General features: G+C 43.6%; 4 protein-coding genes and 1 long non-coding RNA gene across 23 annotated transcripts; 2 read left to right on the top strand and 3 right to left on the bottom strand.

Annotated features, from left to right (window-relative positions):
* Nucleotides 1–4633: 4633 nt before the first annotated feature.
* On the bottom strand, nt 4634–82678 carry NUP93 (nucleoporin 93). Of its 17 annotated transcripts, none has more exons than XM_086847582.1 (24): nt 82583–82644; nt 76913–77126; nt 76241–76358; nt 44050–44208; nt 35245–35307; nt 33461–33589; nt 26941–27015; nt 24747–24836; nt 23265–23404; nt 21067–21199; nt 19943–20100; nt 18272–18437; nt 17339–17432; nt 16087–16278; nt 15733–15859; nt 15548–15620; nt 15177–15221; nt 13594–13710; nt 12844–12962; nt 10819–10936; nt 10361–10444; nt 9523–9651; nt 8965–9000; nt 4634–4870 (listed from the first exon to the last, which is right to left on the bottom strand). In XM_086847582.1, exons 4-24 carry the CDS (start codon nt 44071–44073, stop codon nt 4760–4762), a joined length of 2223 nt encoding a protein of 740 aa, XP_086703708.1. In that variant the 5' UTR covers nt 44074–44208; nt 76241–76358; nt 76913–77126; nt 82583–82644; the 3' UTR covers nt 4634–4759. The 17 variants fall into 17 exon arrangements, 14 of the variants coding, with proteins under 14 accessions (XP_086703708.1, XP_086703709.1, XP_086703703.1 ...); XM_086847583.1 differs by having other exon boundaries at nt 82282–82586; XM_086847577.1 differs by lacking the exon at nt 44050–44208 and having other exon boundaries at nt 82583–82646.
* On the top strand, nt 29694–37497 carry LOC111934544 (uncharacterized). Of its 2 annotated transcripts, XR_015275378.1 has the most exons (4): nt 29694–29827; nt 30471–30547; nt 32521–32575; nt 37371–37497. It is a non-coding gene; the product is annotated as an uncharacterized LOC111934544 (long non-coding RNA). The 2 variants fall into 2 exon arrangements; XR_002867249.2 differs by lacking the exon at nt 37371–37497 and having other exon boundaries at nt 32521–32652.
* A 4150-nt stretch (nt 82679–86828) lies between the features above and the next one.
* On the bottom strand, nt 86829–88059 carry LOC147650861 (metallothionein-2). The gene is made up of 3 exons (XM_086847575.1): nt 87771–88059; nt 87614–87679; nt 86829–87070 (listed from the first exon to the last, which is right to left on the bottom strand). The coding sequence occupies exons 1-3, from the start codon at nt 87799–87801 to the stop codon at nt 86976–86978; spliced, it is 192 nt and encodes a 63-aa protein (XP_086703701.1). The 5' UTR covers nt 87802–88059; the 3' UTR covers nt 86829–86975.
* Nucleotides 88060–92101: 4042 nt separating this feature from the next.
* On the bottom strand, nt 92102–93562 carry LOC147650860 (metallothionein-1). Its single transcript, XM_086847576.1, has 3 exons — nt 93306–93562; nt 92911–92976; nt 92102–92355 (listed from the first exon to the last, which is right to left on the bottom strand). The coding sequence occupies exons 1-3, from the start codon at nt 93334–93336 to the stop codon at nt 92261–92263; spliced, it is 192 nt and encodes a 63-aa protein (XP_086703702.1). The 5' UTR covers nt 93337–93562; the 3' UTR covers nt 92102–92260.
* BBS2 (Bardet-Biedl syndrome 2) lies at nt 92972–120003 on the top strand. Of its 2 annotated transcripts, none has more exons than XM_086847570.1 (17): nt 92972–93203; nt 103286–103513; nt 103894–104019; nt 104298–104360; nt 106837–106914; nt 109007–109111; nt 109982–110068; nt 111362–111497; nt 113367–113506; nt 114267–114411; nt 114982–115153; nt 116215–116344; nt 116944–117075; nt 117494–117631; nt 118070–118182; nt 118759–118907; nt 119579–120003. In XM_086847570.1, exons 2-17 carry the CDS (start codon nt 103337–103339, stop codon nt 119683–119685), a joined length of 1998 nt encoding a protein of 665 aa, XP_086703696.1. In that variant the 5' UTR covers nt 92972–93203; nt 103286–103336; the 3' UTR covers nt 119686–120003. The 2 variants fall into 2 exon arrangements, with proteins under 2 accessions (XP_086703696.1, XP_086703695.1); XM_086847569.1 differs by lacking the exon at nt 92972–93203 and adding an exon at nt 101685–101943.
* Nucleotides 120004–121198: the final 1195 nt, after the last annotated feature.

The following is a 121198-nucleotide window of genomic DNA, read 5'->3' as shown; positions in this document are numbered from 1 at the left end:
AGGACTTGCTCCAGCCCCCTTGTTTGTGTGGGCAGGCGGCCGTGGTCACCCAGCCCTGCGTGGCCGCTTACCCGGGAAGCTGAGGGCAGGCAGCCTGGTCTGCACCCGTGCAGCCCCCGCAGCACTGCAGAGCAGCTCGGAGCCTGCAGAGCGGGGACAAGGGCCAGGGGGCAGGAGGAAAGAGCCTCGCCCCAGCACCTCAACATCCTCCACAAAGCCGACACCAGCTTCCTCTCACAACAGATGCACCAGCAGACTCACACCCAGCAGAAATGGCTTTATTGTAGAACCTCATTGTTTCATCAAAACCGCTGATTTGCCCAAAAGAGCACAAATCAGTCTCTTGAGTGGGGGGGTCTGTTAAACACAGCACGGTCAGAGATGCTCCGGAAGAGACAGGAGGGCTCCAGAGGCAGGCGAAGAGCGAAGCGAGTGGTATGATGCAACCCTGGTGTAGTGAAATAGCCGGATTGTAGGAAGCGCTTGTCGTCGGCCTGATTCACAACACCAGCTGCAGCAACAATACCGGGGCCGAGCGGCGCTGGGAGCTGCGGGCAGGGAGGGGAGCTCTGCAGCACCTCCCTCCAGCCCCTCCACTCACAGGGAAGAGGTGCCAAGTTGTTTCTGCAGGGCTTTCCCTCACTTCCAGCCGATCCCCCAGTTTGTTCTGGATATTAAATGCATCAAATGAACCCAAAATCGAGTTAAGCAGAGCATGATGCAGTGCATTACACAGCTTCTTTTAAAGACTGCCAAAGTGTTATATTCCAACAGGCTTTAATGAGGCTTTGATTGACCTGTTTCCATCCCTGTGGAAGAGGGAACCTACCGCCCTGAGTGACACCGGACACACAAACGATGCAGGGGCTCAGCGCTGCAAACCCACCATGCAGAGCAGACTCAATTTCTCAGCATCATGGCAAAGGAAACCTGGAAAGAGAAAAGAGGTGGTTATTCAGCCAGCTGCCAGTAGCTTTTCCCAGTGGGAACACAGATGCCATCTCCCATCTCTTCCAGACAGCATTTCTATCCTTCCAACTTTCAACCCAGAAAGAGGGCAAAAATGCTGATATAGGGACATGAACAGAGGCAGTATTTGAGTGCTGTCCCACCCCAGGGACACGGAACTGGAATTAACAATATCCCCTTACTTCTTCCAGGCTGGAAGGAAAACATTTTGCTTCTTTGAGAGGCTGGGGTGACAAGGGTTGGGAGAGTAACAAAACCAGAAGTTCATTGAATTCACTTTTTCTGGACACAATTCTTTCAGCTCCTGTGAGGAACAAGGTCCAAAAAGTGTCTTAGACAAACACAGTAGTAGGAGGAAAATAACAAAAAATCAGACTGATATGCAGAATCTGCATTCAGCAGGGAAATCCAAGAAAAGTCAGAGGAGTAGGAATGTAACCCATAGGCACAACCCTGACTACAAACAGTACACTCAGGGGTAATGGTGAATATATTTAAAAGGATTAATTTTGTTGTCTGGACTAGAAAAACCTCAGAGACAGCTGAGAAGACAAGACCCACTGACACCAGCTTTCTGACTGTTTAGGAGGCCCTTGAAGCACATTTCAGCAGTGCCAGTTCCCACAGGAGCTGTCTTCCCTTAGCTCAGTGTAGTTTTTACCAGGTTAACCCTGGGTAGAACTTTGAATTAATTTTTCCCTACTGGACAGGTAACACAGAGCAGAAGTTTACAGGAAGTATTTCTAGTTTTTCCTCTAATCTCCTGCAGCAACACAAGCTTCAGCTGTATTTGACTCAAACCAATGAGTCACCCTTCAGATGCATCTCATCTACCTGAAGGATCTTTAATGCCAGGGATTAGTCTCACAGTAGGAAAAAACAGATGGAATTATCCTAAACTTAATTTGTGCTTGCCCTGTGTATAAAGAGCAGAGCTCCAGTGACTTAGAGAAGATTTGTCAGTTTTTACTCAGAATGAATTAAACTCTGATGAACATCCCAGCTCTGCTGCACACTGTGCACCACTCCCTGTTGTAAAGGGAGTGCATGGTGACACCACCTTTGAGCAGGCTATACCAAACACAAGGCAAGAGTTTAGTGACACCCCAAAAAAACCTTCCAGCACATCAGCTATTTAGAAAAGGCTAAGCTTGTAAATGAGCAAAGTCAGTGATGGTGCAAAACCTGAGGGAGCAGAATTATTCTGGTTATTCTCTCCAGCAGAATAAGTGTGAGGTGGAGGGAAAACAGGGACATCTGGAAAACCATGGGGGTGCCTTATTCAGCAAAGCATGATGAAAGCAGTATGTGCATCAGCATCTACCTCAAAGCAGCAAAGCCCCTGAAGTCATGCAGAGGAGTCAGGTTTGTCAGAGCCAGGCTCAGGCACTGAACTGGAACCTGCCACTCTGGGGAACGTGTGAAGATGGATGGGATGTAACATTCACCACCTGCACACATCTAAGAAGAAATCACAGGGCAATCAACAGGTAATAAATTAACTCCAAATATTTGTGGCACTTTCTGTTATAACCACAATCTCATATCTTGACTGAAATTGGGCTGGTCTTACCTTTTCAAGGCTAGTCTCAGGACTTGGACTCCCTGGGGTTTATTTCCCATCTGTCCATCACAGAAGGATCATCTTGGATTTTGAAAGCATGAAATAATTCAGTTTCTGATTAGCTTAAAAAGGGACCAAAGGCTGGAGTCACAACTGCTGGGCACAATGGGAGCAAACTATATGCAGGCATCAACCTTCCCATTTACCAACACCCAAGAAGGCTGAGGAGCACCAGAAAGCACCTGCTATGGCCTCCTCTAAGTGCAGATGGAGAAAGGGTAATGTACTGCTTAGAAAAGGTCCCCAGGTTCAACACTGGACATCAGACCATGCCAGTGAGGCAGCACGATAGCTCTTCTGAGCAGGGGATGGGCAAGAGACAGGAGAACAAGGTCCTGAAATGGCAGCAGTAAGAGCTGAGCCCTAAAAGACTTCAGTCCCTGCATGAATGGCAGATCAGGGAGAAGGAATTACAGCGGGAAGGTGGCCCTCACCCTTCCCAGACTCCAGCAAACATTGTCCCTCGCTCAGGTCAGTGGTTGCCTGAGGACAGGTGCAGACTCACCAGACTCTGTATGGGAGGTGTTTGACGCTGGGAGTAACTCAGGGACAGGGCTGAGCACCAGCCAGGAAAACACAGGAGCAGGGTCATCCTGCAGGACTGCATGTGGGACAGCCCTGGCCCCACCATGACTGTCCACAACAGGGAAGGGGCCTGCTCTCTAGGGAATGGAATCAATTCTTACCTGAGATATGCTAAGAAGTATTTCCACACAAATAGGCCAGAGCTTTCCACACTCACCTGTTGACAAGTTTTTTAAGCAATTCTACCCCACTCCCACCCCCAAAAAACTCCTTGGTAACTCACCAACTCCCCTTTACTTACAGGGTGTTGTCCAGGTCTCTCTCAGCCTTCAGTTGGGACAATCCTGGCCGTGCTACAGGAGCACTCGATGCCGTACACAATCCCTAGCTCTATCCTCTGAGAACCCAGCAGCTGGTTTGCTAATGCTGAGAGACATGGTTTGGGGTGGCTGGCAAGCCCCTTGCTTCCTGTCCAAAAGGTGGACAAAACTTAGCAACAACATTGCTGGTGAAAAAATTAATTAGGAAAATTGTCATCACATCAGTCAGATATTCCTCCATCCCAGTACACTAAGACATTGCAAAATGGGGATAAATTCTCTCCCATGATAGCTATTAACATACAATGGCTGAAATCAGCCCCTACCATTTTGCTGCCTGGTCTGCATTCCAAACTCCACATTCTCACATCCCAGTAACACTAGAGGATGAGACAGCAGCAGGGGAGCAACAAGAGTAATCACCAATATTCCTCCCATTTTTTTTCAAAGATAGAGGCAGTTATATTAAAAATAAAAACTTCTACTGTAACATGCTTCTTGGGCTTTCACTCTTCTTTAACTGCAGCTTAAAACAAAGGTAATAGTTTTTAAAGCCCCTTGTAGGGCTCAAGTTTCCTGCTAAACCAACAGTAATATCCACCCACACCCAACACACCCATACATGGGGCCTCTCTGGTTCAGCTTCCTCACTTCTGGTGAACTCAACAGGGGCCCACTTGGAATGCAACTGACAAAAACTCCTGTGCTGCTCACAAAAAAACCTCTCCTACCAAAATATACCTGTTTCCAATCCAGCTGCTCCTGCAGAAGCTTCAGCAGCGCTCCAGGGCTGTGAGCACCTGGCTCAGCATGGAGGGGTCTGTGCAGCACACAGAGCTCAGTGGCACCGCAGCAGCACATGCGCCACACGAGACAACAGGATGGACTGATGGCAGTGTGTCACAGGGGTGGGTGGGGCATCAGACACATTTTCAACACTTAACATGCATTCAAAACCCCCTAAAGTTTCTCAGCTTTAAGTTCATTAATCAATAAATCAAGGTTTTCTTCTCCATTTCCTCTTCTGCCATAAAATTCCATACTCGTGTCCCTACTGCAGAGCTATGACCTCTTTTTCTGCATAGCCTATTAACTAATTAAGAATAAATTTCTAAATGTAAACCAATTGAAAATAAAATTAATAAAAACATAAAAACACAAGAATCAGTGAAAATGAAAATGTCAAAAACAAATATCAAAACCAAAGAAATTTATTTCTGTCAACAAAAATACAGAATACAAAATGACACTGGTCCCATGGGCCCTCTGAACGTACTAAAGACAGGCACAGGCTGCTGCAACCCCAGCCCAAGCTGCTCTGCTAATTCATAAGGATCTCCATTTGCACCAGTCTTGCGTTTGTGTCTCCCGATGTTCTGTATGGGATCATCCCAGCAAACATTATCAGTGCACGAGCTTGAGACTGAAGTTGCTAAAATAGAGAAAAACAAAGCACAGTTACTTTAGTATCAAAAAAACCACAGTGATACAATACTCTTCAAAGGAGCACATGTAATCTTTATTTCTCAGAGCTGCTCTCTGGAAAAGGAGTCTCTGCATTTTGAAGAAAATCCAATTACTCCCTTTTCCAACCATTATAAAAGCATGTCAGGTTACCCTTTTGCTTAAAAAATAATCCCATTTATTTGAAAATACCCAAGAAAAAAACCTTTTCAGCCCTATGGGGCATTGCTGTACTGCAGCAATCTTGTAATTTCTGCTTGAAGTGGGCTTTCCCAGGGAAAAAGGATTCCTTCCCACCTTGAAAAACATAAAGCTGATCCTGTTGAAATGCAGCATTAATGTTCTCAAAGCAGAAGCACTAGAAACGAATCAGAGATGCCACACACATTTGGAGCTCTCCAGTATAACCTGCAACATACCAATCTCCTCAAAGGCTCTTCCTGCCAATAACACAATGAAAGCAGAGGCATCAAGCCCACTCAGACCTTCGCTCAAAGCAACCAAACCCCTTCCCTGCATACCAGAAGACTACAGAACAGCTGAAGGAATTCAGGAATAATTTGTCTCATTTGTTGAAACTGTTATTAAAGGAAAAGGAAAGTCTTTACAGTAACTGGTAGGAGTCAAGAGAATGCAGAAAACCCAGATCTTCGTAGAAAACTGCTCAGACTACTTTGATTGCTAACAGGTATTTCCTCTTAAATATTAAGCATCTCAAAATTACTGTACTAGAAGACCCCACTGTTCAAATCCTGCTTTCACCTACTGATTGCAGGGAAACCCAAAGGTTTTTAGGTTACTGTTGGCACATGGACGGTAAATCTGATAGCAGGAACTTACAAACTGAGAAGTGACCAAAGCCCATTCCATGGTTGGGAACTATTATGAACACCATCCCTGATGCCTCTTTGGCCAATTCCGTCCCCTTTTCAGGATGATGTTAAACCAGCCTGTTATTCAACAGCCACAGAGAATCTTTGGTGGCTGATAATGGAAAAGCTGGGAGAGTTTTCCCTAGACTGACCTAATTGCTAACATCTTCCGGGACAGTTTCCCTCCCAAGCTCTCAGTTACCACCAGTGGTCTGGCAGCTTGACAAAGTGGCCTGGAAACCCCTCATTCTGTTCCAGTCACAGTCTCCCAGCCTTCTCCCAAATGTATGACACAGTAATGTCTGAGCTGCTGCTTTTCAGTGGAGGTCAAAACAGGTGGTAGATGAAAAAAAAAAAAGCATGTCAAGGTGTCTGACTTTGGAGTTTAAGTATTAAGAGGCAAAAGCTCCCACCATGACTAAGAAGGGCTGAGGAGCGATGTGAGTTACTGTTCTCTTTACCTTTACAGTAGCAATGACACCAGAACTGGCCTATTTTTAAAAATCAGAACAATACTTTGGGAAGAACAAACTGAGGTTTGCAGAGGTTAAGAGCGGCCTGGAGGTCTAGATGTTCTATTGCTGTAATTACTTAATGAACATTAGAGTTACTTGCAATTTTAAATAAGACCATAGATAATAAAAAAAAATAATTCCATTGCAATAATGACCTAATTTTGCCAAGATAATGCCCTTGGTCTGCTCCAGAGAGTTCACCACCCCTGACTGGGGCGAGGAGCCTATGACATTGCTGTCATGCACTCACAGCATCTGGGCCAGGGTCACTCCAGCCATGGTTTCCAGCACTGCAGGCTGGGCTCCTTGTAATCTCTGCCTGAAATCTGACAAAATGGATCAGGCCAAGTGGGACAGGACTTTGTTCCCTCATTCCCAAAACTAATTATATACATAAAAGAAAAAAATACTCAAAACACAGCTTGAGTGATTTCATCCTGAAATAAATACAATGCAGAACTGCCAGCTCCTGACCCCAAACCTGTTCTTTTCTAAGTAAAGTCCAGTCACCTCTGAAGTGGGACAGATGTTTAGCAGAGGGTTATTGGGTTCAGGGGAGGCTCCAGCAGTACTCCTCTCCATCCTGCCCTGCTGCCATGTACATGCTGTTCCTGCTGAAGTCCCACCCATGGCAGCAGGATCCTGCTCAGGGTGGTTGGCAGGGCAGTGCTTGGCACCAGAGGGCAAATTCAAGGGCTCTGATTTCCTCTCTGGGGGACGCTGCTCCCTGCTATGTAGAATAAACCTCAGGGTTACAAACAGCAATTATCTTTTCTTCTGATGAACAGAGAGATCTGAATCTGCCTGTTCTGATGGATCTAAAGAAAAGCCAGGGATTTCAAAGACCTATTCAAGGAAAGGTAATTTTTCACTTGCATTCTCTACTGGGCAATGTGCCAAGGCTGTTAAAGCTTCTGAAAGGGCTTGATTTCCTCATAAATTTACTTCCCCAGAGAGTATGGAAAAGCTGCCCTTCTCCCAAGGGAATTCAGGAGACAAATTCTTGTCATGCACAGCCTGCTGAAGCTCACGTCTGCCATCTCTGTCCAGGCGAATGAGATTTCGTTGAAGAAACACCTCTCTCCTCACATCTGTAATGCTCTTCTTTCTTCACCCCATTAAAATTGCCTGAGTTGTCTCCCAACCAAAACAATCTAAATTTCCTGCTCCTGCAGTCTTGGAAGAAATTCTTCACGGTAAGAAAAAAGGGCAACACGTGGTAAAGCCATTCTTACCCTGCCTTCCATGTGTCCATGCCTGGTATTTTTTTTGCACATACAAATCTTTAGGCAGACAGGAGCTACAGGGCGGTGGGTGTTTTTTGCTTGTTAATCCTACTTTAGCAGATTTATGCTCCCTTGTGACAATCCAGTCACATAGCTGTTCTCTTGTCCCCTCCCTGGCAGCAGAGGCAGTGGACACTTGTCCCCTCTGATGGCAAGGAACAGCTTCTACTGAACACAGCAGCCAGAGATCTGTGACTCAGAAAGCCCATGCTCCCAGCATCACTGACACCCTGCTGCCATGAGATCCCATCACAAGGCCTGGAGCTTGATTAACAAAACCCAAAGCCTGAAATAAAGAAAACTTTCAAGGGTTTTTAGCAAGGTACATCATCAGTTCATCTCTACAACTGTGATAGCATGAGAATGCAGAGTATGTTTATGAAGTGGTGTTCACACTGAGCACATTGTGGATATGATAAAATATCATGGTGGCCTCCTTCCACACAAAGCTGCTAATCCCATTCCAATCCCAGCCCATGGTATTCATCCTTGGCTGACACCTGACAGCACTCCACCCCTATGGAGATGGTGAATCCTTCTACATTAGGCACAAGACTGAAATCACAATATCAAAACAAACAGCTCACTTGGAAAGCAAGGAGAGATAAGGCACTCTTTGCTCAGTGCCAACCTTGTGAAGACACACAGCAGGTAACAGCTTGTGTTAGCCCAGGACTTCACATGGGCAGAGTTTAAGGTAGGAGAAGCCCAAGCAGTGTGTACCCTTCTCCAGTGCTGCTGATCCAGAGTACAAGCACCACTGTGAGGCAGGATCCCATAGCTCTCACAGGCTGTGTCTCAAAGACAAAAGCTGTACCATTACCTGAGCCTTTTATTTTTCTATGTAATTTAAAAATGCTACTAAGACTTCTACCAATATTACAGTTTACAGATCAAAGCTACTTCTGCAGCTAACTACAGCCTGGAATAAAGCTGGCTAGGGCCCAAGCTGGTTTTTCACTCTCAAAAGGAGCTGATATTTATTTTATAATCTGTTAAGGCAGGATGAACGGTTTGGCCTTGGTTTCAAGTGCCTGCAGCAGCTTTAACTTGATAGGTACAAGGCCAAACCTGGCTGGAATTAAGCTGTGAAACCTTCTGCTCAACCCCAGACATTGGCAGGTGAGTGCTCACAGACCTGGCTGTGCCATTTAAATGCCGCCTATTCTGTAGCTTGCTGAAGGTGGAGGGTCCCATCAGTGGCTTGGGGAAATGCCTCTGCACCAGCTTGAGCAGTGAAGTCAAACCCACCATTGTCATGCATTTCAACAGCAGCCAGGCCAAGCACTGCTGCAAGCTGCTCACTCCCTGCAGGGGCAGCAGAACGATGCTGCCATTCACCAAGGGGATGTGCTCAAGCATCTTGGCAGTTCACCCAGGTCCACCCACCTGGAAAATGTTGGCCTGCATCACTACAGAAGCAAGCTGAGGGGAGAGAGAGTCAAGGAAGGTCTTTCCACCAGAAATGGGCACTTACTCAAATGAAAGGAGTGGCAAGGAGGTGCTTAAAAACCAACAGCTCAGTTGTCAAGGCAGCAACATCAACCATCTTAGAGACATTGCACTGTTCCCATTTGCTTTACTATCAGAGATTCTACTAAGAAGCAAACTGAACACTCGCTTTCTCTTGCTAGGAGGTGAATATAGATGTAATATCTGCATTAGCTCAATGTCATTTAAAGCAATATCACAGACTAAGAATGTCTTAGGCTGAAAGGGACCTTAAAGATCATCCAGTTCCAACCTTTCTTTACACAAAGCTGAAGGCATCAGAGACCAGCCTTGAGACTAAGTAACTGGACAAGCTCAGTAGACCAAGACTCTAAGTAACTGAGCAAGCCACAACCAAAAGCATTAGAGATTCACAGTTACTTGAAGCCCAATCTCTTGAAACCAGCAGAATAGGATATAGGAAAACTTGTCAGACAGTGAGGATTATGTTCTTACCGAATCTTTGTCTTCCATTACCCGCTGGGGTCTGGCAGGAGTGGTTGGGCTTGTGCCTTTCATCCTCTTATATTTGGTGAATAAAATATTCATGGTTGCAAGCAGGACCTCAGATAAATTGTGTTTGATCTGTACAAAGGGGGGAGGGGGGAAAGACACATTGCAGCAAAAGCAGGTTGACAGAACCATGAGCCTTACCATACAGATTCCTCTAACAGTCACAGGTGTAATGGTTACCCCTGCTATGACTGCACCACCCAGCAGAAACACTGCCCAGAGCTTTGAGACAGACATGCCCAGTGGCTGCACCTTCAGGTTTGATAGCAGTATGTCAGATAAAACCCAAAGCACCCAAATACACACAACAACTACCTAAAAAAGAAGTGTCACCCTCCAGTTAAAACAGCTCAAGAGCAGTAACAGCTTTCCACTATGCTTCATTTGCTAATACACAAATCCATTAATTCCTGTAAGTTAGAGGGAAGGAAATGCCCTACAAATGCTTAGTGACCATTAAGAGCACAGAAGAACTAAGTCACCAGCAAGTTAAAAGTTTTCAATATTCTGAATTCTTGAATCAAAGTCAGTAAATCAGGGAGGCTCAAATCTGCAGATACCTTCTTCAAAATGGAGACAGGATTTCTGGGTAGGGAATTCTAGTGCTCAAAAGAGCAGCATTAAGAAGAAAAAGTTGCAAGCAAAGAGTCTACCTGTATGAAATTAAAATAATCTCATCCTTTTTCTCCGCTAAAGAATGAGAATGATTAGATGACAACGTTTTAAGATCCTTTTAACAAACCAAAAGGCTTTAGGAGGCTAAACCCAAGACATTACTTACTTCATCACTGAAATTCCGGAAGGCAGAGACTCTCTCCTTGACGCAATCTTGGCTAAGAGGTACAAGCTTCAGGCGTTCAATAATCTTCAAAAAGAATAGCAGGAATCAGGACAGACAATCAGCATTCTATGTACCATATACTAATAAAGGGTATTTTGAAATGTTAATGAAATGCTTTTGTTTCCATTTGAGAGAAATGATTTAATTCTCATTTATTGGTTTGTCTCCTCACTTTGTTGAGCAACAGGAATATTTTGCTTAATGTCTCCAAAATAGCTCCAGGAAGATCATATCCTGTTTATCAAGCAACAGGGAAGAAACACCTTTTAAAATTACTATAACATTGCAGTCCCTTCTAACTCATTAAATGCAATTTTTAAAGTGATGTTATTTGAGACATTCTGGGCTTTCAAGGGCATTAGGAAGGCTACACTTCAAACAGAACTCTTGAAACTTACATCAAAGGCCCTGTCAACGTGACCAGCGTGATATTCATCAAAAAATGTGATTAAGTCTAGCAGAAGGTAGAACGTGGAATCAATGGATTTCTTTGCACTTATCCCCTGTGCTTTGTACCTGAAAGAAATGGTGTTACAATTTTATTGTGCAAAATGGCAACCGTTTATAACTGTGCCCTTGCAATTCTTGGAAGTGGAGACATCAAACTCAAGGACAGAGGGCATTTAACAAAGGACAGCTTTCATTTTCTTTAACCGGGAGGCAGAATTTTCACAGGTTGTGGCTTTATAAAAACACTGTTAATCACTTCTAGTTTTGCATCAAATCCAGCATTAGTTTCCTTTAAAATGTTTACATTTCCCACATTCATGGGCAAACAGTGCCAGGCAGCAGAGACCTGCAAGGCAAGCTCTGTACCAGCATGTTTAACACGCTGTTTTACAGCAGACAATCCTCCAGCACAACTGCCTGCTTCAGGCAAGAAGTTAAGACTTAAAAGATGGATTAAGAGCTCCTGCAAGCTCTCAGGAGCTACACTGGCTATGGGATGAACTGTAGGGCTGCCTGCTCTCGTTCCCAACTGCATAAGGGCACAAAGAAATTGTTTTCCCAAGAGCAGTGCTGCAGATAAGGAAACCATGTAGCCTCTTGGTCTTTCTGTTGGGTGTCTCCCCTGCTTCAAAAGCATCACAAGAACACAGAGGAGGAATGCTGCATCCCTACAGCACTGTCATCAGGACAGTACAGAAGGAAAAGCCCTGTCTTACATTTAACTGGCAAGAAGATGTGCTAGTCAGAACTGCTCTGGCTTTGCAATCACCCAGGTTTCCAGCTGTGAAGAGGCATTATTGCACAGTAGTATTTAGTGCTTTCAGACACATCAAAGCATGTGGCAAACCAAGAAAGCCCATTACAGCCTTTGCTGAAGCTTTAACTCAAGCCATAGATTTAATTCTCTTTAATGTCTGCCACCAAATCAGTCTCTCGCTAAGTCAATACGGCACCAATTTCCACTTGATCCCAGCCTGCCTAAATGAAGGAAAGGCTGACTAGAAGGAGCAACTGGCAAATGCCACTTGTCAAAAGAAGAAAGGCAAAGGCCTCTGATGGAAATCAATACATTTCTGTATTTGTCTTCCCAATTTCAAAGTGCCAGCAAGTGGGCTTGGTTTTTTTATTCTCTCTGCAGCTTAATGGTTGATAAAAACCAGTAAGGCATTTCTCATAGGAATCCACATTTTACTCTAGTAAAATACAGGAACTGTCCCGGGCAGTCACCGTGACAAGATGCACCAAAAAGTGACAATTTTAAAAAATCATGAACATATTTTGCAAATGCAGCTTTTCAGAATAGGTTATTCCTGACTTCTAGCTGCTAATGAATCTTGAGCACTGATGCCTCTCATCATGATACCCTAATTAGTATACAGACATGGCAGGAGACACTCCTTTCAGTTGCATCCCTTCTTTTCTGGACACCACACAGTACTTGGTGTGGAAATGAGGTCCACTGCTTGCATTAGCCATACACAGTTCATCTTAAATACTCCATTTTTGGCTTTCATTAAAGCCACAGTTTTCAGACAGCTACTGAACTATTGTTACAACTCAGAATTACTGGGTTTGTAGCTCTCTTTAATACTACTTCAAACAAGTGAATTGCATGCAACAACTCAGCAACTGTTACAATATTTTGCTTAAAAAATAATATAAAACATACAATTCATGATATTTATTGCTTCTTATCAGACTTTCTCTTTAGCTGGCAATCCTGATTCACCTACAGATAAAACTTCTTGCCAAATTTACCTGACCTGCCCCTGAAGATTTCTGATTTCAGTTCTGCAAGCCATCACAAGCAGGACAGGGTAAATTCTGACCTCTTCTTTGTCTTTCTAAATATACTGCTGTGGATGCCACAGTCCAACCTGCAGAAACAATGTCAGGAACTAACACCCACAGCACTGACACTCCCAGGTCATGTCGAGGTGAACCTCCCAGTCCTGCCCTTACCTGAGTCTTACCTCTCAGCAATGGAATGGGCCATGTTCTTCAACCGCTCCTTGTTTGACTGGGGAGTGCTGATCTGGGGAACAACTGGACTAAGGAGCTTGTTCATCAGTTCTAAAACTTTATCAGGGTTCTGTTGGCAATAAAGTTACACAAATAAAAGGAGCATGATGGAATGTGGTGTCTTAATGTCAGTGAAAAAGCAGAGAAGTCTCATGCAGTGGTGCCTTCTGCAAGCCCAGAGCCACTTCCCTCCCATTAAGAGTCAAGATCATATTAGCTACAAGCAACACAATGCTGCTGAGTCACAAGACAAAGCATTTCCCCCTAGTTTCTTCCTCTAAAACAGTGGTTATGGTTGCATCCACTTCTATTTCAAAAGGAAACAAGAGTACTCAGTATAAAGACCAACTATTTTAGATCTCAGTTCAATGTCTATGAAATTGGAAGAGTACACTTCAGGCAAATAACTGCACTAGACAGAATTAAATTATGTGTGGGGCACTCTCTTCAAAAGAGCACATTGATCAGGAGCCACAATGTCCTAAATCAGAATCCCTGGAGTGCAATCCATCTGGATTTGCTAACTGAAACATCTCTTCATGCAACCTATGGCTCTGCTCTTCCAGCAGCAGAAATAAGCTGCTTGAATAAGGGCAATTCAATCTCCGAGATGAAATTTAACCTCCTAGTCACAGGTAGAATGTTTGGAAGGGAAAAAGGTGAACCAAGTAAATTCTTAAGGCAGCACACAAAACACATACCTTTGCAAGGTCATAGAGTTTTGCAGCTTCTTCAAACAACCCTTTATTTTCTGCTGCAGAAGCCACTTTGTTAATAACGGATTTTGTGTCACTTGTAAACTTGTCTATCACTCCAGGCTAAAGGGGTGAGACAAAAATGAAAAAAGAGGAATCAGAAGGCTCAAATGCTTCAAAATATTCTGTCAAAGCAACAAATATTCTACATGTTGGCTTATGATTGGAATGGCCTGTACATTTCCATGGGAATGTGCAGAAGTGAGACATTAAAAATAGAATGAGCTCCTGCAAGAGGGACTCCCTCTTAAATGGAGTCAGCCCTGAGACATCCTTGGTTTCTAATTCATTCAAAATGACCCAGATAAAATAACTCAGAGTTTGAGCTGTTAATTGCTGATGACACAGAGAAAAAAACACAAAAGACTTCAGCATATAGCATTCCAGGGGCTGCAGGGAGATGCAGTTTGATTATACTGGCATGAAAGGTTGTGAGTGAAATCTCACAGAGATAAATGAAAGGGCAACAAGAATTTTAAAACAAATAATAAACGTGTAGAATAAAAGAGATGAAGGAATCAAGAATATCTGGAAATTACTGTAGTTGAGGATGAAAAAATAAGACTACATAATCTAAAAAGAATTTATTTTGAACTTAAAATTGTTGGTTTCACACCAAAAAAAGTGCAAAACAACAAAATATTTTTAAAGATAATTAAGTTATTTTGCTCTCTTGTATGCAATCTCACTGCTTTTGACATGACAAAATAAAGACATCTAAAAGAAATTCCTGCCAGAAATAACTTCCCCCCTCCTATTTTTGACAGCAGTGTGAGCCCTAATCTAAAAATTAAGACGCAAATGATTCTGCAGTCTGCTTTACACAGAAATCTTCCAGATTTGTCACAGCAAACAGAAAAACTTCATTGATGATTAAAATTTTCATCATTTGCATGCACTCTCCTGTTTCCAGGTAAAACTTTAAGGCTTCCTCTAGTTTCTGACTGTGTAATTTTACATTTTACTATTAGCAAACTGCTTTTACACACTGGAAGTAAGATCTGTCATGTCTAAAAATGGCTGAACTTTGATCCAATACTCTCACCTATATGAAGGTCAGATCAGCTGTGGCTGTGCTTCTGGTCTGTTAGCCCTTGCTGCTTTAATCACAAGGATTTTTCAAAGACTGCAATACATTTCTTCTGTGAGGTGAATGAGGATATCATAAATCATTTTCACATGTTCACCTCGGTTAACAGAACACTCTCACAACACCCACTTAAACTAAACTCCGCTTCCTGCTGGGAAGATGAAATTCTGAGCTCACTAAAGTTACCTGGTGCCATTTGCTCCTTCAGTTACACCAGCTGTCTAGAGGAACATAGTCTGTCCTGCTGTTCCTGACCTGCCTTTGGTTAGGGCAGGTCACAGACTATTCTGTAAAATGATCTTGTAGTGGAAGAACTTGAATGTATTCAAACACAGTAACAATTTAGCTAGTGAAAAACAGAAGCAAAATAACCTCATGACTACTTTGGAAATCATACATAGGTTGTACTTTTAATGTAAAATACAAATGGTGAACTCACCTTCCTACTACCATCTTTTTCCAGCTTTCCAAGAATCATATCAAACTACATCCACATAGATGTAAAGTAGGAAAAAAGAAAACAAAAATAAAGAGATGAATTGCACATATTTCATAACATATTTATTAAGTACAAAGACAAAATCATGGAATGAAAAACAGTGACTAGTGTCAAAAGTATTTTTAACTAAATAACAGGCAAAAAGACATGATTAAATGTCTTAAACATATGGCCATTGCAAGACCTTTTGTCATCTGGGTCTGCATCAGGCAGAAAGAGTAAGCAACTCTACAACCATCCTGCTAATAAAGGTTTTAATGAAGAAATGAATTTCAGTTTAACTGAGGAAGGCAAAACATGGCCAAACGCACCTCTCTGCTTTCAATCACTATTTCACTAACGCAACGCAAGAACATATTCTCTCCTTGGCTGTCCTTCTCGTTCCTATAAAAGAAAGAGAGGGAGGAAGGTACTCCTGTTTCTGACAGCTTTGCAGGTAAGAATAATGAAGCAGTAATAACTAGGAGAACATCTAAAGACATATATTAGCTCCTACCTGAGAAAGTAAAAGTACTGCAGAGCTTCCCTTGGATCTGTTGATTCAAACTTACGCGTGTAAAGCATCAAAAGCCGCACAAAATTTAAACGTCTGATACCAGGAGGGTCACCAGCTTCATGGCTCACTGCAATGTCAGAAACAGCACTGTCAGAGAGTCTAATGCCAGGAAAACGCTGATCTTCGTCTCAAATTAGTCAGAACCATGATCCAGAGCTCTAATGCAACTTAAACAATTAACTTTTAAAAGATTGTTCTGATAAATCTTGGATCAATCACATAGACCTACAGTTTCTAGAGGGTACTCTGAAGGGTAAGGAAATATTCCTTTTCTGTAAAATAAATGGGACTTACATAGCTGTGCACTCTGCCCAGATGCTTTCAGGAGCAATTTTAACTCAAACAGGACCAAAGCAACATGAACAGCGTGACAGCGCAAGCGCTCTGTCCGGAAAAGAAAAGCAATTGCAGCTTCAAACTGTGCTGTCAAGAACAAGACTTGGAAGTAGAGGAAAGGTGGCTGGTTCACCGCAAAATGTGATTCACCTGAAAGAAACCACAACACATGTAGCATTTTTCACATCATTTTCATGATTTTGCAATCAGAGATGATTGACAATGGATGCTTCCTGTCACAATGCATCACTACTGTTTATTAGGTGCCAGCCAAAATAAATACAGCACACAAAACTGAATTCCTAACCACACATCAGTGGCTCACCTACAACTGTGCCATTGCAGATTTATAATGAAGGACTACAGCATGAAGTCATATTCAAAAAGTGAAACAGAATAAACAGTTACTCAGAAAAGTTCCTTTTTCTTTTCATACAAACAAACCATCAACTCTGATCAACTCTGATAGATTCTCTAAAGACCACAAACTTTTTGTCTCTATCTATACTTATGCCAAATGGTACAAATAATGTTAAAAACCTCGATTTTCCTACTCAGTGACACCAACAGTAGCTCATTATATTTATTTTCCATACATTTTTATCTGAGTGTGAGTGATACTACAAACTAGAAGGCTGTGGAGAATCAAATTTGGTATGTTTTGGACATTTCCAAGTGACTTAATTTTGACTGGCTGGAAGATGATTATAGGAAAATGTATTCTGTGGATGTGTTTAAAACCTTCTGAAGTGGAAGGAACTGTGACTTGGGTCCCCAGAAATTTGCTTGACATAATAATGTAAGGGAAAAGATGAACACCAGATGCACACAGAGGAAAAGCTTGGAAATACATGCCCACTTTAGGTAGTGACTGCTTTTCTGTTCTGTATTCCCAAAGCCAGAAGTTCTGCTAAAGGACTTTTGCATATTTATGGTGAGAGAAAGCAACCAGTGAGAAACAGCAGGAGTGTTCACAATGAGTAGTCACTCTCTGGATTGCTGGGAAAACATGGGACTCATTCATCATGTCTTACTGAAGTTTGCCATGACTCCTGGGAAGCAGGCTGCCCGTGGACACCCTGAAGATGCCTGTCACTAGTGGAGAGCTGCAGGGTTTTTGTGCAGTCTGGGGTTTGTGTAATAACAACTGGAAAGTGTCCTCAGCAGAAAAGCAGAGCCCCAAGTAAGACAACACTCCCTGGTTTCTCACCATAATCTTCCAGCAGCTGCTTCTGGAACTGTGATAACGTTAGCCGGTCCTGTGGGGAGCTCGTGCCACCATCATCAAAACACACTTGGTTCAGCTAAAAAACACATCCAAAAAAGAGAAGCACAGGTATTTCCCCTTGCACAAGCAATGCACTTAGAAGATAATTCGTTCTATCACAGCCTCTCCTAGGCTGACTAGAAACTGCATCTAGTCACAACATCAGCTCCATCCACTGCTGGGAAGCAAAGATCCCTAATGCAGCAACAACTGAAATCCATGCAGATATAACCCTGGGTTCTGTCTCCATCCATGCCAGCAAACTCTGATGCTGAGACTCTGAACGTTTTCAAGCAGCATTTTTTGCCACAAATACAATATTAACGGATACATCATTCTACCACCCTTTTTCTGATAAAGGGGAGAAACAGATTGTCCTGGGGTGCCTTTATGACACTTGGTTTTCTCCCAGATTTGCCCTAAACCAGGACACAGGTACCAGCCAGTATCTATCATGCCCTCACCAAAACTGCAAGGACTTCAGAGACATTGATAACATTGTCTTTGGTCAATTCACACTGACATTTCAGACATTCATCCAGGAAGGAGAATTCAAAGAATCCTCACTGTAGCAAGTTAATACTACTTGTAAAAACAGCTGACAAAGATCAGTGTCAAATGAAGAACATGACACTTCCGAAGACGACTGTACCCAAACTGACACCTGATAGTACAGAGGGTAAGAGAACAGCTCTGGGATTCCAGTTCCCAGCCCTGCATTATCTTCAAGGTCAGGTCACAATGTGCACTACATCGATGTGAAACACCAGATCTAGAAGTAGGAAGGGTAGCATAACAGTGGAGAAATGTGGTACCCCTTAGACCTGTTCTTGCATAAAGAAAAACCAAAAACCACAACCCCAACACCAGACTTACTTTTAGCCAAAGATAATCTTCTGTTTTATCAGCAACTTCACTCTGGTTGTCTGTAATGTCACAACGACCAATAATACAATAAACAGCCCTTTTGTAGGGGTCAGTGTTATTTCTCAGAGCTCGTCTGTAATGAAGACGCAGTTTATTTTCTGTGGCAGGAGACAGTCTAAGGAAAAGATTGAAGGAAAAGACATGAAACCCATTTTCCCTGTATGAGGAAACCTGGACAAAAATCAATGTAAATAGGTGCATATCCACAGCAAAGGCATAATGACAGTAAGCACTGGCCAATGTTTCTTGCACTTCCTGTTCATATCTGTAGGTAAAAATTTTGCACACGTGAATTTAAACACGTAATTGAAGTTATGGAGGATCATCTTCAAATGTTCACTGCAGGGAAAGAAACCACATATGACAGTCTCTTTAGGGGTACATTAATCCTGTGGCAGATGGACTATTTTTGTCTGATTCTGCTACTGCATCATTTCAGAAAAAGAGAGCTCACATCATCTTTGGAAGTCTTTGTGTTAGTAACTAACAAGTGAGCAGATCATTGTGCCATGAGGTCTTTTAGGATTGACAACTTCATCATTATTAAACACTGTCATAATGTTCTTTGTCATTCTTCTTTCTTGCAACCTCTTGTTGAGAATTTTACAGAATTTAATCAATATGGTGCTCTCCTAAGGCATTGTTCGTCAAATCCATAGGCAGAGCACTTTTCCATAGCTGTAATAAAAACAAAATAAATCTATTATGGTGTATTTCATTGAAGTGTTTGTAATGAAAACAGTGACAGTACCTTCAACAAGGTTTCTGCAACAACTAATGAGCTCTCCTAGATACTCTCTACAAAGCTGGTTGATTTATAGAAGAATACCATGGCATACCATACTTGGTAAATGGCACTTGGATTTTTGTCCTTTCAGTTTATTTTGTTAGCTTGGTTAGTTATTTTTTATTGGTTTGTTTGTTGGTTTTTTTGGTGTTGTTTTTTTTTTAAATTCACTGCAAGTGGAAAGATGGAAAAAGCAAACTACTGTGGAGTTCAGAGCACACCTTAGAGTGCACTAAGTCCCCTACTTTTCAACTACATCAGCAGCAGTTTGGCCAACAGCCCCTGTTCAGTGCTGGACAGCAAAAACTGGAAGAGGAGAATAAACACAAGAAAGATGTGAGAGTGATGCCTCTAAAGGCCTCTAACAAACACTGCTTGCTTTTCCTGTGTAGCATTCCTATGAAAACAGGTGTAGTCAAAAGTGTTCCCCAAAGGAAATTCAGCTAAAATAAACATCAGGGAAATAGAAAGATACAGAACTGATGACAGCAGATTAAATCTATTGATTTAATAGATCTAGCAGATCTATTGTATGCTGTAACTCACTGTTACACTGGGCTTATCCTTCTGTAAAAAAGCTACACTACCCTGTATTATTTTTGAAATGTAAATTTTTGAATGCTTTCAAACAATTCTTTCTCTGTTGAAACTTCTCAACTTCAAAGCCACAAATTAAAATATGCAAACTTCTACGTGTAATTTAGGTAGGTAATATAAACACCAGGCAGCCAGAAGAGACCTGAGTTTTTTGTACTTCTAGCAAGTCATTGATAATTTCACTACTCCACAGCAATTCCCACCCCTCACAAAGATCCTTCCTAGTTCCCAATTACCTTCTGTCTTTACTGTGCATGTACTCCTGGAACCAGGTTTTGAACTCTCCCAGCTGGTGCTGTGCCCGTTTCACCACGTGCATGGCTGCAGTCAGATCTCCGCAGCGCATGCAGTAGTAAATCAGTGCCCACACGGGATGGCCCTCCACCTCACCATCCTGAAAAGAAGGACATACTTAATTTTTTTCTTAAAAGCAACATATTTGAGTGATTTTTCTTTATTCTTTGCCTCATTCATTATTTCTGCCCTTATACCCACACTCATATTGGTAAAAAATTCTGTTTGTTACAGAAGCAAGAGGTCCTGAAGGTTAAGTTCTGGCAAAGCTCTGCATATCTCAGCAGTGAAAGGTGTGATTCTCTTCTGCTTGCCCAGATTTCAATTCTGAGGGAGGTTTTGAGAATCCCAGAATTAGCTTATGATATCCTCCCTACACAGGAGATTGATCTGGATTAGGCCACCAAGGTATTAAAAACATTTTCACTGAAACTGAAAGATATCAAACTAATCAGCAATCTCAGCAGGTAAGAAGGGACAGCTAGACTTAGCTCCCGTGTTACAACTTATTATTTCTTCATTTAACTTTTATATTTAATTTTTCAAACTGCTTGTCTGATAATTTTGTAGATGCTCAGCTATGCACTTTTTTACTACATGCAGGTAAGAAGGGTTTTATTCAGATTCCTAAATAAAAGGCCCAGGCTACAATTCAGATGAATTCATTACATATTTGGTGATGGTTTCACAGTTTGACAATAAATGTAAAAAAAGAGAAAAAGCAGAACAGGGAGATTAGGTTACTGCTTTTTTGAACCATCATTATGCATTTTAATTCTTGCTTGTTGATTTCTAAGATGACAACCAGAAGACACCATAATTTCTAGAATTAGAATTCAAACTACTGAGCACCCACCATGCTTTGGGATTAGGTCTGAACTCAAGAGTGATTTTGTCTGTCATCTCCCATTTTCCTAGTGACAAATTCTAGAGGAGGAGTTAGGAGCCTGCTGCCCTAAAAGCAGCTTTCAATAGAAAAGCCACTGGAGGCTGCACTGGTTCCCACTCTGTAGTGGGTGAACAGATTTGTATTGTTTAGCGTGGTGGCTGACAGTGCTGGCCATACCTGCAGGCCAGGGACAGATGCCGGGAGTTTGATGTTCAAGAAGCTGCGGACCAGTTGGTAGGTGCCTGGGACTCCACCTAGCTGAGCCTGGTGCAAGTTTCCAAAGACTGTCACAAAAGTGTAATTTTTGTAACTGAAAACAATACAAGCAAAACAAACATGAACAGACTGAGAGACACCTGCCAAAAAACATCCACTGCCTTTCCGATCTGAGAGAATTAACAATTTAAAGCAAATTAACGCGATGTTCAAACATTACCATTACAACAAAATGAAGCACAAATTTTGGTCAGTTTAGGAAGATCCTTGTATCTAGCAGTCTCAGAGAACACCATGTTTGAAGTCTGTGGTGGACTGCTCCAGGTTCAACTCTCAATTATGAAGTTCCTCTTATTTGATTCTTGTTGTACAAAGTTAAGCTCAAATATATAGCTGGAAAAAGCCTTCCCACTCTAACACTTTAACTCTTAATCCTATAATGAAGCAACAGTAAAATACCACAGATGTGTTTGTCTCTCTTCCCTGTCCTATGGAAAAATATCCACCTTAGGCCTATGGACTTAGCATAGGAAATGGAAGGAAATCCCAGAAAAAAAGGGAATTTAGAGAAATATAACTGGCACAGGCAACCTTAAGAAAACATTTTAAAATAACCCATCAAAACATTTAATCAAGGCAGATCAATTTAACAAATACTCATATTTAGAAGCAGGAGCATCATGAATTTGAGACTGAAGGAAAACCTAAGTAAGCAGCATCAATAAATGACACAAAGTTCTTTTTCTTTCTCTTCAGCACCTTGGACTTGCGCACCATCAGAAATCTGAAAGATTATATAAGCAGGTATCAGAGTATCTTGATAACTAGAATTATGGCTGAGGCAAGGGCACACATCTCTGGGCTTAAGATCACAGTTGCTCCAAAGGAACTAATGTATGAACAGCTGTGAGTGGCATTACATCCCTTCCATATGAGTGAGGGGCTGGTGATCCATGGAAACACTCGTATTAGCCAATTCCCACCAGGGAAGAAAAGCTACAAAGCAAGGCACAGGGTTTGGGCAAGGTTTTAATTTTAAAAAACCCACAAAAACCAAGCCTGAGAGGCCTAATCTCCACAGCTGGGAGCACTGGGGAAGTACTACATATAATAACTTCTAGCTTCAGTTAGCAGTTAATGGCACTGTGAAAATTTAGCACATTGGATAGGTGGCAAATCAGGTTAAGAGTCACTGGCTCATCGCACTCTGCTGAGACTGAGGAACTGGGAACAGAAGATCCTTCCGATGTGTCAGCTCCTCTGTGCACAGGCAGCAGCTGCCACCACCCCCCCGGTGACACTGAGTGCTGATGGGGTGTGACAACCAACTGTCAGGGCCAAGAAGAGGCTGTGCCAGGAGGTGAAAGCATCTCTTCCCACAGTGCTGTGTCAGAGTGCAGTGCTTTCTGTGCTCCAATGCAATCTGTGTCCCTACAAATGCCCACATAGTACCCTGCAGTTATTGCTAGCATGGGCTGGCATCACATTGCAGCTACTAGAAAAGAGACACTGCAATATCCACATATGCAGTGAATGGGCATTTGGCTTTGGGCAGCTTCACGGCTTGCAGTTCTTTGAGAACTCCACTGGTCAAGGAGCTTAGGCCCCCATGGTACTTGCTAATACACACAGCAAACCACCTTCTACAGTCTGGAAATCACTGCTACATGTCTCAACTTCAGCTTCTTCACATTTTACAAAAACTTCTCACTGTAGAAATGGCATGATCAGAACTTGACTCACTGCACCAGGTTTGTCCCCATGCTGTCCTCACAGGCTGCTGACAGCAGCCAGCAATCAAAAAGGGAGCATACAGAAAAGAGGATATTCTTTTGCAGATGAGTAGATCACTTTCCTCAAGTGAAAAACCTTCACATATATACATATATAGAATATTTATAAGCAACTCAGAAGAAAGAATAAAAGTCTTTGCATTTTCTAAACAACCTCCCCAAGGATTCAAGGCCTTTCAAACTAGAACACTGTTAAACTAGAACAGTTTTTTATTTAAGTGGCTGCTCTAAGCCCTGCACAATAAAGAAGACAGGCAAGAGACATATCTGTGAGCAGCATGAGGTAGCTGACTCTAAGTGCAATACAAGGTCATTCTAGCTTATTATTAGGGAACTCTATCAGTCTTAGCAGAGCACCCATCTTACCTTTCCTCCAGGTAGTGCAGAGCGTGCCTCACAAACTCCATGCGCACCTCCATGTTGGTCCGGACCTTCAGAGCATCGCTGGCAGGAACCAGGGTGACGTCGGTCATTTGTTTCACCATGGCCCACATCTCGGAGATGTTCTATGAAAAAGTCATCCCATGCTTCAGTACAGAGATAACAAGCAACATTGTTTTCAGCTATGTGTTGTTTTGATGCTTAAGAAAAGCGTAAGCATACAAGAGTAATTCACGTCAGTTTAGCTTTGTAATGGAGATACTGGACAGTCATGAAGGTAAGCTGCCTCTGTCCCATGGAATTCAAATTTCAGAGTCTTTTTTGCATAATTCTTGTGCAAGAAGATGGCTATAAATGTTGTACCTGCAATTGTTCCCAAAAATTGACAACTATTTCCAAAATTAGGCTGGATACTTGGTACTCAGTCTCTTGCTCATTTCTAGTTCACACTTCCCACTCAATATATACCACAGCATCATCAGCTTTCCATGTAATGGAAATGGCTCTGGCTGCTGTTGGAAAGCTGTGTGATCAGCTGTGATAAGAAGCATCAAAAGGACACTGATCACTTGGACAAAGGCTCAGTTATAAATAAAGGTTGAAAACCATCTAGACTTATTTATTCACAAGGACAAGACTGTATCAGTATTTACAGGACTAAGGTGTCCCTGCTGAAATGGCAAAATACTGAGAACTAACAGCACTGTTCACTTGGGCAAGGGCAGCTCTTTGATCTCGGTGCTTCAAAGCAGCAAGAGCACTGAAACTCCTCATGCTGTCCCTTGCAAAACAAAAAGAGCTGCTCAGAGTGAAGATGCACATCTGTAATTCAGATCCAAGTGAAGGGCTTGCCCCTCAGCTTCTGAGCAGCTTTTTGCTCTCCCCATTTGCACAGTGTTTTCATAGCTTGACCCTACTGCAGTATTCTCCTCCAGGCATTTCTCCAAGGTTTGTGCAAGTGTTTTCTTTTTTGGGGTGGATCAAAGCAACACAATTAAAGGAAGAGAAATAAAGGAAAGGAGGCAGATCATTGATTTAAAGTCAATCCTAGGGGTTTTGTGCTTTCCTATGAGAGCCTATTTCAGCTCTAGCAGAGTCTGATTGAAGACCCTTTACCCCCAACTAAATATCTTCAAAGGACTTTAAGAGACCACATTCTGTAAACCAAACACAACAGAATCTTTTTAAAATTAAAAGTAATTTTTCCCCTCAACAGCATATCACTTATGATGGGACACCAGGTTCATTTCTTCCTTGCTGTGTTAAGAAATTTTCACCATGACCAACTTCATTGCAGGTGGGCCCTGCTGCACTGGAGAAAATTCCGGTATTGCCTCTGTGTTTTCTGTGGAGCCATGCAATTTTTTTTGGCAATATCAGTATTTTTCCCCCCAGTGTCAGCAGGCTGTTAATCACAGCCTGAAAACAGCTTGAATACATTTCCTTATGTTAACTTACTGGCAGTACCTTATCATCCAGGCCTGCAGTAGCAGCACAAAGGTCCACCAGGTTAGGCTGCAGATGTCCATTCACTATCTTCTCATTATAAATATAAATCTAAAACAAAATTAAAGTAAGCATGTTTAACAATACATGTTATGCTCCGTTCCATCCCCAGCCACAGCAGCAAAATATAAGTCAAGCTTCAAAAATAGTGTTTTCCAGCAAGTCCCTCTGCTTCTCTCCCACATCAGCCACTTCCAACCCAACGACAGAGGAATGGGCATCAGCATCACCCAAGCTTGCACACCATTTCAAAGACCCAGGCCTGCCCTAGCCGGCAGCAGCCCAGCTGTTCTGAGGTTCTGCATGGCAGAGCACTGGGCTGAATGCCCCATTAGACTAATTGCAGCTAATTGTTGGAGGATAAAGAATCAGAAGTGACCTGACAAGTGGATGGCTTCGATGTTCCCCTGCATGGCAGCCTCCTACCTGCTGATGTGAAAGAAACAGGATTTTGCTGGTTTGTGCCAGTATTCAGGGAAATCTGAGACAGGGAAATGAACAGAAATCTGACCCTTCAGAGCCTGCCTTTAAAGGTATACACATACCTCCTCGTTTTAACTCTTGATCTTAACTGAGCTTCATCTTCTATTGTTTATTCTATTCTCAGCCCAAAGACTGTGTCCAGAAATAGCAATTTTCAATACCAGAAAGGCAATACCATTGTACTTTAATTCCATTTAGCATGCAGCACTATAACAACATGCCCAGGGTACAGACAAGATGTAGAGCTCAGAACTGCAAACAGAATGCAGCATCAGTGAAACTGTGTCCATGGATGTCACCATGTTCCTGTGAGGCAGTCTCAACTACCCACGAAGAACAATTAATCACTTCAGTGTAATTAAAACACATTTCACGACTGCTGATAAATGGATCTCCAGCTCTCCTGCTTGACCTCCAGGTCTCCCAACTCCCCTCTGAAGCCACAGGAGCCCCACACAGACTGCTGACACTGGGTTATTCCTGAACTGCGGCAGGCTGACACAAGCACAGCTCAGCCACGCCAGCTTGGGAGCACGCAGTGACTGCACCAAGTGTTTTGGTAGCAGAAGCCTGGCCACAAACACCACATTTCCAGGGCACACTGCAGCAGGTCTGTGCACAGCCCATGACCCTGACAAGGGCCCACCAGCCATGCTGACTCCACAGCTACCCCAGAGCCAGGATTGCTAGAGAGACTGGGCTTCCCATACACAAAACCCAGCATGTAATAACACCGATGGCTTCAAAGCACAGACAATTATGCTTTAAAGAAGACCTTTGGTGTGGGTATATTAGAGTAGATATGAACTAAATTAACAAACTATTAACAGCCACGAAGTCAAATGTACACTTCAACAGCGCAACCATGAACCTTTTGCTATTAGTTTCTTCCCAGTTACCATAACTGAATGCAGATGTAGGAAAACAGATGCACAAGCTGCTCTGCCTCAGCACAGACTGAGCCAAAGCACACAATAACAGTAATTGTGTGCAAATTAGGCAACACTTCGTCTATGTCGTTCCACATATTCCATTTTGAAAAATCAAGTCCTTTTCTTTCATTTTGTTCTCAACACTGCTGGTAAACAGATAATCTCAAATAACAACAGTGACAAATTGGTTATGTAAAGGTTTATCAGTTTTCCCAGAAAATTTTCAGAGGGAGTCTAATGCTACCAGGCATATTAATTCACAGCGGATGCACTAAAGCTTCTCAAAAGCAATGTCATTAAAATAGGATACAATTCAACAAACATCAGGATTAACACTTCAGTGTATTTTTTCCTACACACATACACGAGAAAAATGATCTTCCATATATGAAAAAAAAGGGAATATAAAGCTTTCATTTGCAAACAATTATGCATTGACACAAATCCTAAAAAAACTGCTTTTGAAAACTTAAAAAGAATTTCAGTTTACTTTACAAGCATAAATGCTTTCTCTACAGTCATATATGGTGCTCAGGTTCTCTTTTTGACAAAAAATATCCTATAGCTAACAGGTTCTAAAAACACCAAGATTCACGTGTTTGTCAATAGTGTTTCATCTCCAGGCAGACATTTTCATGTTTTACTTACCATATCTTTTATACTAATCTCCAATCTTTATTTTCCCCATCTCTCTCCATGGAGAACACAGTGTTCAATGAAGTTTTTTCACCTCCACTCACCTGACGAGCATATGCCATCTCCACACTGTCCAAAGAGCTGCGACCTGGAGGACCCATCTCACCAACATAGCTGGGCTGTGGAAGGAGAAGCATATAGGAAGGTATGAAAGTACAGAATTACCACAGCACATTTTACCACTACATCTGCTCCTAAAGAGCAACAGCAAAACACTGTTCTTGACAGAACTAAGAACAGGGTTTTGAACCATTTACAGAGAAAAATGCAGTCTCACTGCAATATCCCATTATCTTCCCAATATAGCTTAAACATTCTAAAGTGACAGAAATCCTCCTTATTCAGTGCACAAACCAACCATTAACTCTCTAGAATTAGGACATCAGTGTCTCTTGGTAGCACCTTATAATTTTAATTCTTTGCTTTTCTTGTCAGTGTCTTGCTGTGAGGCATCTACTCTGAACCTCCATCACAGCAAGGATAGAGAATTCAATGGACGAGCTCAAACAAATCCAGTCTGGCAGATCTGATACTCCAGTTTTGTCCCAGTCCCATGATATAGACATAAAATAGGACTGCAGCATTCAATTGTGTGCTGCAAAGTGCCCCACTGCTGGTCTGCTGCAAGAGGAAGTATGCTGGCAATATCCTGACCTGAAAAAAATAGTCTTTTTACCCACAGAGACTATGCCAAGATTGAGATATTTTGGGTATAGAGCAGGGAGAGACAGCCAATGGAATCATGGCATACAAAATTCATACTCTTATAAAACTTGTAATACAACATGCCAAAATAGTATAATACTGCATAAAGCGATTTTAGGTATTCACTACAAGGCACAGGTATGTTCTCAGTACAGCCACCACTGAACATAGATGTTCAATACTCTGGAGGAAAGAATACTCCCAACAATACTCTCTGCTATTTCCTGTTTTCTCAAAGAATGTAATTCTTCATTTCAGCGTCCACATTGCAAGTCTTGAGTTTGAAAAATAAAGTACAATCATTTTAAAGACAGATCCCTTTGAGGTAAACAGTCCTTTAATATCAGCTGCTTCAGAAGCCATGCTGGTCTGAAGATCAAAGCCAAGACAACCTCACTACAGAAGCATAATATTTATTATGAAGACAACTGACATAGCTGGGGCAAGCAAAAAGGAACAGACACATTTTCAACAAAGCAAGATTTTCAGGCTTGTTACCATATAACTCAAGGCCATGGATAATCATCTAAACTGGAATCAGTAATTTTTTCCGAGAAAGGGCAGGTACATCTGCACAGTTTAAAAATTAAGCTTTTTACCATCAAAGTCAGTTACAACTGGCTGCACATCCTCATTAGCTGTTACAGTGCACCTAAGCAATACTGTCAAACAGCTTTACTGCTCCTTACACTTGTTACCCAGAATGCCAGTACTTTACAGTGCAGACAGGATCACCTCCAAGGATTCCTTAAAGACGTGCTCTAGTCTTGCCTGGAAGAGTTCACTTAAATGTGACCAATTTGCTGCCTGTACAAACAACATGAAGCCCAAATGCAATAGGAAAATCACTGTTTTCACTTCCAGTTTAATCAGCTTTAGAGTTCAGCTTTGCTGACACCTGTCAGACTGCAGCATGGCAGGAGCAATGTTCCTGCCATGACCTGGCTTGTGCAGATTTCAGGAAGAGATCCAGAAAGGGATAGCTTTTCTCCAGATGGTGCCATCATTCAGTTTCTTGTTTCAAATGAGGATGAAATGCTGGCACAGTCTTCAAAAGAATCTCACTTTTTCTGGGAACTGTATCCCAACTTCAAAATGAAATAATACAAACATATGAACTTCCAGATATGTTGCTGATCAGTTTTGCACTGAACATTCTCTCAGTAATTCCAAAATTATTTTTTTTTTTTTTTTTATTAGCTTAACCTGGAATATCTTTTACTGTGTCAGACCTCTCTTACACTCAGGAGCATGTGTCGTTACAAAGACAACTACTATTCACTGTCCCAGTCCAGGAGTTCTGATGAGTAAAGTGTTCACAAGTTAAAATTTAAAAACAAAAAAAAGTTACACAGTTGCAATGGCCAAGAAACTGTTCTGCACTGGCTAGGAATTTATACATAAAGATAAGGGCACTGACCTCTATCAAGAAATTCTAAGAGCTTTGTGTATGCACAGCATACAACAGCTGATTACAGAATAAAAAATACTCAGTTGGTGTTTGCCCCTAATATAATGAAATATAAATGAATGAAGGTACCAAGGATGAACCTGGACAATCCTTTAAAATGGCTGAAATTAGTTTATTACTGCATTAATTTCTCACTAATAATGGAATTTAAATAATGCTTAACCTGATTACAAAATCAGGCAGGTGCATTTAGACCTTAGGCTCTATAAAAACGCCTTACAAAAACCCCAAAAGCAATTTCACATTTTCTTTCTGCAACTGAACTTACACTAAAAATATTCTTCAGAGTCCCTCAGTATGGGTACTGATATTCAGAAGCATCTGCATTTTTATTTTGGTGACAAATCATCTGACACAAATTCCTTTAAACCCACCTAAAACCCGACAAATTCTTTGTTCTAAAGAACAAAGAAGCTGTTAAAGCAGGTTTCCTGGGAAACAGACATGATGGCAGAAATAGCGCTTTGCAGCCTTTCCCTGTGCCGAGCCAGATAAAATGCAGAGTTATTTAAAGTAATGCTAAATTATGGACGTTGTCATTAATTACCGATGAGGTTTCATCTCCTAAAGCAACTGAAGGCTAGTACATAGTGACTCAGTGTCACTTTTCAGCCAGTGCCCAAGCACCAGAAACACAGGGACTGGAGCTTTGTTTTGTGAATCTGTTCCATTTTCTGCTTTGCGGCACCAAAGAGCACCCACGTGGCTGCCGCTCCAGAGAGTGGTGTGTGACTGCCGGGTTCAAACCAATTCAGGTAAGAACCTGAATTTAAAAGGGCATGCCTGCAAGAAGTAACTGCTCTGGGGTTGGGTTTTCCCTTCCATTCTCCAATTTTAGTTTCACTCTAACCATTATGCTTTAAGAAACACTTCTTAACTATCTGCCACAGCTGAGAACTGCCACACTGAAATTCTTTAAATTCTACTGACTTGGTACTTCAGGGAAAAAAAAATTAGGAAGTCTAGAATTTGTCCTAGTTTTCTTATACTTTTCTTTCCTATGGAAAAAGAGCCATGGAAGCAAGCTTATTTCCTATTTTCTTCCCACCTCATGCATGCATTCTGGCTTCACCTTTGAATTATTAAACTACAAAAAAGCACTAGCTCACTGAACTATCTCATGGCTGTGCTAAAAGGAAAGTTCAAAAGGAAAACTAAAGCAGTGAGTCAGCATGGGGAAGGCCACTTCCACTGTTCCCCCTGAATCACAGAAATGGATTGCGCAGGCAATCCTTCCCAAGAGGAGACATCCCCTACAAACTAACGGGGGGAAAGTGGGGAGGAGGGAGGATATCCTTTGCTAGCAAGTAAGAACTTACCATGTTTCAAGCAAGAAAAGGTAATGAAAGTTGTGCTCAAAACAGCAGTTAGGAGCATATGATAAGAATTGTGTTTCAGGTCAGGTTCTGAAGTTGAACTGGAGCAGCAAAAGGAAAAGCAGAAAAGTGGGGGAATGCACAAAGGACTGCAGAAGTGTAAGTGCACATACACAAATCTTGCTGTATCTCTAGTCCGATACTGCTTAAATGGCTTGTGCTGTTTTTCTCAACCACCTTTGAGTGGTTTTGCTTTTCCCTGCCCTGAATTTTGGTCTTTCCAAAATATGATTCAGAACTATAATATTTATTCAGAATACTACCCATTTCTCAAAGCTGCAGCTTAGCTGCACTGCCATCACATTTTTATCTTTTAAATTCACTTAGCCAAATGATGCTGCTTTTCAAAGGAGTCCTCCTTCATTTGCACTCAACCAAGCATTCAGCCTCACTTGCACACCAAACCCTGTGCATGTAAAGATGCATTATTCATCACCCTCATATGCATATGCACATTCCTCAGCAGAAGTCTGGGCAGACATTTTGTCAGCACTCCAAATGGCTTGGCCAGTAGACGCAGTGAATATCTAGGCAGGAGACCAAGCTGGAAAAATCCCATCAAAATACACTGTGGTGGAGTGGAAAGCATCTTGCAGAGCTTGGGATTTAAGGGGTATGAAGACGTGGTACAGAGAGGCAGAACAGAAACCAAGAGGTGCCAGTGTCTCTGTATCACTGCAGGAGCGTGCTGCTTGACAGCAGGAGTGGAAGAGCTTACGGCAAGGGTGGAAGAAAGAAAAACCTGGAATAAGGAAAAACTTGGAAAAGGACAAAAGAAATGCCTCATGGCACAACAGTCATAACAAACACCTTCAGACCTTAGGTGTTTGATATCTTGAAGACAAAATTCAGGCTTTTAATCCCTTTCCAGCCCCACAAGAAGCACCTTTTTATCAGCTCTGGTTTTCCCTGACAAGAAGATGGCCAGGCTGGAGGACAAGGGGGAACAGAAAACCTTAACAGCAAGTCCTGCACTAGGTTCTTTGAATCATGAGCTTTGCCTGTTAATTGGTCTTACTTCCATGAATAATGTGTTGGTATTTCACTCTGCCCAAATTAGCTTGCCCAAAGCTTGAGAATTGGCTTGCAGGCAGACCGGCCCCCTGCTGCGTTTGGATCTGTGCCTTTTCAGCTGATTCTCCATCTCCAGAGGATATCAATTAAACCTCTACTATATTCTACAGGCTGTGTCTGTTTGTGTCACATACACACAAAAAACTTATTTGACTGGAACAAGGCTTTAGAAGAACAACCTGCTGTGGGGAGGTTAGATAACAGGCTTTTAACACAGTAGATGCACTTCAAACCTCTCAGACCTTTGACTTCTTGAGGCTAAGACTAGAATATATCAAGGATTTTAAATGCTCTTGAAATGACATACTGCTACTATGAAAGCTTTGAAACAGAGTGGAGTATTACTGACTGATAGTGTACATTGAGTCTTTAAACCCATTCACGAAAAACATTAGGAGCTGAGTTTCCTCCCCTCCTCCCTCACGCCAATTTGATGCTTGTCCATGGACTGAAAGTAGCATCCATTTGACAATCAAACACCAGAATAGGTGTTTTACCTGCTCAGAGTGGGTTATTAAATTACTTCTGCTAGCAGTTAACATCCACACTCTGAAAGGAAAATCCCATACCAGTAACTAGCACACAAATCAAAGATGTTAGAAGTTATCAGTATAACTGCCAAGTATTCAGATCCACATCCCAAAATAACGGGATAGCTGTTCCTAGTTTTAAATTAATTCAGTCTGCATTATTTAGCATTTCTAATATTGGACAACCTTTGAGAAGTCCCAGTAAAAATGAGTAAAATATTTTCTGGGGAAGAGAGTCTCTATAAAAAGAGGTATGCTAACTGGGATTAACCTATATTTAAAAGAACAGTAATCAGAAAGGGACATTTCATTAACAATTTTAATTATTTCCAAATCCCTATACAGGTCATACCCCATTAGCACCAAGGGCTTTTTTTATTTTTGTATAAATTGCAGGTCATCCCAATGAACAAGAATTCATTTTAATGGGTGAAGAACATGGCTATAAAAAATGTGTCTCTTTTTCAGCCTGGAAGCACGGCAGCTTGCATCCGCTCCACTTCCTATCCCCTCTCCTCTCAAGGTGAGCATTTTCATGGAGTACAGAGCAGCAGCTGTGATGTAACTTTGTGCTCCAGGGACCACAGCTGCTGTCTGAACCTTTCAGCGCAGAGGAGCTGAGCTCCCAACACTCTGCACGTAACTCTGCTTTGTTCTATTCATTTAACTCAAACATTTTCTTTAAGAGAATAAACTGTACAGGTTTAAATTGTAACAGAAGATAAGAAATGTTTTAAGATGATAGTCAGTATCTTTTGTTAAACATGGGTAAGTCTTGCCCAAAGGATTTGGTCATTGCTGGATTAACCTGAACACTAGAGGTCTGAGCAGCACAAAATTCTAATCTGCTCTGCATGAGACAGCAAGATAAAAAGGAAAGTGGGTTTTTTTGGGGTGTTTATTCATTTGGCTTTGCCAAGAAACCTCAGAGACTTAATCAGCCTCCTAAGAAAAGCCATAAATCCAGCTAGCACACAGTGGTAAGGGGAAGAGATGCTCTAAGACCTATGTGTAAGCACAATTGCACCTGAGAAACTCCCTGGTGTCACACTGCAAAGGTTTCCTGAAGTCCCCAGTGTGTTTTCTGTCCCCTGGGTATATTGACCTAGTATGTGTTTGTGACTAAGTTTCCAGCCAGCACATATGCTCAAAACACAGCTTCAGCAACAGCAGCTCCATTGCCTGTACCCATCAGTCAATAAACAGAAATAATCAGAAAGGTTTGATATTTTGCTAGACAATGCATTCTGCTAGCCAGAGCCATTCTAGAATTAAATAGGGATTTTATATTTTTAATTTTCACACAGTTGTAGTTCCAGAATATTTCAGAAGTGGTTTCAGCATGCTGTAATGCCAGCAGCGTACAGTGCTGTGTGTGACTGTGCACAGCATTTAGAAAGACAGTTACCTCGTTTTCCTGGGTGAAATCAAGAGCATCTTCCCCTGATGCAAGCAGAGAATGAAGAATCCTTTGTTTCACCTGTTCCCATTCAACCAGCATTGATTCTCGGTGATACTCCTCAGCCATGGCAAAAGTCTGTTGGTGAAGAAGAACAAGAGTTAAAAAACATATCAAAACACACCAGCCTAACTCTGCTATTAACAGACAAGCCCAAAAATGAAACACAAAATAGCAACTACACAAATTAACCAGGTCAGCCCTCAAGAGGCTAATGGCGTGCTGCATATTATTTTAACAGGCTCCCTGTTCAGGTACAAGGGGATTCAGAAAGTAGGTGTATGCGGAATGAAGACAACTCTCACATACCCCCAGCTGGTAAAAGAGGGAAACTGTGTCTCTTCCAGGGCAGGGCAGCACAGGAATCTGAGCAGGCTGAAAACCGGCAGGCTTCCTTCTTTAACTTAGCAGCGCACACACAGTATCCAGGTTCATCACTAATCTGTGTGGTTTGCTGGGACTTAACTTCTCTGAAGGTCTGACTCACTGCATTTTTAACAAAGGTGGGTATTTATTGCCCATGATCATTTTCAGGTCTTTACCAGTGTGTTTTAGTTTTAAACAGGAAATAGGATAAAATAAACCAGTGTCAAAGAATCAGGAAGTCTCTTCCATCAGGAACATAACTTGGGAAAGCACACAGGAAAATCATATCCCAAGAAAAAACAACCTTTACCTTTAAAATGGCTGATGTGGTACATTGTCTTCAGATCCAATTGGGGAACACAGGGCAGGAAACAGCTTTTCCCTCAGCAGGGGAAATATTCCCATATTTTGGCAGTAGCATTGGGATAGAGAAGATGCTTCACTACCTTTTCTGTTACTGTTGGGGTGAGACTAGCAGCCTCAGGTATACCAACACAGGAAATAAGAGAATCTCCACTAATTCTAAATAGAGAATAAGCTGTATTGTGTCTTCTACTTCTTTCCTGTTCACACAGCTCTGTCCTGCAACGTACTTAACTAAATGTCTTGGTTGGCTAAGTTTTTCATTTCCTTGCAGTTCACTGTTAGGATATTGTCAATTAATGAGCAAAACATTCCTCGAAGAAATGAATTTGTAAGAGACAGTGACATTTGGTAAACATTTAATTACAGTGCATGCATGCAACTAGAGCTTAAGATTTGTGTTTCTTTGTTGCATTATAAAATTCACTTTATATTTTCATGGCAGGATATAGGTCTTACCCACTTATCTTCACTATTATAATTTCAAAAGTATTTTAAATATGCTTCAATAGTTACAACATAATTTTATGTAATTGAAATAATTTATTAATGCTTATGTACTCTTTCTTATCACTTGAAAGAAACACAGGGTCAGTTCTAAACCTGATGCCCCTAGTATACATTGAGGGAAACAATCCTAACATGAGCACTAGGAAGTATGGAATGACATTTCCAAGAAGGAGTTTCAAGACAAACAACAGGAAGCATTTTTTCATGCTGCATAATTCAATTGCGAAAATCACTGTCCCAGAACATGACAGATACCAAAGGAACAAATCGATTCAGAAACAGGATTAGATGAATTTCTTATCAGAAGACAAGTTGCTGCTCAGATGATCTTCAAAACAACTATTTGTTCAGCGGTGAAGATACAAGAGATGAAGAGGGGAAGGCTAATTCATTTTCTTACAGACTAAGTACTGATCCCTTTCAAGGGAAGAAAACTGCAAATCTCTCCTGTTTTTGTTTTTAGACAAAAATGATGTTGCTTTCTTCCAACTTACCCTCCTCCTAGACTCTTCAATGGCAGACAGCAATGCATTATCTTTTTCATTCTTCAGGAATCCCTGCAGAAAAGGAGAAACAGAGCTTCAGCCAAAAAAAAATCAGCCTTGCACTAACATCAGATACATATTATAGTACTCAGCTCTTTGAGCTCTGAGAAGTGCTCAGAGCTCTCTCTGCAGTCCAGTCCCAGGAAGTTTAAAGGTCACTTTACTTCACCAAAGGTACAGTAAGATGCCCATCCAGAGCAACATGAAAATGAAAATGCATTAATCCCCTCTTTTAATATGCATTAAATCCTAGTGAAATGTCCTGCCTCTATTCTCTTTTATCTCTGTGTCCCAGCATCTGCTTCCTCTTGCTCTCCATTTGAGGGAGCTAGGATGAAAGCTGGTAGGAGCGATAAGCCAAGATAAGATTGTTGGACTTGAGTATGCTGAAAAAAATAAAACAGGCTTTGACTTGGCAGCTTCAGGCAGAAGTGGAGCTCTTGGAGGACTGATACAACTGTGAAAAAGAGTCTTAAAAATAGTCAGTTGAGGAAGGATGGAAATAACTAAACAGTTGGAAAGCATACAGAAAGTTTACCACACAGCTTCTCTCCATGAATACAGCTGGAGTGGGTAAAAAGGAAGATTCGTGTTTTTAATTTTCAGTATATGAGTAAATCTCAAAGAGGTCAGGTGTGTGTGAACAAATTGATTTAGATGAGCTGTTAGGTCCTTATCCCAAAGGATTACTTTTATGACCTATACTAAGAAATATAAAATAAAGTTTTAACTTTAAACAAATACCTGTGGGGTAAACTGCAGTAAAGCACACAGACAACAATCAGGATATGTTTATCACATTTTAACATGAATATCTTTATTTTGAATTCTCACTGTTACATCACCAATTAAATAAACCAAGTTAATTTGTATGCCCAGACTTCAATGCAATCATTATTCAGGTCATAAAAAAGAAAAAGCTTTTTTATCCTTCTGAAGTAATCAGCTATAAATTATCAACTCCATTAATCGCTAATATCTTAAAAGTCTGTACACCCACTCCACAGCTCTAAAACCAAAAGCTGCTAACAAACCTGGAGAAAGGGAACTCAGTGGACCATGCTTTATGCTTTTATAAAGAGAAAATATGACTGCAGCAGTGTCCAACTGAATTTATCAGGAATTTTGTGCCTTCTAGTCTCCCCATCTTCCTGCAAAGAATTCCTGTGGTGACACACAGAGATTTGGGCTTTTGGAAAAATATTCTTATGGTAGGTCTTAGAAACAGTGCTGCAGCAGTAATAAATACAACCACAAGTATCACAGAGTAATACTTAGCTCTGGGAGTTGAGGAGCAATAGAAATCTCCCCAGTCTGAAGCAATCTGGCAGGACACTGTCACATAGGAGTGCTGCCGGCTTCCTGCTCCCCAGCACCAGCATATGAAATAACAGGCATTGCACCCTCTCCTTCTAAATATGTAGAACAAGCATTTGAGGTACAGGGACAGGCTGTGACCCCCTTTAGCTGGAAATAAGAAGGTGACCCCTTTCTGTACACCAGAGAGAGAACAGGCCGCCATCCTCAAAGAGACGTGCGGTGCAGCTCCCCAGAAAGAGCCCTTGAATTACACACGGAAGAGAGCGGTCACTGCTACCCAGCCTATTCTTCATTTTACCAGCCGACAGGTCCTGCTTTATTTTTAGACAATGCCCACAGAGAAATCACAGCTACAACCTGAAAAAAAGGAAGCTAAATCCAGATCCTTGCACACGTCTGGGGACCAACTATTACAGCAGCTGTCACTGAGACAAGGGCTGCCGCAGTCACCTAACTGGGCCAAGACAGCCTCGGCTCTGTGCAGGAGAGGGATGGAGATGTGCCTGTAAAGCTTGTCCCTACTCTGGGAGGGCAATGAGTTTTCTGGCTGGTTTTTTTTTTTTTTTTCCACTTCCCCCCCCTCCAACCTAAAATGGAGGAAAATTATCTGGAATTAAAACAAGCAATGCTTCTGGACCTTCAAAGCACACACCAATACATGAGCAGAAGAGACAGACTTGCTTCCGATGGTAGAGATCTGATGCTGCAGAGAACAGTGTGTTAGCTCTATTCTAACAACACTGCTTATTTTACAGGCAAAACCAGCCCACTGTCTCCAAGATGCAGACCTAGAGCTATCTGCATGTGATGGAGGGTGTGAGCTTACAGAGGTCCTGGATGCCTGGCTCCCTGCTTGCTCTGTGAGCACTGGACTCCTGAAAACCCCAAGAATATAAGTCCTACCTTTCCTGCCCTTGGTCTTCCCGTCTTTCCTTTCAGGGATGTGTGCCCTAGCAGGTATCTGCCTAGAAATGTACACAGCAGCGATGGTAATCAACAGAGGAATTTAAGATGTGCTAAAACTTCACTTGATGTCAGTAAATCCAGGCTGAGTATCTTAATGAAACTGCCCAGCTCCCAGAGAGTTCTACTAGGTCCATTTAAGGAAACACATTACACTGAATGCAAATTAGAGGATGATAATTGTCTTTTTTAATCTCAAAAGCTACTTCTTTAGCAAAATAAAATCCTCACACATTCAAAATAACATCTGTAATGCCTCACTAAGGATAAATAAATTTTAAAAAGTTTGCCCTATGTCTTGTGTTAAACATTATGACTCTAGCATGACAGTTTCAGCTTCAGTTAATTACAGACTAATTGTTAAACCTCAGAAGAGGGGGTTTCAGGAACTGATGCTGAAGTTCCTGTTACTGCTTGTGCGAGCTGCTTCTACTTAGGCCAAATAAGAGCTCCTGGGGGTGTCACTCCAGGCTTTGGTGGCCAGAATTTCACATTCTCGTTAAGAATGTGAGGTGTGTCCGGCTGATTGCTGGATCCCCTGGATTTATCACATTGCCACCTAGTGGTGCACTACACTTTGATCACCAGACATGATTTCACGGACATACAAAAATGCACACAAATGCACACAATTGCACCTCTGCTGCATGAAAAAGCAGAGCTCCGGAACAAGGACAGGCAGAAAGATGGCAGAGATGCATTTTACACTGGAGAAATGTTGTCCTCAGAAATCCCAGGTCACAACTTTAAGGGTTCACATATCTCTTAAGAAGGCTGGGCTGTTAACAGTGCTGGTTGTGCTCGCCAGTTACATCTGCCCTAAAAGCTTTCTGCAATCCCAGAGGCAAGGTTTGACTTTGCCACGAACGCTGGCAGACTGTAACGAGGATGCGGAGGTGCAGCGTTCAGCACGCACGGGGAGTGCACGACCCACAAAGCAGGAGCCGCCCTCTCGGGGGAGATGCTGCTGATTGTACAACGAGTAACGAGTTGCTTCATATTCAGCATCCAAAGAGAAAAGCGGGAGGAGAACAGAGATGATTGTTAGGAGACAAAAGGCTATTTCGCAGAGGCAGATGGCAAAGATAGGAACAGCCAACACAAGCACTGCTATAATCTCAGAGGTGAAAACCTCACCTTGCAGCTCTCTGTGCACAAGCTCTGCCAGTGCAGGGATCCCAGTGTAGCCCGGATTTTACTTGAAAATGAAAATCTTACTTCCCTGAGGCAGGTTTAAGCAAAAAGCTCACAGAGCCTTAATGCCACATCACCCTGCCCTGCTTTAGTGAGTGGCTTTTGATTTTCCTTTCTGTTGCTGTCTGACTCCCACACATCCTTCCTGCATCTAGTTTGGAAGGGAAGCAGCATAACTCTTCTCCATCCCCAGTTCTCTGCACCACTCAGGGCTGAATGTTTCCCACACACCATTTGTACAATATCCGATGCGATGGTGTTTGCAAAACAGGGACACAGGCACAGAAATACACCCACTGTCACACTTTCAGGTTCCCGCTTCTCAGTTAGTCCCACTTACACTTACATGTCTACTGACTCTCAGCATCTTTCCTAAGCACATTCCAGATCCTCTTGGATCTCCTACACCTCAGATTTCAGCCTGATCTCACAGTCTCCCTTTTTTGCTGAAATCCAGCCTCACTTGATGAAGGTTTGTAGAAGTGGAAGGGCAGGACAGAACCCCTGGCAGCAGCCCGTGCTTGCTCCAGTATTACCCCTGATGTCAGACAACCACTGACTGACACAGGCTGGTTTGACAGCAACCAGCACCTGCCTTGCTCCAGCTTGAATTCCAGCAAGAGAGTGTTCCAGTAGTTCATTATCAGTACAAAAGGGCACACATGCACGCACCGATGGTCTCTTTTTGACAGGAGACTGAAAGTCTCTTCCATTTACTGCAGTAAATGAGGTTAGTAAACTCTCCTGGCTGAGAGAAGTCTCTTAATTACTTTCATCAGCCAGGCCATACTTTTAATACTTGATCTTAGTATTCAAGCTGTCAAGAGAAGGCGAATGTTGCCAAATAGTATACTGAGACCTTGGATGTTGACAGCAATGGGTACTTTTTCACTGGCACAGAAATAAAGAAGAAAATGAAATGAACAATCTGGGACCATTTCAAGTCAATTGCTCTTTGATTAAAATATTTCCAAGAGCTGGATTTCCAGTAGATCCAGTGAATCCAGCAGGGACAGTTAACAAAAATCACTCTTTGGCAACTCCAGGTGAAGCACCTGAATTTATTATTTCTGCTAGCAATTCTAAGAAACAAATCTGCTAAATACAATCCTATTGAAAACATGGACACATCTGAGCCCACTCCTGCGGCTATGTACCCTGGGACAACCCTCCTGGCCACGTTCTCTCTGGAAACAGAAAAGGAAGCAAAACTACCTGGCAGTTTTTAAATCTAAATTATTGTTTGTGCTGACACAAGCATCAGTGCTTGCTGTCTGGCCAAAGGGTGAAGAACTATGGCCAATTACTGGATTCCCAAGGATGGGGACACAAGTGTAGCGTAAGCAGTATTTCAGTCTATTCACTCTTCCTTTGTATGTGTGATGCCATCATGTCTTGGAAGCTTCCATAGATCTCCCACGATTTATTTTTCAGATATCATCAGGTTTTTTGGGCTAAAGCCATGCAGATAAGAAGCTTCACTACATACCTTGGCCTGTGCAGTACAGTGTCCTTCAAAGCAGCAAGGCAGATACCCAAAGATCAGCTAGCAAGAACAACAAGCAAAGAGCATTTGTGAAATTGGCTTCCTCCTTGGAGAGCTTCAGATGGCAAAACTGCTATGGGGCCAAAACATACTGAGAGCAGAGAGGAAGACAATGCCAGGAAGGGTGATTCACCAGTCAGTATCACTTCAAAGCTGCACGAGAGGCAAGAAACTCATCACTGTACACAGACAAAAAGGTGCACTGGAAAGGATGGTCTGACGAGTCTCATCCCATAGCTGTATCCGTTGTTCAATTTAAGGATTTAGCAATACAAAATTTCCCAAGCCTAAGACAGCTGCACTTGTCAAACTACAACATACATTTCTCAACTTCCTTGCCATCATGTTAAGAGTGGGAAATCCTGCAACATTTTTAATTCTCTGTTGATTGAACAGGAGAAGCAGGAAAAAAACAGAAGGCTTTACAGTTTGATAAGACCAAAGAGTAGGTTGTCGCATCAGAGACTTTCAAAGCAACAGCCATGCTGAAGGTGAAAAGGGAAAAGCACATAGCAATAGCTAGAACACAAAACTGTGCCAATACAGCCAGACACTGGGCTTGGGGTAGAACTGTTGCTCTGCTACCTGCCTTCACAGGGGTCAAAAATCACATTCCCCCCGCGCACTGTGACTGTACTACACGCTTGTAGCCAATACTCATGCTCAGCTGGTTTGAGAGTCAAGGTAGGGGAGTTCTTCCCCACCCTGCACGCCAATAGCAATTGAGTGGCAGTAAATCATTAAAATATGCAAAGCCCAGCTTCATCACTGCTTCCTTGCGTGACTAGTAGCAATTTAAAAAATTACTTCAGTTTTTTTTAAGTGGCTTCCTGCTCCAGCAAAATCAAATTTTGCAGAGCCGCAATGCTGTCTTCCTTTCGTGATGGAGAAGCAGCAACCTGGGCCTCACCCCAGTGGCAGCAGGAGTCGATGCACGCCAGGCTGGAGCCCACGTGCAGTGCAGAACAAGAGGGGCACCTCCACTTGCCCACAAGGCTCCCCCTGGGGCTGTGTGCACCATGGAAAATGCACAGCAGCACCCTTTCCCAGAGACAAGCACTGGGGCAGGAACGGCTCTCCCCTACCTCTCCACCGGCACGCGTTGATGCAGTGCCCAGGTTCAAACACAGTCTTTAATCTGTGTTACAGAGTGAGCCTTAAGCAAATATTTACAAAGAGCTCTCTGCCGCAGGTTGGTGCCTGCAGTGCAAAGATCTAGTACTCTTTTGTGTATTATTTTACTGGTTTAGACTGTTTGATCTGTGAAACTCATGCAGTTTTCACAGTCATCTTAAGATGGTATCCAGGAACATTGGATTTTGCTGTGCTGGATAAATATCATTATTCCTTCTAGCCGTGACAGGAGAAACTCAAACTGCCGAAGAAGCATTCCTTGGGAAAATCACGGATCAGCTCTAACATAAGCAGGGGCAGATGGTGCACGCTCTTTGACTCTTGCTGGGCCTGTTTGAATCTGGCAAGTGAAGACTGGAAATGTGTTCCTCAGACATACAGGCTTGAAGAGAAAAAATACAAACACCTCCTAGCGCTCACTTCAGCCAGGACACCATCTATGTAATGATGGAAGCACCAGCAGTTAATATCAAACCATCCCCAGCACTGAGAGGCACCACCACATCCCACACCCAACCGCAGTCCTCCAAAACACATCTGCAGCATGTGGCCAGCAAGGAGAGTGCAGGCATCTGCAGTGAACAGAAGCAAAATTTACCATGAAACATACAGGGAGCACAGCTTTATCATACTGGAAATGTCTAGAAAAATACCACTGCTCAGATTTCCTGCAGGAATATTGTGTCAGGCACTCACCAGCGCCAAAATCGAACTCTCTTATGTGGCACTGCTTGTTCTGTGTATAAATGGAGATCATCACTGCTGGCAAGAAACATGACTCTGCTTTATTTTACTTTCTTCTAATTCAACACAGGATGCTCAGTGAGTTCATGCACTATAAGATTTCAGTATTTAATTTAAAACTGTACTTACTCATGGCTTAACTCATAATATAACATGAAAATTCATTGCAGTGTTCCTGTGTATTTTAGATTTTACAAAATATGTCAGAGACATTTCCAAGATTTAACAAATTCAAGTGCAATTAAAATGAGTGAAGTAGGACACTTTTAAGAAGCACCACAGTGTATCAACCATTGCAATATATATAATTTATACACTACTTATACAGTATACCTAATCATTAAAATATTAGTAATTATCCATACTATTTGTTCTGCCTTTCCCCTCCATCACAGTGAAACCAAAATAACTTCAATTGCACAAGTTAGTTTCTCATTCTCAGAGTCTAAAAATTGTTGCTGTGTCATGTTGGACTGCATAGCACATAGGAATGCTGTTCATGCTTTAACTGTAGGTTTTTTTCAAAGTCACAAAGATTAATGACATAAGACTAAGATAATACATTTTTTAATCCAAAATTTTGCAGCAAAGTTGATTACAATGAGGTTCTCTTTCACATACAATCACCAGCCTCCACTGCACAGATCATTCTTGACAGCAATTGTTAATGCAACACAAAAGTAGTGTAAACAACAGTGCTACTTTTTCTAGTGATCCTGTCTTTCTGCCCAGACATATAGTTATTTTCCTTCTCCCTATGATATAACTGGGAGTGGTTCAACAAGAATCACAGGTCCTATCAAGGTACAAAGCATCAAGGAGATCTGTATAATAAAAAAATAGAAAGTCTAGAATAGCCCTAACCTGCTGGGAGGTCATGCAAAGAACAGGAGGAGTAACAATGAAAAAAAAAATCTAGAACTAGAAAGATATTACCATCTTTACATTCCTGAATATTTTTTTATCAGGAATATAAACATCTCTGTGTTTTATTAATTGAATAAACATAAAAATGGAGAACTAGAAAGAAGGCAGACTCTTGCAGCCAATGTGGCAGTAGGAGACATTACTCAAGAAGGAGCTTGTTCAGCTGGCTAACACTGGTACATTACACCTGAAAACACCTCAGATGGTATTTCCATTTGTCTTGAGACAAAGAAAGCAAAATGTCACAATGGCAATTAAACACAATGGTACCTCACTTGGAATTACCATTTGTTGAGTGAAGGAATCTCTCCACACAGATCAGGCCAGCAGGACCAGCAGTAGGACTCACAGGAAGCCCATCTCCTTTGGCTTTTCACCACCAGCAACAGCATCAGCACAGAGTGAACAGACCCCACAATCTGAAACCTGAGCTCATTCATCAAGTTTCCAAATATATGGCTACCTGTTTCTCTCAGTATTTTTGAATGCAGAGGAATGACCTTAGTGTGGGGCTTTACTCAGTGCTAGGATGAATGACTACGGCCCCTCCTGTGCACTATACAAGTCCGCGCATTATGATCGTGATTAAAAAATCCAAGCCTACAAAAACCACAAACACATCAAGAGATCCACAACCAAAACAAAACTCAAGGCTTTGCCTCTTTTTTGGAATTTAAGTAAATTAAATTAATAAGTAAATTAAATTACAAGATAATTCCAGTGGGCTTGAGATTCACAATGCCACCCCATAGTAAAAATATTTATAGCACGCAAACAAAGATAGTTTCTGATCATCCACTAGAATAAGCTGCTATACCCGCCTCTCCATGATCATGTTTTTTAAGGGAATACTGTGAAAAAACCTACAGACTTAAATGATTTAATACTTTCATTGTACAGTCATAACTAAAGCTGCAATGTAATACCTCTTGCTGGAAGCATGCTCCCATCAGGCAGGATGCCCTCAAATCAAGCCATTGAAACCCATTTCACTGATGACGCCATTTTCTTATTTCTTTCGCTGCCATTTTAGCATCGTGGTTACTCCACATTTCCTCGAGAAGTAGCTGTATCTTCTCCCTGCTCTAAGAGGAAACCATGCTCAAATAACAGGGTGACAAATGAAACCTGTACGCTGAATTTCTGCTCGTGTCACGTCCCTGCAATGGCAGGGGCAGGGATGAAGCGCAGTTGCCATTGCGGACCACACCTCAATTCCCTGTACCGAGAGCTGGCGAGGGGTCTCCTGAGAAGGTGCAAGCTGAGAAACCAGCCACTGGAAATCCATGGGCACCACAGGAAAAATTGATACAACCGAGAAAGGGGAGTGTCCAGCCCTGTTACAGGAGGTATCTCTCCAAACCCCACAGAAAACACTGGCTAGTAAGGGAGTAGTTTGAAAAGAGAAGCAAAAGGCATAAAGGAGGCACACAGACAAGCTTGCTGTGTCTGCTGCTGGACTAATTGTACATTAGCATTAACATATAGCAACTACAAAAACCCACTTAACCTGGCAGCAGAAAATTAATTTCTCAGGATCACATCCAAAAGCCAAACAGCCATCCCAGTCAATCAATAAAGTATTCCTTATCCTAAAATGACATTTCTGATGGACCACCAGCAAGAGGGGCAAATTATTAAACAAATCTGCTACTCATTAGCACCCAGCCTCCTCTAATTCACTTCTAAATATTTTATTGTAGTCCTTCAGTCTCCCTTACCCCTTGTTAAGTGCTTTATGCTTCTGCTTCTCTGAGTGGGAATATGAAATATGGGAACATGTAACCTTCTTGGTTGTGAGAAACACGGATGCTTTGAGGATTTTTTGAAAACCAAAACATGATTGATATTTCCATAGCTCTCCCTTCACAATTTCAGATGAGTAGAAACAGTTAAATGCCTTTAAGTTAGTCTGAAACTGTAGATGAAAAAACAGTAATGAAAAATATTGGTTCTCTTTACCTCGCCTGGATTCAAGTAGCGAGCCTGGCAGCACTGAGTCTGACACTGTCCCTGTTCTCAGAGGAAAGATTACAGCTGCCATGCCCCCATCCCAGAGCTGAAAGCCTGAGTACTGCCTTCCTGAACATTCCTTAGGAGCTCAGGTTATCTTTCTGCTTCTTGAAAAGACATGCCAAGCAGCATCTTCCAGCCTCCATCTGCATTTCAGACAGAAAGCGATGCAGGCAGCGAACGCTCATTGCCTCGAAGGGACAACGCCTGGTTCAGACATGAAAATCCTGTCAGCACTGGAAATGCGACAACCAACTTACACTGGGATGCAAATCCCAAACCAGCATAGGTGGCTTTCCCCAGTGCTGTACCTCCACAAAGGGGGTTCCTATAACATTCCTACTGCAGTTTGAAGTCTCTCAGAAAAACCCATACAGGGAAAGAAAATCTTTCCCAAGTTAAATTTACTTTATTTTGCTGAGAGTGGCTAACATGACAAAGAGACAAGATTACATTCATTGTAGTGTGGAAAATGCAGGCTTTTTTCTTTTTAAATACACAGTGGAATCTCAGGAAAATGTGCAAATTTGAAGTTCAGCCCTCTTAAATAACATGAGATGATTTTGCCAAATCATCCACCTGAGTTAAAAAATAAGCCCAAGTTAGCTACCCCATTCTTCCTCAGTATTTGTAAATAAATCATAACTACTTTGTTCACCTAATAGCTATCTTCAACATGACAACTTATCCCCTAGAATAAATATAAATATTTTACCGACAGTGAAAGCAAGCAATCTGGAGATCGTACATGTCACGATATCTTTAAATCCTCAATTTAAACATGCCATGGTCTTTAGAAATGGTTTTTCTTTACTACATTACTGATACATTTCACAAAGTTAATTATTTAAATTACATATGAATTATTAATTACAGATCATTAAACTAAGAAAGAGAAGTCTGGAATACGCCTGTTATAATTATACAACTTATATTTTAAAATGTTAGACATTAAAGGGCTCAGAGAGAAAAGCATACATCCAAATTCTCTGCTGCAATAAATATGTTACAATAAGCACTTCATCCTTTTTCAGCTTATTTCTCCTACTGTGTAGTAAACCTAAGGTTTAAACTTTCCAGACTTGGGGCATGAGGCCGGTGTGCTGAGGATACACCAGAGACAATAGGTTTCCATTTTTCTCCTCTGGCTGTACTCCACCCTGGCTAAGGAACTGTCTAGCAGTGCATGCCTTTATTTGCGCCTTGCATTAACAAGGCACACAAGCTTTCGGACTTTAATGTAAATTAAATGTCAGGTCCAGATGCTGCCAACAGATATCACAGAAAACCCTGCTATAAGAGACCTACAGCTAATTATTCATTACACTGGCTCAGTCATTTTTTCATACATTAATTTATGGAGCTTAGTTGAAGTCTGTTTCCCACCCACTTCAAACAAAGGAAAATAATTTGCCACACTATACTAACTGCAAGGATAACTGAGCTGTCTCCCATATGGGGCCAGTGGGGATGGGATGGTTTCCTCCATGTTTTCACACAGGCAAAACAAAGATTTCATTGTCCTTTACTTGATTTTTTGCTGAGCTGCTTTTGTGGAAAGACCCCCCCTTTGCACAGGTAATCTGCTTGGAGAGAGGCAACTTTTTTGCCATGCTATGCCACTGTTCCACATCTTCCCTCTGAGCATTTCTCAGCTGACAAAGAGTGCAGAACATGGCACACAGGTACCTTAATATTTGGGGAGGGAGCCCCAGAGCAGGCAAGCCTCTCTACTGAAAGAGGGCAGGTGCCGACCCAGCACAGTATGTTTTATTAAACTGCTTCCTTTCATATACAAAAACAGAATTGAAAGGAGAAAAATCAACCCACCCTGTACTTTTGTCCCCGTACCAAAGCCAGGCAGAGCTCCCAGTTTCATGCAGCCTCTAAGTCTCCAGATCTGAGAGTATTAAATGAGCTGCCACCCACCCAGCTAGTCACGGCCACCACATTTATATAAATGTTAATTCCCTGACTGCTTCCTTTTACTATGACTTTACTGGATTAACCCCTTTCATAATGTATCCTATTCACTCAAAAGAGAGGTGGGATCTTGCTGCAAACTCCAGTTGACTAAGCAAATATGCTTCACCACCTCATTTAAGAAATTAACAAAAAAAAAAGCAGATCTCCAAGTATCTTCATTTGCTTTGAAAGCGTAGAAATATTTTCTCTCTTATTTTTGTTCTACATTTGAAATTCTTACTTCAAAATAAAATTAAAGAAAGTTTAACATGTCTTCTAAATAAATCATAAGTGAATATGTAAGAACAGGGGAAACAGAGTGGACCAACATCTCTGCACCACAATGAAAAGCAAGAGAAAAAAAAATCATAATCAAGTAGCATCTTTATTTTTTGTTTAAAATACTTCCATAGACTTTTCATAGCCTAGGGAAGAGAAAACAAGAATAAAGGCATTCAGAAAGTTATGCTACTGTATTTCTGCTTAAATGAAAAGCAAAGTCAGCAATGTCAAGAGGGTCTTTAAAAAGGCAACACAAATGAAACCCAAAGCAGACGCTGGACTGCCCCACCCAACAGCTGCTCTAGAGAAGAACATTGGAAGGTAAAGGCACAGACCTTCCAGTTTCTTTTCTGTGAGCAAAGGACCTTTTCTCCAAAACTACCCACCTGTTCTCTTTAATTACTCACCTACAAATTAAAACAACCTACAGCAACAGTACAAACAAAAAACACCATGAAAGACACCTCGAGGAAAATTCTCTCTTATTAAAGCAAGCTTTTTACCCTCATTTTATATATTTTAAAAGATAGACATTCCTACCTGTAGATCTCAGTACTGAGGAGTTACAAACCTGTTAATGCTGGCTGTAACTGCCACACTTCATCTGCCTGGTATTTAGGATTACACAGCTGTATCTATCTCTATTAATGTTCAAGTTTTCTCATCTTAAAAATATATATATATATATATAAATCAAACCTGCAAGTCCTGAAATGGCTGAGACAGTCAAGAGTCCAGCAAGACAATAAGAAAGCAGCTGCTTTCCACGGCTGAACACCACTGCCTGTAAAGCATCTATATATTTTTTCCCAGTGGTGCTTTATTCAAATTCTAGGGAAAGCATCAGTCTGAAACCAGTAACTGATGGGAGTAACAGTTTATAGGTTACAGAAGGATATTTTATTGTTAACGGACTGTACCATGTAGGAATTAGGAGGGGGTGAGGCGGCAGGCAGGCAAGAGGAGAGAGATGCTACTATTTTTTTTCCCTGAGCCACTGCAATTACTCTGATGTGAATTTTTGATGACTTCCGACATATTGCATGGTTAATAATCGTTTCAGCTGTCATGTTTGGTTAATGTGGAAAATGCATTTGCTGCATTGTGATGCAGCACTCCAGCCACAGATTGTAACACCAGTTGTGAAGCTATTCCCTTAACTGAGCTGCATGAATTTGCACATACCATGAGGCTGAAATAAATGGTAGTTTGATTTTTATACAGCAACTGAAAGCTTCTGCCATTTTAGACCTGCAGAGCTGTTGGTACAACTTGTACAGGCAGATAATTTTACTGCATATTAATTAGTGTTGTTGCTCTTTAAAGGGGAGCTTCGATTCTCCATTGTTTTGCTGTGTTTGGTTATTTAGCAGTTAAAAGACTGAGATACTATTTATGTTAAACATCACTCTTTTTTTAGCTTTACACAGGTATTTAATTGTAAGCATATATACATCAATGAAACTGTCAGCACTACAGAAATGCAGCCTTGTTATTCGTACAGGCTCAACCTACTTCTTCCTCCATATGATACTTAAGAGTAAGTGTATATATAACCTTGTCTTACAAATGATTGCACATGAGGCGTGAAAATAAAATGATTGCACGTAAGGGATGAAAATATGCTGCTTACAATCAAATAAAGAGAATTTTATTTGCAAAGTACCACTTCTTCATCTACACTTTAAACATCAAATGGAAAAGTATAAGGTTACATAAATACTCGTGTGTGCCTTTCACTGTCACCAACGGAGAAACAATGCTGCAAGCAATCATGCAATTACAAGAGGAGATGTAAAACGGCAGAGATGAAACCATGCTAAGAGCCAGTCACCCGATGATTAAAGTCAGGCCAGTGTATTCCAGCAGTCAGGTGATGGTGCCATCATTACAGTGCAGAAAGCCACGGAAAAATCGAGAAACAGACCACCCCCATCTTCAAGAAAAAAATTAGAAGCACCAAAGGAATAAAGAATGCACTTGCTAATATGCCAAACATACCATCGTGAAGAAGTGTTTCACAGAATGTGTGTGTAGCACTATTGGGAAGTTACTGTCACAGGTCTCAAGTGCACATTTAACCCACGGTGCCAACCCAGCTCCAGCCCGCAAACTGCTTGTGACACTCCCAAATTCAAAGTTCATTCTTTTCAAATTCCAGAACAACAGCCCTGATGACACATTACTTGATTTCACAGTTCAGTAATTCTGCTCACAAATGCATGTCTTGAATTTGCAAACACACTCAGGCAAAAAAATCCAGACTTGGGATGTCTACATTTAATGAAGAACAGAAAGCTACCAGAAGAGTGTTTTACTGTGAACACTGATATACATGCAGAATCGCCACCAATTCATTATTTCCACTTCTGTTTAAATTAAAACAACACTGCAATGTGTATGTTGGACATGAAATATTGGAAAATACGGTGCAGGACATTTTTTATGGAAAAACAGGAGTCTCTGAATTAACATTGTATTCTCTGGTTTGGGAGCAATTCCCATTAACAGGGTTATGTCTGCAGAAGGTACTCTGTGGCTCAGGTTCACCTACCCCAAAGGCATCACTGCACCTTGCACAATTCAGTTTCACAGGTGGCAGAGTGATCTCAAACAGTGTTTTAGCTTTGAAATTAGCAAACTTTATCTTAGAGGTGATTTTCCTCAAGCGAGTGCAAGGAGCAATCCCTCCGTGCTTGTGATCAAATGAATACCGAATATGAGTCCTCCTACCAGGCATTTCATGAGTAGAGAAGACAGGTCTAAATCCAACATTCTTAGTGAAAAACTGCAGTCAGTTGCATTGCAGGGAAAATTATTGATCACAACCAGCTACACCCCATAGTGCAGGCAAAGTCCCTTTTGGGAAAGGAAGGTTAATACATTTGCAGGGATAATTTAACTCTGGCATTCCTCCTGCATTTCTGAGCATCCATGTCTGGCATCATCCCTGCTGCTGGGCTTGCCTCAGTAACTTACCACTCACCTCACACACACTGCTCTGGTTTTGATGGCTTCTCCCCCTACTTACCTCTAGTTTGCATAACCCACTAATGGTGCAGAGACAGAAGCACCGAGAATACACAGAGCTTTTGCTTCCTAGCCAAACTCTGAAACAGGTAAAGATACCTGGAGAGGCAGTCGACTCTTCAGGGCAGACATCAGTCTCCCAGGGATTTCAGGAGCACAGTCATCCATCTGGAGCTGCTAGCCACAACTTTAAAAATGCTGCTTTTATCAAGAGACATTCTCTGTTATTTTCTGGCCATGTAACACTACTGCAGAAGCTCCTTGCAACTGCAGATCTGTGCATTATAATCAGCACAATTATATATCTGTACTTTGTTTTACATATTGCATTGCCAGGGAAAGCTTTGCCGGTGTAGGTCAGCAGAGCACTGTCTCCCATTACCTATGGATTTCTTAAAGCAACAGCTTTGAGGGATATGAACAGGAACTACCCACCCCAAATGGCTGTTAGTGTAAACAACTGTGAGTGCTAACCCAGCTAAGATGTCGGAACTGCTATCTGTTTCACTGGCAATCAATTTAGTGGAGCGTTCAGTCAGCTCACGCATCAATCACTTCTGCACTCTGATGTGACTGTGGGAGGAGGAGAAGGAAAACCACTGTTCAGGGCTGCTGGGCCCCGGCTGAGAAAAACCGCAAAAGTCACCCTTCTGAGTAGAAAGCATCATATCTCTAAGAGAATGACAATGCAAAGAGAATGCAGAAGCCATTGGACTAAGAATATCCTTCTTTGGGTCAGGATCATTCCCTCACTATATCTCTGGGTGTCCACAATGACCTCCTGCCTTGTCAGGTAAAGCTTCATCTCCTGTGAGTAAAGGAGATTCCTTCATCACAACTAAAAAAATCAAAAGATGTGATCACCCTTACCTTAAAATAAACCAACTCACCAACAAACCATAAAACATGGTAGCCTGCAATCAATGATATCATCTCCTTTTCTTTCGGTCTCGCACTGGACAGGGATAAGGTGAAGAATGAGACCAGCATCCCTGGATCTGCTCCTGTATTTATTCTGTTTTGAAGCTCTACAGTTGCAATGCCTGCCATTGCCAGTGAGCATTAGCCAGCAAAACTGACAGACATTGCTGGCAATGAATTGTAACAGTGATAGGTAGCTCCTTCCCAAAATTTATCCTCTGCTTAACCCAGTGCTGTAGCAGCAGCAGCAAATACTGCACTGTCATACTGGCTCTGGAGCAAGCCTTAAGGCATTAGCTGGTCCTCTCTGCAAGGCCAGCAGGGTGATTATCCAGCATTAATGACAGGCTAGGTTTCCTCCTCTGCCTTCAGCTCTGCACACTCATCCTACCCCTTCAGAGGGATGCAAAAAGAACAGCCGGAGAGTTCAGGTTGTGGTGAAGAGAAGAGGAAGAAAACCCAGGCTAACACTTCAACATCAATACAGTTATACTCACACATGAGCAGAGCAAAAAGTCAGGCTGAGTGTATTATGATGCTACTGGCCTGTCTAGCAGGGAATTTGGGCTTTATTGCAATGGGCTAACTTACACAGACTAAGACAAAGGAGCCATCCAGAGTCAAAACAGAAACCAGTCACATCCAGTATTACCATCACAGACAGCCATCGTCCTTCAGGGGAAAAACCCACTCACACTGGGAGCTGCTGGCTTGTTTCAGAGCTCAAAGGACACCTGAGTTTCAACACAGCTTTGGAACTAAATTTGTACCAAACGGGAGGCAGGATGTAAAGGCAGAGAGTGGGAAACACCCCTGAGAGAACAGATTGAGGACCAGCGCTTTGTGTGACCAAGCAGATACAGGGGGAAGTGAAACACAAATCCTGTAAAATTAGAAGAGTGCTGGTCCCAAGCAGGGGAGAGGTGGGGGGAGCCCAGCCAAGCAGAGAGGATTAGCCCCAACACTGGCAGTGCTGTTACTGCCATCCACACCCCAATTAGTGGTATCATTTGTCCGGATGAATGGGGAACTTGCACTCAATTCGGCAATTTGACAGGGTGTCATTGAACTACCTCACGTCCATATTTATCCAAGAGGCAAGTGCAGGAACCAGTTTTAATTAGAGCCTGTTTGACAAAGAACCGAGGGTATTACCCATGCTCTCACCATCAAGCGATAATTGAGATGTAATCGTTTAAACAAAGCGCAACAAGTGTCCATTTACCCAAAGCCATTGTTAAATATCCACTAGGAGATTATTTTCAAAATTATAATGTGCCATGAATATGCAAACCACTTTCCATCTTTAGCACTGAAAAGAATAATCACCTTTAAAAAAACCCACACCACCAAAAACCACAACTGAAAGCCAAACAGCTATTTTGCAGCAGAATTTGAGGAGTGTTTTAAACATGCCAATGCTAATTTAAAAGGAGGGGGGAGAGAAGTGACGGCTCTGCTTTGGGGCTATTAAACTCTGTCTGGAAAGCCCTCTTTTGTACAGCATTAGCCTGCTCTAAGTCTGTAATTATGAGGAGAATGTGTTAATTTTTAATTCAGATTGCTAACCCCTTTTTTATGTACAAACCCTGCACGTCAATCCCTCTTGCAGATGACTGTAAGCACTGACATGACCAAATTCAACCCTTGGTGGTAAAAGCACATTCTCCCTGGGAGGCTTGGCACTGTGTGCTAGAAAGCAACTCAGCCTCGTAGTGAAATAGCTCTTTTATAAAACTGTCACCTCAGCATCGTGGCAAGCAAATCCTCTTGACCCACAGCCTATTAAACCAGAACCATATGGCCACTGATATTCACACCTTCATTTCAGCATTATTCTGGTCTGGCTACTGAAATTCTAACACAGCTTCACAGGAAGCTGAATTCCCACGTCCCTCACATTCCCAAACAGAGGGAAGCACAGGATGAGGAAGTTAACCTAACACTGCCTAGAAGCCCACACCAAGTTAATGGCTGTCAAACACTAAGCCCATCTTTCATCTCTTCCAACTCCTACTGATGCCAGCAATCCACGGAGGAACCTGACTTAAGAGCATGCTTTGACACAGTCCAGCAATGAATTATTAACTCCAGTGGAAGCCACAAAGCATCAGCGAGGAGCAAACATGAGCCTTCTCTGATGATTAACCAGAATGCAATTATCACTGTTCCTGCTTCTCACAAAATATCTCAAAATTCCCCATCACAAAATCCAAAAGGCACCACACAGAAATGCATATCCACATGTATGAAAACAGAAACAATTCTATGCTTTTACCTTTGAGTGGTCTGATAGAAGACTGCTCTGCCTTATCACCTGCATTACAGCAATTATACATGGACTTGCAGCACTTGAAGAGTCATATATGCAGAACCAAGTCCATATTTTTAATTTCCACAGCAATTAAATCCATCTAAGACTGGATAAAATGCAGTCACAGAAACTTGCCTGCAGATTCAGAACCATCCTTGGCCATGTTACATCACATAGCACAAGCTGTTTGCAGCCCAGGGTCTGACTGGGCACATAGAAGCAGCTGAGTCTCCCAGTCTGCTCACCAATAGCAGACAGATGCAGAGAGATGCATTCACCTCTTATGATGATAAGAGCTACCCAAAAGGGCAGCCCAGCCTTCTTATGAAAGGCATGGGCCCACCTTGCCAGCTGGATGCAAGGTACAGGCCCCTAGCAGCATCACATCATTCAGGAAGAACAACTTGCTCAATTCTCTGCCAAAGGAATCCAGACAGCTCCCCGTATTAAACCACAAGGTATCAAGAGGCAGCAAACACTAGTGATGGCCCTAGAAAGATCTGCTGAATCCCAAAATGCACAAGGATGTTTGCTTGGAAAGGAGTGCCATGCCGTTCTGAAATTAGCAGTGCAAAGCCAGGATGAAGACAGCATTTTAGGTTTTTCTTAGATGAGAAGCTCAATTTGTGCTTTTTCTTTAATTACAGCTGCCAGCTCTGAAGAAAGGGGCACTAGAACTGCTGGCCAGCATGGAAAACGAACACCCACAAGCATGCTGGTGAAAGTGAACAACACCAGTGCATGGCTGCTTTGTCAAACCATCCTTGTATTTCTCATAGTGAAAGTACAACTGAAATCAGTACTGGCATCTCAGCGGGCTTAATTAGAAGTCAGGTTTACTCTGGTAAAGGTCTTTATACTGTGCTCATTACATTAATATCCAAGTGCCTTCCAGTCCTGCATTAAGTGACATGACTAACATCTGTCAATGTTGTTCTCCTCTCCATTTCTGGAGGAGTGGAAACACAGTGTTCAAGCAGATGACAAAACACCCAGTGACTGGGAAGGGAGATTCTTTCAGCCCCGGCTCACACAGAGTATGGCCATGTCTGCTTGGTTAATGGTTTTATATCACAGTCATCAGCAGAATGATTAAGCAGCTATACATATTAAAAGCACCAAGTCTCCTCCCAGCAGCATTTCCATGCAGGACTGACATGATTGGAAGACATACAACAGTCTGTCCTTTGTGGACCAAATTAAGTCATTTGGAGTTTTATCATTTCATTTCTCTGCCTGAACATCCTTGCCTTGTCATCTTACATTAGATAATACTGAGGATTCAACTTCCAGCAGAGGAAATAAAAGCATCCATCTGTTGAATTTGACTAAAAGGGACAACAAAGGTATGAGCAGCTTATCCTGCCCTTAAATCCCTTACAAAACACGCATCTTAAGTCTACAGAGGTTTCACCTGGATATCAAAACTAGAAGACTGAAGTCCGTAATTATGACTTGTGTATTCATGTGCCTTCCACCTTTCCCAATGGTTATCCATCTATATATCTCTATCCTCCCGATGCTTTAAAGTACTTAGGTCACCATTTCTTCCGAGTTATAACCCAGTAATTCTTTGCAAAGACATTGTGAGAACACTGAGCTAAAAGGAAAAGAACTGGGAGGGATCGAATCTTAGACTTAATCAAGATGATGAAGATGATGGCAATGCTACATGTCTTAAGGTCAGCCAGCTGGGGTTAGGCAGATGCTTCTAGTAAAAGCAAATGCCTAGAGAAAGGTCAAACTCATGAAGATAAACTTGGTAGAGATTGGGAAACAATGGGCTGCAGGGGATGAGACTCTCACCACCACCTTCTCCTCATCTGTCCACCCAAACCTTCAAAACTGGAGGTAACAGAAGCCCACTGAAACTGAGTCACCAGCTCTTAGATTAGAAGAAAAGCAAGGACTCATTCCAGGCAAAGGAGGGGACTGCACAGAGCTTTCATTTAATGCAATGTGCATAGCCATACAAAACGGGGATTAGTCTTTCACAAAAAAAGAACAACCTTTTCAAGTGTATAGATAAAGAGACTCTCAGGAAGGGACAGAGGCTGACTCAGAAAACTATTAAAAGGACAAAGTGACTTTCAAATAGAGGTCACTAGTTCAAACACGAACTAGATCAGTAGTGGCCAAGACTAAAGCATCTAAAGACTGATTAGTGATGTAAACAAAAATGTGTTGTTAATCCTCCTTGAGCTCCTGCTACACAGGAGCCCATACTGCAAGATCCTTGCAGAAAGCAATGCAGAATTTACTTTCTGTCCAGCCCCAGGGGAACAGCCAGGGCCTAGGTGGGTACCCTGACACCAAGTGCCTGTCCCTAGCAAGTGCAGAAGTGAGACAGATGCACTGCTCTGTTTGCTTAAAATGGCCAAGTTATTCCTTTTGGTTATGATACTCTACTATAGTGCGCTCGCATATTTGTTGCTGGATACATATTATCAGATATTGCACTGAACAACACCCACTTAGCATCTATGAACAAGCATTAAGATCACATTGCAAGTTTCCCTGTAGTAGTGTTTTGTCAGAGAATTTTCCTGTGAAAAGACTTTGCTGATTCACTAATGTCATACAACTTACACATTCATGAAAAAGAGACCACCAAATGTCCCAACACGCCTCAGAAGAGGCTCCAGTTATCCCTAGAGATCTTGCAGCACTGCAGACTCAGATATGTATTAAGAGAAGCCTTACTGCAGAACATCCTTCCAGAGGACATCCAAGGAGGATTCCAAAACATACATTTTAGTAATGAAAAGCAGCAAACACACAATGTTTACCACTCAGGAGATACATCCAGAATGCAGCTGCTTTAACTTTGGTCATCAAGCACAACTTGGATGTCTCCCATCTACTTTCACAGGGAATCACAGCTCAAATACCTCACCATGCTAGAAAACAGACATCCAGTGAAGCATCGCCCTTCTCACTGTTAGTGAGCACCACAATACAGGTCACAGATGTATTTACAGGGGGGTTGTGTCAAACCACTCTTCACTTACTTTTATACCAAAATACCTGTTGCTACTCAATTATGATATAGCATATTATTAATGTACATTACTGAACCAGAATCCTGCAAAGAACATTAATTTCTGTGCCTATTTATTGGAAGCAAGGACATGCTGGAGGCAAAGATATAGAAGACTTGATTTCCTTTTTAAAGAAAACTTCTATTAATGTTTGTTCCAAACAAGATCCTCCAGCTGCTGAAGTTTAATACTACCCAAAATGCATTTTCCCTAGGGTCTTCCATTATCAGCAGGGGCCTTTCTGGCAAGTCAAATCTTTCAAAAGATATTTTTTGCTATCCAATTTGGGAGACTTAGGTATTCGACATTCTAGGAATGCAATCAAATCCTGCCCCTTCCAGGCCTTCTGGGGCACCTATTAATTCACCCTCCTGTAGAGAGGGAATTTATCACCTCTTCCTATTGCTAGTATCTAAAAAAGTAGAACAGAGCAACTTAAATTGGCATTGCAATTATTTAAAATCTATAAATAGTTGTTGCCATAGTGTTAATTAAATTGCTATATGGTAATGTCCTTTCTTTCTACCTTTTAAAGCTGAACTCCGAAAAAGTCAGGTAAGGTGAGACCATGCCATGTAAGAGTCCAGGGAAAGTGAGTACAAATGTTTAGATATTGTATTGTACTCCACACAAAGATGAGCTGAAAATCTGAAGTAGCTTGCCACATTTTCTCTTTCCCTCTTGGTATGAAAGAGAACAGGCTGATTTCCAAACTGCTTCATCATCTGTCACCCAAACTCAAAATTTTCAAAAAATCACCATAAAATTTCACAGACCAACCACAGTAACTGAATGGCTATGAACTGCATCCGGGAAAAAAAACCCCAAAAACCAGAAAGGTTTTTTCCATCATCTTTGTACATTTTGGAAAGATGGTGAACAATAACAATGGCATCAGATCTGACAGACTATTGAAACAGGGGAGTGGAGAAAACACTAAACTCAAGATATGCCATAGCAGATAAAAAGTCTGTTTTAACACAAATACCAGCACGAGCTTCATCTTGGTAATTATACCACTCACACTGGTATTTGCTCAGAGATGGAGCAACTTCCACTACTTCCCAGTGAGAGAAAAGCTTTTTTCTCTTTGCAAAAGTATCATAATGATTTATTTTAAAATGGCGAACTCTTTAACAGGCAAAAACCCTATCTTATAAAACTTTATTATTTAATGGAAAGCTGAAATGACAGGAAAGGGACTGCATCAAGTCCTGGCTACAAGTCTAAGTGAGAGAGATTAAATAACACTCGAGACAGTAAGCAGAGGGCAAACTCTTGGCTCCTCACCTTTTGTCAAGTGTTTCCCCTCATATTTGGAAGTGCAGAAAGCTGTTTTGGTCTTCCTTGATTTCCAGTACTTCTAGCCACAGTGAAGTATTTAGTATTTGTGTAATTACTGGTTTTCACAGCAGGCTGTAACAAACAGCAAAACTACCTGACAGAACCATATAGCTGAAAATGTCATTTTCCACTGGAAGTGTGGCCATGCCACCACCCAAGCCCACAGATATACATAAACCAAAACAAGCTAGACCACAATAGGCATATTTTTATGAGTAGTGCTACTAACATGCAACACACTTGTGAAGCTATACAATAAAACTTTCCCCTAGAAAAAACAGTAAGTAGTTTAAAATTAATAAACTAGACCATCCCTTAATGTCTCTTAGCAGCTCAGCAAATGCTGAGCATGTTGAAGATCAAAGGTGAAGGCACAAACCTCAAAACATTAGAATTTCTGTCAGCCTCCCTCTGTCTTCTTTTCAGTGTCTCCTGCTTCAGAGATGTGAAGTATGTGAAGGTTAACAAACACAAAACAAGGAAATTCAAAACTTGACTATTTCTATTTTTTATTTTTTATTTTTAATCCAAACCACATTAGTACTTCTGGATAGACAAATTATATTATAAATGTAGGATTTCAATATTCTGGCACCAAGCCACATTCTAATGGACATTCAAACACTAACTAAGGAAATGCTTGTGCATTAAGCCTATCAATAAGTCAACAATCAATACTTCAGTATTGCAGTAAAAATACAATGCACCCTTTATAACTGCCACTGGCCTCTTTACCATCCTTCTTTGTCAAGCTCAGCTCCTAATAAAAAAATAAAAGAGTCTTGAAGCAAGAAATGAAGCACATACTATTTCACAGTCATTAAGCATTTATCTTCAAGTCTAGACCTAATTGGTCCTCCGAACTGTACAGATTTTTGTTTTTCAATTGTGTTCTGACAGGGCAGAAGAGTCAGGAATAAAAAGACAGAAGTTCAGACACAAAATTAATCAAGCAGGTCAATAGGTAAGAGCAGCAAAATAAAGAAACCTCAAACAACAAAGCCCCAAGCAACTGCAAATTAGGAGCTGCTTCCAGCTTTATCTCCAAAAAGCATCTCAATCAAAAGAAAACAAAAAGAATCCCATCAAAGCATACTAACATTTGTGTTTTAATCCAATTCATAGATTTTAATTGCCTGCACAACATCAGTCCTGCACAATCCCTTGACATTTCCATCCTATTGGTTTGATCAAATGAAGCCAAAGGCAACCTCTGCAGAGCACAAGTTTTGGACACCCTCTGGAAACTGTGACCATCAGGCCATATTGCTCTGCAATAGAACAAATGCTTTGAATGTAGTTAACTCTGGCTTCCCAGTCAGAGCCATGGCCATAATGCTGAGCCACCACTATACTTCTCAACAGTGGAAAAAACCCCACAATTTTTAGATGCTTGGAGCAGCTGTGTATGTCTGCAGAAAGATTCAGGGTATGCTTTACAGGAAGAAATGGTGGCAGACATTGATCCAATCCTGTAAAACCTGAATATAAGAACAGGAGGACAAAAACAGTCAAAATGATCATTTTTATCTCCACAGCCTAGTAAACTCAGTATTGAAATGGAACTTCATCATGGAATGGCTAAGCCAGCCTAATAGTTTGGGTAAACAAGCCAACTGAATTCTCCATTTTCTTCTCTGAGTCTGCAAATACACAGAGGGAAACAGAATGATTGTTTCAGAAATCCCTCCACAGATCCCTTACATTTATTTGCTAAAACCATTTTGTGTCCCTGGGGTTTCAGCTATAAACAAGCACAGAGCATGGCTGGGAATTGGGAAAGACTTTTGCTAGTATTTTGAAGTCAGGACATTTGCATCTTGAGGTTGAGCTCTGCAAAAGCAGCCAACACTGCAAGCCTGGCAGGCAAGGGGCAGGAAAACCCAAATTCTCACAGACCATGGAGCAGTTTGCCAGTGCACAGTCCAAGTTCAGGAACAGGCTGTGCACCTAGCAACAGCCTAGGCCAGACCTCTGACTTTTAGGTTTTGCTACATCAGCTCACTCTCTCATCAGGCACATCCTAAATAATCCATCTCAAGTGACCACACTACTAAATACTGCTGCATAAAATGTTTCCACTGGGTACCAGGCAGTAGCTGTATTGACCAAAGTTTTGCCTACAACTCTGAGCTGCCAGCTTAAAGGGTTTTTGTGTGGCCACAACTCCAGCTCAGAGCAGCAACTAATAGCAGTCTTTGGACAATTTCAGTTCAGAGAAATTAAAGATCTCCAGACCAGACTGGTGACAGCCACTGCGGCTGTCTTAATGTCAGAAGGGTGGTTTCAGGAGAGCTGCCAGTGAACAGGTGTTTGTAGCACAGCTTCAGTTTCTTGTTTCACGTGGGAAAAGATGCTCTGCTGACAGTCTGTACCACAGGGGCAGCCAAGAACTGTGCTGTTTAGCACAGAACTAAAACTGCCAAACTAGAAAACCACCGATGGAAAGAAACAACCTTATTTTTTACAAGGTCTGGTGGTATCTGAGCGAGAGAAATTGGAGGCCAGTTAAATGTTGCCCAGTATTGATCAGGACTGTGAACAATAAAGAGGTCTGAGAAAACAGCAGAAAGGAAAACATCCACATAAGCTTCTACTACAGAATCTCACAATCTTGTGAGCCAGTGGTACGTGTAACTTTCTATTCTCAGCTGAAGAAACCGATGCATAGGTAGGCATTTCTTGAACTCAAAGTCAACCATAAAAATCATTACAAAAATTGGATCAAAATCCAGCTTTCCCAATTTCCTGAAATGAAAAGCAGCTGCCACAGAAGGCCATTTTCTAAGTAAATATATGCATCACGGGCTGCCAGTCAGGCAAGGATCCAAAAATTCAAGGGTCAGGTGCTATTCAATATTTGAATCAGTACAATAAAACACTGCATAAATATTTAAACTGGCACTCTTGCTCCAAAATACTCTTGGAACGTATTTCAGCCACTTGCTTTCAAAGTTTGTAACAGACATTCCCTTCTTTCTTTTCTCCTTTGGAACCTCTGAAAAAATCCCATTCGCTGTTCATCCACAACACATCTGACAGTGGTTTGCTGGCTTGATTTGAATGCCCTGCTTTCAGTCAGAAAGTACAAATAGATAAATCTCAACTGCTGAAATCCTATATCCTTGGCTCTTTATGAGCTCTTGTTCTAAATCCACCCTCCCTTTTTACCCTGGAAAACCCAAATGAAAAATCAAAACCTGAAACTCCTGAACAGTCTCCATTTTTACATCTCATTTATAACCTCTGTCTTCAAAAGCTAATTGCTTGGGCACCATTTCAGTTATTTTCACAAAGTGTGCTATAAAACAAAGTAAGATGCAATTTGTCATGAGACACTTATAAACTATGGAGGACACACATTTGCTTAGATCTCAATATGGATCTCAAGGAGTCAAAGGCAAGGCCAGGGGAAAACATATGCAATTGAACCTCCTAATTGTTTTAGTCAGTCCCTACTTTTAAACTAGGTGACATCCAATAAGCTGGAAGTTGCTGTAACTGGAGGTAGGAGCCCAGCACTGCCAATAACCCACCTGGCTGCACACTCTAGCAACTCAATCCACTGAACTGCAGCTCTGCTGGAGATTCCCATCCTGACATCTCCACAGTTACACTCAAAACTGATTTGCATAAACCTGCTCCTATCTCAGCCTTCATTTCCCTGTGCTTCTATGTTCTAGGTCTGTCAATGTACCTAAGCACCAAAACAGCTGAAGTTTCTCCTGAAAATAAAGTTTAAAAGTATTTTAAAAGATATTTTAGTAACACATCCTAAAAATCACTAAGTTTTTTCTGTAATAAACACATTAACTACCACTCACAGAAATTTGATATTGCATCTGGCACCTGCAGAGTTTTGCTTCTACTGCTGGTAGCAACAGCTTGTTCAGCGGATGCTTCTAGTAGCACCCAGGCAAGTTGTTCAGGGATTAATAGCAAAAGCAATTAAAAATCCAGACCCAAACCATACCCAAAACCCAAAGGACAAAAACCAGCTCTTTCAGTTGCACTGGGCTACCAGAAGTAACAATTAACTAAATCTTTGGTATTAATGCAAACGGAAGTTCTGATGACCCCACAGGAAAGATTACTCTGATGGAATGTACCAAAGTATATCAAAACATTCTAAATTCATACAAACACTTCAAAAGACAGTGCTATACTTAAATTATTTACACTCACAATGGTGAATTAGCTGTGAGACTGTCAGTCTGAATAAGCAAGATTTAGTCTGTGAAGCTGTGCCTATCAATGAAAGTTACAGTCAATAACTCACTGCACTGGTTTCACAAATGGTATGAGAAAGGTCAGTACTTCAACCTTTCAGGTCTGGCACTTTTCAGGGCCAGCAGCCTTACACTAAGCAACATTACTGTGTGACCACATGGAGTGTCTCTGTCTGAGGAAGAGGTTGCCACCAGGGGTGCTGATATGGCATCACTCCTGATTTCCTCTGGAAGCTGTAAGATCATTTTTTAAAAAGATAATAACTCAATACTAAACAGCAAGGCAAATTATCCAGTGCTATAACTGTAGCAAAAGGTTGTTTCAAGACGTAAAAAACTTGAGTAAAATAAATCAAAAAGCTCAGGAGTTGTTTAAACTCTGAGGTCCTGCCTACCTATTCTCCCTGCACAAATTCTAATATTTCGTTAGAAATTCCTTAGTGTCTCAATGAAGTGCACTGGCTACACATCCAGCTTACAAAAACAAATTGTAACACCCTCTGAAAAGTAAATTGTGAGAGACACAAAAAGACCTTTTCTTTAGTCACATGTGGTAGAGACTTTATTTCACTGACTACTGCATGCATTTTCCATAAAGCAGAGAGGTACAGGATATTGGTTATGATAGTTTTCAATTTACTCTGAACTTCAGTTCACTCTAGAACTTCAGTTAGGAAAAGGATGAGATCAGCAAGCCATTGCCTTTGACACTAGAAAGATCCTCACTAATGGATAGGCATAGCTTGCAGTGGCACGGACAATCAAGATTTTAACTCCTGCACCAGGAGCAATGCAACAGCAAGTCTTTGCCCATACAAACTGCTTTAAGTAAATTAATCAGCATATAAAAGAGCTCCAGCAAAAGGCATTTGAATTCTAAGCAGTGGCCATCCTTCTCCTCCTTCAGCATCTGACCTTCAGTTTCAAAGTTTCCATGTTTTTTTCTGGATGACCATAACCATCCAGCATGCTTGCCACAAGACAAACACTGGTTTGCAAATGCCCAGTACTAAGGCACGTTCTCTTCCTGTAGATGACACCAACCAGGGGGTGCTGAAGGCAAAAGGATCCACCTCAGAGATCTGCATAAAATCAAACTATTTAGAAACTTCAAGATGGCAAGATGAACCTTCTCTGGATCCACAGGGGCACTTCCCACATGCAACATGTTCTGCTGAGCTGTCTCTGCAACATGAGTCTTTGAATTGAGCTTCCCACCTTCCTCTCTGAATATGTAGTTTCAAGCAACATTTGTTGCCAGGATGCACTGCTAATACATAATATATTGGCTGGAAATTAGTATTTCATCTCAGAGAGAGAAAATGTTGCAGCAGCTTCTTCAGAGGCAATACACGCTGAAGAGTTTGAGGAAGAAATTTTCTAAGACAAACAGAGCAAACTTACGATCAAGAGAAAAAATATCTAGTTGACAGAAACAACTGAATTCTGCCCTATAAGACACACTGCAGATTCAATCCCCTGCAGGAATGAGATCTGTATTGTTACTCTGCTGTAGAAGAATGTTATTTCTCGAAGTTTAACTTTGGGTATTTGTTATAGGAATAACCTCTGACTGATGAGCAAGACTTGCTTCTCTTTTCCTGGTGATGCTCTGCAAAACGCATTCCAGTTCTGGCATTCCTGGGGATAGATGGACTCCTGTGTAATGTTTCCTCCCCAAATCCGACATCCCTAAATATCAGCAAGAACTATCCAGCTTTCAAAACCAAGCCCCAGACTCTTCTCACACAGAAGACTGCCTCACTGACTGGTGGACCCAGTGTACACCATGGGGCAGGAAGGCCTGGAGATGCCCAGCTGCCTTCTGGTAGCTTTGAGAGACCAAGTGTAGCACTCCCTACATCTTGGAGAGATTTCTCTGAGAGAAAATGCCAAAACAAGGCAAAAGGAAATAAGGAAAAAGGAAATCTAACAGTTCTGATATAGTGACTAACAGGGATGTAACAGAGTGACAAGTTAACATCAACTCTCAGCCAAAGATTTCACACTACTAGTTGATGGGAATCACTTCCAGCTCAGCTTCCCCCTGCTCCAGCCGCAAGCCAGAAGTGTCCACCTCAAGTGCTTGCATTAAAAAAGAAACAAAAAAAAACCACCAAAGTTTTCCTCAGACAAGGAAAACAAGAGGACATTAAAAAAGGTTGAGAATAAGGCATCTAAGTGTATGATACCACAGACAAACAACAAAACATTTAGCATAACTTTAGCTAATTATGCACAGCAATGTCATATGCTTCATCTTACCAGGAAATACAAAGCCAAAATATTAACCTCAAGTCAAACAGCAAAAAAAAAAAAATAAGAGAAGTGATATTGATTCACTGTATCTGTTGAGTAATCAACATTAGCAATGAGCTGCAAATTTTCTGGATAAGCCATTTTCAACCTTGGAAAAATTAAATCAAGATAGAGGGGGACTAAAAGAAACATAGCAGGGTTAGGTCTATGAAAAACAAATGAAAACAAACCAGAGTACAAGGTTCAAATGTGTAATTCCACAGTGAGATGGATCTCTGCATCCAGTTTCCAGCATTTAGCTTTTACTAGAACATAAAGATGGTCACAGACTCATTTAGTCAAAACAATGGCGAGTCTTTTGACTACTGCATTAGCACTTATTTCACATTCATTAAAACCTTCAGGTTTTTGTATCTACTTAACAGACAGAGTAAAAGGATTTAAATATGCCATTTTCTGCTACAAGCCTCGGGGCAGAAAAGAAATAATGAATGTTTCAGAGTTACTGTATGGTAACCATAGCAGGCAAAATCAATTACTGCTCAGAGGATCTGGAGATAACACACAGGTTTTATCATCTATTTGAAATGTGGTTTGTTTTTTTCCTTCTGCATTTCCTCCCCCACACTCTTCAGAAATTTCTTTTCTCATACATTAGAATCTGGCCCAAAGAATCCAACTGACTTGTGTTTAGAGATAAGGATTTGTCATGATACTGTACAGTATTCCCACCTATGCACTCCCATTTATCCAAGATTAAAATCAAATCCTTCACAGATTACTACTTCTTCCTTTCACAACGAGTCTGGCTACACCAAACATCATTATCAGAACAGCCAAATAAACTGGTGTTATCAACAACACTTTGTAAGCTGGACAGACACCCTCAAAAGAGAAACTGCAGGACACAAGGAATTGTCAAAAGCATGTGACATGGTCTGGGAACACTTTTGGGATGAATAATGTTTAAAAAAGGAACCAAGTAAGAGCTGGTGCTTTAAGTGAAATAAGTATTCTAGAAAGGGCAGATATTGGAATCTCATTCGTATAGGTCTGAACAAAAAGGAAACAATGTCTGTATAAATGATGCCAAGCTCAAAACCAATAAAAGGAAATAAATTTTAACATAATCTGTAATTGGATTGTGGAATTTACTGCCACAGGAAGATGGCAAAGCCAAAACCATAATGGGATTAAGAACTGACTCAGTATGTATATTGATATTGACAGTACCTACAGCTGAGTTTAACACTGAAATTGTGGAAAGAAGTATTTCTCATGCTTCAGGATAACCAGTCTCTAACCACTGAGGAACAAGATGAAGCCTAATAAAGCAAGTAGATATCCCCATGAACATCTCTGTCAGTGTTTCTCTTCCGAGTTATCCAGTGCTGACCATAAACGTCTAAAGGCAACCAAACAGATGTGTCCCAAACGCAATCTAGGAAATCAACTATGACAACTTTACTATCGGCTAATCCCATATCCCTGAATAAAGCCTAGGACAGCCAACTGAAGGATTCAAAAACGTTTAATAAAGCTGCTGAAACTGAAACTAAGCACTGAGTTGTTTACCACTGCCTTTCCCCATTCATCAGCCTTTGGCCAGCACTTGTGCGACGCTGGCAAACCTTCTCTTTGCTCCCTCAAAAATACCACGTGACAAACCCTCTCTCCCCTTTCCCCCCTCCATCCCACAGCAGACACTGAAGATAACACATAATGCAGAAATTGATACTCGGAAAGTATAGTCCACAGAGACTTCCACTGCAGTCACACCACCTGACAACAAGATATTTCATTCCTCTATAAAGTTGTTTTAGAACTAAATCTCTCCAACCTTCTCAAGCCACTTTTACTAAGCAACAATTAAGCATGCTGTTCCAGTTAATTTAAAAGATGATCTGTTAGCTGTGGCTTATAATGCTGCATAAGCATTTTGGTACTTCTGTGGAGTACCATGCCATCTTGCATACTTACTGAGATACAAATAATGGAATGGTATAGAAAATTTCCAACTCATCGCCCTAAGCTTCTTTCAGTCATTTCCACATGCATGGAAAACCAATGAGACATTGTGCAGTAATTGCTTTTTGTTTGTGCAGTTTAATATTTTAGCTCAAAGTAAACAAATAACTCTTTTGCACCCAAAATAATGTCTAAGCAGAAATTTGAGTAAAGCGTTGGGAGGAGGTAATACATAAATTCAGAGCAGAAAAGCAAAGAGAATGAATGACTGGAGTAAGAGAACTCTAACTGGAGTAAGAAAAAAAGAGTGGAAGAAAGATGAGAAAGAAAGGACAGAAAACAGGAGACAGTGAGAACAGAAGTTGTGCCAAAAAATCTAAATGAGCAAAACAAATGCATGTATCCTTAGTTGTACCTCAAAAGGCTGCAACTTTCTTTCAGGAACATATCTTGGCAAGAATAAGAATTTCATTTTGACTTCAAAAAGAAAAGTTTTTAAAAAACATCCCTGCACACAACCCAAACATTTCTTCTGCAAACTGCCAAATTTTCAGGCTGCTGTTTTGTATGGGGAAGCTTAAGTACATCCACAGTTTGATGCCCAGCCACTGATAAACAGTTGACACACTTCTTAGTTAGTGACTGTTTTAAACCAAAGCTTGATAATGCCTAGGATTAAGGTTTTGGATGTGGAGTCAAACTGACTAATTACGACAGGGGAGAGGAGGGCATGCACAACAATATACCTGTGGCCTTTCCCAGACTGCTAAATTACGCAAATGGTTTAGTAATAAACCCCAGTGGAATTCATCAGCCGAGTAACACTTTCAAGAGGCTTGAGTAAATGAGGGGAGCTTGAGAGGAGGGGAGGGAATTGAGAGCTGCAGCAGCTGTTGCTTTTCCTAATAAATTTGATGAACTGCCTCACTGAAAACAGAGTGTCCAGGGTTTTATGCTGTTTGTGACCACGGGAGTTCAGCGAGAGAGTCTGGCCTACTCACATTACAGATTTCCCCTGTGGAAGAGTGATTTGCTCACAGCACCATGAGGGATTAGTTGAGAAAAATCGTCAAGAAAACGCTCACGTAATAAAGACTAGCAAAAAACCGCACAAAAACAATACCTCAGGAGAAAGCTTAACAATTTTACCTCTCTTATAGGTCAGATCCAAGCTCCCCTTGTCTCTTTTCAGACAAGTTTGCTGAAGATCAGAATTCTTTTTTTCCTACTGCACTTGGGAAACTTCCTTTAGTTTCTTTCTCCTCTTTTTCAGAAGAGCTAAAAAGCCGTACTGATTTAAATAGTTAAATCATGTTAACTTTTTGATCCCACACCTATGGCTTAACTGCATTTAGCCACTACAACACTGGGACTGAAAGCTTCTGTCATTGGTGAGAAGTTCCCTCAACAACTCCTCTGTATGGCTGTGAGCAGGGCTTCCCAAAGCCAACAGCTTCCATTTCCAATTTCCACAGAGGCACTGGAAGGTCATACCAAGGTCCACTGAGAAAACAGGATTGCTTTAAAAATAAATAGGTAAAAAAAAAAAAATTACCTGCCCTCCAAATTATAGTTTTATACTGCTACTATACAAAATGGTGTTCATATATTAGAAATCTCATTTACCTTCTTGTTAATTTTTGACAACATTTTTTTTCCCCTTAAATGCAACATAGATGAACTGTGATCACTTCTGTGTATAATCAGTTCCACTGTGAAATACCAGCACAGCCCTGCAAATCTTTCATTTCAGAGCTATAATAAAGGTACTGGAAAACTTCAAATCCTCTCCTATAAGGTCTATGCTTTATTTGTAATGGTTTAAAAAAATGTTACGAAACAAATCAGGAGTTATACTTTGCAAAAGCTACATTTGAGCCTCAAATAAATAAATAAAACCATTTATTTAATCCAAGTAAGTGCTCTATAACATGATATGTGAGGGGACAAATTGCCAGGTTGGATCTCAGCATTGTTTCTTCTCACCAATCTGTATAAACACAGAGATGAAACCATTCTATTAAATTTTTCCTGCACCATGAAAACACCAGGTCCAACAGTTCATTTGCACATGCTGAGCACACACTGTCTAGGTCAGTAGTCAATACAAGACCTCAGTGAGCACTAAATTAATGGGACAGCGTGACACTAAGAGGTACCACACTGCCAGAAATGACATCCTCCTGGTTAGATACAACACAGATCCTGAAAGTCATTAATGATCCCACAGTACTTCCTGTAATAGTAACACTGCTACAAGCTGGGTGTTGGGGAAATTCTGGCTCAGATCCTCACACCCAGGTTTTTGCCTGAGTTCCAGCTATGAAAGGATCCTGTACAAGAGAAGTGAATATGTCTATACCTCAGCACCAGAGAGGCCGCATTTTGGTGTCCAATTTGATATCCAAATTGCCTTTTTATACTCTATTTGCTCCTTCACAGGAATACGAGTTAACATTCAATTAGAAATTGGAACCATTTTCAAACAAGGGCAAAAGAAGAAAAATAGGGGAGGGGGAATGAAGTCAAGCATTATGACTCAAAATCTGGTTTTAACATGTTTGAAGTTTCTGTTACAAAAACATTTATTAAAAGTTTACAGTTGTCCCAATTTGAGATGCAAAGAACATCTCTGGATTAAGCAGACATGAAATGTGAAATGTGCCAGGACATATCAGAATTTAAATAGATCAATAAATACAGCTACTAGAAGCAGAGTTCCCAATTTTTCCATCTCATGACCTTGCATTAGCAAAAAGTTCTCAAATATCTTTCCTACCCTATTATTTACCCACGATGAAAGAGAAAGGCAGATCATGTATCTTGTCTCCCTGTTCCCAATCCCTTAGGGTTGGGAATCCATGATCAGAACCACAATGAACTGGAAGATGACCACATAATTACTCTCCAATTAGAATGCAACCAAGCAAACAAACAAAATTTAAAGTAAGTCAGTATCAGAGTATTTACTGAATGACTGCAATCTGGCCAACTAATGAAACACCTGAGTATCCTACATTAAAGATACCACAGTTTGGGTTTTTTGGGGGTGTGTATGTTTGTTTTTAAGGTTAATAAGGCCAGGGTAATTTAAAACTGCACTAAACCATGCCACTAAAGCAGTAATGAAAACTAGAAAAAATTGCTGCTTAGAACGTGAGGGGAAAAGTGACAAGCAAAAAAAAAATATTTCCAATGTTTTGAGGTTTTTTTTCTCTTTTTTTTTTTTTTTTTCCTATAGCATTATTCACTCACCTACCTTATGCCAAAAAGAAGGGGGTGTTTTGGTTTTGTTGGGTTTTATTCCTTTTAACTTAAAGCCAAAGCAGATTCCAAATCTGCATGCTGGCTATAAAATAGAGAAGCCTCCACTCTTAAATCCTAGTCACATCCCAATCTACATACACCTTGATACTTCCCAGGGCATTCTTTAATCAGGACAGGCCATGGGAGGCTCTGGGCCAGCCTGTTCATTCAGAGGGGCCCTGGGAGACTGTCAGTGTCAGGGAGGTGGCAGACAGGCCACTGATCCCTTGGCTGCTTTGCCAGGGCTGCAAGCTGCCCAAGGCCCTGCAAGCCACCGCACCCAGGAGAGAGCACAAGCAGGCTGCAGTTTATGTAAAATTGTTACACGTTACTGAGAAGAAGGAGACATCAAACACAGCAGAGATGAGCTGAGGAAGTTTCTGCAATTTATATTTCCAAGGTCTACATCCCTTGGCTCCATTTGATGCATGTCAAAACACTCATTCATTCCCCATCACTGCTTTCTTCAATTGTGTGCAAACTGCCTCTAGCCACATTTAATTACCAGGATATTTATATTCTTGATTTACATGCCTAAATGTGTACATTAAGGCTCAAATCCTGAATGCAATCAGTGAGTGAGACAACCTAGGCAAAGAAGAGAGCAGGGTTTGATACTAGCATGCACTAGAGTAAAGGAAGGACAGAAAAATTACTTTTAAGAACCTTTGAAGAGGTATTTTTGGAGCCAAACATTTCTACAGTTTTTGAAGAATTCCCAACTGAGACCACAAATAGTATTTTTCATTTGAACTGCAGCAATGCAAAGAGACCAACAGCTAATGACCAATCCTAAAAAAACCAAGGTCAAAGGTTGTTCTCTTGCATTTACCACCATGGCTCTGCAATGGTTAAGAGGTCCCCACAGCTGTGCTGGCATCATTGATTAGGGTGAACAAGGAAGCAACAGAAAAATAAAGCCACCTTAATTTCAAGCTCCATTAGAACTGAAGGACTTGGGGGCGGGGGGAGAAATCAATGTTTGGCAAATGAGAAAGGACAAAATCTGCAAAAGGAAAAAATGCATTTTCAGGCTAAGCTAATGCAAACAATGGATGGTGAACAGCACTTGAGGTTGGCCCTTTAAGGTTGTGTCAGCATTTCCATTTATAAACTCTGATTTTAGTTACACTCTAGTAGATTACCACAGGCTTTGGTATTATTCTAGCAGATACCACAAAGTATATCACAAATGGTAACATAAAATAGCAATAAGAGCTCAATTGTTGAATAATGCACCCTTTCAGTACCTGATGCCAGAGTAAGAATTTTTAAATAATGAGTCACAGACATCCGTACGCGCAAATAGAACATACAGGGCTGGGGAGAGCATCCTGGGACCCAGATTCTATCAACACTAAAGCAGAAGTTAAAGCTACCTTTCATACAAAACCTGTTTACAGTACTTTGAAAAGCTTCAAAATATCCCACATACTTAATTTCTGTCTCTCTTACCACTTGGAGAGATTTCAGTATAACTCTCTGCCCTCATTTAGATAAAAGCTCTTATTTCTGCCTCTGGACCTCCAGAGAGCTACTCAGTCAATACTCTGAATATCCACACCCAGAAATCAAAACCAAACCCTATGCAACCTTTCATTTCAGTTCTGCCTAGGTCAGAAGGCCAAGGTGAAACTTCTACAAATGAGATAATTCAACAAAATTTTCCTTCAGTGTAATGGAGCTAGGCCTTCACCTCAAACTTTCTAAGCAGATAAGCAACGCATGCAAGGAGAGCTTGTGTCTGCTTCTAGCATTCATTTCACAAATCTGCAGAGAGCTGGACTGAGCCAGAAAAATGAGAGCAAAACCATTTTTATTTTAATTACCACCATGACTCTGGGCTTATATTTTTCAAAACAAGCATAGAGGGTACCAAATCTAGTATCAAGCTAAGTAACATGTTCAAAATACAAAGCCCACAGTAAAGCATAACATATATTGTAACCAGTCAAATGATATTAGAAAGAATAAATCAGGCCTTGATCTAGCAACTAACTCCTACCTGGTACCCCAAAAATCAGTTTGACAGAGCAGTACTGAATCTCTCTCTGACCTCCACACATAAACCAAATAGCCCAAGTGCAGGGGCCAGGTCCCATCTCACGTTACAATAGCACAGCCTATCCACAATCTTGGAATAATTCCTCCTGCCATTACTGCAGCCTGAGAGAGGATCTGCAATAACAGTGCTCATTAGAAGAGGACATCACAATTTGCATCTTTGGAAGGGTGAAGAAATACCTTCCTGAACAGAATGACAATGTTATCTTTACATGCACATAGCCCATCTTTGTGATACAGATTTGCACAATCAACCCTTACCATAGATTTTTAAAAGCCAAAAAGAAACAAACAAAAAGACCCAAGCACATAAATACATGCTAAATATGACATCAAGAAGTGCTGGACTAACACATTCCGTTTTGAAAAGATTTTGCCAAAATAGGGCATTTTGACAAAATAGAAAAATCTTGATTTTTATAAACTTCTAAGAATTACTGTAAAATTGATTTACTGCAAGAAGTGTTTGTTGTTCTGCATGCAATTCAATAACACAAACTTTGAAATGAGATAGGAAAAATACAAATTCCTATGATTTAATGTCAAGCCTAGAAACTTTTACATAATCTTCCCGGCCTACTGCTCTAGTGGGAGATATTTCCTGGACTCACAACCCTTTTATGTGCAAGCAATCTACATTTTACAGCTGATAAATAATTCAGATAATTAACTGAGATGCAATTTGGTGCACATTTTAGTCAGCACTATAGACTACCATTTAAAGAGGTTCTGTACAGAAAGTCTCTCCTGCTTGTTAACCCAAGCTAAGACTTCTATTAAGGTGATTTCCTAGGTTCTCTTAACACCTTCTGAATGTCTCACACCAACATCCTGGAACTTCATGCCCTAGGACGCTCCCCTCTGATTTTTCTTGCTGTTTTACTCTCTGTATAAGAAATAAGGTATTTCCTGGCATTCTCCTTCTGCAGTGCTGATTGCCATCATTTGAGAGATTAGATTCTAGAATATCATTCTGTGTTGGCCTCCCACAGGCTGCTAGAACAGACTGCACTGGAAGAAGGAATAGAGACAATAAATAAATGCTTTAGGTAAGAATGCAGGGAAAGCTCAAGCAAACTGCCAAAGAAATCTCTAGATGCAAAGGACTGACGTGGGAACACATGGCAGGAAGTAATAAAGAGTATTTTCATGCTGTAAGAGCTTTGATAAAATTTAAAAGTCAGCAGAACCCTAAAATTCATACAATAAACTTTTAATTATGTTTGCAGCCTTCACACAACTGCAACAGTCAGCAAAGGCTATGCATTAGGTCTGTGCCTCTGGCACAAGTGCCCATATTCACTACATTCTCCTGTCCTGTGGCACACAGAGGCTGCACCGATGCAGCCCCACCACCTCTTCAGAGGTAAGAGGGCACAGACCTCCAGCCTCAGGTGCTTACCCAAAAAAAATGATGTTGTAAAGTATTTATGAAGTGATAAATGCTCAAACTGAAGATTATGGGACAGATATGAGGAACCACACAGACAAGAATAATTGTAGTGTTAAAGCATCTATAAATTTTAATTAAGTTCCAGATGGGATTTTAGGCTAAATAAACTTGCTGCAAACATAGTTGTGATTCTGTGTTGAACATCAGGAGAAGACAGTTTTGAAGAAGGACAGTTGAGCCTACAGCACTGATGATAAAATGTGGACCAAGTTCATTAAGAATATGTGAAGAAGTTTTTGCTGGTTAAAAAGAGTAATGATAATTACTCTTTTTAATTACATAATAATTACAGAAGGCACAGGCTGCGGGCTTGATGCAGAACAGAACAGGCCTTCAGAATCCACAGAATTAAAGTTTACCAGTATACCTGTGTAAATACTGAGTATCAGCAGAGGAACAGTAAAGACCTGTAAAGAAATAAAGCAGACCCCTCCCTTACATCACTCTGCATACCTTCCAGATACAACAGGAACAGCTTATGGAGGAAGGATTCTACACAGCACATAGGGATAGCTTCATCTGTCCCAAAACAAACACAACACGTCTGAAGAAGACTAGGAACAAGGAAAAGAAATCCCAACAAGAGTCAGGAGATAAAAGAAAAAGTAACATAGAAAGAAACTTTTGTAGCACATCTTTATGTAAAACGTCAAATAATTTTATACCTTCGTGATTAACAAAGGTAATTAGAGAATTTTCAGCAGTGTCTATCACAAAGGTCCTCTTACATAACTAACAAAAACTTAATAAAAACTATTCTAGAAGTGTTGATGACTGCATACGAGAACCTACAGATGAGTACAGAGACTTGTCCATATTCTAAGCAAGTAACTTTCAGGAATAGACTTGAAAATTGACGCCAGACAGACAGCTTGAGGTGTGACTGCAAATATCTCCAGACCAGAGGATGATGTTCTGCAAGACATAAAATCCTTGCACCCATTAACTGCAAAAACAAGCAGGGACATTTCAAACTGACACTCGGTTCATGTGCCTCCAAGATGAAGAAGAGCCCCTTGCCATGCTTCCCTTTGCAAATCACTTTTAGCTAATTGACTATGAATGTAGCCTGCAAAAAAAAAGTAAGATTCAAAGCACACAAGTATTAGACCTCAGAGATGAGCTGTTGAAGTGATCAGTGATTAAATCGCTAGTGTTAATCATGATTCAACACAGCAAACAGGGAACTTTGATTTAAATGATTGATTTTAATCCTGTTTCTCATTTGTACTTTTTAGCTGTTTTCCTGAAGAAAGGGCTGAATCTCATTGGCTGATTTGGCCATTTAAACACATTGATTTGCAATTAACCACTGGTTTTATGTTAAATTTGGAGGTTTTCCTGAACAGGCGGATACGTTCAAATATTGACAAGGGCGATTAAAAAAAGGTACTGGAGATAAGAAAACATACCAAGATCATTACCAGAATACAACAGAATCACCATTTCAAATAAGGCCTTGAGATCTGGTATAATTAAGAAAGAAGAAAATCTTCACAGTTTAGGTGACCAGCAATAATATAAAACCTGGTGACCAGGTTAGGTAACCAACAATGATATAAAATATGATTATTATGCAATCGCATCCATTTTCCCACGTGCCACAAATCTCAACTCCAAGCGTCAAGTGCTCTACTGCTTCTGGGCTTGAGAATCTACAATAAGACTCTTACTGCAACAGAAAGGAAAAACAGTAGAAATCAAAGAATTAACAGCAGTAGTAAACCTCAAAAAAAAAAGGGAAAAAGAGGCAAGAGTTGTTGAAACAATTCTAGACAGAATGAGGTCAAGATAGACATGTACCAAGTTTAACATCACCAATTAGAAAGACAACAACATCAGAAATTGAGACAAAGGGATAAAATGAGAAAAGACAGAAAGTGAACAATATCAGAGGTTTAGAGCTCTCTCCCTATGATCAGGCAACAGATGAAGTCTCCAGAGACTACTAATCTTTAGTGAAAGAGAGGCCTTGGAAAACTGGGGTTAAATGCGTCTGCCTGAAAACATGAGAACACAGGGCTCCTAACACTAGCATGAGATTCAACCAAGTGCACCCAAAATGGATGGCACCAAATGCAAAAATAAAACATACATTAGATAAAATGGGGTAATTTCACATGGTTCCCTTCCCCTCCTGAAGTTTAGTTTAGCATACTACTTCTGCAAAAAACGAAAGAGCTTACAACTCTTCTGACCCTACTGAGCCATCTGCCAGAAAGGAGAGAAAAGATGAGCTTCAAAACGATTAACCAGTTATTCAGACTGCTACCTTCAATGCAACCCACAATACCAATTCCATTACCAGCTCTTAACTGCGTAATGAATATTGCAGGTTTCATCATGAAGATATTCCACAAGGGCAGGCGATGATCAGAAAGCAAAACTAGATAGGTCACAATAATTTCTAAGACACACCAAGAAAATTTACAGGAAACTTTACAAGATAAAATCATCTGGTAAAGCATTTGAACCACAGCAAATTCAGTCTATCACCAAGACAAGGTTATGACATCTGTGATACAGTGAAAGAAAAAAGCTATACTCACCTCTTTCGATTGTTGACTTAAATGCCCCCTATTCCAACACCTCAAAATTGCCTTAAAAGTGGTTCCACATGCGTTTTTCCAATCAGACATAGAAAAGGTTTCAAAACTATGTGAGAGGTATCCATGCACAATTTAGGCTTGCAAGGCCAACAAAGACTGGTCCCACAAAGGGAGTTAAGTATGTACCTGGTCCCTCTTGACTTCAGCAAGAATTTGGAACTTAAAGTACTTCTGTTATCTCAGTACTTAATGCTGCTTCTCAAACACCTGTCACCATTGAAAGCAGCATCTCCCCCATGCACTTTGAGCAGCTCTGAACCACAACACAGGAAAGGCAGTGGCAAGGGCAGTGTAATTCACATGTCAGAAATATCCCTACCTGGATGTCAGTGTCCTTCACAGGTTCAAGAGGCTCAAATGTAGTGGCTGCACTTAGACTCTCAAGTCTCTGAGAAATGTGGGATATATCAAGCCCTCTAGACCCAAGAAGAACCGATCTATAAGGAAGAAATTGTACAGATATGAAATTAGTATTGAACAGACAGAACTCTAAACCCAGACTCATTGCCAATATTTAGGTCAGCAGCTAGCCACGTACAGTGCTCCCAGATGTGTTACAAAAACTGCACAGAACCAAACTCTGAAAAGCCCTGCGTGTCTATGTAAACATCTCAGCCCTGCTGAACTTTTTCTACCGTTCCACTGCAGTGCTGCACAGCTGCCAAGTCCTTCCAAACAGAAAAAAATGTACACCATGTTGGTAAACATCTTCAGCAGCAGCCAGAACAAGGTACTGCACTTTTTTGCTTTAATGTCCAAAATCAAAAACAGTAGCTCCTCAGATAAATCCTTCAAATATCCTATTGTTTTTTGGAAGTAGGAGAAAGGTTGGAATAAAAAAAAAGTAAACACAAGCCTTGCAGTCATTCTGAAAAACAGCTTTGCAGTCATTCTGTTTCTCCCAGCAGGACTCCCCCCACCTTGGAAACCAAACCCGTGAACAGCTTCCAGCCAGTGTGCAGAGTCTCCAGTGTCAGTGCTCTGTACTTACGCCTTCACATCCGCAGTCTCCTGGGAGGTGCGGGTCAGGGTGCGGGAACGCAGGCGCTCCCCGGCCTGCTGGATCTCCTGCAGGTTGCGTTCTACGTGCGGGAGCTCTGAGATCCCTTCTGTCTCAGCTGCCAGCTGCTCTGCCTGCTGCAGCAGCTCTCCAAAGCCTTCCGTGTCCATCTCTGCTGCAGGTTTCGCTCAAGACACACAGAAACCTTCAGGGAAAAAGGAAAAATCCTTGCTCAGCTATAAACAGTTTCTACGCTTGTGGGGACACAGACAGACCAGCAAGAGCAGGTCTTCTAGAACGGCATACACTGTCTACCCTCCCCAGGCATTAAACATCAAGGAAATCCTCTCAAGTGGTCTCAGAGAGCTTTGCTTTGCAGGACTACAGTCTGTGGACCTGTCAGCAGTGGCAATGCAGATGCCATATCACAGTTCATATTTTGCCTTAAAACAAAGGAGAGTGAAAGCAGAGAAGTACCTGTGAAGAATTTGGTATTAATTTAGTTATAAACTACTTGCATACACACATAAATAGATTGCTTGCAGCGCTGGACTCCATGGTCCTTATGGATCCCTTCCCGTTCTATGAATCTATATTTTTATATATTATGAAGAAAGAAACATACATGTGCAAGCACAGGAATATATAAGGGCTGAAAACACACATAAACATGAAGTTAAATTAATAGCAAAATTAATTTATTAATTTTTATAATTAATTAATAGCAAAAAAAAAATAGTCAAGCTATAGATGCACACAGACAGCCATAACTAGCTATCTGCTAAAATGTGTTGCTCCACATATCATTAACCCCCAGACAAAATAAATAAGTGCATGTTCTTCCAGTTTAGAAGACCTGTGTTTAAATTCACTGCCTGCAGGAAGTTTTACCAGTGTGAGAATTCCTTGCATTGACTCAGTGACTAAATAATTTAAGACGTTAAAGCACAAGGCAAGGGCTGTAACAGAAGAGGCATTAAATGCATCATGCAGTTCTAAATTCAGAATGGAGCCTGTTATTTTTACAGAAAGGACAAAAGCATACGTGCTTGGGATCACTATGGAAAAAGACATGTAGCTGCAATGGTGTCCACTTAAACAAAATATGAAACCCAGAACCTCAATTTCACACACGAAATCATGATTTGCAGCTAAACCACCTACAAGCAATAAGCATCATGCACCTCTGTTAAGCCACAGAAGATCACAGAAATCTGTGGTGCTGAATGGTGCTAAAGAGATGGAAATCTTCAGTACAGTCCCTCTATCACAGTCTTTGCACCCAAACCCAGAGGGCCTGGCTTGAAATGAGAGAAACCAGATCTCAAGCATTAACTCCAACTGTGTATTTGCTCAAAAGTAAAATCAGTGAACACTATCTGGTTCAGGGACGCCCCCTAAGAAGAAAACAGGGATTTTTTACAAATCTACAATAGCCTGCAATTCTAGTATGTCTTTGTATGCCTCAACCATACCAAACCAATTTTACAGTAGAATTTGAACATTCCTCACGTTCTCAGTCTCACCACCAGTCCCAAGTACAGCTACCCAGCAGCAGTGGCAGTGTTTTCCTCTATCTGGACAAATGATTTAAAAGCACTGCATGATGATTCATTCAGACTTATGCAGTTTGAGAGAGAAACCGATCCCTCCTGCCTGGGTGCCAGGACAAACTTTAACAGCAGCATCCAGGAATGGAGAATTTCACAAGCACTCCCCACACACTTCTGGAAAGCTGGGGGAGGGAATAATTGTATTTGCAATGACTTGTTAAATCAGGTGAGATAGCAGAGACCGGATCTGTTTGAACAGATTAGCGTGCCACCTAGACGGAGCGGAACAGGGAGGAGGAGGGTGGAAATAAGCAGTTTCATGCCCTGCAATGCAGTACAGAACATCTTCCCAGTTTTTACTTGCAATAACTCAGATGCACCCCTGCCAGGAACAGCCCCTGTTGGCAGACACTGACCAGAACAGCCACACTCCTGAACATTCAAAGACTGATCAGATCCTCCAGGAGCACTGACTGGGAGAACAACACAGACATCAGCTTGATTTGATCTGATCTGGTCCACCTCCTCTTTTCATTACCAAGATAAAAACCTGGGAGTGTCAGAAGCACCAACTTCTCAGACTGTTGAAACCCAAAACGTGAAAAATGAGTGCTACAGAACTGCTCCCAAACCTGCACTTTTTACCTGCAGACACCACATTAATACCATGTAAGGTCTGTCACATAAGTTTGCCTGTGTGGGACAATTGCAACAAATCTGTGAAATGGAACATAATTCAGCAAATACAGAATAAACTGGTTATTTTGGAGCAAGTTAAAGTACCTGTGATTATAACCAAGTACTGGAAGCAGCATCTCAAAACTCAGAGAGTCAACACTAAACAGCTTTTTCTAAGTGACAGAATTCAAACATTTAGACTGAATATTCGTATATTCAGCACAAATTTGACTCCACCCTGACAGAATTTATTGCATTCAAGGGACTGAAGTCTGACTCTTCATGCTGCTGTGCAAGATGGAAACTGCTTCCACAGTAATAAGCACAGCAATGGCAGATTTTCATGTCTGGCTGGGGAAGGAGCAACAACCAACACCTAAGAGAAAGAAAATACTTCAGAAATTAAATTAACTTCGGTGAAACCAGATTGACCTTGGGCGAAAAGCCAGGACTGAAAAAGCTTCTCTGTAAAACAACTTTGATGACTTATCAATAGAAGCTGCTGCATTAGACTATGATTCCATTAAACCCCAGTTTGATTTCCTCAACATTTAAAACCACACATAAGCACTGTATATGGTACAAGTTGACTAAGTTTAAGCCACAAAGAAAACAGAAAATATGACAGGTTTCTTAAGTCTATTCAGACTGATTATAATTGATGATTGCTTACCTAAAAAACCACTAAAAACTCCTCAAAGCACTACGATGCTATCTTAGGAAGAAAACTAGCTATTATACTCCAAATATGGCCACGATGAACATTTTACTGTACTAGATTCAGAAATACACAAAGCTGACATACTCCAATGCATGTGCAAATGTCTGCTGTACTTCACACATTGACAAGGTTTGTGTAAATTAACCAATTAACTTTGAGAAACACTAAAAAAATTAGGTTTTCCCAGCACTCTGGGAAAAAGAAAGGAAGAAGTCACAGGGGAGAAGGAAAGCCTCACCCACTACATTCACAAGTTCCACAAGTGGCAGAATGATTCTTCAAAATGGGAAAGAAAAAGGGTGAAATCGGTGTTGGCTTCTCAAAGAGGCTCCCACCTCAAAGTGCTCAAAAGACCCAGTCTGATGAGTCAGGATCAGCTTCACACAAGAGCTCAAGTAGTAAGGGCAAGCCAGCAATGCTCTACTTCCTACAGCCAAGATCTGAGATAAAAATGCTTTTTCGACAGGCTCCAAGCCTGATCTGCTATAGAGAGTGGAGCAGCTTCTGTCTACTAAGCTAAACATGAATAAGTAAAAAGTCCACTTTGCAGGCCTGGGGAATTCTGTCAGAGCAGCAGCAATAATACCCATCTCTCGCATGGCACTTGGCATAAGCAGACATCCAGACATTTCAGAGAAGAAGTCAGCAATGCAATCCCTGTGTTACAGACAGGGGAAGTGATTAAGATACACAGAGATGATAATCAAAGAGGAGGTAGACAATTGTACAACCCAAATACCTGCTGCACATTTTCACATTGAAATTGAAATGATAAACATTTCAATGTTTATCAAACCTAACAGAGGGAAAGCTTCCGTACCCTAACTACACTAAACCCAGATAAAATCACAACAGGCCACCTTAAAAACAAATACCAAAAAGCTTCAAGCTATATTTGGCACCCCATCTGGTACAATAGCCTGATCTCCATGCAACAAAAGGCAGATGCGGGAAAATCCTAAGTAGATCCCACAACCTTAGAAACCTATTGTTTCTTCTACCACTGATCAATTAATGCTCCTCTGCCTCCTATAAAAAGGCTTTCAGTCCTGCTTTTTTCTTCTTCATCTCATCTGTAGGTAGATATCCAGAAGTCCAATCTTCTTATGACTCCAGAGAGCCCTTACAGTAGGTATGTTGAACAAAAATGGTTTTTTTCAAAGTTTTAAAGGCAGTAACATTGGGTTACTTGCACTGTGAGAAAGGACACGAAAGGACACACAACACTTCTCTTCACTGTTAATTATTTAAAGTGCACCTGAAGAGTAGGCATTTGAAGTGATTTCTACCAAAACACACTATCACACATTTGTCAACACTTCCTTTTATCTGCCATAAATTCCTCATAATGGTCTCAAGTCCCCACTGTTCTGAATAAATGACTCAGCAGGCAGTTTTGCCATCTTACCACTTCCCCTCTTTTCCAAACACTTAGTCTTTATTTTAAGCACCCAGCTCAGCAGGGCAGTAACTTGCACAGGGTGGCAAACTGACCCTCATTAGACAGAGCATTTGGTTCAGTATTTTAATTTCCTTACATGAAAACCCATATTCTCTCCCCTCACTGAATTTCCTGTCATAGCTGCACAGAAACCTTATGGATTTAATGACAGAATCACATACTGTCTTCCAAGCAATTTTAAGCTTTTTCTATTTGTAAGTTTTTTCCAAGCAGTAGGAAAACTTTTTAAGACACTATGTAAGTGAAACAGCACTAAAGCACACAGGAACCGGTGTTCCTTTCTATCACCTTAGCTCTCCACACCATAACTATTGTCCCTAGAACATGACCAAACTGCAGGAGAAAAAAAGCAGCCGTTCTTTGCACCTGGACTTTAATTCAAGCCTTTCCACTCACTCAATCATTACTGTTCATATATTCTCCCAGTATCTGAAGGGGTCCCTACAGTAAAGCCAGAGAGGGACTCTTTGTCAGGAACTGTAGCAATAGGACAAGGAGTAATAGATAATCATTGAAAGAGGGGAAATTTAGATTTAGGAAGAAATTCTTTACATTGAAGGTGGTGAGACACTGGCACACATTGCCCTGGGAGGTTGTGACTGCCCCATCCCTGGCAGTGTTCAAGGCCAAGTTGGATAATGCCTTGAGCAACCTGGTCTAGCAGAAGGTGTCCCTGCCTATGGTAGGGAGGGTAGAAAGATAAGCTTTGAAGTTCTTTCCAATCCCTTAATATTCTATGAATTCCTAGGAACCAACCAGCAAACCCACAGCGGGGAAGAACGACCCCCATGCACAGAACTCGAAATAGACACCAAAACACACACACACACAAACCCGTCCTCCTGGAACCTTCCCAGACAACCAACTTCTGCTTCCTGAAGCACCAACACTGCACTTTGGTTAAACACTAAATTCCCCCTCTACAGCCGGGCTTGGCACTACCGACCAGCACAAAGCGGAAGAACAGAGCCCTCCTCGCGCATCCACAGCCGGCCCCGCTGCTTTAGCGCGGGTTACTGACAGCAGCAGCTTCCGGGGAGCCCCACGAGGAGGCCCGGAGCGCTCCCAGCCAGCCTGCCGCCGCAGCGGCCTGCAGGGCCAGAGAGGAAGCCATGGGCGGGGGCAGCTGCCGGGGGCTCCGGACGCGGGGAGGAGCAGGCAGCGAGCACCGGAGACGGGGAAGAAGCGAGAGAAAGAGGCGGACGGACGCCGAGCCCCGGCCCGCCCGCGCGGCGCCCTCACCTCACCTGCGCTCCGCGCCGCCCGCCGCGCCCGCCGTGCCCGCGCCGCGCTCCCCCATTGGCTGCCCTCTCGTCCTTCCCCGCGCTCCCATTGGCCGAGCCGCCGCGCGTCCCGGAGCCGCGTGCTTCTATTGGCCCAGCCGCCGCTCTCCGCCGAGTGCCGGTTCCCGCCCCCTCGCGAGAACAACTTTCCTGAGGCGCGCCGAGGGGGGCGCGGACCGAATGTGGGGGGGCGGCTGCCTCTGCAGGCCGCGGGTTCGAGGCTGCATCCCGCCACCCCGCGCTGCGCGCGCCGCAATCACCGAAATAAAAGATACACAGACAGAAACGTGCAGGGGGTTGTTCCTCTCTAGTCTCCCTCTCCTTTCTTAGTCAGCGCTAACTCTTGCTGGCAAACCCCATCTGTGAGCTGATTCCTTGGGAGGTAAAATGAGGATAATGAATTCATCCCGATTTTACCTTCTATGTCCAAGTACTAGCAAACAAACTCACAGCCAGCAGGTACTCTAACCATCACCTGTACAATGGTGTCTGGAGGGTGTAGAGGGGTGCGCTGTGTTTGGTCGCCTCTTGGGCACACACGATAGCCCAAAAAGAGATACTGCCAATGACACAGGATTTGTCAGGCAGAATCTGGGAAATTCTGAGTTTGGACACGAAAGGTGACAGCCTGCTTGTGTAAGAGATGATGTCTGGACCTTGCTATTGTTCCAAAGCATCATCCATCAAACCTTCAAAGCTGAACAGATTTCCTCATTAATACAGTCCCTATTTCCCAATTTTCCCGTGTAAAAAGCAGTCCCCAGGCCAGAGGCAGTGCTGGCACAGGCTGTACTCTCTCCTCCTCATTGCCAAGTGTGTGCAGGAGGTCAGGGTACATTATTGCTTGTCGCTGCAGTTTGAGGGGAGCACTTGAGGGATGCCCTGGTGGAATGCATGCCCTGGTAGGAAAGATGCCCTGGTGGGACGGTTGTCCTGGTATGATGGGTGTCCTGATGGGCTGGGTGCCTTGGTAGGGCGACAGTAGCACCCCGGCTCTCACTGAGCCCTTCCAGTCTCCCGGGGCACCTTTCCAGAGCGAGGAAACTCCTGCTCCGCCCGGAGACAGGCGCTGGTGCCCTCCGGGGCGGGATGGGGAAACAGGCGTCCCGAGGGACCGGGAGCGGGCAGGAGCAGAGCCAGGCACGGACCGAGGGAAGCAGGGACAGGCAGGGAGCCGGGGCCGGGCGGGCGGTGGTGCTGCGGGCAGGCAGGTGGCAGCAGATCCCTGTGGAAGGGCTCGGCGGCACCGGGAGCGGAGCCGCCCGGGAGAGCCATTCCTGGGGCGGGACTCGGGACCTCTGCACAGGGGACAGGGGGTGCTATCCCCTCTGTGGGTGCCCGTCCCTCTACACTGGGAGCGCAGGGCGCCTCTTCCCTTGCCCGGGGTGCGCCGGGAGCTGTCCCCTCTGCAGCAGATACCTGTACCCTCCATACTGGGTGCCCATCTCATGAGCATAGGGTGCTTCTCATCTCTGTGCCACGGATATTTCAGACCGGATATTTGTCAAAATACTTCACTGAAAGTGTTGTCAAGCACTGGAACAGGCTGCCTAGGAAAGCAGTGGAGTCATCACTCCTGCAACGATTTTAAAAATATGTAGATGTATCACTTGGTTTAGGGGTGGGTTTAGCACTGTTTGGGTAGCAGCTGAACTCGATGACCTTAAAGGGATTTTCCAACCTTTCCAACAATTCTGTGACTGTGTTTTCTCCTCCGCACTGGGTCCGTTTCCCCTCTGCCCTGGGTGCCCGTGCCCTGAGGGCAGGGTGTTATTTCCCCTGTGCACACGTTCCTGCCGCCTCTGCACAAGGTGTGTTTACTCTGCACTGGTGCACACAGCGCTTGTCCCTTCGGCACAGGACGATGTCCCCTCGGCACAGAGGTTCCTGGGGTGTGCGCAGGGTGCTCGTCTCCTCTGCACACAGTGCACCACTCCTCTGCACAGAGCGCACATCCTTGCTGCACAGGGCACGTGTCCCTGCTGCACATGGTGCGTGTCAGCGCCTCGCAGGGGCACGGACATCCATCGTGCCCCTGGGATTCACACACAGCCAGAAAAAGCAGAACTGAATGCAGCCCCCTGAGCAGCTGCAGGGCTGCTTATCTGGGAGTGCGCCCAGGATCCCCCTGCCCTGGCTCCTCTGGGTCCCCATTGGGGATGCATGGTCACCTCAAACCTTGGCAAACTGAGCTGGGCTTTTCTTCGCGGGGCTGGATAAAGTACATCAGCCTCTTGGATCAAGGAAAGGCTGCCCTTACCCTCCCACTATACAGAGCTGTCCACAGACCGAGAACACTTCCTGCTTCATCAAAAAGTACCTTTTTCTGATAGAAAATATTCCTGAGAGGACCAGAAAGACCCCACCCACCTCACTGAGAGCAGCTACAGGCAAGCGCAGGCACTGGGTACAACCCTGACCAGCTCCTCACAGGGGTTTCTGCACCCACTCCGCTGGTCCTGTGGCTTTCCTCGCCCCAAATCCCTCCTGGGGAGGCTGAAAGGGCACCAAGGCTGAGGGTCTCTGCCAGACGGGCGTGCAGGCAGAACCAGGAGCAGGCAGGGCAGGCTGGCACGGGCAGGATGCAGAGGTGTGTGCCCACGTCCCACCCTGGCACACTGCTGGGAACGGGGAGTGGTTGATGCCTGGGGCGCTTCCTGTGAGGGGAAGCCCCATCCGAGCCCGGCTTTGTTTCTGGTGCAGGATGCGGGTGCCTGGCCCCGGGGGCTCAGGCTGCAGCCCCTCGGCTACAGTGGCCGGGGTCGCAGTCTTGTTTCATATGGCTCCAGCAGCAGAGCCACGCCAGTCTTCCAGCAAAGCGTCTTCCCACGGAATTGTTCTTTAAATACATTTAGGGCAGGGCAGACCCTTAAAACCCATTTCCAATACCACACCTCTGTTGCAACAAGCAATGCTGGGAGACTGCTTAGGCAGACACGCTGATGCAACAAGGCAACACATTTAAAAGGCAAATAGGTGCTGAGCTTGGCGTTGCTTTTCTCACTGACAAATCTGGGTGATGAGCAGTCTGGGCACCCCCTGCAGAGCCACGTGCTGAAGACGGGCAGACTTTGAGGGAAGGGTGAGCCGGGATCGTCCTGGATGCCTGAACCATCCCTGGAAATGCTCCCACTGTGCAGACACCCCACCTCGTGCTGCCCAGCTTAGCAGAGAGGACTATGTGGGTACCCAAGTGAGCAGTTTGGCTGGTTTTTAAATTTCTCTTGTCCAAGGTGCCTTGTCACCAGGGACTGCAGATTTTCTTGCCAGGCAGAACTGTCCCTTTGCCTGGAGAGGCACAAAACAGGCGAGGGCAGCAGAGGTGGCAACTTACATCTGTGGTGGGGCACACCCAGGAGACGTGTATGGGCAAGCAGTTGCCTAAAAAGCGACTCTTTCACTTGGCAGAGACTTTCGGAAGAAAAACACATCCCATGCTCTTCTCACTGCCCTCCCTCCCCCATCCCAGCAGCCACCCCAAATCCAGGCAGCCAAGCACTGCATTCATGGCTATGGTTACGTGCCCTCCTGCAACTGGAGGTGATTGCAGCTTTAAGCAAGGTGCTTCCCAAAAATGAGCTGGAAAAATCTGCTTGGAGGTTTTGCCCACAGCAGGAAACAGGCAATGTAGCTCCAGGTATTTGGCACGGGGAGGCTACAGGGAACACATCCCTTTGGGGATGGATCTGCTCTGCAATGAGTTGGGGTTTGCAAAGCATGAGCTCTTGAGGAAGGGAGGTTTGTCCCCACCAGAATTCGTCCAAGTGCTATCCAGCAGCAGCTCAAGGCAGGCATCTTGCTGGCACACAGCACCTTCCCACCCACCCTGCTTACTTCTATAAGATTTTTCCCCCAAAGAAAGCCCCAAGCGTGGTGCAGAGGCACCTGCCATGAAGCAAAAGAAAGGCTGGAGGGGACTAGAGCCTCTCCTTCCATTGCTTGCCCACACCTCTGGGTGTGTAACCTGTCCTCCCTAGGACACCAGCACCTTAAAGATTCCCAGAGCAGCCCCACCATGTAGGATGAGGTCAATCCTGTGCCCTGTGAAGCTCCTTTTCTCCCTTTAGGGAGGTGCAGAGCCCACTTAGGGAAGGACACGAGGGTGTTTGCGAGCAGCCCTCTCCCACTCCGCAGCGACAATTCCCACACAGGTATCCCAAGTGGCAAAAATGCTCAGCCTCCAACCCAGCACCACAGCTGCACTCGTACCTCCAGACAAACTCCTTTATTTCCATCCAGTTTCACCGCTGGTACAGAAAATACAAAACATGAAAAAAACAAAAAATAATTTTTTCCTGTGCCCCCCACCCCCCTGTCACCGAAGCGTGCCGACTATTTACAGGCAGAGGCGAGCGGCTCAGTGGCAGCAGCTGCACTTGCTGCTGGTCGGTTCCTTGCACACGCAGCCCTTGGCGCAGTTGCTGCAGCTCGCGGGGCAGCAGGAGCAGCAGCCTGGGGAAGGGACACAAGAATTAGGAGGTAGGCGGAAGGGACTGGGGTTCTATAAGGCAGAGGGACCCGATGGAGAGTGGGAAACTCCTCTGCATGAGCAGGCTGATGATCCCAGGGGGTTTGAGTTCTCCATGAGGGTCCTACAGGGCAGGGACAGCCCAGAGGGGAAGGGTGCGTGTGTGTCTCAGTGGGACAGGGGAAGAGGGAAGGATCCCATGAGGGTCCGACAGGGCAAGAGAGGGAGCGGTGGGATCTCCATACGGGACCGACACGGCAAGAGGGGCTGTCTACAGGGCAAGAGTTGAGAGGTCCCCACTGGGTCCGACTGAGCAAGAAAGAGTTCCCTTGTTGAATAGGAAGGTGTCCGTGGAGTCCCACAGGGCAAGGAGGGGCTCCACTATGGAGCAGCCAGGTGCCCAGGGAATCCCACAGGACAAAAAGTTTCCCAAGGCAGCCGAGAGGTGCTCATGGATGTCCCACAGGACAGTGGCAGCTCCCTTCAAAGACAAGGCCTGGTCTCCCCTCCCTGAGCCCCCCACTCACTCTTGCGGCAGCTCCGGCAGCGGCAGTTCTTGCACTTGCAGGACCCGGCGCAGGAGCAGGAGTCACCTGGGGAGCGAGGGAAGGAGAGCGGGATCAGCCGGGAGTCAGGCAGCCGGGAGTTAGGCGGGAGTCAGCGGGGACAGGACGGGGCACTTACCGGCGGCACACGTGCAGTCCTGGGGGTCCATGGCTCCCTTCGGCTCGGCTTAGCTCAGCTCAATCTAGCTTGGCTTGGCTTGGCTTGGCTTGGCTTGGCTTGGCTCGGCTCGGCTCGGCTCGGTCCGGTGAGGCTGCCAGCGGTGCACACCGGAGCCGGCCGCCCGCTATTTATGGGGCAGGACGCGGGGCGGTGCTGGCGCTGCGCACGGTGCAGCGGGGCCGGCACCGGGGCCGTGCTCACCGGGGGCGGTGCCGTGCCGTGCCGTGCTCACCCCGGGGCCGTGCTCACCGGGGCTGTGCTGTGCCGTGCCGTGCTCACCCCGGGGCCGTGCTCACCGGGGGCGGTGCCGTGCCGTGCCGTGCTCACCCCGGGGCCGTGTCCTACTCCGGGGCCGAGCTCACTCTCGGGCCGTGCTCACCCCCGGGGCTGTGCCACGCTCACCCCGGGGCCGTGCTCACCGGGGGCGGTGCCGTGCCGTGCCGTGCCGTGCTCACCCCGGGGCCGTGCTCACCCCGGGGCCGTGCTCACCGGGGCTGTGCTGTGCCGTGCCGTGCTCACCCCGGGGCCGTGCTCACCCCCGGGCCGTGCTCACCCCGGGGCCGTGCTCACCCCGGGGCCGTGCCGTGCTTACCCGGGTCACGGACCTGCTCGCCCAGCCCGCTCCCAGCCCGCTGCAGGGGTGTCGCACCTGCACGCCCCTCCCCGGCAGGATGCTGCACTCCGAGGGACCGAGACGCTGAAATGTGCGGGGTATGGGGGTAACAGCGCTGGCTTGGCGCTGCCACCAGGTCCTGCACACTTGGGACGGCCCCGTGGCGCAGCCCCGCATGTCCAGCGCTGTGCTGGACCTCAGGGGTGGCTGTGGGGTGCATGTGGCTGTCCCTGAGGATAAGACTGACTGTTTCAGCACCCCACTGGAGAGTGACATGGCCCTGGGCAGCCCCCGTGGGGCTGGAGTGTTCAGATGGCCTCCCAGGAGGGGTGAAATCACAGAACACCCTGAGATGGAAGAGATCCACAAAGATCACCGAGTCCAACTCCTGAACCTGTGCAGGACAACTCCAAAAAGCACACCATGTGCCTGAGTGTGTTGTCTAAAACTTCCTGAGTTCTGTCAGGCTTGGTGCAGTGACCCCTTCCCTGGGGAGTCTGTTCCGGGGCCCAACTACCTTCTGGGTAAAGAACATTTTCCTAGAACCCAATCTAATCCTCCCTAGGCAGAGTTTCATGCAGTTCCCAGGCTGAGCACGGGGATGCAGTGTGGTAGCTTGGCATTACCAGCTGGGAGCTGCTGGGAATCACTTTCTCATCCCTGTGAGTTTTCCACCTTGTCACAGCGTTTATGTGCCAACTGGCTTCCACCACCTTGTGCGTACCCGTGGCCAGTTCAACATGCAGCATGGAAAAGAGTGGCTGGGCCAGGACCAGGCTGTCCCCATGCCTGCACCCCCTGCTCTTGGTGGTGCCACAGATGGGGCAAGCGTGGGTTCAGAGCCGGTGCTGAAGACAGGGTCCATCCCCGTGGAGTCTGGGCCAGTGGGCTGTAGGACCAGGAGAGGACGAGTGACCCAGAGTGATTGTGCCAGGGAACAGCTCGTGCTTGTTTGCAAAAGCACGGAGTTGATTTTTCCTGGCAGTGTTTGCCAGCAGCAGCGAGGCGAAGCCAGCAGGCATTGCACACGCCACTGGCTGAGCGGGAAGGAGGAGAGGTGGAATAACCGAGCACGTGTGGTGTCACTGCACATAAACAGGGATTGTGAAATAGCTTCCCTCCCGGACACCCCCAGCGCAGTGCTTCGGGAATGCGCTGCACCCGCGGGCCCCCCTCCAGCTGGGCGGGTTCTGTTGCGCTTGTGGTCGGGGAAAAGAGAGCCCCGACCACCCAAAATGGGATCGTGCACCCCTGCATGGGGCCGTACCAAAAGTGAGGGATGACTGTGCAGGGTCAAAGCTGCAGGGAAAGCAGGGGAATTCCCAAATTGCTAGGAATCCTGGATATAGGGGGGCTGTGCTGAGTCCCGGGACACATTGTCCTGGGTCCATGTCACTGTGAGCGGGAAAAGGCAGTACAATATCCCCACAGTACTGTAGGTGAAGCTGTGATGGGAAAAGAGCCTGGAAAATGCCCGATTTCCCAATCTGAGCATTTCCAATAAATAGTGAGGTCATCCTGCAAGCAGAATGGGGAGGAATGAATGAGTATCCCCTGAGCCATGGGCTTTCTGAAAGGCCATGCCAGACTTCAGTGGAGAGAGGAGAGCTCAGAGGGGCCATCTGTATTACTGTTGGTATTCCAATTTCCCAGGGCGTGGAGTAGTTAAACCCAAGGTCTGTTCCCATGTAAGAGGAGTGCCAGGTACAACTCTGGTTTTATAACAGTCATAAAGTGATCAGCAGAGCTGAAGCTGCCCAGCATGGGTCTCAGCGCTCAGAGTTGGTATATTGGAACCTCTGTCTGCCCACCCCCCCTGCCCCCCTCACCCCCACCACTTCCCCTGGAGGCAGGGGACAGCATCTGGCAGCTGCTCTCCATCATGGCATGGGGCACAGGGATGGGCACAGCACAGAGCCATGGGGCAGGACCAATGCAAACCCACAGCGGCCGGCAAAGCCAGACTGATTATATGAGCTTTGCTGGTTAAACCACATGTTTGGTGATAAATCCCATTAGCAACCTCTCTTCACTCTTGTTGTGAGCTCACCAATGAGGTTTTTGTATGGTTGGCACTTCCATCTCTCTGGGTTGGGAGGAATAAAGATAACCCTGCTCTTTGCAGAGCAGAGTTTAGTGTGATTGCTCCATGTCTGCCACGTGCCTGCCCTGCCTAAATTCAGCTGACATAGGGGGGGGCCTTTGCATCCGTCAGAAGTGTGGGGTGATGGTGACTTCTCAGGGGATACCCTGAGGAAGGTGCTCTCCTGGAGCAAAGGGGTGTGGGAACTGACAATGGTCAAATAAGAGATTTTTAGGCTTTGTGCATTAGCTTGAGCCTGTATGAAACTAAGTCACACAACATTCTCACTCTGGACTGGGAAATCATAAGGAGGAATCCAAACAGTCCTTGGAGAGGGAAAACAACCTTTGCAGATGTTGTTTGCCGCCTTGTTGTTTGCTTGTAAGAAACAGTCAAGGGTTGTTGTTCCTAACTGACCAATGATGGTGATGTGTTAGTTTCCAATGAGAGTTTTACCTTTTCGGACCCTCTCGGAACCGTCTGTAAAAGAAGATCTGGAAGAATAAAACTTGCTTTCTTTTGCAACCAAAGCTAGAGAGTGCGTGTTGTCGTTTTGCCGTTCCTAATACAGTGTGACAAAGGGGTATCCCCTAGGGATTGGCACTGTGAGCAGCCCATGGGCAGGAGTGCTGTCCTGTAGGCTGTGCCAAATCCCTGGCTGAGTCCTGGGGTGGTGACTGGGTGGGTCAGGAAAGTTTTTTTACCTAAAAATTGGCCATGAACGGCTGCATTTGAGGAGTGCAGGGACAGGCAGAACCTGTCATGTTCCTGGGAAGCAGCAGGGTGGCACGTGGCACCTGGGGTGCAGCATTCTGGCAGCAGCATGGCTGTGCTTGGGCAGAGTGAGCATCACACCCTGACACGGGCATCGTGGGCATCACATCCCATTGTGGGCTTTGCACCCTGGCATAGGCATCCATCCCATTGTGGGCATTCTGCCTCAACACAGGCATTGCACCCCATCACATCCCATCACTGGGATCTTGGTGTGGGCATTGCAAACCACAGTGGGAATCACACTCTGGTTTGGGCATCATGTCCCATCCCTGGCACTGAACCCTATTGCAGGCCGTGCACCCTATTGTGGGAATCACACCCCATTATGTGCACTGCACCCCATGATGGGGAGCCAGGTCACCTGAGGCTCCCCAGGAGCACCCAGCCATGCTGGCAGGGGGATAAGCAATGTGGTTCTTCCAGCCATTTCAACTGAACTGCCAGGAGGAAAACTAAACCTGTTTCTCTGCCACCCCACCTGCCATGGAAACATTCCCCCTGGAAATGGGCAGGGCTGGGGTGGTTATTACAGTGAAAGCTTGTAATAACAAGCTACTCATTAGCCCCGAGGATCTCTGGTGGAGGAGACAGCATGGGATTTGCCCCAGGTAACAAGAGAGTGTGTGGGGGGGGAAAATCCCCTGTTGTGTAGGGAAAGTGTTAAAACAAGAGTCAGAACTACTGGTAGGGAAAGCAGAGCCAAGATTAGAAGACAGGAGCAAAAATAAGACACAGGCTCTTTGCCATGACCTCCCACATGCACTGTCCTCCCGCTCCCCAGGGAAAATGCCGCACCCAACAGAAGTGCCAAGTTCCTTATGGGCCTTTATATACATATCACTTTATTTAGGTAGCTTATTACATGTCAAAGTGACAAACACTAAAGAAATCTGAACACATATATAAAAAAAGACAACCAACATACACAATAAGGTTATTCTTCTTTGGCCCCCCAGATGTGCAGCCAGGGGTCCCCTATTTGCAGCAGCTGCACTTGGCAGAGGGGGGCCCCTTGCAGACGCAGCCCTGTGCACACTTGGCACATCCAGCTGGGCAGCAGGAGCAGCAGCCTGTGGGAGAGACAAAAAATAAATAAATAAAATTAAAGGATATTCTTGGGAAGTCTCAGGCTGGAGCTCAGGGGCTCTCACTGTTTTGGAGACCTCCCATGTATTCATGTCATTCCCTTTTAGCAGCATCCACATTCTTGGCAGTGTTTTTCAGGGTGTTCGTGCAGCCAGGGCTGGCACTTGAGAGGCAGGGGGAAAGTGTGGAACTCCTGGGGGCTCACCAGGATTCCCCCAGTCCGTCTCTTTGCACACCCTCTTGGCATATAGCATCGGGAGCACCCAGAAGTAATCCCAGTGCCGGTTTCCATCCCAGCATCCCCTTGTGCTGAGCCTGAGATGCTATTGAGGGGAATGCTCAGGTTCAGGTGGTACTGAGTGACTTGTATTGCCTGCAGAGGTGGTGGGATTTGCACTGTGCTCCTTTGGGGGAAAAAAGCCATATGTGAGGAATAAACTTGCCACTGGCAATGCTAAGACTGATTTGATTCAGTGCATACACGAATGTCGTGAAAACCCCCTGAGTGTTTCCCCCGGGTGCTCAGAGATCCTTCTTACCTTTTTTACACGATGTGCATTTGCAGTTTTTGCATTTGCAGTTGTCTCCGCAGGTGCAGGTGCCACCTAAAACGTGAAGAAAAGGAGAAAAAGAGGTTGGGAAGTGGTGGTGGGAGAGCATACCAAAAACCCAGACATCCGCGGGGAACAGCACTTCCTCCCCTCCGAGCATCCACCGATGCTTCAGCCCCTCTCAGAGCAGAATTCCCAGCCGCTTTCCAGTGAGATGCTCGCAGTGTGACACCGCAGTGCTGGGAGAGGACTTCAGCTGCTGCCCTCTCCCGAGACAGAAGGTGGGGAATGGCGGTGGAGGCTGGGTGCGGGAGCGCCGGTGTTCCCGCTGGGATGCGGGGGGCTCCCGCTGCCCCCCGGGATGGAAGGAAGCGCTGCCTTACCTGTGGCACAAGGGCAATCCTGAGAGTCCATGTCTGGCTGGGCTGGGTGCGGGCTGTCGGACGCGTTGGGCGGCGGGAAGAAGCTTTGGCAGGACTCGCCGCCGCCTCCTATTTATCCTTGGCCAGGCGAGAGCGAGTGCAAAACCTCCGCCCCTGCAGCCTGCGCACGGCTCGGCGCGGCTCCTGCCCCGGGCGCTGCTGATTCACTCCCCGGGCAGCGGGGCCTGAGGCTCCCGCAGCCCCCACGCCCCCTCCCCGGGCTGCTGTGGCAGCAGGGAGGGCTGCCGGGGTGACCACCCCTCTCTGCTGAGATGCTGGAAGGGGTGCAGAGAGCGGCCAGGTCTCATCACCTGTCTGAGGAGTGTTGCTGCACTCGACGGGGCTGGGGACAGAGGGGGTGCACCCAGGGAGCCCCCACAGTACAGCCCTTGATTGATTGACTGATTGATTGATTGATTGATTGATGCCAAAATCAATCTGATTTGGGGGATACATTAATCCAGGAAGTGCCTGTCCACCCTGCCTAATCAACCACTGCTGGGAATTCTCAGTCCCCTCCTCACAGAGCTGGCACAGTAGGGTGATGGGGAGCTGGCACCATGAGGTGACAGGGACTCAGTCCCTGCTTGAGACCCTGTCCTCCGGTTCCTACACCCTCCCCGCAAGCAGGAGTAGCAACAAGCTGGACTGGCCTGGCCAGAGCCTGCCGTGCCCTCCCAGTGCCCCGGGACAGTGGCACCCACGTCCCCTCGGCGCCGTGCATGGCACCTCGGGGCCTTGTCTCCTTCCTGGCTGCTGTGCTCCATCCCACTCTTCTGAATTAATTTCCGTGTGCCATTACCTGGGTGTGCAGGGGAGGAGAGTGGCAGGCGAGCTGCCATCACCCTGGTCAACTCCTTCAGCGGGTTTTACCCACCCACTCGAAAGCGCAGTGAGGGTTTGGGATGCTTGCTGAAATTTTTGGTGTGGGTACATTCTACTTCATGTGCAGGAGGCATTGTCAGCCATGGAGCATCCCTCCTCATTCCTGTGTTTCTGTGTGCTCCTTGGTGTCAGTGATGCCCCATCCTGGCTGGCCCCTGCTCTGAGACTCCTTTGCCTTGGGGTTTTATCCCAGCTGGGCTTTTGCCTGAGGTACCTGGCTGAGGCAGTTTGTCGATGCTAATCCAGCCAAAACAGGGGCCCAGGGAGTATTTTTACCACTCAGCTGTCTGGGCTTGTTGGGAACTTGTTGGGTTACCTGATGAGGAGCATTGCCAGCACCCCAACTCAGCGTCTCCTCCAGCCTCTCCAGGCCAGTGTGGGAAATCAGTATGGAAAAGCCTAAGAAAGGCAGAGGCAATGGGCCCCTTCCTCAACTCCTCCACCCTGGAGCAGCTTGTCGGTGCCCTGACATGCCAGCCCTGTGGCCGTGTGACTGTCACACTGCTGCTGATGCACTGGGGTGTGATGGCAGGAGATGATGTCAGGGACCAGCCATGTGCCAAGAGTTATTGTTCCTGTGGGAGTGGGGAAACATAAACATGGGAAACACATGTGCAAATGTTCACCTGCCACCCTGGCTACAGCCCAGTACTGTGTTGGTGTCATGACAGAGGGGCAACATCTCCTCAGGATCTTGCATTTGCTCTGCTCCTTGGCTGAGGTAATCAGCCAAGCACTCCTGTGGTGCAGTAATATGCCCAGGGAAATGCTTCCTGCCATGTCGTGATGGATTAATGGGGAACAGCAATATCACTGTTGCATCTGTTGTACCTTCCTTTGGCCACCAAGGCAAAAATTGGCTCTTGTCCCAGCTGCTGGTGGCCTGAGGATACAGGGATAGGTAGCTACTCCAAAGTGGTCCCTCTCCTCTAGCCTAGGGGGAGGAAGGTGAAGCCCACATGAAAGGGAGAGAACAATCTCTGCCATGAAAGGACAGGGTGCAGGAAAAGCTCTCCAGCATCTGTTCTCAGTCAGACCCTAGCCCTTTTTACCTTCTTTCATCTCTGCATGAAGGAAAAAAAGCATCTTGCAGGTTATGTAGGACTGGGAGTCAGGACTTTGGTAGATCTTACACTGCTCCTGGTCTATTTTGTAATTGATTTGGGATACATTCTATAATTAATTTGGGATTGGTCTGAAATAGTGGGATATCAGGCAGACACACACCAATCAGACCACCTCCAGAAGCAATCTGTGATTGGGGTGACAGTGATGAGCTGGGGACACCTTTCTGCTGTTTAAATAACCCCCCTGACAAGGTCTTGCCAGCCTCAGTTTGCCTTCTGGCCCCTGCCCTCCATTTGTCTGGGGTTCTTCATCCTTTAAGTGGGCCTGATGCTGCTCTCCAGAGCCGAGCAACACAGGCAGGATCCCTGCACAGAATTTATTCACCAACCTCTGCCACACCAGAGCTGTACCCCTTGGCTCTCATGTCCCCTGAGTGGGATTCCTCAGCCATGTCTGTGACAATTACCCCGAGATTGCCAGGCAGATTAACAGGGGTGAGCCAGCATGTGATGCTCCAGTGCTCCAGGCAGAGCTGGAGGTGATGTTCACCTGGGGGATGGTGATGGCTGAGCGTCACCATGGGCATGCCAGGGACAGGGCTCCCTAGAAAGAAGAGAAGCTGGCAGCTTTCAGGACAGTGTTGTGGAGGCACCTGTTCCTGTGACACCTGGGGTGCTTACAGATGATTGCTGAAAGCCACAGGATGGTGTCAGGGCTGGTGCTAATGACTGGCAGAGACTCAAGTCTGGTGCCAGGCAGGCGAGGAGAGAGGCACAGCAGCCAGATCCCGTGGAGGTGAGCTGGCACGGGTCTGCCTGACTCTCTGCTGAAGGACATGTGGCTCCAGTCACCTGTGGGCACACAGAGGCGCATAATGGACCAGCATTAGCCTCCAGCTGCCCGTGGTGCAGCACATCACCTTCAGGAGACCCTGCAGACTGCTACAAGTCCGCTTCTCATGGCGTATGTCCCCCAAAGTGCTTGCTCTGGGCTCGTCATCCCCTCTGGAGCAGTGATGGGTTTGGTGACCCCTCTTTCACCCAGATACAACATCCCAGGCAGCCAGGGGGCTCTGCTGGCAAAGCACCATGGATCAGTGGGTACAGACTGCGGGCAGGGATGCAGGGAGCTGTGAACCCCGTGTGGGCACAGCACCAAGCTCCTGGGGAACAGTCCCTGGGGGTACCATGGCCCTCACCATTGCCTACTGCTTGCCAGGTAGGATGCTGATGGAGGGTACCCAGGGGTGCCCCTGACACTGCAGCAGCAGCAAGGGCAGATCAGCTCTGCCTGCTCCAGCTGCCTCTTTGTGTTGGTCTCTGGGCAGGAGAGCCACGGTTGGCCTGGGCTCAGCTGCCAGAGGTACATGGAACTGTATCCCACCTGTGACCAGTCTTTAAAACCCAAAAAGAGAAAATAAAAAATATTTTAGTACCCTGCAAACACCCAGCACGCACAAGTGCTGAAAGCCAGCAGGAAGCCCTTGGAGTGATTGCTGCTTAGAAAGCAGGGTTGGCTTTGATCCGAATCTCAGGTTATTGTTTGCTGATTATAAACAAGTGTTTGAAACATGGGAAATAGGTGCTGACGTAGTTTTATTTTGCTGGCGCTTGCCAGCCCTTTGGCAGAGGAGGAAGAGGATGAATCACCCCTTGTCTGCCCTGGGAAGCCATTCCCAACCACTCCCCAAGTGCATAGGCAAAACCTTGGAAACATTTGGGAGTGAAACCAGATCAGTGGGGTGACCTCAGGCTGTGAGGATTTCTTTCTTTTTCCCAGAAAACTGGGGCAAAGACTTGTTCTGCTCTCAGTGGCAGACATTAGCTAAGCTCATTGTCTGTTCTCTCTCCTCGCATCTTCCTGGGAAGCTGCACCTTGATGGCAGCTTTAGGAAGATACATCCCAGTTAGTGCTTCTCCAATATCAGCCATCAGCAAAGACGTGACATGTCCCATTTTCCTGGGGAAATGCCCTCCTTGGGGACTTGCTGGCCCACATCACGTCTGTAACCATAGGAAGGCACCTTCAGCGAGGGCCCGCTGGCAGTGGGAAGGGGACGGGCAGATTTCCATTAAGCAGGAATTGCACAGCGTGCAATCCTGGGACGCTTTCACAAGCCGGCAGCACACTTTGATGTGGGCTCTTTGGGAGCCGCCTTGTGACCCAGCCGGCTGCGCTAGGGCTGGGACTCCCAAAGCCGGGATTATGAGTCGGGCTCAACTGCCGGCTCATCCTACGGCTCCAGGCAAGGGCTTGGCCCTTTCTCCTTATTTCTTATCTGGAACAGAGCTATCAATATCACCTTCCCCTTGAAAAAGCAGTGAGGAGAGGGTGGGGATTTGCTAATTACTGCTTTTTAGGAAGAAGGGAAAGGAAGAAATGCTGAATTGATGCCATGAACTGGGTCCAGGAGGGTGAACTGACCTTGCAAAGTTCCTGCCAGTTTTGCAGTGTGCATCCTGAGAGACCCCAGCACAAGGTGGGAGCTCCTGCCTGGCAGGACGGGCTTCTGGGGCCAGGTGATGTGTGTTGGGGCATGTCTCAAAGATGAAAGGGCTGATTCTTCTTTTGATCATGAAATTCTCATAAATGTTAATGGGAATTACTTCGAGGTCTAATGAGGGTTGAATTGCAGCCCCCAAGGGAAGGAAGGGGATGAGGACCAACAAAGCTTTGGCTGGGAAATAAAAATGCTTGAATTTACCTTGTCCCCCACCTGTGAGAGCAGAAAACCAGTGGGTCAGGGGCTGCCCAGCATTACTGCATACTCTTCTGAGAAAGGGGTTTGCCAGGTGTCCCTCACTTTGCCCAACACTGCTGGCAACTGCATGACAGGCTGTAAGCATCACCTTAACTCTAGGCATCATTTTAATTCAACAATCTAATGCTTTCCCAGTGTACAGTTTGGGTTTTCTTCTTTTTCTTTGTTTTTGGTTTTTTTTTCCTTACATCTTTCCTTCCCTTTTGTGTATTTCAGGTTCCCACAGACTTCAAACTCACCTGCTCCAACTACTTGCCGCCTCCCCTGGCTGAAACGTGACCCAAAGTTTCCAAGTATCGTTACCTTGGGCATATTTAATTATTATATTCCCCTTTAGCTGCTAATTAGAAGCCAAGAGTAGAGGGGATGAGTAATTCCCTGGGATGTCAAGTACACACTTGCCTGAGTTTGCAAAAAAAACATCAGCCCCCTCACTATAAAAGGTGTGAAATAAAAAGATGTGATATTTTCCTTGATGTCTTTATAGCCTTGCTCTTGAGATCCAGAGATCCTTATTGTCTATCCTGGGAATGATTCACACAGCTGCTGTGCTGGATCCTGCCTCCCCTGAGAGCAGCGTAGCTGTAGAGGCAGGATCTGGCACAATAGCTCTTTACATCCCCATCCAAAAGTGTCTCCCATCCCAGGAATGGCCATGGGATGTGGGGGGAGAAAAGCTGCTCCAGCTGGGGCAGCAGACCTGGGATGGTGGAAAAGAAAAGCCCCTGCAGACAGGCTCATTCCTCATTTTATGGAGTACTTAAGTGTGCAGATGCAATTGCTCATCCCTCCCCACTCCCTCCAGCCATATTATCCCCCTCCTCGAAGGATGGGGATGGTTACTTTTGCCAACATTTTCCCAAACTCAATATATGAGTGCTGCTCAGCATTTCTCTGCCAGGCAGATAAAGGCATAGTGAATTTTTGGTTTCAATTGAAGTCTATTCCAAGAAACAGCTTCTGGGTGTATGACAATCCTCATACCTGTTCTGCTGTCAGGTCCAGCTTCTACAAGCAACCTGCCAAGAAAGCCAGCAACCCACACCAAGCATGTTTGATCATATAATCTATATCTAGATCTAGATCTAATTTATTATGTATTTTATTATGCAATATGTATTATATTAAATCATAGTGGCTTAAGCAATGTTATATTAAATGATTATAGTATATCAATTATGTTAGTAGGAGCTCTTGCTGGATTTTAAGACCTGTGCTCTAGCAAAGAAGCTGAATAATCCCTCAACTACAGTCACACTAATCCTGGCTGCAAAGCAGCCCCTGTCTGTGCAGCAGGGAAACCCAGGGGCTTAGTATGGATTTTATGGGATTTCCCCCCTTGTAAATATGGCAAAAGGGAAGGATCCCTGTCCTGAGCACTGCTCAGGATGCTGTACCTTTGGATGTAAATAAATGTTATTATGTTTTATTATTTTATTTATAAAATAAATACATTTAATTTAATTTTTTAGATTATGGGCCTTTCAAACAAAGAGAAATGAGTGCTAGAAGCCACAATTTCAATATTAAGAGTTTCAGAGCCAGCTGATTCAAAGTGGCAGCTGTAATTTAACTGTGTTGCAGACATGCCAAACCCAATACCATAATTAGTGATTCAAAATAATATTTACAGCTCAAATCATACATATTTAGCAAGAAGTTGAAATTTCCATCTATTTACAATTTTACTAGCTTAAAAAGGCCTCTAAGCTCAGTTTTCCCCCCATTTTGCTTGGTTGGGTTTGAAAAGCCTGGCAGAGCAATGTTCAGCACTGCTAGGAGAGGAGCTGGGATTTTGTCCCCACCCATGGCACAGGGATTGGAACTGGATGATTTTTAATGTCCTTTCCAAGCCAAACCATTCTAGAATTCTGTGATTTTCCCTGCGAGGACAACAGTGTTTGCTAGAGCAACACCCCATTGCGTGCCTGAGTTCACGCCAGTGCTTTGCCTTTGTGCTCTGGTACCCAAACCAGCACGAGGGAGGTGTGACCCACAGCACGGCTGGCACTGACACCCACGCTCACCCCAGACAGAACCACAGAGGGGAAAAAACACCCTCCTTAACATGCTGCACACGATTGTTGCCTTGTTATCCACAAGTATAATGGCACATTGATAGAGGTGCCAGAGAACCTTGGTAAGAACAATTATAAAAGGAGAAAAGGGAGGTTTTCACATTCAGGATCGCGTGATCCCTGCTCGAGTGCTGCTTTTTAGAGCCCTCCTTCGCATGCGGGGCAGGGATGCTGTTGCCGGCCAGGGCTCGGCCAACGCACAAGGAAATGCCAACTGGGATGTGTCTGCCAGCTCTCCTAGAAATAAATGAATCTTTGCCTCAAACCAGTGGCCTTTGCAGGGAAGGAAGGCCACTGGTTTGAGGCACAGATTCAGCTATTTTTCCAAACCTGCTTCTTGCTCAGCTGTGTGTGATAATGTCCCAGTGCAGGTGATGGATTCAGGCACTGTCAGAGAGCACTGTCCATTTACCCCTTGAGGCTTGTCATGTTAAAATATTTCTTAAACCTAAAATAATTAAAGAATTTATAAAGTCATGACCTTGAGCCAGGTTGTCTAACCTGTGTCTGGGCAGGGAGTGGGCACTGCAAGGAGACCCATGAGGGTCTGTATACCAAAATCAGGATGGGGACCAGCATCAGTATTTACACTGTGGCTCCGTGAGGATTTGCCCTCTGTTCTCCTCATCTCCAACCTCCTCCCAGTGCCCCCGTGGCTGGATTCTGTAGGATCCAGCGCATAATCCCACAAAGCAGTAGTAATGGTGTTCTGAGGCTGTGCTTTTGGCTTCATAGGACATTGTAACTCTAGGTTGGGTTTTACTGGCTCGGAGATCTCTCAGTTGGGGATACTCCTGGCAAGGTGTGAGTAAGGGTGTGTATGGCAGCTAGCAGGAAGCAAAGGGTGAGGTGAAGGTGCTGGGGATTGGGAGGGGACAGCCTTTGGCCCCAGCTGGGTGCTGACCCTGCAGAGAATCTGGGACTGAGATGGCAATGTGGGTTTTGGAAGCCACTGCAGCTGCCCAGGGGGGCAACTGGGCAATTGCCTCTATCCTCCTGTTCCCGGTTGCCCCCCAGTACCTCCAGATACTCCCCCAGTTTTCCTGACCTCTACAAATGTCTCCCTTAGTTTGACACCTCCAACTGCCCCCTGCATCCCAAGCTGCCTCTCAGCTCTTCCGACCTCTGCATTTGCCCTCCCGGCCCCCTAATCCCACACCCCCAGCTCTCCCAGATGCACCCTAACATCTCCTGCCTCCCCGTATCTCTGTGAGTGCCCCCGACCTCCTCCATCCTACACTTCACTTGGCCCCCAGCTGCCCTGACTTTGCAACTGCCCCCAGTCCTACCCCATCTCCCCCAGCTGCTCCCCCCGCTACTTCACCAACTGCTCCTCTGCTCCCATCTCCCCCAGTTGTCCCCGGTCTCCCCCATTGTCCCCGGTCCCATCTCCCCCACTGCCCCCAGTTCCACTGCCCATCTCCCTCGTCCCATCTCCCCCGCTGTCCCCGATCCCCCGCCATTGCCCCCCACTGCCCCCGGTCCCCCTCAGCTCACCCCCCCCGGCCCGGCCCCACAGCGCCCCCCCGCGGCCGCCCCTCAGGCCGCGCCCCTCCCGCTGACGCGGCGCCTGCGCGCAAGCGGTGCCGGTGCCGGTGCCGGCGGATCCGCGTCCGCCGCGGCCCCGCGGCCCGGCCAGGCCCGGCTTCCCCCGGAGTGCCCCGCCCCGCCCCGCGGCCCCTCGCCCATCATGTTGGTGCCCGTGTTCACGCTGAAGCTCAACCACAAGATCCTGCCCCGCATGGTGGCGCTGGGCCGGTACGACGGGACGCACCCCTGCCTGGCGGCCGCCACGCAGGCGGGCAAGGTAACGGGGCAGGAGCAGCCTCGGCGGCTGCGGCGCGGCCTGGCGCGGCCGAGCAGCCCCGGCGGGCGCCGCGGAAACCGCGCTGAACCCCTCCAGCTCCAGGGGGTGAGCCAGGCTGAGCTGAGCCGGGAGCTGGGGGCTGGTGCCCTTCGCCCTCCGCAGGCCCCCGGCCTAGGCACCCGAGCGGCGTGCGGGCACGGGGACGCGATGCTGAAGCCTCGCTGTGCTGCCGCAGGGAGCTTGCGAACATTAACAGCTGGTGATGAAGTCGAGCAGTAGCAGAGGTGCCCAAAGAGGCTCTGGATTCTCCAGCCCTGGGGAGGTTCAAAAGCTGTCTAGGCAATCTGGAGTAACACGCTCTGGGGGACCCTGTTGGAGCAGGAGGTTGAATTGGGTGACTTCTGTGGCTTCTTCCAGCCTGAATCACTTTACAAACCCAAGTCGCTGAGGAAACTCACGTTTTCCAGCAGAAAACGGGATTTTTTGAAGCCACGGGTTTTATCGTACAGTTCTCAGAGCAGTGAGCCTTGGCACTGTTACAAACCAAGCTCTGTGCTGATAACGGGGCTGAGGTTTCTGTGGCTGATGTACAAACAGTCTGACGGGAAGAGAGAGCATCCTGTGTACTCTGAATTAAAAACATAAACAAAACAGGATTAAGTGCAACCTGACTAATAAAGCATAGGTTGAAGCATAAACCCACAGAGGCACTTAGGTTGTAAATACAAGCAGGGTTCGTCTGTGATGTTTCCCAGCATTATTCATTTTATTTTGGCACTTTCAGGAACAACACAGAGCAAGGGCTTGTCTGAGGGACAGACTGCACAGCCAAAAAGCAAACTGTTGAGCTGACTTAGCTCCAGGCAATTACAGTGACTGAGCATTGGTCAGAGAGAGTAAAACCATATTTATTGTTCATCCTTTTAAAACTAACCATGTTCACCTACAGATGGAGGTTACAGATATGTACCAGGTAAATTTTCCTAAATGGGGTGTTTTGCAAATACTGCTGCCAACTGGAGGTAATTTGTTTTATTTGTTGTTGCTCCCTTTGGTTTCCTATTTTTGCCTTACTTTGAAGACTTGTCAGTTGTCATTTTCAGAAACAAATGAAACAATGATGTTGCAACTCCACTGGTCAGAGCACTGGTTTTTCTGCCATTTCCCTTTTTCTAGTATAGTTTAAAGAATGACTGTGAGAAATACTGTTGTCAGTAAAACGCCCAGTCTTTTGTCCTCATTTAGGTTCCCCATCCCAGTTATTATGCAAACAATAGTCTTTAGTGTTTGTATACAAACAGATACATGTGTTGTATTAATATTTATATCTTTGTTTCTACAGGTTTTTATTCACAATCCTCATGCCCGAGGACAGAGAACATACACAAACCGAATGGTGCAAAGTAACCAAGATTCAGACATTTCTCTTCTGAACATTAATCAAGGGATCACTTGTCTGACTTCGGGGATGCTGAACCCTCAGCTGGGTTATGATTGTCTTCTGGTTGGAACACAGACTAATTTATTGGCTTATGATGTGTATAACAACTCAGATTTGTTTTACAGAGAGGCAAGTTGATTTAACTGTCTGCTTTTTTTAGTATTGCCATCATTTTCTGTTTCTTTGAATTGTAAAGATTACAGCTTTCACATTACTTTGTCAATTATGTGTCTGTGCTATACATTATTCCTACTGCTGTATTCAGAATATTTTGTCTGTAGAATATCTGCAGTATTCCAAAATTAATACGTGAAAATTTACTCTCACACATACAGATATACATTGCATTCATATGTCACATCACCTAGCAAGACCAAATTAAAAAAAAAATATCGGCATTCAGAGCTCAGCTAAACTGACAGTGATAATGTTGGAAGCTCTCTTCTTCATTTGTGTACTCTGATGTATTCTTGTTTGCTGTTTCTTTTTCCTTTAATGCCTCTCTGTAGGTTTCAGATGGAGCCAATGCAATAGTTCTGGGAAAGCTGGGAGATATTTCACCCCCACTTGCTATTATTGGTGGAAACTGTGCCCTGCAGGGCTTTGATTATGAAGGAAATGACCGTTTCTGGACAGTAAGGACACTCATAATAGTTTTGGTGTTAATAGAAGATTCTTTCAATGGCCCTAAATCATCTTTATTTATTTTTTTTTTAATATGATAGCTATTAATTTAGATGTTGATTGTTCTTAATTTATCTCAGGCCTTAAACTGTATTTTGGATATGTATTCAGTGCACTCAGATGTTGCTTTAACACTGGTTGTGTCAATTGTTCTGTTACAGTTGAGATAATAAAAATAATTCAGCTTCTGAGCTATGACCATCACTGAGTACTGTCCTTCTCCTTTCAGGTTACTGGAGACAATGTTCGTTCCCTAGCACTGTGTGACTTTGATGATGATGGGAAAACTGAGGTTTGTAACCATTTACACATGAATTCAGCTGTTCTTGTGGTCTTGTAGTGAAATGATAATTAAAAAAACCTCAGCTTATCAAGTACAACTGACTTACATCACCAGTTAATGTTTCTCATTTTTCTTTACGCCAGGAGCAATACAATGAAGTGCCTGTGATCATCAGTTGGCAAGGCATCTCTTTCAGTGGTATTTCTTGAATATGGTTATGAACTCTTTTAAATTTCAGAGAAACAACTTGCAAGCTTACATGTAAAAGTGAACTTATAAAAAGCTATTCTTTTGAAAAGCTTCACTTACACTTGCTAGCATCGAGAAATGTCTTCATATCCAGCCCTTCTGTTTCCTTATAGTGACGTGTGGAAATGAAATACTCTTTGTTTGCTGATCTAAAATGACAATAATTTGTAACACACATCTTGCTGATAACGATGTGAGACAAACAGTAGGAAAAAGCTGCCATTCTAATCATGCAGGCTGCAAGAGATGGGTGAAGTTGTGAATTTGTGTGGCATTCTCTTTTGGAAATGTTTCTTCATCCCAAATGAGCAACTGTGCTTCTAAATATGAATCTTTAAGAAGAGTAATGGCTTCCTAGTATACGTCAGATGCAAATCAATATGAAGTTAAATAATTATGCTAAAAATACTTACTTTTGTCATCTGTCTTAAGACTTTAAACATAATTATTTGAGCTTCTTCATTTAGTTTCTGAAAAATCCTTGTTTGGAATATCCAGTTGTGATGTGCAAAGGGCCTCAACAGTTTTCATGTGTTTTTTTATAAGCACTAAACTGACGCAGACCCTGCTTGATTGGGATCTTCAGGAAGTGAAGTGGTTCAGGTTTTTAAATCAATTTCTGCCCAGCTCCTCTTTGTATTTTTTTAATGTGCTGGGAGGTGTCTATAGAAATTTGAGACAGTGTGTAAGGATTCAGAAACCAGGAAACTGATCTATAGCACTAATTGCAAATGGTTTGCACTTGTGCTTTTAAGTGGGTTTTGCTATATTTTTCTGCTATATTCTCTGTGGTTGCTGTCATCTAGTGCTACTTTGAGCTGAGTCGAGCTGGATACAATATCCGACTAACTTGCTGGGCTAGTTACCCCAGCTTGCATTTACTGAGATGTTTTCAGGGTTGTTTTTGATCTTAATTATCTAGGTGATTTTAAAGGGTCTTTACTTATTTATTTACTTTTATTTGTGGCTTTTGTGAAACTGCCTCTGGTTTAAAACTGAAGTTCTGAGAAAATGCACAGAAGCAGCTTCCTAAATTATCACTTTGTGTCTTACCTGGTAAATTACTGTGTTAGCTTAATTTCTGTTCTTTCTTCCCCAGTAAAGCCATGTTTACATTTAAAATTGACTGCTTTTGAAATTGTATGAATATACTTTTAGTAGCTAACAGAGCTAACTTGTCACTGCCTTCCTCAGGATTTTTAGATTGATGGTTACTTTCTGTCATCTTGCAAAAGACTTGTGGGGCAGAACTTTGACTTTCTCTTTCAAATTTCTGTCCAGTGGAATGAAAGTCAATGAGGTGGATGTGGTGAATCAAACTAATAAAAAAAAAATCTAGACACCTCTGGAAAATACAGCATCACTATAATTGTTTCAAGATTATATACTTTTATCTGGTTGCCTTTTGCTGGTGGTTGCAACTTGGTCAAGAAATCTGTGCTTCTTAAATATGTTAATTGTTGCAAATTATTTCAGTACCTGCAGTAGACTTAGCTTGGCGTGATTTAGGTTGACATAATCTGAAGCATCTTTACTTTGGAAGAAAAAAAGCCTTTAATATTTTTAAAAATCCAGCTTTATTATGGATTTGTATCTCTTTTGCCAGGTAAAGATGAAAGACTCATGGGTTTCAGTGGGGAAAAGTACTAACAGGTTTTAGGCTTTGATTTGTAATTCTGATTGTCATTGATTTGATGGATGACTGTATGGACAAAGCACTGAGCAGATCTTTTTCTTGGTTTCTCAATTTGTGAAAGAGAACCTGACAATTGTCACCATCTTCGTTACGAAATTTTCCACTGGGCTCCTTTCCAGTTAATGCCTTCTACTGGTGAACTAGGAAACAGGAAAAGAACTAAAATGTAAGAAATACTAAGGAGTGAGGATGCAGAGGATCCAATTTAATGCCTGTTGATATAGTAATTTACATCAAGATAAAGCCAATTTTATTCCTACATTGCAGTAGTGGCAGCCACCACTTAGGTTGAAGGAGCAGAGATGGTTGATACTTGAATTCATTTGGGTTTGTTTGTTTGTTTGTCTTAGTTTTTTCCATGTGTGTTTGGTCAGTTGGTTTTTTAAAGTGAGGGATCTTCAGTGCAACACTGGCAACATTTCATAGATCTGTTAAAAGCTCTTCATTGCTGGACTTGAAATATTCATATGTCCTCTGGATCCTGGTGCTTGCTTCCTTAGCTTGAATAATTATTTTTAAGGAACACTATTTTTTTTTCAGCTTCTTGTTGGCTCTGAAGATTTTGACATCCGCGTGTTTAAAGAGGATGAGATTGTGGCAGAAATGTCAGAGACAGAGGTAAATTATTTCTGGCTAATGTTTGTTGTAGTTGCTGACAGAGCTGTAAGTGTTGTGTACTCTAAAGCTACTCTGGTTCAGATTTATTGTGTAGTTAAGTACTTACTTAACTATTTGGCACAGTATCTGTTCTGCTAGAGCTGCAGAAATTATGTCTTTCATTATGCAGGGGGCTTTTTGCTTTGTTTATTTACAAACCTTTCACCCCACTGAGAAAAGTGACTATTCTTGGCTGACAGGACCCTGTGCAAGTGTAATTAAGGTTGCCAGGTTGTAGTTGAAGCTCCTAGTGTCCTCTGAGTAAAAGGATGTCTTTTACAGTTTTCCTCAAATGTTTTTGATGCAGTCATGATGATGTAACTTGTCCCTGTGTATATATCCAGACAGTGCATGGCAGGGTAGAAGGGGGATTCCCAGGCAAAACTGGAAGATTATATTGCAATTGGAGTTACACACTGGCTATGAAAAGAGCTATGGTGACTAAAGTAAGGTATGGGGCAAATATATTTATAGAGGGATAAATAGAAGATGTAGGTGTTTAGCTTAGGAATGGAAAGAAGATGCCCACTAATTTTGGTTTTTAGGAAGGGAGTAAAATGTCCTTATCACTGCATTTAGAAGTGTTCTCAGTCTTTTCATGGCCCTTCTGGACTCAAGGTAGAGTAAGGTCACAGACTTTTGTCCTTAAAGGTCTGAGGCCTCCCCGCTGCCCAAGATGGGACTAAAAGGCTTAGCTAATAAACCACTTATGAAGAGCTATAAAAGACAAAGCCAGCAGGCACTCTTCTGGAAAAGGAGGTTGTTGCTATCACTACAATTAGAACTGGGCCTATAATATGTCCTGCTCTCTCTGCAGTGGCTAGTCTGGTCATTAGGTATTTGTAGTTAAAGGGATACTAAAAGTTTGTCACTCTCAAATATTATTTATTTCCAGATCCTCAGTGGAATTGTTTTATATTCATACCTGTAGTCATAGGAAGCCTGTTACAATTCTACTGTTCTAATATAAAAGGACACAGCTGAACCTAAACCTTTCTTTTTAGGAAGATAAATTCGGGGAACAGTGTTTTTGTACATTTTTTGGTTTGGAAATCTTGGATAGTTTTCATTTTCTGTGTTTAATCACTTATTCTGGTGAAGCTGAGCTGTTATTGTTACCTTTGAGTTTCTGACTGTTGCTGTGGTCTTCTGTCCATACTAGGTACTTCTAATTTTGTTTGATACTTAGGAAAGACTCTTCAGAAGATTGTGGAGGAACGGATAGAGGGTTTGGAAACAGTTTTGTGGTAAAACATCCAAAGAGCACAGTCAGATGAGTTTAAATAAGAAGTTGGGGAAGAATTTAATTGAAGGAAGTCTCCTGTGCTACACTGTACAGAAGACCAGACAGATTATTGCAATTGTTCCTCCTGACATTAAAATCTTGAGTCTCAGTGTGTGGAAAAACCCGCATTTCCGAGCCCTGAGAACCTTAGCTCAATGAGGAGTGGGTCTTTAAAGGGGTGAGAAGCAAGCCAGGTTATGACTCTCAGGTCTTTCCCCAGAGCTAATTCAGGTAGGACACCTAGCCTGGTGTTCCAGTTGTGTTCCAAAGAAATCCAACTGTGGGAGTTTTTAATTTTTATTTTACTGGTAAGATTTTCTACCAGTAATGTCTCCGGGGCTTTCCTAACCCAGGCAAGTTGAACCTTTGGCATCATCAGCTCCTTAAGCTTAGGGAATATTGTGTGTAGTTTCTCAATGATAGTGTGTTAGCACTGATGACCACAGGAATCCTATGAGCAGTTGTTTTGCTGCCTGTGGTAGGAAATAGTTGGTCAAAGTACACAGTTTGAGGGCAGTTCTGCAATCCTTGCTGAAGTGTGTCCTAACACTGGCAGCACAGCTTGTGTGAGGAAATCCTACAAGGCCTTCAGTGATTTCAGACTCATTCTTAAAAGTAGTTACTTCAGTATTCAATGCTTCCTACAACAGACTTACCATTTAAGAAATGTAGGATTCATATGGTGAATTTTCCATGACCTGTTCCCTGCTATTGAAGTTACCCAAGTTCTCACTCCTGTATCCTCTGTCTCCCTCCTTTCCCCACCAGACTGTCACTGCACTTAGCCCCATGTATGGCAGTCGCTTTGGCTACGCTCTTGCCAATGGCACCGTCGGAGTTTACAACAAGACAGCACGCTACTGGAGGATTAAGGTTAGTCCATTGTTGGAGTATCATCACTGGAAGCTTGAAGACTGCCAGGAAACTTGGTATCTAATTTCAGGTCATTCTGATGTTACCCTTAGGTGAACTTTGCTGAGCACAGAACTTAATGTAATTTTGTTCTTACAAAATCTACCTTTTCTTATACATTCATATAAAATACCAGGTTGGTTCCTGTAGTACTTTTGGGCTGTTGGTGGTGGTTTAAACAATGGGGATACAACCATACAACTAGGGATTCTTCAGCTAAACAAGAGATATTTGAGTTCATGTTAGAAAATCCCCTGGTTGAATCAATAAACTGTTTTTCAGAAATTTAAATCTTGCATTGTCTGTGTTTAAGGTTATTTTTTTCTCATCAGTAGCAATTTCCTGCTGCAGCAAATCAGTTTGGCAAGAGCCTTTCCTGATGCTCATTTTAATATTCTTAATATAATACAGAATAGTATATTGGATAGTAATAAGAAGATTCCTCAAGAGGTGGCAGGAAGAGACTCATGTTTGTCCTCAGTAGTCTTAATTTTATGACAGTGTTGAGGCCTTGATACTTTTTTTCCTAGAGGATTTGGTTTTTTACACTTTGTTTTTGTGAGTTCTAATAATTTGCTTGGATGGAAGTATATTTAAGGGAACAATCAGGTTCTTTGAAAGCAATATACTAGATTAGTAGTGCAAGGGCTAAGATGTCACATGTGTCTGTGACCTTAGAAATAGTAATGCTCAAACTTCCTGTTAAGAGGCATAGTTATATTCCTTTCTGTACTCTCTGTAGTCTCATAGTCCAGTGTTTTGCAAGTGGCAAGCATGTGAAGTTTAGAGAACATATCTGAGCTTAATTTGTTCTTTCTTTTCTGCCCTCAGTCAAAAAACCAAGCAATGAGCATACATGCATTTGACCTGAACTCTGATGGAGTGTGTGAGTTGATCACTGGCTGGTCTAATGGAAAGGTGAGTTTATACAGGGGGAAAATGAGGAGCTGCAGATATGGGGGCTGTGTTTGAACAAGGCTGTTAAGTTATCTGAAGAACAAAAACTGAAAAATGAAAAAGACTTACAAACCTAAGCACTGCAGATCTATTACAATGAACCTAGTTTGGCTGGTGAGTCCTGTGCCAAGTGCTTGATCAGAGAAAAGCTGCTTCCCCTGCTTAGCTCAGTCAATTGCTAAGGTGTGGCAAGTTGTTTCCATGGCAGCAGAGATCATATGCCACATCCTGGAGTTCTTGAGTGTGTCTATTCAGGTGTGTCCTGAGGACACGCTCATAAACCTCTGCCATGTATTCTGAATGTTCCCAAACTACAGGGAAGACAAAGCAGTTATGTAACAGGAGAGCAGCGTCAGTCTTGACTGTGGCAGGATTAATCAAGCATTATTTCATTTTATGTAGAGGCATTCTGTACAGTTCAGTTTTAGTCTTTCAAGCTTCTTCCTTGGTATTCCCCTTTGCCAGAAATGACTATTTTAACTGCCACATCTCTCCTGGATGCAGCTTGCCAGGTTTTTCTGTAAAGCTGTGCTTTTTTCTTCACACCTCTTATTACTCTCATTAGCCTGCGGCACTTTAATAAATTCATATCAAGCTGGCAGTCTGGAGCCCAGATGTGTTGTAACTCACATTGGATTAGATGTGTAACATTTTTACAGAGAGAACCTCTCCTTGCTTTGCTCCTGTTCTTTTCCACTGGTCTCTACCCAATTTGTTGGTCTGAAACAGTCCATAGCTCCTAGAAAGAGTAATGCTGTGACCTGTGTTTTGGAAAATACACAGTGCATGGAACTGAGCCCATCTCACCCTTCTTAACAAATGAAAGATAATGGAAAGTTGTGGTATTTGTGTATAAAAATAATTCACCACACAAGGATTGCAGCTGAGAGGAGAGGTTGTAAATACTGCATTAAAGTTATTTCTGGTTTAGTCTCATCATTGCTGCATCATATGTGCATAACCTTTCCAGTGCAGACTTGCAGTCCCTTTTATTTCCTTCCTTTTTTAGTTTTGCAGCTTAGGGAAGCATTTCTGAAGAGAAGTTACTTCTGCCTCCTTCTAGAGTCTGCCTAGAGGTCATTTCTTAATAGTACTTTTTTCATGTGTGGTGTTTGGATGAGCAGAGCTGCAACTTCACCTGCAGTTCTGTGAGCAGAGCTGGCTTTCAGTTAACAGCTCAGAGTATGGCATGACATGTGTTTTGGAGTTGGCTTTTCTCTTCTGCTGAGACTTGGGACTATTTTTTTGTTCCAGGTTGATGCACGCAGTGACCGGACTGGGGAAGTCATCTTTAAGGACAACTTTGCTTCGTCAATTGCAGGACTGGTGGAGGGGGATTACAGAATGGATGGGAGCACCCAGTTGATCTGCTGCTCAATTGATGGTGAAGGTAAAGGCATTGTTCAGGATATTAATGTAATACACAGCAATATCAGGCACATCACATTATCTCAGATTAGCTAAACATCGTTTTGGTTCCAACGTTTTGTGTGCCAAATTTCCTTTGCTTTATGTGCAGCTAAGGGAATTTTGAGTTACGCTATCTGCAAACAGGATTTTGAATATTGTCTTCTTTGTGAGAATCAGCACATTTCATTATGATCCAAGAAACCATCAAAATTCATTTGTCTAATGGAAGAAACCCCATCCTAATGCAAAGATAATGAAATTCAGTACAGACTCTGATTCTTCAGGCTACATTATAATAGATGAATGTATAGGAAATCTTTGTTTTCTATGTTTTAATTCTTTGGCCGCTTTACAGTAGGTAAAGCTGTTTAAAGAACTAAGGGTGTGTGTGTTTTGGTTTTCTTCTGCAGATGAAGAGTTTTTATATTAGAAATTTTAGATGTTAACAGTGCTTTGTTTCCTGGAAAATGCTATCCTGAGCCTGGAGAAGTGGTGGATTTATCCCACCATGCATTCAAGAAGTCAGGCCTCATTATTGTGAGTGGAAATAAATATGATCACAGATGATTTAAATAAGCTCAGTATGAATTTACAGGGATGGCTTCAGGAAAGACAGTGGTGTGATTATCCGACTCCTTGGCGTCAGTGGCCTGAGACAATCAGGTCTGGCACAACCCATTTGAAACAAAAGCCTGTCTTTGTTAAATAGCAGAGTGTTTTGCTGTCTGTCTTAATCACAGGCTGTTGGGATTTGCTGCACTTGGGCTTCAGCTCATAAACCTTTTTCCCAAGCTTATGGAAGGGGAGCATTGTAAGCAATTCTGGAGAACCTTTTCCTAGCAGAGTTGTGTAGGTTGGTATCACTGAACATGATCATGCTTTTCTGATGGGTCCATTGTAAACAAGCCTCGGCATGATGGAGATCCCTTTAAGTCTTAGTAATTAGTGTGGCTGGGGTTATATAGACAATGTTATTAGAGTTCTGTTTGGGACCAGCATCCTTTCATATGAGGTGTTCTCCTGTGTTGCAGTGGTTTTTGTCTTGCTCTCATTTTAAATGAATGATTCAGTCAGAAATAATAAAGTGTGTCCTTTCATCAGAGGACAGTGTGCAAGCTGAATGATTTCAAGTTCCACGCAACTTTTTACAGGACAGCAGTCATTTGCAGTCAGGCAGCATATTCTTCCCAGGTAAAAGATTTTTGTCCCTGGCTTTCATTGTCAGAGCTGCAATCAGGGCACACAGCCTTAGAGCAAAATGAAAGTTGTCTCATCACCTGTTCACAGGTCCTCTGTCCACAGACAGAGGTATTTCCATAACTCTGTGCTCCACTGGACTACTGGGAAACAAGTCTTACCCTTAGAAGTGAAATATCCCTTGATTTGGGGAAAACTAATGTGGGTATATCTTGTTTACTGGCTGATGAACAGTGACTTACAGTCACTTCCAGACAGCAACAACTCCTCTGACCAGCTCTAGAAATCCAGGTACACATTTCATTAATTTTGCATAATTGTAAACTTGCCTAAGTACCTGAAAGAAGGATTGCAGTGGGAATCCTCTTGGAAATGACTGGGTGCTGCACATGCCTGGTCAGGTGAATACAGCTTAAAGACAGCTTGGAAATTCACCTTTCTTTTTTTTAAAATGTACAGTTCTCTTGCCCCAGTCACGAAGAAAGGGAGAGCCTCTGTGGGTCTAAATCAATGCTCAGGTTTTCAGCTGAATAGTACTATCTGAAGATGAGAACTGCAGAAGTGGTATAAGGGAGTAATGTCACAGAAACTGAAGTTCTGGGCAGGCTGTTGAAGTCTTTGCTGAAATGGGCTATGTTTTGTTTTTGTACAGTCCGAGGCTATCTGCCAGGAGGTGAGGAAATGAAAGGGAACCTAATGGATACAAGTGCTGAGCAGGATCTTATCCGAGAACTTAGTCAAAAGAAACAAAATCTGCTGCTGGAACTGAAAAATTATGAGGAAAATGCAAAGGTACTGCTTGAAGAATGTGTAGGGCCAAAACACACCTTCCTATTGGTATAAATCCAGAGTAATCTGGGAAGTGGTTGTGGGGCAGTCCAGACAAGTCAGAGCTGTAGCTTGTCAGGATGCAGTGAGTCTGCTGGGGGCTCCAGCCTCTGCATTTGGCTTGCTCCTTGTGCAAGTTCAGAACTTGCTTTTTGTATTTTAATGCGTTCTTTGCTTCCTCCTCTTGCCAGAGCAGTTGTGTTTAGAGCTGGATTCCCTTCAGTCTTGTGTTTTAGCTTATGACTGAAAATTGTAGTTTTCAGTGCCATCTTGGGAGTCAGAGGGATTGTGTGAGAGGATCAGGTCACTGGGTGAGGTCTGGGAGTGCTGCCAAGATGTAGGAATCCCACTTGTGGCTTGATGGTGAGCGTTTCAAAAAACAGTCTGTGGAAAGAGCCAACTCATATTTGAACAGCTAATGACCACCATGGCAGAAGCTTGGAATTCTGTAAGATTGTGTTTAAAATTGAGTTCAGTGTTTTTTGAGCAAAGGTTTGCATACAGAGGTCCATCCATAGTGAAGCTCTCAAACACATTGTAACCCAAGTGTCCACAGCTCCATCCCTAATCCAGCCACCACTCATAGCTAATTGGAAGTGTCTGGGAATTGCTGTAACACGACCTTCTTCCAAAAGAAAAGAGAACTGACTTGTGCATATGTTTTCTAGGTTTTTGAAAGAAAATCTTGAGATTCTGATACTGAAGTGTATGTATTTTGTAACAGGCTGAATTGAACACTCAGTTGAAGGAAGCTGATGCACAGAGAGGTGTAATTCCAGCAAACACCCAACTCCACACATCCCTCTCAGTTAATCTGGGCTCCGACAGCCAGTCTGCCCATGTGGAGTTGTGTATTTCCACCACAAATGGTGAGTGGTAACTTTCAACCATTGATATTCAATTAAAGTAAAGTCATGCAAATTTTTAGTTATATTTAGCTGGTGATTTGAATGTCTCCCCTTTATTGTCTGTAACATCCCTTTTGTGGTTTCTTTCTTTTCACAGAGTTTTGAATTAAGCTGTGTTCCTTGGATGGGTCTTAGGGGAAAAGAGTGATGGAATTTGTTTCTTATTGTGTGCTATTTTCTGAGGCAATTAACATTTAACTTGGCTGAAATCAGCCTTGGTGATCCCTGCAGCACTTGTGTTGACTGTATACCCACTGCTGCATTAGTGAGGGTATTGCATGAAAGCAGCTGCATCTCAGCTGGCTTTACATGCAAAACTGGAACTACCCCAGGACAGCAAATTCACCTTGCACCAGCCATGCTAGGATGCAGTCAAGTCCAGATGTGATTGTCCTGATCACCTGGGATATTTTAACAATTCAGAGGAGGGATGTTGAAGGAGTTGAACATGCTTAATTCTGAAAACAGTGGCGGTTTGTTGCCAGAGGACAGCTTTTCATTTGGGAACTGCTTTTTCTTCCTGTTGCTAAGACACAATCATCCGTGCTGTGCTGATCTTTGCTGAGGGCATATTTGAAGGAGAGAGCCATGTGATCCACCCCAGTCTCCAGAACCTCTCAGGCTGCATTCGTGTTCCCCTTACTCCACCCAAAGATGTCCCTGTGGATTTGCACATCAAAGCCTTTGTGGGTTACCGAAACAGGTGAGTTTTTGTGGTGTGATCTCTGCTGGTCTCCAGAACTGTGGGACCAGGAAACAGCAATAATGTGGTTTCATGCTGTTGTTTCATGCTTCTCCCATGGGAAGTGCACCGTTAGTTCCTGGGTGCTTCATTTCTCTGTCTTACTGAAGGGAGAGCTGGGATGCTTTCTTGAAAACATTGATGGACCTGTGGCACTGAGTTCTTTTCCACACAAAGTCTAAATGCTCTGGAATCACTGTGATCTGTTGTGTTCTGGCTCTGCCTTTAGGGAAGGAATGCACATTTGTCCAGATGTCTTACTGTGGGTGTGTGGAAGGAATCAAGAGATGAAGAGACTATCCTGTCATCCCTGAGGGGCTGGGCCCTGGATAGTGGCTGCTCTGAATGGAATACTTGAACACTTGGAGTACTTGAACACTCTGGAGCCACAGCTTTGTCTCTCAATCTATAGAGTAACCCCGAATCCATTTGGCTTCAGGGCAAATAGAAAGTAACACAGGCTTGATTTCAAGATAACATTTTTTCAGTCTCCCATAGAAATATCTGTCCATAGAAAATAAAATGTCTCTTTATATACCCTTGAAAATAGATTTCTTCTTGCTCACATCTGCCAGAGCTGTTGGTGCCTGAGGAGGCAGAATTCTTTCCCTGGACAGGGAGGCATATTTTGGGAGGTAGCCACCCACTGCAGAAAGACTATATGGGACTGAATTCCCTTTCTGTTTTCTCTATTTGCCTTTATTATTGCTTTTAATAAGACTTCACTGAACTTGTAAAGAAAATACCCAATCATAAAGTTAAATTGTAAATGTATTAGTGTAGAGAGTATACTTCAGTGGAAGGATTATTGAAAATGACAGCAATGGGGAGGAATCATACAACCTCATGATAAGCCCGGAATTTCCAAGTTTCAGTGTTTCTTCCAGGGAAGCAGTCAGCAGCTGATTATGTAACTGGAAACTGTGGGTGTCAGTCCCCAGGTGAAAAAGAGCCAGGAAGCATTGCAATAGGTGAATCCTTGCTATGTTATTAACTCTGTTTTCCCATTGGGTTGTTTCCAGCACACAGTTCCACGTATTTGAGTTGACAAGACAGCTTCCCCGTTTTTCCATGTATGCCCTGAGCAGTCCAGACTTGGCCACAGAGCCCCTGAGCTTTGTTAACTGTACCATGAATGAGAGGCCACAAAGGGTGAGTTTCTGCTCTTCTTCCTGGTTTCAATTCTTGCAAAGATGGAGAGTTTGCAATCAGCTTGAGATTTCCAATAGCAAAGGAAAAATTATGCAGTGAAATGCCCTACTGGCCTTTGGAATCTGTATTTCAAGTCAACCCTGCTTTTTTCTGTCTTTAAAAGATGACTCAGTTGAGACATTCCAAGCATCAGGAATTCCTGCAGGAACTAAATGCTTGAGACCAGAGGGTGTTTCAGATACTATCTTGTTTGCTGTGTGCCTGCTGATAGCAGGAGACCTGTAGTGAGTGTTGAATTTTGTAAATGAGCAGAGAACAGGAAAAAGGCAGCACAGTGCTCAAGTAGTGGCTCAGTTTCCTAGCAGTCTCTGATTGTTGGATTTGATTATTTTAGGAATATTCAGCTCTGGTTCAAGGATTCAACTCTCCTCATTCTAACAAGTTCATGACATGGGGTTATGGGATGGAATTTAGTAAATGAAATTTCAGGGGTACCCTGAACAGAGTGTTCTGGTGCACATCATGTGCAGGGACATTGTGTGTTTCCTGAAGCTTTCCGCACAAGGGATGGCTGATGCTCTTAATTTTATTTTTGCAAGATTGTTATGTGGCTGAATCAGAGCTTCTTGCTGCCAGAGGATGCCGAGTTTCAGAGTGCTCCCTTTCAGGTTTGCTTCACTTCACTTCGTAATGCAGGTCAGCTCTGCATCAAAATCAAGTCAGGTGGAGAGGTGAGTACCTCCCTGGATACCCCTGTGAAACCAGTATAATACTGCCAGTATGAGGCAGTAAAAGTGAAGATGACTAAACAGGCAGAAAAAGTACTGCGTTTGGAAACTTCTGAGTCTGTTTACTGTCAGTGGGTAAAATTCCAGGGCCTGTTAGTGAAGTAAGATTCTTAGCCTGTGGATCTGTAGGAGGGAGAGAAATTACTTCCTCACAGAATGGTTTCAGGGAGACATAATGTGAGGCACAAAGCTGCCTGTAACTTCACTGGTCCTGTGTGCACAGATGCCTCTCTATTACAAACCTGAATAAAAGCCCCTTTGAAATCAGTGTCTTTTTGCCTACTGAGAGCTGTAGAGCTTGCCCATGCCTTCTTGATAAAAGGACCTGCTTTCAGCCTGGGCTTTCTTTCCCTTCTGACAGATTTCCATCAACACAGATGATATTGATCTAGCTGGTGACATTATCCAGTCAATGGCCTCTTTTCTGGCCATTGAAGATTTGCAGGTGGAAGCAGATTTTCCTGCATATTTTGAGGAGCTGCGGAAAGTGTTGGTGAAGGTGAGGAGGCTTTGGGCATTTCTAAGTAGGCAGATAAACAGTCACTGGGGGTTATTTATGAGGGGATCTCTAAACTGCTTTATCTCTGTTGTGAAAATCAGCCCACAATGACTTGCTGTATATTCTTTGCAATACCCTCAACTTTCTGTCTATTTTTGTTCTGTAGAACAGGCCCTTGGTTCCCATCAGTTGGGTGTTTAGAATAAAGTAAATATGTTGTCTGGGAGACTGAGCTCAGGGTTTGGGTCATCATGCTCATCCTTTCTGGGGGCCCTTCTGCTCCTGAAGTAGGGAGAGAGGGTAAGGAGAACAGTGTGAAGAAGGCTGGTTGGTTAGGTTGGGATGTTATTTCCTACTGCACTGGGCTGAGGTTTAGCCTGACCTCTGTGTGCCCAGGGTGCCAAGGACCCTTGCTCGTGACTTGTTTGCCTTGGACAGGTGGATGATCACCATGCAGTGAATCAGAGGCTCACTGCTGACATGGCTGAACACTCCAACCTCATCCGCAGCATGCTGGTTCAGGCGGAAGATGCCCGGCTCCTGGGAGACATGTGAGCAATTGCTTCCTGATTTGTGTGTTTGGGGTTTAGAATGGCCAGTCTTCGCTTTTCAGGCAGGAAAGAGCACAGAAAAACATCGGAGTGATGCAAGAGTTGCCTAGTTATGATTTTTGATGTAGAATTGTACCTTTGGCAGTCACACCATGAGCTCTTCTTGAACCTTGTCAGGTTCTTTAGGTTCTCTCAGGTCCCTTTATATATCTGTGGTGCATGTACTCTTGAGAACACCATGAAAGAAATGTTAGGTGTCAGGTTTTCACTCTGATTTGCTGTTTTCTGCTAATGCTGAACTTTACTCTGAAGAGCAGGAGGGCAGTGGTTCTTTCACTGGGAAAAGTGGTATCTCCACTTTGTCTTGCTGGATAACTAATTGCAAAAATAGACTATTCAGGTTTTTTTAGTAAAATAACCAACATGTCTAGACAAGTCTGTTGTCTTCTAGCTGGCAGACGTGCAGGTGACTGTGGTAGCCAACACAAGCGTATATTGCTACACCTTTATATTGACAAATCAGGAATGACTTTCTTGTCCTCAGAGCTAAAAATAACTGGATTGATTGTTCCCCAGGAAAAACATGAAGACACGGTACAGTGAGCTGTATGACCTGAACAGAGATTTAATAAATCAATACAAAATTCGTTGCAACAATCACACAGAGCTGTTGAATAATCTGAAAGCTGTGAATCAGGCAATCCAAAGGGCTGGGCGGTTACGTGGTAAGTCTGTGTTTTTGAAAGCAATGAGGAGTTTCAGACTGCCAGTGAGGCACATAAGATGTGTCCCAGAGGTCACCCGTGACTTCAGGTCTTTTTGGCCTGAAATTCAGTAGAAATAGTAGAAACTTCATTCTTTAGTCATAGCCAATTATGTGTGACAGTCAACTGTGGGTGTCCAGTATAATCTGGGATCACAATTCTAGAAAGAACAGTTTGAAATAGTTCCCAGATTTTTGAATGAGGCAGACATTGATACTTTGTTGAACATACTACTTTAAAAATGTTTTTAGAATTACTTCAGTTCTTGGTTTATAATTCTGCTTTTAAAAAAAAGTAACTACTAACTTAAACAGGACTGTTTTATTTGCATTATTAGTCATGTAGATCTTTGGGAAGGGAGGTACTTTTTTGTATGTTTATAGCATTCCCCTTCCAACAAGCTCTCATAAAACAGAGCTACAGGGGATTCTTCTTTAAAGAAAGGATTTTATCTATGTACTAAAAAAAAGGTGGTGTTTCATCATGTGTTTCAAATGTATTTGAAAGAAACCCCTAAATTTTCAAACAGGATCAAATAAGTATTTTTACAAGCTTCTTACTCTGTAACTGAGTTTTTTTCCTTTTCTTTCCTTTTCTTTTTCTTTTCCTTTTCTTATTTTTCTTCTTTGCAGTTGGCAAACCTAAAACACAAGTGGTCAGTGCTTGTCGGGATGCAATAAGAAGCAACAACTTCAACACACTGTTCAGGATAATGCGTGTGGGAACAGCCTCCTCTTAGGGAGAGGAGCAGCAGCTGCACAGAGGCATGATTCCATGAACTGGGCAGATAATGGATGAGAAGCATTTAATTCAGACCCCTACTCCACTGTAGGGTGAAGTAATTACAATGGTAGTGCTGTAGCTAAGTTGTCAGGTAAGAAATATTACACAGACCAAAGCTCCATGATGAGACCATCAGAGTTTAAGTGCAGATACGGTATTTATGCAAGACAGACATTCAAACAGTTATTTTTTATTACAGTAACTTATTTATGTATGTAAATACATTTTGTAGTTAAGACATTGATCTTTTCCATTAAAACATAGACTGGCTTGACTGATTTTGTTCTGATTTACTTGGGGAGATGTATACTGCTAAGTTGTTGAAAAAACCCAACCCAAACAACTTTTCTGGTTTCTGCTGTATAGTTCCTTTACACTTGAACTTCCTGTGCTGGAGAGTTCTGGGTTTTGCAGGGATGTGTGGCTCTCTAGGTAAAGTGCAGAGCAGTGCATGAAAACCACCAAAGGATAACATCTTGCTGGCTCTTGAGCCAGAAGATTTTTGACAGGTATCCAGTTCCATGATCTGTGCAGGTTGAAAGTGGTCTGTTTCATATTCAGCACTCTCCCCACACCTGGATTGCAGAAAGTTTTGCTTCCAGCTATTGGTTCTGTGCTACTGCTGGAAAAACTGCAGATACTGAGGTGGGCAAGGGTGCATTTCAGGAGCAACAAAAACAAACTACACGCTCAAGCTTGGTGCATAATCATGAAGAGCTGGTAGTAATGGGATCAAAAGAAGAAGGTATTGGAAAATTACTTGACTCCTGGCTCAAACCTGTTTAGTTGTGTGATCCTTAGAATTGGATTCAGTTGTTACAGTAAGGCTCTATCTCAGATCTAAAGGTATTTTAGAACCTTTGCCAAAGCAAATTTCTTTTGGAAGCTAAAAATAACCTGCAAAGGTTGGAGGTTGGGCCCCAGTGTTCCTGCATCAGCATCACCCTTGCCACCATATGATTGTGTTTACGGTGTGGGCAGGGAGGCGTTAAGTTCTTGGGTGGTTTCTTGGGGCTGTGAGGAGTCATATCCTCTAGCTGGTCTCTCTTATGAGCAACTACTGAATTAAAACCAGCAGCCCATCTTTGTTACAAAGCCACTGGTGAGTGTGGTGTGACCAGTTGAATGGGGAATGTAATTCTCACAATGTTTATCCCCAAAACTTGCCTCTTGCCACTGCCTTGGCCCCTTCCATATGGAGAACTATGCTCCTGAAAACGCAGACCTGTGTCAGTTAGAATCTGCAGCAGGAGCTCATTTGAATCCCTTTAAGAAACTGGTTGTTAAGTCAAATCCAGCTGCTTGGTAGAAGGGTGGTGAGCCACCCATGCTGTTCTAAGCAAGTGAGCTCAGAGACTTGATTATGGAACAGTCTCCTGGCATAAGTTCTGGGCTTTCTGCCACTTGCTGTACCTGTTCCCACTGTTTCAAGCTCTTGTTCTTTATGTTCAAAATCCTAATGCTTGCTT

The sequence above is a fragment of the Cyanistes caeruleus genome, chromosome 12 (assembly GCF_971803275.1).
Source record: "Cyanistes caeruleus chromosome 12, bCyaCae1.hap1.1, whole genome shotgun sequence".
Classification (NCBI taxonomy): Eukaryota; Metazoa; Chordata; class Aves; order Passeriformes; family Paridae; genus Cyanistes; species Cyanistes caeruleus.
This window is presented reverse-complemented; position numbering and strand designations above follow the sequence as displayed.

What these genes read in the sequence shown, in the direction of transcription:
- NUP93 (XM_086847577.1), bottom strand. Translation starts at nt 77,091, where the DNA reads ATGGACACGGAAGGCTTTGGAGAGCTGCTGCAGCAGGCAGAGCAGCTG. An exon ending in TGAAGGACACTGACATCCAG is followed by an intron (nt 35,308 to 76,240) that starts GTAGGGATATTT and finishes CCTTTTCTGCAG; the next exon opens with GGATTCCTGAAGAATGAAAA. An exon ending in TCCGGAATTTCAGTGATGAA is followed by an intron (nt 9,652 to 10,360) that starts GTAAGTAATGTC and finishes CCCTTTGTACAG; the next exon opens with ATCAAACACAATTTATCTGA.
- LOC147650861 (XM_086847575.1), bottom strand. Translation starts at nt 87,801, where the DNA reads ATGGACCCCCAGGACTGCACGTGTGCCGCCG. An exon ending in GGACTGCACGTGTGCCGCCG is followed by an intron (nt 87,680 to 87,770) that starts GTAAGTGCCCCG and finishes CTCGCTCCCCAG; the next exon opens with GTGACTCCTGCTCCTGCGCC. An exon ending in CTGCCGGAGCTGCCGCAAGA is followed by an intron (nt 87,071 to 87,613) that starts GTGAGTGGGGGG and finishes TCCCTTCCCCAG; the next exon opens with GCTGCTGCTCCTGCTGCCCC.
- LOC147650860 (XM_086847576.1), bottom strand. Translation starts at nt 93,336, where the DNA reads ATGGACTCTCAGGATTGCCCTTGTGCCACAG. An exon ending in GGATTGCCCTTGTGCCACAG is followed by an intron (nt 92,977 to 93,305) that starts GTAAGGCAGCGC and finishes TTCACGTTTTAG; the next exon opens with GTGGCACCTGCACCTGCGGA. An exon ending in ATGCACATCGTGTAAAAAAG is followed by an intron (nt 92,356 to 92,910) that starts GTAAGAAGGATC and finishes TCTCTCCCACAG; the next exon opens with GCTGCTGCTCCTGCTGCCCA.
- BBS2 (XM_086847569.1), top strand. Translation starts at nt 101,827, where the DNA reads ATGTTGGTGCCCGTGTTCACGCTGAAGCTCAACCACAAGATCCTGCCC. An exon ending in GAAATGACCGTTTCTGGACA is followed by an intron (nt 104,020 to 104,297) that starts GTAAGGACACTC and finishes TTCTCCTTTCAG; the next exon opens with GTTACTGGAGACAATGTTCG. An exon ending in AAATCAAGTCAGGTGGAGAG is followed by an intron (nt 117,076 to 117,493) that starts GTGAGTACCTCC and finishes CCCTTCTGACAG; the next exon opens with ATTTCCATCAACACAGATGA.